General features: G+C 42.4%; 6 protein-coding genes across 6 annotated transcripts; 3 read left to right on the top strand and 3 right to left on the bottom strand.

The window, feature by feature from the left end:
- The first annotated feature begins 15,735 nt into the window (after positions 1 to 15,735).
- CSDC2 (cold shock domain containing C2) lies at positions 15,736 to 19,259 on the top strand. Its single transcript, XM_056847159.1, has 3 exons — positions 15,736 to 15,921; positions 16,617 to 16,739; positions 18,937 to 19,259. The coding sequence occupies exons 1-3, from the start codon at positions 15,746 to 15,748 to the stop codon at positions 19,097 to 19,099; spliced, it is 462 nt and encodes a 153-aa protein (XP_056703137.1). The 5' UTR covers positions 15,736 to 15,745; the 3' UTR covers positions 19,100 to 19,259.
- A 9,866-nt stretch (positions 19,260 to 29,125) lies between these two features.
- PMM1 (phosphomannomutase 1) lies at positions 29,126 to 45,233 on the bottom strand. Its single transcript, XM_056846992.1, has 8 exons — positions 45,144 to 45,233; positions 38,571 to 38,688; positions 35,984 to 36,060; positions 35,626 to 35,717; positions 34,184 to 34,283; positions 33,675 to 33,750; positions 32,161 to 32,276; positions 29,126 to 29,309 (listed from the first exon to the last, which is right to left on the bottom strand). The coding sequence occupies exons 1-8, from the start codon at positions 45,216 to 45,218 to the stop codon at positions 29,187 to 29,189; spliced, it is 777 nt and encodes a 258-aa protein (XP_056702970.1). The 5' UTR covers positions 45,219 to 45,233; the 3' UTR covers positions 29,126 to 29,186.
- A 13,884-nt stretch (positions 45,234 to 59,117) lies between these two features.
- On the bottom strand, positions 59,118 to 74,598 carry DESI1 (desumoylating isopeptidase 1). Its single transcript, XM_056847274.1, has 6 exons — positions 74,485 to 74,598; positions 66,651 to 66,672; positions 65,407 to 65,476; positions 64,571 to 64,680; positions 61,633 to 61,755; positions 59,118 to 59,374 (listed from the first exon to the last, which is right to left on the bottom strand). Exons 1-6 carry the CDS (start codon positions 74,573 to 74,575, stop codon positions 59,281 to 59,283), a joined length of 510 nt encoding a protein of 169 aa, XP_056703252.1. The 5' UTR covers positions 74,576 to 74,598; the 3' UTR covers positions 59,118 to 59,280.
- Positions 74,599 to 77,217: 2,619 nt separating this feature from the next.
- On the top strand, positions 77,218 to 90,030 carry XRCC6 (X-ray repair cross complementing 6). Its single transcript, XM_056846809.1, has 12 exons — positions 77,218 to 77,302; positions 78,179 to 78,291; positions 79,091 to 79,229; positions 81,693 to 81,947; positions 82,469 to 82,652; positions 82,896 to 83,082; positions 83,930 to 84,098; positions 85,473 to 85,634; positions 87,172 to 87,301; positions 88,413 to 88,513; positions 89,253 to 89,366; positions 89,758 to 90,030. The coding sequence occupies exons 1-12, from the start codon at positions 77,224 to 77,226 to the stop codon at positions 89,955 to 89,957; spliced, it is 1,833 nt and encodes a 610-aa protein (XP_056702787.1). The 5' UTR covers positions 77,218 to 77,223; the 3' UTR covers positions 89,958 to 90,030.
- A 1,978-nt stretch (positions 90,031 to 92,008) lies between these two features.
- On the bottom strand, positions 92,009 to 95,789 carry SNU13 (small nuclear ribonucleoprotein 13). Its single transcript, XM_056846546.1, has 4 exons — positions 95,693 to 95,789; positions 94,527 to 94,630; positions 93,233 to 93,353; positions 92,009 to 92,308 (listed from the first exon to the last, which is right to left on the bottom strand). The coding sequence occupies exons 1-4, from the start codon at positions 95,787 to 95,789 to the stop codon at positions 92,046 to 92,048; spliced, it is 585 nt and encodes a 194-aa protein (XP_056702524.1). The 3' UTR covers positions 92,009 to 92,045.
- Positions 95,790 to 96,046: 257 nt separating this feature from the next.
- On the top strand, positions 96,047 to 135,907 carry MEI1 (meiotic double-stranded break formation protein 1). The gene is made up of 29 exons (XM_056846545.1): positions 96,047 to 96,175; positions 98,880 to 99,003; positions 99,936 to 99,986; positions 102,620 to 102,693; positions 104,391 to 104,496; positions 110,271 to 110,474; positions 111,243 to 111,373; positions 113,019 to 113,133; positions 113,949 to 114,065; positions 114,855 to 114,954; positions 116,996 to 117,130; positions 117,650 to 117,764; positions 120,273 to 120,364; positions 120,496 to 120,637; positions 121,392 to 121,503; positions 121,903 to 121,963; positions 122,232 to 122,329; positions 122,710 to 122,884; positions 124,461 to 124,608; positions 125,441 to 125,725; positions 126,797 to 126,962; positions 128,106 to 128,210; positions 129,277 to 129,387; positions 131,480 to 131,661; positions 132,416 to 132,497; positions 132,601 to 132,791; positions 133,284 to 133,365; positions 134,824 to 134,930; positions 135,746 to 135,907. Exons 1-29 carry the CDS (start codon positions 96,047 to 96,049, stop codon positions 135,905 to 135,907), a joined length of 3,702 nt encoding a protein of 1,233 aa, XP_056702523.1.
- The last annotated feature ends 7,093 nt before the right edge of the window (positions 135,908 to 143,000 follow it).

Raw genomic sequence — 143,000 nt, 5'->3', positions numbered from 1 at the left:
AGGATTGTAAATAATTTCAAACAGAAATATCCATTTTGGTTTTAAGAACGTTTCACAGGACACACAAGTGCCCAAGCTTATGTTAGGAAGGCAAGTGGTATATAGAAATCTGAATGGTTAAAAAAGATAAAGGTCCCCTGTGCAAGCACCGGGTCATTCCCCATGGGGTGACGTCACATCCCGACGTTTCCTAGGCAGACTTTGTTTACGGGGTGGTTTGCCAGTGCCTTCCCCAGTCATCTTCCCTTTACCCCCAGCAAGCTGGGTACTCATTTCACCGACCTTGGAAGGATGGAAGGCTGAGTCAACCTTGAGCCAGCTACCTGAAACCGACTTCTGTTGGGATCAAACTCAGGTCGTGTGCAGAGCTTGGACTGCAGTACTGCAGCTTACCACTCTGCGCCAAGGGGCTCTTAGCATCACAAATTGGACTTTATTTGTACCTCACAGAATCTGGCTGTTGTGATCTCAAGAATCTGAACTTGCCAGCTAAGTTTCTGCCAGTTATATATCTCATGATGTGCAAAGCAGAAGAACATCCAGTTCTGCAGAGCTAGGTCACTTTTAGTGATTCTCTAAATTGAACAAACGAAGTAATTTGTTTTGTTCTGTAACCATAGCAAGTAAGACAATGCTGGTAAAACTACAGAGACAAGAGAAATAGTGCAAACACCATCATCACCTTACTACAGTGATCCCCATGGGTGCCCCATAGTGTCTACTTTCTTCTTCTCCAAAGCAAAGAACCAATTCTGCTTTTCTTCAGCTTCACTGGAATAGAAATTGCTTCAAAAGAACACAGGAGGCATCACCTTTATATCTGCAGGGAGGAGCCCATTTGAAAGCAGCAGCCTCCGTTACAGGAAGATGTTTCGTATGGAACATCCCAATGTTTTGTAAATGGATTCAGCCTTCATGGTAACCCTCCCAGGGCTGCCATTTTGTTGTTGGGACTACTGCTTTTTCTCAACATTTTAGAAGTGTCTACAGGTTCAACAAGGTTTGGGGACCCTGCCTTATTACTTTCCTTTAAAAAAAAGTGAGACCAATAAATGATATGAGGATTCAAGTATCATCAAATATATATAAATGAGCAATTGAAACACACACCAAAATAACTATAGCACAGTGGGTTTTTTGTTTTGACTGTTTAAAGTGCTGGTACTTGCATAAAAGTTTGCACTCATTCCCACCAATTTCCCCCAATTGTTTGGGAGAGCCCCACCCCAAATGCCAGTATTCAGTACTGGTGAATACTGCCACAAAGAAAAAAGCCCTAGTATAGCATTTGTATCCTACTATTCCACTGAGGAGGCTAAAACTGTTTACATTGGGTTCCCGGCAGCTTTCTGTCAAAACCCACTTAATTTCTGATTGCAGAAAATTAATATTTGTTACAAACTCTCTATGCCTTGTCTATGGATAGTATTCTGTTGGTAGTTTTTCCTTAAGTGGTGAATGAAAAACACAGGTTTTTAATCCAGTGACTTGTGTATTTACTTCTCTCTAAATATTTACACCGATATCAGATTTGTAGACCTGCACATACAACATCTGGTTCTGAAGTACATTTAAACATGACCCCCCCCCCAAAAAAAAAAACCACTGTAGAATTTTAGCTGAATTCTACTTTAGGCAGACTTGCATACTATTTGGCATAGACCAGTTTCTACCATTAAATAACCAATGCTTGATTATGCAAAAGACACTACCCTATCAATTATACTTTGGTGGCACGGTGGGGGAAGGAATTTTGGCTCCCCATATGATTGCCATTTTATTCTCGGCTGTAACTAAAATGTGGTGGTTAAAGCGGGGAGGGAGTGGTGCTGTGCAATACAGAAGGGAAAGGGCCTCCGTTCTCCGTGGCAGGGGCTCCACCCACTGGGCCTAAAACAGCTTGTTCCCCATCCTTCTGCGGAAGATATTTACATTCAGGTCTCAGTTCCAGTCCCCTGAGAATGTGAGATTCTTGGCACGTGGGCCCTGCCTTCCTTTGTGTATGTGGTGCCTAGCAATCTTCTCTAATTGAAGCCTCTGTGAGCAATTGTAATACCAGATGCAAAAGGAGCACCACTGAGCCCAAGCAACTGTGAGGATGTGTTCATCTTTCAGCCAAGGTTATAAGGATAAAGACTGAGTAAGGTTGCTAAGTTGCAACCCAGAGAAGGTTTAAGCTCCCCAATGCTAGAGGGAGCTGCAGCTTTTCTCACTTGTTCCTATTGAGTGCCCCCACTTCCAGTTCAGTATACCTGCAGCCTGCTTGTGTTCAGAAGAAAGGCGTTAAGTAAGATTGCCAACCTCCAGGTACTAACTGGAGATCGCCTGCTATTACAACTGATCTCCAGCCGATAGAGATCAGTTCACCTGGAGAAAATGGCCGCTTTGGCAATTGGACTCCATGGCATTGAAATCCCTCCCCTCCCTAAGCCCCGCCCTCCTCAGGCTCTACCCCAAAAACCTCCCACCGGTAGCAAAGAGGGACCTGGCAACCCTAGAGTTAAGGCCCAATCTTAGGCCCACAAAGTAGCCTCTGAGAACAGCCCTAAGCAGGGATGCCAGCCTCCAGGTGGGACCTGGGAATCCCCTGGAATTACAGATCATCTTCAGACTACAGAGGTCAGTTCCTCTGGAGAAAATGGGTGCTTTGGAGGGTGGACTGTATGGCATTGTACCCCACTGAGGTCACTATCCTCCCCAGGCTCCATCCTCTCCAAGAGTTTCCCAACCTGGAACTGGCAACCCTACCCCCCATCCCCCACCAGTAGGGTTGCCACCTCCAGGCTGGGGCATACCTGGAGATTTGGGGGATGGAGCCTAAGGAGGGCAGGATTTGGGGAGGAGAGGGACCTCAGCAGGGTATAATGCCATAGAGTCCACTTTCCAAAGTGGCCATTTTCTCCAAGTGAACTGATCTCTGTTGCCTGGACATCAGTTGTAATCCCAGATCTCCAGCCACCACCTGGAAGTTGGCAACCCTACCCACCAGTGGCAAGGGGGGACCTGGCAAGCCTACTAAGCAGGTCTACTTGGAAGTAAGTTCTGTGTTAGCCTTTATCCTTGCAGGATGATCATCCCGTCTTCTTGAGAGAATTGAGTGTTGCAAGAAACAGGGAGAAGTATCTGTGAATACCTGAAATTTAGCAGAATGAAAATAGAATGTTTAAGAGTATAAAAGCTTGAAGTGAAACTAAATGATTTAGCAGCCAAAACTATGTCGTTGTTCTTATACCAGCACCACATTTCTTCAGAGAGTATATTGGTAGAATGTAATTAACAGAGGTTTAGAATTAGCAGATGTGATACACTGTCTCTAAGGAACTAAAAGTGGGTCAAAGTAAAGAACGACGTCCTAGCTTTTAAGGTAGTTTCTCTATAAGGATACTAGATGTCTTTTGAACGTTCAGTAACTGTGTAGAAGAGAGAGTTTCAGTTTCTTGCATGACAAGCTGTGGACTGCCCACATTCCCTTTTCTACACAGCTAGTAAAGGTACAGGAGACTGTTTGATCCTTTGCATCTAAGCCCCCTCTCCAGTGCTTTTAAGAGCAATGTGATCTGCAGACTTTCTCATGTGACAAATGTACATTAATCTCCACCATGTGAAAAGACTGAGGTTGGGCATTTTTTTCTGGCTGGCAACATATTTGGCATCTTTTGCAGCGCAATGCTAGGCATGTCACCTCAGAAATAAGTCCTACTATATCCAGTGTGCCTTATTGTCAAGTAAGTGAGCACAAGATTACTTCCTTACAGGGCACACCTACAAATCCTTTCCTGGGAGTAAGTCCCATTTAATAGACCTGAGTAGAATTCTGAGTAGACCTGCTTGGGATTGCTAAATCATCCTAACTGCTCAGTATTGTGTAATTTGTTCCACACAACTGCCATTTAGAATTACTGAATAAACACTGAGACAGATCATGATGGGTAGCCATGTTAGTCTGTCTGTAGCAATAGAAAAGAGCAAGAGTCCAGTAGCACCTTAAAGAGTAGCGAAATTTCTGGAAGGGTACTTCAGGTATCTGAAGAAGTGAGCTGTGACTCATGAAAGCTCATACCCTGCCAGAAATTTTGTTAATCTTTAAGTTGCTACTGGACTCTTGCTCTTTTCTACTGAATAAACACTGGTTGTTCAGGAAAGGAGGAACATGTTTTTTTGTGGGGGGGGGGACATAAGATGGTGTCCCAGCTGAAATACCAAATCTATTATGATTTTGATTTCCATGGACTGTGGTTTGCACCTATAGCAAAAACTTGTGCCGGACCAGTCTCTGGTTAACACATCTATATTCTACCATTAGGGTGACTTGAGGGTTCTCTATATGATCTGTAGGAGAGGGGATTTTATCAGGGCCAACTTTTCTCCCTTCCCCCCTACATGACAAGCTCCCTCTCGTAAAGGGACAGGATCCCCACTCTCCTTTGTATCTGGACGCTTGAGTTAGGTCTTCCAGGAGTAAAAATGGCAAAAGGACCCAAACTCTAGGTATAAACATATGACTGCCTTACTTGTCTGTCCAAGTGCATGCAGACATGTTACACAGTTGCTTTCTGGGATGACTGGGGTTCAGGGCTGGTGCTACCATTAGGCGAACTAGGCGGTCGCCTAGGGCGCAGACCTCAGAGGGGCGCAGAACTGGCCTGAGGGGCACAGTTTTAAAAATATTAGTTTCTTGGGGGGGAAATGCAACTGACAATTTATATATTTTTTATTTTAAGATAAGCACCACAACAGTGCTATGGAATATAATTAATTACAACATCTTGAAATGGTCTGTATTATTGTATTAAATTCCAATGACAATAACACAGTAGGGGTTGATAGTTCAAGCTCTTGTTTATTAGGCCCAATATACACACCGGAAGAGAATTGCCCCAAATGCACAGGACAATTCACACACCAGAACAAAGGATTACAACAATGTTTATAACTTTGGGTCAGGAGTGTTACTATAACGTAGATTCACTGCACATTGGTTGTCTATTCCACTTTAATTAGCATGGCGTATAGATTTTGGTCAAAAGCTGTCTCTAAGCAAGCATTAGGTCTTGTGATTTAGAGACCACATTCCTAAGGATGAAGGTAAGACACTGTTTTTCTCTACTGGTGAACGGCCATACCAGGCAGCAATGCAGTCTTTTGTTTTGGCAGCTCATAATGGCGTCTGCCAGACTCATGCTAACCCTAATGATTACACATTAGGGCATCTGTTCCAAGGATCAATACTTCACCCCTTATCCCTGGGGCTGCATGTCAATCACATATATGTGCTCTCACATGGTATTGTGCTAGATGCTAACCCTTATATCCTGGACTTAGCATCTGTATGAGTGCGAGTATGCGGACTGAGCCTGAAAGCCTACATTTCCAATACATTTCCCATAGCATATAATGATGTCAGGCATTACAATCTTATAAAAAGTTTTGTGCTTTTATTCTCCCCCCCCCCCTTACAAGGCATCTGTTTTTGAAAACCGGTTAGCAATGGGGGCGGCACAAGTAGTGAGCCTTGCCTAGGGCGCAAAAATGACTGGCACCGGCTGGGGTCGCGACCCTCCCCAGCCCGACCGGCGATGTCACTTTAAAGTCTGCCCAAGTTGCCGCCGAGATCCCTCCCACCTGCTCCCCCTCCCCGCATCCTGACGTCAGGAGGAAGGAGAGAGGGTGCCCGCTGCACGCCCACCCGCACCGAGCCTTTTAAATTCGTCAGGGAGCTGCTCGCAGCCTGGTGAAAGAGAGGGAGGAGGCAGGGGGGGAAAGGCTGGTTCCCTGCTCGCCACAAGGTACCTGCTTCGGTCCACTGTGGACGGGGGTGCTGGGGAAACTGGGGGGCCGAGGAGGGCGGAACAGATGGGAGGGGCTGCATGGAGGCAGACCCGCAGGGTGATGGGGTCTGGCTGCACGCACGCCGCCCCGGTCAGCTATAGGGACCATTAAACCTAGGGAAACCCTCTGGCGCAGAGGTGTGTGGACCTCTGCGCGTGCGTGGTTCTAGCTGTTGGGGCTTTCTTGTGTGTGTGTGTGTGTGGTGAATGGCTGTCTGTCTGTCTGTCTGTGCAGCTTTGCTTTCCCATTGAAGGTTGGAGTCGGCTTGGGGCTCCTTTTCTTCTCTTCCCTGGCTCCGTTCGCGGGGGAGGCTGGGGAGATGGGGCGGAAGGGTCTTCTCCTTTTGGAAGCCCCTCCAGCCCCCCGCTCTAGCTCCCAATGAGCCAATATTGTCGTGGGAGCAAAGGGGGAGGGCGGTAAGAGGGCTTGTGAAAGCGGTGGGTTAGAGGTCAGCTTTCCCCCTTAAAAAAAACCTCGAGTGTATGTAAGTTTTTAAAAGGGCTAGTTTTCCTTTTGTATTTTTTTTTTAATTTAAATTTTCCCCCAAATCATTATACATTCCATTTCACATATTAAAAAGTATAATTCTTTAACTTCCCGGGCGAGCTTCGTTTCTCCTCTCCTCTGGGGCTGTTCTTCTCGCTTTCCTTCTCTCCGCCGTCCAAAACCCTTGCCTCCCAGCTCGAAGGCGGCTTCTCTCTGTGCAGGTCGTAAAGGCGGCACTCGCGTCTCATTGGATAGCGAGGCTGTTGCAAATGTGTCTGCTTAACCAGAGCTCACCCAGAGGGACGAGCCAGGCTCTGGGGACTGTCACCCGGTGACTGGTTGCCGTGGTTGGGTGTCTTTTCAAGACGTTTGTCTCATTGCAGTTCCTCTGCCTAAATGCCTTGTTTCCTGGTTGTGGAAGCGAAAGTGATTTTTTGGTCTCAGTGGCCTGAACCTGCGGTTACTAATCTGGGCAAGTGGATAAGAGGCTTTTTTAAAGTATCTGAGAGGCGGCATTTGTACGTTTAAATAGCTGCTACACGCAAGCTTTGATTCCTCAGAGGATCGCGAAAGAGAATAAATACAGCCTGTAAACCGGAGCAAGCAAAGGAGAGCTGTTTATTCTTATGGTCTGAACATTCATGGCTGGCTACAGAGTCTCTCTCAGTGATGGGAGTCATCCCGGCTCTTTGTTGCTGCTGAGGTTTTCCAGATATGTGTGCTTAGTGCAAAAGCAGTTTTTTAAAGGTACATTATTAAGTGCCTTAAAAACCTATGTTCTCTGTACACGACAGACTGGCTGCTAGGAATATATATTGCCAGCAACTTCCAAATAGTGTTTTAATAAACCACCCTTGTGGGTAGGGTCTAGATGTTTTTATTAGAGCAATGTTGTTTTTTAAATAGGTTTGGAATTTCTGAGGGCCCATGGACCAGAAGCCATCTTTTATTTTCTGTTTCCTTTATTATTGTTCTGAATTCTCTAGAATACCAGGAAGGGGTAATTTGAAGGTGCTATATATAGCTACTTTGTGTATTTGTGGTGATTTGATGACGAGGCTTCCACGGAGATGAAGCAAAGATCAGCAATTAATCTTATTGTGAATAAAAATGGCAACCTTCCTCTCTTCTTTTAAACCAAGCATCATGTCAAAGCCCTTGTGTATATGTGGGGGAGCAGGAGGAGAGCCTGTAAAGGTATAAATCAGTTTCAAGTTAGAAACACTATTGAGTACAACTGTTATAATCTATGAAGGGAATAGCTGAAATGTTTGGGGAAAGGGATATGGACCCCTCAAGATATGCGTATGTGCAAAACACTAGCTGCTGGCTTTGTGCGAATTCTGTGCATGTGTGTATAAACACTGCCAACAAAGAGCTGGAATTTGTGATAATTTATTATTCTAAAAATGTAGCCAGTCTTATTAAGATACAAAGACGCAGGGCAACAAAGCAGTATATATGGTTGGTGAAACCACACATTAATGTAGTGTGTGTGGAATGTTTTACAAGACCAAAGAGAATGCACAAAGAAAATGGTAGGATTTAAAGATGAGGGAGTGAAGGAATTGGCTTGTGAGGCTTAAGCAAATTAAATATGTATGTTGTAGCTCAGCTAAAAATACTGCCACTGATTTTCTCTGCCTTCAGCATTGCACTAAAGAGGCCAAAGCTATTCTTGGTGTGGGTATCACTTCTTTATGATCCTGAGACCTTCTAGGGGTGGGCCTTGTTTAGTTTACAGCCAGCTCCCAAATGGATGTGTTTATTCCAAAAAATATTGCTTGATAAATAGTAACACTGCTACTTGGCCCCGTTAATCATGATGAATGAGGTGCTTGATGCACATACAGTCCAACTGTGCAAGGTTTTTAAAAATTTGCATATTCTTCCACTGAATGTAAGATGTGTGCTGGTGGATCAGAGCAGATGGCATTTAAAACTTGGTTAGTGGTCGGCACTACATCCACTGGCAGTGAATGCCACAATTACTCATCCTGTAAAGGAGTACTTCGTTTTTTCTTGTCCAGAATGTATTGCCTGTCAACTTCATTGGGTGCCCACAAGTTCAAATATTATGGGCAATTATGTCTATTTTCTCCACTCCGTTCATAATTTTATAAACTTCTATCATGTCCCCACTTTAAATCATCTTTTTTCTAAATGGAGAACCTCCAGACTGATACATATTGTCTGCCAGAAGTTCTAGTGGGAAAGGTTTCTTAAAACTGCTATCTATTTGGGGCATTTATCACACATTGGCCATTAACATGTGAAAGAATTATCTTTACCACTTAATAGGATTTACTGATCAAGTTACCTTAATATGAGTTCGAAAGAGCTTACTTGGTCATCTATAATGAGTTCACTTCCAGGATGGAACATCCATTCCTTAGCTTAAATTAATTAATTAAATTATATTTATATCCCACCCTCCCCAGCAAAGCTGGACTCAGGGTGGCGCACAACACATTTAAAAACATCATTTCATCAATAAAACATTCTTAATAAAAATTTGCCAATTAAATTTAAGAGAAACCATTAAGTTTAAGATTTCTTAAAATGACAGGACTGTTTTATTCATTTTAATTCTGTTCTGCTGTGATACTTGTGGGGTCTCGGTTGTGTGTTGCTATAACATAGGCAATGTCAAAAGTTGAAAGCATAGCCACAAATCTACTGGCCCTTTAGTATCTTTAATTACTTAACAGCCTGCTTTAGCCTATCTTGTCAAAGGTGTTACTATTTCAGTATGCAGATTTATTTTTATTCATTTACAACATATAACTTGCCTATTTTCTATAACAGTCCAGGAAACTTGCAGTAAACTAAAATGGTCAAGTGGTGCATTAAAAAGGCAAAAATTATAAAATTACAATCACACCAAACTAAGTCATTTAGGAATGGTAGCTGGTTTTCAAGGAGGCAGATACGCTATAATTGGCTTATAAAAGGTATTCTATACTTTGATAAGAATTCTGGATATTGAAAATTTGCCGTACATTTTTCCTCCGCTGTTATGAGTGCGGCAAGTTTAACTTGTACGGTTTCCTTTATTTTGTGGATTGGCTTATATTTTGATGTTTGGTGCATCTAAAACACTTGATGGGCCCCATGTTACGGATCCATGGACTAGATGATTAGTTAAATAAGAGGACAGGCAAACATTTGATTCTATAATCCATTTCAATTCTGCATGCAGTTTAGTGGCATGAATACTTACACAATTTTTTCAAATGTCACTTTCAGGTATAGACTGAGCAATGTCAGGTTTTCACTAAGAAAAGGCAGCTTTCACATATGTGAATTTAAATGTATTAACATGCAAATGAGCAATTGTCATACAGAGACAGCTCTAGCATTGTGAAATGATTGAAACACCATTAGGGTATCCAATCCCCAGGTGGTGGCTGGAGATCTCCTGGGATTACAACTGATTTGCAGGTGACAGATCAGTTCACCTGAAGAAAATGGCCACTTTGGAAGGTGGACTGTATGGCATTGTACCCCATTGAAGTCCCTCCCCTCCCCAAACCCCACTATCCTCAGGCTCCACCCCCAAAATCTCCAGGTATTTCTCAACCCAGAGCTGGCAACCCTACCAATAGCAGATGTTAGGATGGATATTTTGTATGTTCTATTACTCTTGCACAAAAAGCAGGGGAATGCAGGCAGAGATATTAGCAAGCACTTAAATTTCACAAAGGTCTGAAAAGCCTACTGAATGATGGGCCTGCAGGCTGGTAGTTGTCTGTGGGCAGCTTCATTGTCTATAACTGAGTTAATGGCCTGTAAAACATGGGCTAGCTTTGGATGTGGGCCCCAGTCCATCAACTTCCCATCCTTGACTTACACAACACTTGAGTAGGCTAGTTTGGAATCCCATAATGCATACCAGTGCTGACACTGTCTATGCATTTATGTTCAGTGTACCTTCCTTATGCTGCTTCCTTAAGATGAGTATGGGGGCCATTTGCCTCTGACTTAGGTCTTGGTTAAATGAATCAGCTTTCTGTTGACTTGGCTCAGTCCTGAATGCTTGTAGGGAGCTGGGAATCATTGCAGTTCAAAGTCTGGCGTGACATAAGCACCATTCCAGCAAGGGAGAATAAATCTAAGTAAGCAGGTGAGGGCTGAAAGTGCAGAAGGCCACTCTTTGCCAAGGGCTCAGTTTCCTCCTCCTCGATGCTAGGGCAAGATGTCTCTTTTGAGATGAGAGCTGTTTTCCTTCTTTCCTCTTCCCAGCATGACTGATTATTTTTTTGTGGCCTTGTGGTGTTATGGCAGGGTGTTAGTCACTGTGCTGCTATTTTTCACTGCAGGGTGAACTGAGGGGTGGCAGGGGAGCAAGAGAAGCATAGATTATTTAGGGGTTGTGGTAGCATGAGATCACTCAAGTAAAGAATCCCTGTAGCCTAGAAATGACAGGTTGTGTAGCAAAGAAAGGATGATAGAATAATCCTCATCGGTGATGAGCATGCTAGAGATTCAGAGGCTAATACTTGAGTCCATAGAGAAACCTCCACCTCTTAATTATCTGTGCAGCACTGCATGGATAATTAGGATGGTTCACAAAGACTGAAGCATCTCTGCTGCATCTGGGGAGGGCTTCCTTTTAGCAGTGTGGTGGTGGCCAAAAGTGACACACTCATAATGTCCTAGGAGGAGTAGAAAACCCAGCAGGCGGCATTGGGTGATGGGATGTAATTATCTGAATTGAGCTTTGGTATTTTTATCTTTGTGGCAGGGGTGTTAAAATGGTCTCTGGGTTTGGCTGTTCTTAAGACTAGAAGAAGGGAGGTGAGGCAGCATCTTTGTTAACAGCATAACAGTCTTTCTGCTCAGTTCCTTGTTCTTTTGTTGGGGTGGCAAAAGACTAAAATGACGGGAAGGAGTTGTCCAGCAAGAATGTTTGAGAGGTAGAAAACTAAGAAGCAGACACAGCATAGTATAGAAACATTAATGGCTAATGGCCATGATACAAAATCTTCTTCCATTACCACTGTAATCCTAAACAATTACACCATTCTAAGTCCATTGAAGCTGCCTTACATTGTATCAGACCATTGGTCCATCAAGTTTTATATTGTCTACTCTGACTGGTAGTGGCTCTCCAGGGCCTCATGTTGAGGTCTTTTGCACCTGCTACCTGATCCTTTTGAGATGCCAGGAGATTGAACCTGGGACCTTTAGGATTGTAGTGAGTAACTACTGTGGATATTGATTTGACTCCTTGTCTAAAGGAGCTTCTTCCAATTGAAACATAAAGCGGTGTGTGTACATGTTCATTAAATATGTGAAAATGGCCTAGGATAGATGAAAGATTATGATAGATTCTATGCGTCCAAGCATGAGGCTATAATTGAGGGTCTAGCCATGCATTTCCATAGAGATGCTAGGACCCCCTTGAATATGGTGGGTGGGTGTAGTATATTTTCTAGAATGCCCCCTTTGGTCAGTGTATTTGCTGGGCCACCAAGGGATGCATTATGCCAGGCTACTAGGCTGGCAGTTTGTCTAGGCTCCATTTTAAAATGAAATAGAAAGCTCTGTTTATTTTGTCCTGGAATGAAAAGTTGTTTCTGCTCTTGCTCCTTGCAGACCATAGTGAGTGCTTGTCACTAAAGTGCTGGATATGTGGTACTTAACACTACTGGGAAGCATCTCCAGGTGTTGGCTGCCTCTGAACAGCTGGAAGGCAACTGTTGTTGCTCCCTCAAGGTTGCACACATATTGCTCTTCAAGGGTCTTCAGAGAAGTGAAGAGTTTGATTGTGTTTGTGTGGTTTCTGTTATCCTTGCCCTCTACCTCTTTGAATGCTCATTTGGCAGAATACCAGGCCAAAACATTTAAAAATAAGCGGTCTTTGAAACAAAGGGGTGTTGGATTTAATGGGATTGTGGTATTTGGTACAGTACTCTTTTCTTTAAAGAAGGGTCTTCAGCAGAGATGCACAATAAGAACTACAGTTGCTGACTGTTGTGTGTCACTGTTTTCCTTGACATTATGCTTTCATTGGAGAGTTATTGCATTTCACAGGTCTGGATGTGCTGTACTGGGGGAGAGAATTTCATTTTCCCAGGTAGAACATCAATTGTTTGTGATTTGCTATGTGGCTTACAGGTACTTGAGTGTCATAGGCAGCCAATAGGTACTCATGACATCATCGTCTGTAAATCAGTTGTTCCTGCCATAAACGCCCATATCACTTTTGCTTTGTGTAAGTTCTTTTTAAAATGTTGAATACCCAAGCTATGTATCAGATATCTTAAGGGTAGTGTTCTCCCTGCTGATTGGGAGAGTTGCAGTCCCAAATGCCCTGGAATAACTGGGTCTGGGAAGGAGTATGATTAAGTCACAGGAGGAACTTGGATTGCATAGAAGGGCAAAGCCTCTGAGCAGATGGGGGAAGGGACCCTGGTGTTGCAAAAGTTGTGGCAACTGGAGAATAAGATAACAGGTCACAATGCTTCACTCTGATAGCACAGATAGTCGTGTAACTAATAAACAGAAAGAAAATATTGGCAGACATGAAAATTGGGAATAACCCATGTAGTTTGGTTTCTGTAGGCAAACCTTTCTAAATGTAATAGGTGTCAGTGTGGAAAACTTGGTTATCTTGTTGTTTATGCATTGACTGGGATCAGAATGTTTTTTCTAACTAGAGAGGCTAATCTAAGTGTGTGATACTAAAGGCTGAATATCAGTTTTACTCCTGATGCGTATGGTGTCCTGTTAGTGACAGGCTTTTAATACTCTCTTCAGTACATGCTTTTGAGTGACTTGGGAAGTGCTTGTACATTCTTGTTCTTATAAGCAGCCAAACAACAGCAGTGTAGTTTCCCCACAAAATTACAGCCAGTCCTTGCTGTCCTTGATTTGTGGTGTGCTCTGCAGTGGCAGAACAAGATACTGCACCTATGGGAGCACACTCCCATCGGTTAGTGTGCTGGTGACAAAGAGAGAGCCCTCTATTCTGGCTGCTTGGATTTACCGGTACTTTGTTTTACTGAGAACTTCATCAAGCAGCCCCATTCTGAGCCGTAGCTTCCAAGATGCACCTGGCTACCCATCAGATAACCAGTCATTGTTGGTGGACCCCCAGAACTCCGCACCTTCATTTTGCCGAATTCCTGGCCAGGTGTATCTCCTAATGAAATTAAACCGCTCATTGATTGCTTATGCTCAGGGAAAGCCCCAGGTTCTGATCTAATCCCCTATGAACTTTTTAAAGTCAATAGTAAATGGTGGGCTGACATTCTTGCTCCTGTATTTACAAATTAATGCATCAGGAGCCATTCCAAAATCTTGGAGACATACTATTCTTGTTCCAATCTTCAAAAAGGGTCAGTGCTCTGACCAAAGCTGTTATTGTCCAATCAGCCTTTTGTCTTGCTTAGGCAAATTGTATTCCTCCTACTTATTAAAGAGGCTGTTGGACTGGGTTGAGAGTAATAACATCCTTGGCTGAGAGCAGATTGGCTTCAGAAGGGGTTGTCTGTTACGGACCATTGTTTAGTGCTCTCTCACTTAGCCGAGAAATATTCCTCCCCCCAAAATGGTACCCTTTACGCGGGTTTTCTGGATCTTAAGGGAGCTTTTGATACCATCCTGAGGGAGAGGCTATGGTTGAAACTATCAAATTCTACTATGGATAGGAGGTTACTATGGCTCATTCAACAATTTCATACTGACCTCACAGCTCAGGTTCGCTGTGGTGACCAAAGAGAACTAACTGAGCCCTTTGAACTGGCCAAGGGAGTTAGACAAGGTTGCCTCCTTGCCCCTCTCTTGTTTAATCTATACCTGAACGATATGGCAACCAGTTTCTCAGAGTCTTGTCACCCCCCAAAGCTTGCAAGTCATCCCACCCCAATTCTACTCTTTGCCGGTGATGCAGTTCTCCTGTCCCACACAAGAATTGGTTTGAAAAGATCTTTACAAACCTTCTCTGAGTACTGCTGTAGGGAAGATCTTAAAATAAACCATCATAAATCTAAGATTATTATCTTCACTAAGAGGAGAAAAATGCCTCTTTTTCGCTGGGTATTAGAGGGCTTTGAGGTTTACCAAGTCAAGGAGTTTGTTTACCTTGGCATTCTTTTTTCCCATAACCTAAATTGGAATGCCCATCAAAAAGCAGTTCTTATGCAAACTCTTAAACGCCCCTCGATGTGTTGCTGGCGTTACTCTTCGTTCCGAGTTTGGCCAAATGTCACTCAAAGCTAGGGCATGGTTGGCCGCCTTTAAACTACACCTTAAACTGTGCTTTAACACTGAGGGGTTTCTAGCTTCTCTGAAGTACGACCCTTTTAAATCCTCATGGCAAAAAATCTTAGATGAGAAACTGTCATTGTTGGGCTTCTCACAGGATATGTTATTAGATCTTGGGAAAACTGAAACTTTCACCAAAATTAAAAAGCGCATTAAAGAGCTTGATTATAACAGCACTACTTTTCGTGCTCGCCACATTTGTTCATCCCAGTTCTTCGGAATACCACCACCACGTGGTTTGCCTGCTTATACATATTATTTGACAACTCCTCGTCTTTCTAGAGCCTTTTGTTTAGTTAGACTGAATGCTAACCCCTCTATGGTTATGCAGGGCAGAATTTTGAATATAGCATATCCAGACAGGACCTGTCCTTGCTCTTCTGGCTCTATCGATTCATTAGCTCATGCCCTTTTGGAATGCCACTTTTATGAGGAACTTCGATCACATTATATCTCCCCCCTTTTAACATACAAATCTAATGCCTGTGTGTCTGATATAATGTTTTTTCTACTAAGCGATAGGGATCCCAAGGCTACATTGTCAGTGGCAAGATTTGTTTCAGTCGTTATATCCCTCAAACACTAGATATATGCTGCTCAAGATCAATGGATCAAGGAGCTTCTAAGGGATAAAAGGAAAGGAAAGAACTCTTCTCCCCATCTTGCATTTCAGCTTTTGTATACCCCACTCCCTAGCCAGTGGGTGAGCACAATTTCTTCTTCTTCTGCCCTGCTTGCTAATAACTGCATAGGCACAAGATAGCAGGAAGCCTGGAATTCTGTCTTAGAAGTGGCTTTACCCTTTTTTATATGGGACTTGTACAAGTCTGGCCATCCCTGTTTATAGGTGCCAAGTAGGGTTGCCAGGAGGGCAGGGTTTGGGGAGGAGAGGGACTTCAGTAGAGTCCAATTGCCAAAGTGGCTGTTTTCTCCAGCCGAACTGATCTTTGCCGGATGGAGATTAGTTGTAATAGCAGGAGATCTTCTGCTATTACCTGGAGGGTGGCAACCCTAGTGCCAAGGATCTGTAATATTTCTTAGGATGCTTGGTTTTTCCTCCTTGCTTTGCATGATATGTTGACCTCAAAGGCTGAAAACACTTGCTCGCCTCTTTCTTACTGATGCCACTTTTCTCTCTCCAGGAAACGGCTACGTCATGTCATCTGATCAGACTTCCCATTCAACCGTGCCGCCTCTTCATTCTCCGAAGTCACCCGTGTGGCCTACTTTTCCCTTTAACCGGGAGGGAAGCAGGATCTGTGAAAGGGGTAACCACCTTCTTCGGGACTTACCTAGCCCCCTTCCCACTAAAAGAACCAGAACATACTCTGCGTAAGTAGTCAGACTTCACGCCTAAAGAAGAGATGGTTGGAGGGAGATGGAATGCAATGGGCTTATTCATTCTCACTTCTGACTTTCCATATCATATTCAAGGAAATTGAACATATGGGGTGAGGGGTGACAATTCTTGCAGCTACGTTTCCTCAACAGGCATCATCATGGCCTTTGGAGAACTCTGCTGTGCTGGTTGTGTTGTGTTCTTCTGGTCCCTCTCAGCCATGATGTTCAGAATTTTCATATCTTGATGGGAGTTGAATCTTTGGGTGGGCCTGGAGTCCTGAAGCAAATTCTCCTAATCCAAAGCTGCTTACAAAAATCAATTCTCCTGATGAAAATTTCCCCCAGTGTTCTGAATTACTGATGTTGAATCAAGGAGTTATAGCAGAGGAGAAAGTACTGAATTTTGCAGGTCGATGATACAATGTGGATTTAAGCCTGCAGTTTATAAGAGCATCCTCTCTTATATTTCTAAAGTGAATTGTGGAAATGTTCACAAGTTAAAGTGTTGAGACTTGATGAGGCTTGAATTTATGCATAGCTGTTTCACCTATAGTCTTGACTGTGGGGGAGTGGTAGAACGGAAACATTGTTTTCTAGCAGCAGCTGAGTATCTTGTCAGAAGCACATATCAAACCAGCACCAACTCATGTTCATCCTTCCTTCTCTTTCCCCTTTCCTCCTTCTAGGACGGCTCGTGCCTCTGCTGGCCCTGTCTATAAGGGTGTATGCAAACAGTTTTCACGGTCCCAGGGCCATGGGTTCATCACCCCAGAGACTGGTACAGAGGATATATTTGTCCATGTGTCTGAGTAAGTCCCATAGTGTGGGAGTGGAATGCAGAACCTCTCATGTCTTAGTGTTTCTGCATGATGAAATGCTTGGGCAGCCGGTGCTCATTTTCTCCTTGCATCAACAGCACTGTAGTAACATACAATGTAGGAGCTATTACCCTATGCAGTTACATTACCAGAATGCTGATGGGGAAGAGTTTTAATGCATGAGTTCAACAGAGACTTAAATGATGGCTGCTTGAAACATCCTGTAACAATGATACAATACAGCCTAAATAGGGTTGCTATGTCCTTCCTGGCCACCAGTGGGGGATGGGTGGGAAGGGGTGCAAAATCCAGGTTGGAAAACTTCTGGAGGTTTGGGGATGGACTCTGGGGAGGACAGAGACCTCAGTGGGGTATAATGCCATACAGTCCACCCTCCAAAGTATCCATTTTCTCCTGGGGATCTGGTCTCTGTAGTCTGGAGATGAGCTGTAATTCTGGGGAATCCCCAGGTCCCACCTGAAGACTGATAGCCCTAAACCTAAATGCTGCTATATCATAACATCTCTTTGTATCTACCTACTTCTGCATGTTCTTATGATAATCTCATCTATACCTCTGTAATACGAAGTCCACAAGAAAATCCAGGTTATCCACAATTTCCAGCTAAATCAGTATGGTGTACACACCATTTGGGTGAAGTCTGTGTCTAATGCTTATGTAGTTTCTAAACTTATGTTACTTTTACATTGTGGCTACTTCGACTGGATATAATGGGATCTGACCATGAGATGCTACACTTAAATGGGGCTGCAGTGGTGATGACAGGGGATGACAATCTGTATGTAAAAACGGCATGTAAAAACGGAGGACAAATTGATTTCTCCTTGACAGCCAGCCACACAAACTGTAGTGTACAAGTGCTCAAAGTTAAATGGAAAAGGAAATTGTGATAATCAGGAGTGTCTAAGCTAAATGTATACTTTAAATGGGCTACCTTTTACTCCCTGATACCAAATTATGGGCCTCCTTTCCCTTCTTATGGCAGAACTATATCCAGTCCAATAAAGATAGCTGTTTGGTGGCACTTCATGCATATCTTCCCTACTTTGTGAGGACTGGAGGTATTCTGAATAGCCTTTTAAATATCTGAAACGTGGAGAAGAATTAAGATAAAACAGGGTATTGAAATGGCAGGAGGGGGGTACTCTTAAAGTATAACAGCCATAATATGCTTTCCTAATTACAGAACAGGTAGTGAAATCTTCAGATTTCTCTTCAGGCAAACTTTGAAATGCCTAGTTCAGGGTGTGCAGCTTTAGAACTGAGCACCAGAAGGAACAATAAATTTTTGTCACACCTTCTACTGTAGAAGATTACAACAGAGTGAAGGAATGGAATGTTATTTTGGGTTGCTTGTTAATAGTTTGTAGATGATCAGGGAGCTGATAAACTTCCAGTAGAGAAATATTAGTTTAAGACTATCTTTTAAACACTTCTTGCCTTAATTTTGATGATGCCATGGTACTTAACAACATTATAGAACTTCTTCAGATGGGTGTGCTTTAGAACTTACTGTGCTCTTGTGATGAGGAAGAAGTTCAAGACAGTTTACATGGTGTTTCCAAAAAATCTTCCAGGCACTGATCATACCCCAAACCTGTGTTGATTTAATAGTTCAATAGCATTATGTACTTCTAAGTTATTGTTAGGGCCTGTTTTTCTATCTGGGGTGCATTCAGACATCTTACTTAACCAGGGCTAAATAAAAATGTGCCTGAACACTGCTTGCTGCTAGTCCTGCACATGCTTCTTCTCCTCCCTTCTTGCATAGAGAATCATCATTCAGAGCTAACTTGGTTTACCCACAATGTATGAATGCAGATTAGTTCTCTGCCCCATGCCCCACTGGGATTCTAAACCCGAGGCCTAGAATCCTGGTTAGTGTTTTTGTACGGTAAACTAACAGATAACCAATTCAGATTTTTAATTAATGTTAATTAAGATGTTTGAGTGTCACAGCTTTGCAGGCTGCTGTTCGATGAAAGTCTCAAGACCCTTGCAAAACTACAATCACTAAAATTCCTGGAGGATGTTACAACTACAAACTGGTTTTCAGATTGCTTTCTGTAAATGGGGTTCCTTATTTTGTGTTGCAGAACAACAATGATTCTTCATTTTAGTTTAGTTCAAAATTCTGAAATGTTCCTTCTTCCTTTTTTCTTTTCAGCATTGAGGGGGAGTATGTCCCAGTAGAAGGAGATGAGGTCACATACAAAATCTGCCCCGTCCCACCAAAGAATCAGAAGTTCCAGGCTGTGGAGGTGGTCCTCACCCACTTAGCTCCCCACACAAAGCATGAAACGTGGTCTGGTCAGATAATTGGCTCATAAACTGCTTGTTTGTTTTTTTGAAGCCTATGGGCCAACTCCACCGGGAAGTGGAGTTGGGTGGTGGTGTGGGTGGTGGAGCAGCTACAGGAGAAATGGAAGAGAAGCCAGGCTGGCAATTCTTGTTTCCAGTGTGACATGTTTGCCTTTATATCTTGTCTTTTCTAACGTTTACCTTTATGTTTGTAATTGTAATTTTTTCCCAAGGCGGTTAGCAGGAAGTTAAAGAGCTGTGGAGTGGACTTCCTCTTATGTGTCTTAATTGTATCTATTTGGGCAAAATCAGAGCTCCTATTTTGTGTTTGTGTGTGTGTCCATCGAGAAGGTTTGGTATCTTGCTGCTACCCTGAACACATTAAAAAAGATCTGTCTATAGTCCTTGTCCGTATAACACACATCAGTCTTTCGAGCAGCTGGGGTCAGATAGCCACTCCCCCAGGGTGCATTAAGTCCCCTTCTTGGCCGGAGCAGGTACTGAGGGAGATCCAAGGACAGTTCTGTGTGGTCTGAAAGTACTGAGGCAGTAGTGTCTTCCACAGCCTTTCTTAAATGGTGCCATCTGCTGAGATACTTGAAGGTATTTGGATTCCCCAGCTATCTCACCCCCTATACAAAGGAGGAGCCAGATGATTTCCACTCACCCCAGTCCATAGATGGCACTTTTCTGGATCTCAACTCCTTTTGGCCTGAGTCTATTGTCATGGTCGATAGCTTCGCTGCCACAGCCAGGCAAGCCGTGTGTTGTTGCTCTAGTGATAGATACTGTTTTTTCACTTGTATCACAGACATAGCTGACTTAGGCTGTACAGAGCCAGTAGAAAGAAATACCTCAAAGGGGAGGGTTTCTGAAATAATAAATGTGAGTGATGATTTTTCCCACTGCAATGTTAACACCTGAATTTGTCATACTGTTATGATACAGAGAAAATACAGTTTTTTATTCAGTCTCCTTGGTCAATCAAGGGTGTGGAATACAAAGGAGATGGGGAAGAATGGGGCATGGGACAGAAGGGGATTCTACTATCAGAACTGGTCTTGGAAAAGTCAGATTTTGTGATCTATCCATCCTCAAAGTCATGATATGAAGCACTTTGCACCAGAAGGGGTGGGTATTCTATGCTTTGATACTACAGAGCCGCTTAAATGCTTGGAGACAAAACAGAGTAGGCATTCTTGTAGTTTTCTGTCTCAGTGTCTCCACGCATGCATTTAAAAACCCCTCAAATTTTGAATATTATGCATAAAAGTCCTGTACATCATAAATACTGTAAAAAATATTTCTTGAACACAATTGCAGAACTGTGGACACAGAGTCCATTCTGTACGTAGACAGTGGTCAAGATGCAGAATATCAATTTGAAAATAATACTAGAAATAGGTCTTCCAGGGCAAACTGATCATTCACGCATACCTTGTTTGCACAAGCTAAAAAATCTTTTTCAGTCCTGCAAAGAATAGTCAGAATATTCCTTCTTTTCACTATATGAGCAGTTTTTTAAAAAGCTAAATATACCCTTCATCTGTGGCTTTTTAAGGAGATAACCTTTGTATTGCACCTAACTGCATAACATGACTCCCCTCCTCTTGTATCATCACACAACAGTGGTTTGTCCCAGATGGTTCCAGTTGTGGCAAAGTTTTGTTTCCAGTTTGCTTGACTTTACAGATTTGTGACAGTGGCATTGTTGTGATAGTATAGACACAGTTCTCTTATTTCTGTCCATTGCAGTGAGGACCTCTTTCCACATTTCTTTTAAAAATACAGCTGCAGTATGTGGAGTCAAATGAATAACTGTTCCCTTTAATCACCATGGCTAATAGCCACCAGTGGACCTAGCCGTACCCTCAATGAATCTGTCTAGTCCCCTTTTAAACCCATGTTGGCTAGTGGCCATTACTGGCAGTGATTACTACAGATTAATTACTCATGGACTGGAAAAGTACTTCCTCTTGTCAGTCCTGAGTCTACTGCACATCAACTTCATTGGGTGCCCCTGAGTGATAGTATTATGGGAAATCAACTTTCTTCATCCCATTCATAATTCTATAAACATCTGTCATGTTGCCCCTGAGCCATCTTCTCTTCTAAGTTTAAAAGCCTCAGTCTCTTCAGCCTTTCTTCATAAGAAAGGGGCTCCAGCGCTGAGATATGACAACCAGAACCGTGCACAGAACCTCAGCATGGAGCTGCCACACATAAGCTATCCATTTTTTTGCTGTCAAGTCACAGATGACTTATAGTGACCCCGTGGGGTTTTCAAGGCAAGAGATGTTCAGAGGTGGTTTGCCATTGCCTGCCTCTGCATAGTGACCCTAGATTTCTTTGAAGTTCTCCCATCCAAAGACTAACTATGGCTGACCCTGTTTAGCTTCCGAGATCTGATGTGATCAGGCTAGCCTGGGCCACCCAGTTCAGGACTATCCATTACAACCTTAAGATCTTTCCCTCTCTGTGTCCACCAGTTCAGAGCATTGGGGGAACATAGATTGGGGCCTTGGCATGGTGGAAGGAAGGCTCATCTGGGCTGTTCTTCCTGTATAAGTCACACACAACCTGTAATTGCCTTGCAGACATCTTAATGCATCTATGTGTTCTTTATGTGGGACAAGTAGCAACTCTAGAAGGATGGTTTGTTTTGGAAAAAACAGGGGAGAACTGGGTTAAGCCCTTCAACCACAGTTCAAATTGGGGAGGGGACTGTGTGACTGCGTTCAAGCCTTAAAAAGTGGGACATCTAGGAACAGATCTCCCACTATCATGACTAGTTTGGTACCAAGGCACATGGGTCTCCTGTGAAAATACGGGGGTGAATTTAAAAGCAAGACAAAAAGTAACTTTAAAATGAAATAATTTTTGCTAAAAGATTAATCTACTGTAGCAACATTTGAAACAGAATGGAGTGACTGGGATGCATCTGTTCTTCTGGGCAATGTATGGTGGCTTTGGGCGGTGGAGTTAGGCACAAAAGAACATTTTGTTCTACTACATCTCCCAGTATTTTCATCATTAGTATTTTCTAGTTGTAGTTTCTGGATGTTGCAGATAGTATTTTTCCTTTGGATGGAACCTGCTTGGGTTAGTTCTTCCACTTTTGCATCTTCTGCATTCTTACCTATTGAGATTGACTTCAGAACTTCACACAATGTGAGTTTTGTGAGAGATGGAAGAATTTGGTCCCAATGGGGGCATATGGGGCACTGACAGAGCGTATTAACTGCTTCCATCACTTGTGTTTGGGTCTGTCCAGTTTTCTCAAAATATTTACTTCTTTCCCCAGGATATACAGGGTTATGTCTAAAGCACAAACGTTTCTAATACTAATGTAGACATTCCAAGTAGAAAAATTTGCTAGGATAGAGTGACCATGTGTTGAGTCTGCATGGTGATGTTCCAGCAGTAGGTAGCTGCAATCTAAAGTCCAGTGAATTAGGATATGTCCATGGCAATGCTGTATCTGTGATTGCTCACCTTCATGGAGAACCTGAAAGCATATCTTCATTTGGCCTCATACACTAAAAAAAGTGCCACTGTTCTAAGGGCTCCTGAGGGTGTTGAAGAGGAAGTTGTCCATCCACAGTAAGTGTACATGTGAAAGACTGAGGACTCATGACTTGGAGGGAAGTAAGACCCTGCAGTTTGCTACAACCATGAGAATGAGGCTGTTGTCTTTGAAGTTGTGTTTTTGTGGGCAGGGGGAATGTGGCTAATATCCAACTAATCACAGTTCACATCTCCAGGACTGAAACCCACAGTTACTCAGCCTCCTGCAATAAGGGGTGTGCGTACGGTCTTTCAGACTGACCACCCCGATTAGGATGTGCACTCCTAGGTGTATGATAGTGGTATGCTCTAGCAGGATATCATACTTCCTTCAAAGACACTTCAGTTCAACACCTAACCAGGACTATGGGAAATTTTATGCAGAGGTGCCTAGAGAAGGCGGCATTTCTCAACTTGGTTGATCCTAGAGGATTGAATGAAGTCCTGTTAGGAGAGTGAGAAGCTTCCAGTAAGTACATGGGCACTGGTCTTTAAACGATAGGGAGTGACGCTTGTAAGAGCCCATAGATTCGTAGATCAGCCCAAATGAAAGGCTGATTAAATGTGTTTCCCAAAATCAAATTAATTTTTCGGGGAGAGGTTGTACCATTTTAGAGGTACATTTCTTAACACTCCCTCACATGCTCCCTGCATATTGAAAAGAATACAATATGAAGAGGAGTTCTAAGCTAGGGCATAAATATGTGATACGCCTGACCTGTGTTGGGTCACGGATGTGTGAGCAGACTTACAGTCAGACACACATCAGGCAAACTTGCCTTAAAAAGCATTGTTCACTTGGTGCTGCGAGGGGGGAGAAGGAGCTTCCAGTTTCCCTCCCTCTCTTGCTTTCACCAGCAGACAGGGTAGCAGAGGGCTTTTTGCCCCTTTTCTCTGCCTACGTGTGCAGCCAGATATAAGGTTTTGAGTGTATCTTGTAGTTTGGCCCCAGTCTTTTCCCTAATTTTCTAGTTCTTACGTACAAGGAATTTATGTGGAGTAGCATTAAAAATGTGACTTTCTTCATGGGCTGTGTGAAATAAGTCTAGGAAGATTCTACCATGTGAATGTGGTTCAGTTAAACAACTGGCTTTGAGCAGCACTACTAAGGGCGGCCAATTACATTCTGGAGAGCAAACTGAAGTTCTCCTGTTTCTGAGTCTTCTGTGTCCCTCCAGAAATCCAATCTGATGAGTTGTGAGTTCTTGGTCCCTTTGAACAGAACAAGGAACATTTACAGTTACTTTAGGGCTGGAACAGAGGTGACATGGGATACATACCTAACTGGATCTTCTAACACTTTTTTTATAACCTAGAGGCAGTCATGGGGGAGGATTTCCTAGTTTGATTGGAGAAGTGGGACTGAAGGAAATGGTGTTTTGATACTTCTCCAATCTTAATTTAATTCCTTGAAGGTGCTATTATTTCTATAAGAGAGGGTGTGTGTGTGTGTTTCTTCTACCCCCTCCCCCCATCCATTGGCTAATGCCAATTTCAGCAGGATTTAGAGGGTGGGAATGGCATATTAAATAAACTCTTGTCAGACTTTCTACTCTGGATTAAATCAGAGTGGTGACTCACCTCCCCCCAGCATTTTACATTACAAAAAAAGAATGCTAATCACAGATCTCCTGCATCGTGTCTGTTTTGGCCTTTACAGTCAAAGTATACTTTAGTGCTGTGGGTAAATATGTATGGGAAACTAGTGCAATGGAACAAGTAAGTGTTTAATAGGGCCTTTAAACAGATGAGCTCTTGGTAAGAGTCTGGGGGAAGGAATTCTTTTGGACCTTTCTCCAGGGTACAACAACTGCTTTCTGGCACCAGTGGAGGAACAAAGAAAGGGACAAGAGGCAGCCATTTCCCCCTCTCCCTGCAGTGTATCCAGGCCCCTGTGTGTGACCCTACTTCCTGTGACTTCCACGGGGCCTCTAGTGCTGGTCTGCTTGTATTAAATCAGTGGCTTCTATCACTGCCCCCTCACCTCAAAGGTGCATTATCAGCTGGAGGGACAGGAAATGGTGACTTCTCTGGGAATGCTTTTGGTTCTTTCAGAAATAACCTTGTTACCTATGGAGTCTTTTGTGTTCTTACACCTTTAATGTGGTCCTTACCTATTTGATCCCATGCTAACCTTTGTAACACTGGCAATAAACCATTAAAGCGACTTTCCTGTTTTGGTTTCTCCCTCCCGCCTTTTGTAAGGTGGATCTTTGGAGCACATGAATGACATCCGCAAATCTAAAGGGAGTTTCTGGACAGCTTTGACATGGAAAAGTGTGTGTGGGGTGATGGCGACACCAGACATGAAGGGTGCTAGCCATGTGAACAAAATGAGCCAGTTCACTACCTAGGCAGGTAGAAATACCATTGACAGCAGCACTTAATGCAAGTGTAGGATGCTAAGTAGGAGGTGGTTAGTATGTCTATTGAATAAGTAATGCAATTACATCCTGCCTTTGCCTCATGAGACTCAAGGTGCTACACATAAATTTCCCAGGTCTCCCACCCAGGCACTTACCAGAGCCAGAACTTGCTTGGTTCCAACACGGCTGCAGTACTGTGTGCCTTTCAACCACACCCTGGAATCCATTTAGGGTGCCGTGTGCTTCTCAGTCCAGCTCCAAGGCAGATTTGTTAAAACATGTACAGTATCACTACAGCAATGCCGAAGTGTGAAAATAATGAAACCAACTATCCATTTCTGGCTGTGTATTTTACTTTACTTCTGTGCAGGTCACACAAACATCTACAATCACAGAAGCCTCACATAAGACTGCTTGATATTAAAAAAAAATACAGTAGCCTAATTTTAATACCTCACTGCTGTATAGCATACACCCGTGAACAGAAAAATGCTGCAGAAGTTATGTGCTTACCGATACACACCTGGTTTTCAGATATGTATCCGCCTTAGAAATCCAACCATCTTTATACCAACTAAATGTATATGGGTGGGTGAGGAGGACGAGGCTCACTGCATGCACAATCACCTTCTTCAAAAGGAAGAAACAACAGTATTTTGAATAAGCCAGACATCCAGGAGTGCAAATGTAACTGCTACAACAGATTACAACATCATTGCTATTTTCCCCTTTCCTTCATGCATCGATTGGCTTATTTATGGCATCCAAGTAAGCATTACAGGTAGCAAGTGCCAGGCTGTATCACACATTTGGTGTCTTACTGTATGCCGTCATGCCATGCTCCTAAAAGTAGCTCAAAGTGTTCTCCATGCTAAAGGGTAATGGCAAAGGGGCCCCCTGTATATCTTTTACAGATGAGGCTTTTCTAAAGCTTTCATATAACAGCATGAGTGCACACTGACTGCAACAGAAAGCCCACTAAAATGCTCTTCACAGTGCAATTTTTAACTTATGGCTGGCTGTCACATCAGAGCAAATCTGTTGCTGACACAGCCTGCAGCCCTGGGCTGCGGCTGCCCACCCCTCTCCCTTTGGGGAATGAGGTTTTCAGCTGGCTTCTTAAGATTGGCTGCTGTATCTTTGGCGTTTGGATGTGGAATGTGCTCGTTCTCAGTCAGAAGGAACAGGCGGGTGTGGAAGCAGCAAACAAAGGCTCTTTGCGGCCTCGTTCTGCTGATAGGAATGAGAATGTCCCACAGGTGAGTGCCTGAGAGAGAAGGAGGCAACTGACTGTGGGACAGGGAAGGGGAAGCAGCAAAAGCAATTAAAAAAAAAAGAGCTCAGAGTGTCCACAGAATTGTGCGCTTCTTTGTACTCTGTATGCAGCCCTCCTGACCTGGATGGCCCAGGCTAGCCTGATCTTGTCAGATCTCAGAAGCTAAGCAGGGTCAGCCCTGGTTAGTATTTGGATGGGAGACCACCAAGGAATACCAGAGTTGCTGTGCAGAGGAAGGCACTGGCAAACCACCTCTGTTAGTCTCTTGCCTTGAAAACCCCATAAGTCGGTTGCGACTTGACGGCACTTTACACGCACATGCAGCCCTAGGGGACGTGTTTATGATGAAATGAACCTCTTTGACCACTTCATATTTTACATGAAAGCAGATGAGGGGTTCAGTACTAGTATACTATTTGAAGCTTCTGGGAGACAATATAGGGCTACTTGTTTTTAATTCCAAGATTCTCAAGCCTGCAGAGCGCTGATGGGCAGATTGTTAATGCTGCAAACCTCGTATGTTGTAGCAGCAATCAGCAAATATGTAGTAGGGTCTTGTGAGGGTGGACGCTGATCACTGATACTAGAACAGTAACACTGAGAACTACAGTTTGAAGCCTCACAGTGCCTAAATTCCCAGTTTCTGCAAAAGTGACTGCAAAAGTTACTGGCAATGAAGAATGTAAAGTGCTCTCAGTACAATGGAAAATACAACAGCACCTGATTCAAAAAGACAGGAAATAGCAGAAATATACTGCTAAGGATGGATCATTGGCATCAGAATGGGTTAGCTTATCCCACATTGCAAGCCAAGCATCAAACCCTGTGCACAATACCAATCATAAATGCATAATTTGTTTGAATTATAGGAGATGGTCTTGTTTTAAGAGCTTCAGGATAATTTTGGAAGTAGTAGTGCGAGAGAATGAGGAGAGACGAGCAAACATGGAGGAGGTACCGGTAATGGAGACTAGAGGACAGAAGTGCAGTACAAAGGGAACTAAAGCCCCAACATACAATTCCTTTTTTTTAACACTGTCTATGCAGACATGGCCCTGACCTGGCTAGCCCAGTATGTCAGATCTTGGAAGCTATGCAGCATCAGCCTTGGTTAGTACTTGAAGAATACCAGGGTTGCTAGGCAGAGGCAGGCAATGGCAAACCACCTCCGACAATCACTTGCCTTGAAAAAACTATGGGGTTACCATAAGTCAGCGGCAACTTCACAGCAAAAAATAAAATAATGCAGGCATGAGGACTAGGAGGTAGATTTTCTAAAAGTGAAAGCCAAATATCAAGGACTGCACAGTTTCTGCAGCACAGAGTGTGGAATGTGTATAATCCTATGTGGACAGTATCTAAGGAAAAGTAATAACACAGAGGATGCAGCTTCTACACTTAACTGTTATTCTTGTCATAATTTCTCTTTAAAATCACCTTGCTGTGTTAGAACAGCTGATTTTTTTCATTGCTTTATAATTGATAAAGAAAACTTGGATGGGTGTAGAATAAGTGACTATGTGGGACTTGTTCTTACATTAAAAAAACACCAAACAAATTTTGCCTACATTAATAATGTCCAAGGTCTCTGGAGTCCCAAACTGTGTTTATACATGGACTCCTTTAAACCAGATTAATGTTTGTGACAATTTTGCTGTGCCCACTAAAGTTAAGTCACTTAGAAATGTCTAATTACAATCCAGCTATTCATAATTTAATATTCCTATGCAGACAAGGCTGGAAGCAAACTGCATTACCAAATCCCAGGTTAATAACCATGTAGTAGTGAAGCAAGCATGACAGGCTACAATTGTAAACATTTACCTATACATTAATCCCATTTAGTTCACCTGGAGTCATTAATATGTTAGCCTGTCTAGAATTTAGTCTGCATATAGTTCTATCCCTGAACTACCTTTAACGCCAATACCTTTTACATTGTGGTGCCACATAAACATGTAAAAAAAGACATCGTTTCAATGACAAGTTCTTATACTTCCTATTCTTTTCTGTTACAGCCTAAAGCTGTTATATCCCTAAGGGTGTTCACAGACCAGTTGTGACTTGATTAAATTAAAGTAACTAAAATATCTGATTTAAGAAAATAGCAGCATTCTCCATTTATTCCAGTTCAGCAATAGAGATCCATGTGGAGAAGCAGGGTTCTACAAATAGATCACATGCTAGATTGGCATAAACCACAGGCATAAATCAGACCTGCGTCCTAGCAAGGATGCCCCTGACTACATCCTGTTGCTTTTGATAGGATGTGTATTACACATCACATCCTCATTCTGGCACAACTGGTCATGAAAACATTTCTTGAGCACAACTAGAGCTTGATCAGGGCCATTATTTACTTTTAAAGGTCATGCCTTTATCATATGCATCATTTGTTTAAAATAATTATTTGTTTAATTCCAGTTTTAAAACCATTTGCTGACCATCATGACAATTCAACACTATGAAAATATGCCACAAGCCCTAACCCAAGGACTGCTTCTTTTAAAAACATAGTTAAAGAATCTTTATAGACCTTAATCTCAGAAATATATTAGTTTGTAAGTACGTGGAGGGGGGGGAGGTCAGGCCCCGGTGATTGTCTTCCCCAAAAAGGCCTCAGCAAGAATAGCACATGTTTCCCTTTAAGAATAAAACAATACCCTGTTCTTGGGGAGGGGGGAGGTATAGGTGGGTGCAGAAATTCTGATTCTGCAAATCCCAGGTACTAAGAGGTGCTCCTACTGATGATTCCGAAGTATCATCCTTCGACACACGACTACGTTTTCAAAGTGCATTTTAACCTCTGGGCTCAGAAGAGCCCTGAGAGGATCCAAAGGGGGGCTTTCATGAGGTGAGCAAAGGTCTCCTTAGAGTGGCGAAGAAGAGCAGCAGAGAGCCTGTGAGTCAAGATTCGTTCACTGTCTCTGGAAAGAAGATATCCTGGCACCTCTGGACTGTGTCATGGGGAGACTGGATGCTGTGTCCCACGGTCCTGGGGTCATCATAGATTTCATAATCATTCCCACCCTAAGGACGACATAAGAACATAAGAGGATCAGTGCTTTTTTATTTCAAAAACAAAGAAAAAACTTTCTAAAAAGATACACATAAAATAGACAAAAATATAACAACAGTGGTGGCAGATCTACATGTAGGTTTCCAAACATCCAAAAATTAGTCCATGCGCAGCTGCCATCTATATGCCAGGCGTTCAAATATCTGATCTTATGAACATGCATGAACACATGAAGCTGCCTTATACTGATTCAGGCCATAGGTCTATCAAGGTCAGTATTTTCTGCAGACTGGCAGCGGCTCTCCAGGGTGCCAGGGGGAGGTCTGGCACATCACCCCCTATATGATCCTTTTAGCTGGCAATGACAGGGATTGATCCTGGGATCTTCTGGAAAGCAAGCAGATGCTCTCCCACCAAGCCACAGCCCCTCCTATGGAAGTGCTGCACATTGTTTTTGAAGAGGAAGGGAAACTGACTGTCTCCTGGTACAACAATGGAAAGGGATTTGAGAGCCATATCTCCACTAGAAAAATTATTCTACATGAAGGACCCAGGAGGACTTGAGTAATCATCTGAACCTTTCAAGAAAAAGATATGGAGGTAGACTCTCATCCAAGGTGCTGTTTTTTATCTGGCTCTGGAGGAAGCTTGCTAAATCTAATCAGAAGAGCAGTTGTTCTGGATACTGGGTTGGATCCCATGAACCAGGAATGAAAGGAGTTAATAAAATACACGATATCCCCTTTCCTTTGAGCTTTTCCAACTGCCCAAAACTGTTGATGTTGAGGGTTGGGGGACTGTTTGAAAGAGTGAGCTTTAGCAGTGAGCTCTTCATTCATAAAACAGCTTGGGCAAGAGGGAAGTGGATGACTTCTGCCAGTTTCCCCTTCTATGTTAAGCCCCTACCCATGCTGCATCCCACTCTCTTCCTGAATGCCCTGTGACCCTCAGGTATGGCTTGGGGGTGGGGGAAAGAGGTGCAAGAGGTTGAAGGGAGAAGGGGGGACCATTTGGTGAATCCCTTCTATTCACAGGATCCAACCCATGACTCAGCTAATAGTTCAGCAGCATCTTTAGAAGACATACGCTAGAAACATGCCGAATCAGCACTAGTTTGGAGGTGGGGATGCCAATGAGCCTCACAATTTCATGCACACTTTGTATAGGGCTAGAGAGTTAGATGTGATTAGTCAGCGCTCCGAATACTCCCAAAGCTTTTGTGCAGACAAAATACCTTTGAGCTACTGCTGCTAATGGCACCCTGACAGGAGTGTACGGGAACAAAATCCATATACCTGTCAAAGAGCTCCAACCAGCCTCCACCAGCTGGAGCTGCTTTGGTTTAGTCAAAAGTTTCCCAAAAAGACAAAACATTAAACTCCGGGTCTCCACCCCCAGTTTAATCAGTAGCTGCCACCAACTCTGGACCAAACGTTAAGCCTCCAGGCACGGGGTCCAGAGTAACCTCTGCCAAGCTTCAAAAGTTAAGTGCAACGCTTACCCTGCAAGGTAGAAGCCTGCCAGGGAAAGATTACACTCCCAAAATGTCTTAGGTTCTTTTGGTAGGTGGTTTTTACACTCAAACAAGGCACTTAGAATTTAGGCTTGGAATCCCAAAATCAAAAGACATAGTCCATTTAAAGGCTAACAATTTATTTATCAAAGTTATGCTGGTTTACAGGAAAGAAAAAGTCATGAAGTTTCAAGCAAGAAAATAATAAACTATTTAGCATAGCTAACTAATACATTCAAAAGCCTTTTTGGTTCAAAAGGATTGGCAAAGGTTTCTTGCATCAAATTTATAGTTACCAAGTTCCAAAGATGCTTCCAGCATTCAAGAGTTTCAAAAGATTGTCCAAAGGTTTCTCCAAGCAGGTCAGCTTGACCAGAGTTTCCCCCTCAAGGGCCAAAATCAAATGGGTTGTGATGCTGCCAGCACAGCTCTCCTGCTGTACCCCAAAGCATGCATGATTTGCTCAGGACTGGTCTGTCCTTATATCTGTTTTCTCAAAAGGATGAGCTCATAGAGGCCAATTGAGAAAATGAAAGCAATTAGCTGTTAATTAATCGCTTGGTCAGAAATGCTGACTCACTAAGAGGTGTTCAGATGATGAAGTCTGCAGAACCCCTGGCACCTGAACATCGTCATGATGGCTGACCGATTAGTTACTATGGCAATGCACGGCCTTGCATTCTAGAAAGGGGAGAGAAGGCTTTAACAAGCACCAGCTGGGGCCCACCTCACTCCCTCCACAGAAGCAGTTTTCAAAAGGAAACTTATTTTGCTGGTCTAAAATCCCAACCACATAATTCATAGGCTTCTAGGCCTGAACTCAAAAGAAATAATCAATCCAAGAAATTGAGGGACCTCAACTTCTTGACAATACCTTTTATTGGTCCAACCAAATTAACACAAACCACTGAGTGAACTGCCCTGAATCTTTCTCTTTATCGCCATAAGAGGGCAGTGGTAGCTTACAAATGTTTTCAGGAGGTCCCAAATACAACTTGCGAGACTAGAAAATGAGGACCCTTTCATACAGATGGGTCCTCATGTTCCTGTGAGATGTCAACAGTGTCTTTTCTGTCTTACATGAAGGGCATTTGCATGCTGGAGAACAGATGATCAGCTCAGACTCTTAGCTCCATTTATTATATGATTTCAAACACAGAAATGCCTTTCAAACATCACAGAAAAGACCCATTTGACTCACTGTTGAAGAAGAGACCTGTCTTACAGTAATGGGTCCTCTCAGAAGAGTTGGCCAATCTAAATAAGAATGAACACAGTAATTATTATCCTCAGTCCCATATGATGCCTGGTCTTTTGTCAAAGAGCAGAACTGGATACGGGATACTCACAGGAGTTGTCTCGTTCCCAAAGAAATGTATGATATCAAATCTTTCCTCATCAAGGATATCGAGGCAATAGCGCTTATCCCAGCCCTCTGGGAAGACATCAAAACTAATCATGCCACCTGCCAGGGGAAAGAAAGAATTGAAGGCAAAGGCTTATAAGGAAATGCACCCCCTCAATCCCCCTGGCATAAAGTGGATCGTGGCTTAGTGCAGAATAAATCATCGCACTACCGACGGTCACGCACCACTACAGCGAGCCTGCCTGACTCTCTGACACATTAATTCAATAGATGCTGTTTCCATGGCAATGGGACAGAAAGGCGTCAGCAAGCCCCCAATCACCTGAAGGCACAAACAGAAGTCAAGTGGCCAGTGTAAGCATGACTGAACAGCATCCTGTTAATTTTCCAGAAGAATATGTGAGGAGAGGGTGCCTCTAAATGGAAAACTACTACTTGATTGTGTTCCAGTCCTTTAAGTGCAATTGGACAAGGAAAAGAGCTTCTATTCAATGCAATGATAGTTGTAAAATGCAGGCATTCCAGAAGGTCCCTCTGATAACTGGATTGATTACTGAGCAGAGCGAAGACTGTGGCTGTTTGTCAGTCTGTAATGTCACTTTTGCCACAGTGTGCCTGTATTCCAGATAAATTCATCTGGCATGCTGGTGGTTGCAACGCCAATGGCAACTGATCAGGGTGAAAGTAAACCAGCATGGGACAGTACAAACTACTGGTGAGAAAGTGACCAGGTCCCCTCCCATCTTTTGTTTTGAACCCCTGGAAGAGAAAGTACTGGTAAGACATGCATGTTATTTTCAGCCCTGCAGCTGTTGCTCTAGCACCCACAGTGGAGTCACCCACCCACAAGGGAGGAAGGTTACCCCTCTTGTTGCTGTTGCTTATCTTAGCCATTGCTTGCAAGAGACAGAGATCCTCTGCTGAAAGAGCAGATGCTAAGAACACTTCCACAGAAGAACGTTTCACTGATTTTAATGAGACTTGTATCTGAGCAAGTGTGTTGAGAGCATAAGAATACAATGGAAAATAGTTTCAACACTGAAAGGGACCTTCATGGAGAAACCTCTTTTCAGTCCACCAAGCAAAACACTGATCTGCCTTTAGAGGGGAAACAGCGCTTGATAGTTTGCTGGTCCAAAACCCCAAAGGAAGAAGAAGAAGAGGAAGAGTTGGTTTTTATATGCCGACTTTCTCTACCACTTAAAGGAGACTCAAACTGGCTTACAATCACCTTCCCCTCCCCACAACAGACACCCTGTGAGGTAGGTGGGGCTGAGAGAGCTCTAACAGAGTTGTAACTTGTCCAAGGTCACCCAGCTAGCTTCGTGTGTAGGAGTGGGGAAACAAATCCAGTTCACCAGATTAGCCTCCGCCGCTCATGTGGAGGAGAGGGGAGTCAAACCTGGTTCTCCAGATCAGACTCCACCACTCCAAACCACCGCTCTACACCACGCTGGTGAAAAAAACGCACCAAGCTATGAGCAGGACCATACTCACCTCGGGAAAACCGCAGGCCCTTGCCAGCAAACTCCCTCTGCAAGGCAGCTACGAATTTCTCTCGGATCCTCTCTTTCTGCAAAGGAAAGCAAGTCAGGGGAGGCCAAAAGAGGAGCAAGAACAACTTCAATTAATTTGAGCCCGGTCGGATTCTACCTTTTTCTATGTTTAGTGTATATACCTTGCAAATTTTGAAAGAGATTATCAAATTAATCTTCCTGTTTTGAGTCCATCTTTCACAAAGGTACCTAACAACAGTACGCCAAGACATTACAAAAAAAGAGCTGGGCATCTGCTGAAATAGGCCCAAGCAGGATACAAGAAGGCCTTAATGAGTTATGCAAGCTGTCTTTCTTTATATGTTTTTCACATGAACTATACAATGCTAAAAATGTTAAAAACTATACAATGCATATGAAAATCCTAGGATTCATAGGCTTTTGTGTGCCATGCTAAACTGATTTACAAGACACCTTCTGTCCATTCTGGGACTAATGAGCATTATTTACCTTGTCCAGCTCTGAAAACTCTATTCGCTCCTCCATGGTGCAGCTTCGACCAATGGGAGAGATGTTCAACATTCCACTGCGGAATTCTATGAAGGTCCCTCTTTGCATGTTTTAGAGGAGAGGAAAGAAGGGGAGACTTGAATATGTGGCTACAAGGCATGAGAGGTCTGTTGTGCACTCATGGCTTCTTTCACACAAAGTCAGGCAGAATCTTCCCAGCGATGATACAACGCAAGATGACTAAAAACATATTACGTTTTTCTCTGGTCCTCCCCAGGGCCAGACAATGAGATGTGTGTTGCTAGTTCCATGCTGTGAATTTAATTTCCAGGCATGTGGGGGCCTGATTTGGATTGGGAACATAGCATGCAGGAGAAGGGAGCTTATGCTAATGCATGATGATTGCTAACCAGACAGTGACCAATATAGGACATCAGTTCAGAATATGGCTTGGATCCTGCCTAAACGTTCTGTGGATGGAAGGGCTTGGGTTTTGTTTTGTTCTTGGTTGGTTTGTGTTTGTTTGTTTTTTGTTGATTTCCTCCCTCCAAGTTATTGCTGGGGGGGGCCCTTCCTGCAGGAGCAATATATCGGCAGGCATTATGGGGCACAGCAGAAGGCAGGGAAGTCACACTCCATAGATCCTTCCATCCACAGAAATTTTAGGTAGGATCCAAGCCAAAGTCTTGTCATGAATTATGAACAGGGTAAGAATTTACAGGTAAGAGTGTCTGACCAGTAATAAAAACAAGTATTACAGGCACTGAAAATTCATATTACAAGATTATTAACTGCACTCTTCATCACCATCACTATTAAAACTGTGGCAGTCACTAGGCAACCCAAGGGCCCATCTGCCGCTTCTGTCTGTGGCTCTGTGCCATGTTCTCTCGACTTTCCTGACTCTCATGTTCTCACATAAAACAGCTCCATATACTGGACTGTTCTCATTCACTTAGCAGCACTTATTTAGCTACTTAAATATGCAAGGTAAATCATGTGACAAAAGACAAATTCAGTTTGTTTAGCCTGAGGGGAATATGCTAATTTCAAATATTTAGAAGGATCTTCTGGAAAACAATATCAGTTCTTTCTCTGACTTCTGAGGACAGGGCAATCAATGAGTTTAAACTACAGCAAGACAGATTAAATAATTTCTTCTTAGCATTTTACCCAGCTGCAAGAGCAGTTTTGTAATGAAATAACAGGGCATACAAATATGTGCAACTGCCTTCCTGACAGATTTTCATGAAAATATTGGATGACCTTCCACTGAGTATTGTTTGAAGATCGGTCTCCTTCTCCTTTTCTTACAGCTGGCAGTTGGCCTAGACAATCCACTGGATCCCTTCCAGCTGTCTGCTGATTTGATTCTAAATGCTCACATTAGCTAGACAGTAAAAACAGCATGTGCATGCAGAAGCATAAGGCAGGATCATTACCGTTTCTTGGGCAACTTTAGTAGCGCTATGTAGTTGAGACAGAAGTTGATCAGTTCCTGTAGAAGTTCCTCCCCGAGGTGGTCCTGGATAGCCTGTGGGTCAAAGTCAAAGGTCAGTCACACTGAGACAATGAAATACAATTCCTAGATGGGCTCGTTTACCAAATCCATCTAGTCTGATATGATGTTAACAACAAGACAGGAGGCTTTGTTATACATTAACCTATTGGATGACTTAGTGGAGTCCATTAAGGGAGGGTTTAGATAGCATTTTCTCTCTGGAGAGACTCATGGGGGGAAGGAGAGGGATGGAGAGAATTTTCAGCATTGGTGGCAGAACTCAAGGTGGCTGTGCCTACCTGCTTGGAGACTAGTTGTCCATTCTTGTACTGCACAGTGCCATTTTCCGCAAAGACGTAATCAAACTTGTTGATGACTGTGAGGAGGGAGTTTGGAGGGACAGAGAGGATGTTGAGAGGGGAAAAGTGAGGGAAGAGAGATGAAAAAAATAAATATTCATGTAACCCTTTTTGTCAGTCAGGTGGCCAAGGACAAAAAAGTATATATGCTGAATTTTGTGATCCCTGTGGCTCAGTGCTAAAATTACAGCAGGTCAGGGAAACACAACTCCCCCTTTTTGTAGTAGCCCCCTTAGCTATTGCTTTTAGTAGATTGATGAGGTGGGGGCATGAGTTGGCTTGATTATTTAAGGGCCCTCCCTTACCTTTCTCCCATCATTTGAGCACTGTGGTGGCTTTACTTGGACACTTTTGTCTTCAGAAGTTCTATGCAGACACCAATTCTCATGAATAAGTAAAGTCATGTTGCACACAACTCTAAGTCATGAGGCAGAGGTAGCATCAGATCTGAACTGTACCTGATCAAACCTCTCCTCCATATGCTTGCTTTCTCTCTCCTTCCCCCCTGACCATGGACGTCTCGGTAACACAGTTAATGATTATGTAGCCTCTTCTAACAGCAACGAACAGGCCAACGCTGAACCAGCAGTTCATTTAATGCCACCTTGAGTTGTGAGATCCTTCCCATCAGGTGGCATCCTTCAGAAGGAAGGTTGCAGAATACTTTAAAAGTAGGGGATGGAGTAGATTTTAGGGGCACAGAGTTACCCTTCGGCTTTACTCCTGCAAGTGCATGCAGGTGTCTAATGAGGGGTTCAGCGGCATTCTACACCTCCATGAGTAATCTGGAAACAATGGCTGTGAATGAACAGAGAACTCTTTATGGCACTTGCTGTTCAGACTGAGTGCTGATATCTCCCCAGCCTCGTTAGAGTTAATGCAGGTCAGAGAGGATTCCCTTTTCACAGTAGGAACAGAGCGGGCAGTTCTGCTGGCGAGTTTCCCGTTTGGTTCTTGTGCAAACCAGTTCTGCTCCATGAGGTGCCGCACTGGATGCACCAAATGGATTGGAGCCTGCAATCTTCAAATGACAGCAAGGATCATGGCTCTTTCTTGCATCACCCCAGCAGTCTTTCTGGCACCAGGAAAAAGATTATTCCTGGGGTTGTGGGGCCCACGTGGTCTAACAGCCACACAGGTTGGGAGGCTGCAGTGGGGATGGGGTGACATTGCCCTCTTCTCTTGCTTCCACCAGACACTGACAGATAACACAAAAAGGGCAATTTTGTCACCTTCCCCACTGCAACCTTCCAACCTGCATGGGTTGCAGACCTGCGAGATCCCTTAACCCTAGGAATACATACTTCTTGTGTCAGAAACCATTGGGGGGGTATCCTTGCCTATACACCTACCTTTATTATTCCTGAGTTCTTCCCCTATGTTGTGCTATGGTCCTGCCTCCACAGAAATAGGAGCCAGGACAGACAAGGTGAACCTATAATGAGTGAATTGTTCCATCCAGCCCAGGATTGTCTAACCTAGCCTGGCAATGACTCTCCAGGACCTCAAGCAACCTAAGATCCTTTTAACAGGAGATACTGATAACTAAACTTGGGATCTTCTGCATGCAAAGCTTCTAGCCTGACATGGAGCAATGGACTCTCCTTAGCATCTGTAATCTCTCTTTGAGAACTCAAACTGAATAGGCAGGTATCTGTCCTCCTCATGAGTTTCTGTGCCAGTACTCTGGGAGCAAACAACATGCTGTCAAAGGCTGGATAAGTTCTACTTTCTCACTTTCCCAGGCCACCGGAAAAGATAACGAGGGCATGGAAACAATGAAGAATTTTGCGTATCCGTTCGGGTTCACTGCGTCTGCAGTGACATGACAATGGCAGGGAAACAGTGTGGCCTGCATACAAACCTGTTTTAGGATTGATTCCAAGAGGCAGAAATAGCATGTGGTACAGCCCTTTCTGGATTGTACCACTTCAGACTGCAGGTAGGGATCATAAGATTTCTGCACATGAAAAACAAACAAAAATAACTCCTTGAACATGAGAAGAAGAAGAGTTGGTTTTTATACCCCGCTTTACTCTACCTTTAAGGAGTCTCAAAGCGGCATACAATCACCTTTCCGTCCCCTCCCCACAACAGACACCTTGTGAGGCAGGTGGGGCTGAGAGAGTTCGGAGAAAACTGTGACTGGCCCAAGGACACCCAGAAGGCTTCATGTGGAGCAGTGGGGAATCAAACCCGGATCTCTAGATCAGAGTCTGCCGCTCCTCACCACTCCACCACGCTGGCTCTCTCAGGGCAAAGGTTAAGCTAAAAGCCCTCTCACACAGTAACCAACTATGGAGAAGGAACTCTCAATGGTAGAGCACTGAAACATATGATTTCCTCACCCGCAGTCTGAAATGGTACAGTACCAGAAGGACGGTGCCACACATTTTCTCTGCATGTCTGAATTAGCCCAGCAGCTCACTAGTAGGCATTTTGGGATTTTTATTCCGCAACAGACGTATCAGTTTGCAGCCAGCAAACAAATGGGTCAAGAGAACAGACATGTAGAAATGTTTCTCACCTTCGTCCCCTTCTCCCAGCTGCTCAGCTATCTTGGTATAGTCAGAGCCCCCGACCACACCAATCCTCACTCTCTTACGCAGCTCTTCCAGAAACTCAGCTACTTCTGGCTCAATTTTCTGAGAGAGAAAAAAGTGAAAGACCCTACTAAACCATTTGGAAATGACCACTGTAACATAAAATTCGTCAAGCAATTTGCATCTTGACCATCGACCCCCCCCCCCATCAAGTGTCATCTTGAAGGTTAACAAATTCACTGTGCAAAATGCAAAAGATACAATGATTCCCCACCCCTGGCTCTGATACCATTAGTAAACTCAGCTGGGAAAAAGCACTTGAGAAGGACTGATGAAGGAAAGACACTGGGCAGGGAGTCTCTCCTATCTAAGCCCAAGCTAACAGATCAGCCACCTGCGACAGTAACAAACCCACCTCTTCAAATAAGGACTTGCCCCAATCATATCTCTCTGTGTGTGGTGGTGGTGGTGGGCAATTTAAATCACCATAGATGTGAATGGGAAGTGAGTACTGGGATCTGACCCCCTCCAGCTGCCTTACCCTGTATCCTCCAAAGTCCTGCTGCCCCACAGGCTCCAATATTGTAAGTGAGCCCAATTGGGGCAGGAGCCTGGGGAATGGACTGCAGAAGGAAAGCAGGAGAGGCACAGTAACCTTTTTCAACCTGGATTTCGGCCTGGTTATGAGACGGGGCAGCTGTTGTAGCTCTGGCTTCAAATGAAAAGGGGGCATTTGTCCTTTTTAATCCTGCTATATCCTGAATTTTTGATAGGCTTCTGACTATTATTGCACAACATTTGCATGTTGCATCAGTTTTATCATAGCTGAACTGGGTGTCTACATGTTTCTGAATGCATTTCAAGAACCCACATATTTGAAAGTCCACCAGTCCCTATAGAGAGGTTGTAGGACAGCACAGTGTATTCTTGTAAAGATGCCTTATTTTCAGGAGGTACATTTGGCTTCCATAAGGTCTTCTGCCTTTTCAGAGGTAGCCTCCATCCTGTAGACTAATATCCCAGAGCAAGGGAAAAGAGTGCCTTTCCTGGACACATTTCAAAAGTAATGCAAGAACACATTATTTCAGCCACCTTTTGGTTGACCTGCCATATTCTTCTGGATGGTTTTTGATTCTGTAGTTAGTGGCCAACGTCTTATTTGTCTGAGTTCACACGTTTCTGATTATCATTTCGGCAATGGTTGTAGTAGTTTTCATGCTGCTGTATTTTTATGATTATATTTTGTTTCCCTGTAAGTCATCTCAAGGATACTAGATAGGAGGTGGGAGATGAATTCTTTTAAATAATAAATAACACCAGACTCCCCAAAGTATAGCCCTTTTTGGTATTTTAAATTTTACTCCCTTTCAACCAGGTTGTGGCAGACCTGGAATTGATAATTTGGGTCTGCTACCATCTCTCAAGAGAGCAGACACAATGCTTGAGGGAAGTCTGCCTGTTATCCTATCAACCCATTACAATTTCTACTCACAGTTGTTCCTGCAGAGGGCTAAAAAAATTGGTGGTTCTTCCCCCCACTCCGGATTTCTGTGAGCTGATATATGAGTAGTTGAGGCCTGTGAAGTGATGGATGCTAATGGTAATAACCAAGATCAAGCACAACGATAATGCTCCATGGATCCATTTAAAATCCTTATTTATTCTCAGGCCGGGGAGGGCGGGGTAGAAATGTAATAAAATAAATAAATTATTGCTGACATTTGTAACCATGCTGGGAAGGCAATGGCCCATGATCTACAGGCTGTGGTCTGCACAGAGGTGCAAACACCCTATCCATTCCTTCTACTGTCTCTGTGTACAAGGAATCATGAGGGAAAGAATGAGATTGAAGTTGGTTCTTAAATATCATCAGTATTTGCAGTCATGCTAGGAAAAGTTGAGGGCAGCAGAAAAAGAGGAAGACCCAACAAGAGATGGATTGACTCAATAAAGGAAGCCACAGCCTTCAATTTGCAAGATCTGAGCAAGGCTGTCAAAGATAGGACATTTTGGAGGACTTTCATTCATAGGGTCGCCATGAGTCGGAAGCTACTTGATGGCACTTAACACACACACATTTGCAGTCAAGACTGGTGAATAAGGAACTAGGGACTGAAAATAGGAAGCTGGGAATTGACTTCAGCTTGCCTACCCTCCCTTGTGAATGCTGCTAACCTGGGAGCTGGGAAAAGTGCCTCCCCACCAGCTACTTCCAATGGGACAGATGCAGCATCCTATGGGGAAGCTCTCACAAATCCATGGGGAAAGCAGAAGCCAGGGAGGACAGAGAAATGCTACTGCTCCTCTCCTTTCTGTATTTACGAACAGGATGGGGGATTTAATGAGCTTGTTTAATACACTAGAAGTCTCCCATTTCTTTGGCAATGGAAAGTCGAGGCTGATTTATGGCAACCACATAGGGTTTTCAAGGAAAGAGACGTTCAGAGGTGGTTTGCCATTGCCTCCCTTTGCATAGCAACCCTGGAATTCCTTGGTGGTCTCCCATCCAAATACTAACCAGGACCGGCCCTAGTTAGCTTCTGAGATTTGATAAGATTGGGCTAGCCTGGGCTATCCAGATCAGGGCCTCCATCTCTGTACTGTGTGCCTATCCAAAAGGGTATGGCTGTCTCCAAGGAAGAGCTGCCATTCCACAGAAATACCATCAGTACTGTTATTTGTATTCAGGTTATCTTAGCTGTCTTCCAATTCTTTGTCAACACTGCTTATGACTATGAAGGAAAAACTCTACACGAACTTGCCAATCATGCCCTCAGCTTTTGCTGCAGTGCATGAAGAGTCTTTACACATTACTTTGAGATGCTTTAATGTGGGAAGTGGGTCGTAAGGTTTTAATCTATCCTCTTAATCTCCCCTTCCGCTGGCTTCCATCCACTTGCTGGGATTCTTTTCTTATCTTCTAAAGATAGAAGTTCTTTGAAAAATTAGCCTACAGGGCTGACTCCACCTTCTCTGTTGCCCCTTCGGCATGGGGGGTTTGTTTTCTCTCTTGCAGATCTTGCACAAGGAGATGCTTTTAGAATATCAGAGGCCAAAGTTCTCACACACAGGAAAGCAAAGTGCTGGATAGGATCACATACAATGAGTCTTTCAAACACTACTCTCACTGTCACACTGGGTGGTCTTCATGGACAAGAAGAGTGAGGATTAACTTTAAGGCAAGGACACTCACTGTTGAGATATATCTATGTCTATATGCAGCCTTACAAATCCATGTGTCCTCCTCAAGACCTTTCCAACCAGATGTGCTCAGATAGGACTGTGTTCTGAATGTAATTCCTGATTTAGATTTGGACTGTGGCATGTGGGGAGAGAAGGCTTAATTCTCCCCAACCCAGCACTGTTTTTCCAACTTGAAATGACTCTGGGGAGTCACTATATGCCCTGTTGGCGATACTGATGCATAACCCATTGGAACACACAAGTTTCACCAATGGTGGTTGCCCAAGGCCAACAGCAGTACAGAGGAGAAGGCTTAAAACTCCTCTCCTTGCAGTTCCAGTCTGACCTGACCATGCTTGAGAATTAAGTTCCAAGTACAAAACTTCTACAGCATGTCTGTTGACAGGACCTCTGGTTGGCATGTAGTCTTTGTAATGTGTGTGACTTAGATGTTAATTCTCCCAAAGGAAATTCGAGAAGGCCATCAGACACAAACACTGAATAAATATTTACTTAGATGCTAGGTGTAAGGCATGGGATGAAAATCAGCAATGGATTTATGTCCTTAGAGGAGCAAAGACGGGAGGGGGGGGGGAGAAGCAGAGTTTACCCTATAAGCACCTTTAGATTTCTTTGGAAGCTTATTAAGGGCTCCTCAATGAGAAGACCAGTATCAGCGGATTTCTGACTATAGTTATTAAGGAGTTTCTTATGCCACCTTTCACCAGAGAAGTTCCCATGGCAGGGTGCAATGGCATCAAAAATACATTTAAAACAATCAATAAAACCCCTACATAAGATCAGTAAAAGGACAACAAACAATGGAAGAACAACACAACACACTGAAACACTATCAGTGGGTGAGCATAGAGAGAAGACAAAACAAGACACCCCCCTCTACAGTTAATAAGTTAAATAAAGGGTTTGTGCATAAATATTTGTCTAGGGACCCTATGATATCTACATTATAGTAAGAATCTACAGAAATGACAAACTTGTACAAATACTACACTGAGTGCAATTCTTATATAACATTTCAAATATACAAAGCTCTTTTTTTCCTTTTTCTCATTTTTTTAAATAACAATGGTATGTATAATTTCGACCATCACAGTTTAATGATTTTTAACATTTCTCTCAAACGCCTTGATGTCTTCATCTACTACTTCCAAAAGAAGCAAAAAGATGGAAAGCCAAAGTTCCATATGTGGGGTGCCTCAGAAGAAAAGGCCCTGTCCCTGGTGCTACCTGACATTTCAGCAAGTGTGGGCACACTGACAGGTGTCACCCACCATCTTTGCCTGTAACATGCTGAAGAAGGCTGGACGTCTTCAAGATTATACTGTCACTTAATATGGAGTGACAATGTGGTCCAACTGGCTTGCCTACTGCATGCTCCTAAATTCTTTGCCACATGCAAGAGCTCCATAGATGATATCACCAGCCTGATGGATTTATGCTACAAAGCCTCTGAGGAAGCTCACAAAAGCTTATGCTGGAGTAAATTGTTAGTCCTTAAAGTGCCACTGGACTCCCGTTTTAAATAGCTGGCAAGGTGATGTGTTAGGTCTGTTAGAGCTCTCTCAGCCCCACCTGCCTCACGGGGTCTGTCGTGGGGAGGGTAAGAGAAGGCAATTGTAAGCTGGTTTGTGTCTCCCTTAAGTGGTAGAGAAAGTCGGCATATAAAAACCAACTCTTCTTCTTTAGGGACTGTGGCTCAGTGGTAGAGCATTTGCTTGGCATGCAAAAGGCCCCAGCTTCAATCCCCGGCATCTCCAGTTAAAAGGAATAGGCAAGTAGGTGACGTGGAAGACCCCTGCCTGTGACCCTGGAGAGCCGCTGCCGGTCTGAGTAGACAATACTGACTTGGATGGACCAAGGATCTGATTCAGTATAAGGCAGCTTCGTGTGTTCATGTGGAAAGGATTCTCTGGGGGTAGATAGTTTGAAAACCACTGGTTTGATAGAACAAGGATATATTTCTTGTTCCACTTGAATAGGCTAACATTTTGCTAATATTATTTCTATGTCCCCCCCCCCCCCATGAAAGGGGTGTTCATAGAGTTTAATACATTATTTCTTTATAAATCCTTATATTTACTACCTTTGGGAGTTTACATTTCTATATTGCTTCCAAGGAATGGCAACAATTCAGGCTGATGAAGGGACCACTTGGTCAGAGCAAGGTGCCTTTCAGCCTGCTTTGGTTACCAGGCAGACTGATGTCCCAACCACCTGCAGTTTGGGGAAGAGGAGGGAGAGATGGAGGGCCATTTTATGCCATCAGCGTAAGTGGCATAAACTGGTTGCTGGAAGGCACTGCTTAAGGCTGAAATTGGGAAGTCACATAGTTTGAACATGTCCTGCAACCCCTGCCTCATCAAGAATACATCACAGAGTTAGTTGGTGAGGAAGCCCTGACCCAGATGGCCCAGGTGAGATCAATCTTGTCAGATCTTGGAAGCTTAAGCAGGATTGGCCCAGGTTAGTACTTGTATGGGAAACCACCAAGGAAGTCCAGAGTTGCTACACCGCAGCAGACAGTGGCGAAACTCCTCTGTTCGTCTCTTGCCTTGAAAACCCTATGGAGTCACCATAGGTCAGCTGTAATTTGACGGCACCTTGCACCACCAGTTGGTGTGGAAAGGCCAGCTAGACATAGCTCCTTCTCAACACTTAGAACAGCTTTACTCAAGGAAACTGATTGGCAGTAAATAATTCACAGTGGGTAGCCTTGTTAGTCTGTCTGCAGTAGTAGGAAAGGGCAAGAGTCCAGTAGCACCTTAAAGACTAACAAAAATATTTTCTGGCAGGGTATGAGCTTTCGTGAGCCACAGCTCACTTCTTCAGATCTCACGAAAGCTCATACCCTGCCAGAAAATATTTTTGTTAGTCTTTAAGGTGCTACTGGACTCTTGCCCTTTTCTACTGATTGGCAGTAGGTTCAGAACATACCCAAAGAAATGAGTTCTTGTTCACCGGTGGAACTGACTGCCACAAGATGTTGCCACCCTTAGCAGAGCCTTCTTTTGAAAGGATCACCCAAACTCGCGGAGAACATGGCTATAACTATCAGCTCTGAAAGGGAGACGGAACTTCCTGGTGTATGAGATACACCAGGGAGGGGAGGGGAGACTTCCCGATTGTCTCCGGCTTGGCGGCTTCCCAGAACCGGGCCAATGTTGGAGACTAAATTCTGAACGGGACTGACCCGGGGCAGATCCGACGAGCCCGTTCTGGCGCCGTGGCCCAGCGGAGCCGCCTCCCGCCCGGGCGAGGCGGCAGGGGAGCCGCCGGGCGGGCGGGCGGGCTCCATTCATTCATTCATTCATTCATTCCCGCAAGCGGGGGCGAGGAGGCGCGAGCGGCGGTACCTGGCGAGGCGGGGTGAGGGTCCCGTCCACGTCGAAGAGGCAGAGGACGCGCTCCCGTCCCCAAGGGGCCGCCATCGCCGCCCCTCAGCCCCCACTCCCCCTCCCTCCGAGGCGGCGAGCGGCGGGGCAGAAGGGAGGCGTCGGCCGCAGCCCAGCCAATCGCGGCGCCAAGGGCCGCTCACGTGACCCGGGCAAAGCCGACTGGCGGCACGTACGCTCCTGGCGGGAGGGGCGGGGCCTGGGGCGCGTCGCTCCCTCCCTCCCTCCCACGCCCACCTGGAAAACCCCGCCCACCTGGAAGGGGAGGCCAAGACCCGCCGCGGACGAAGCTGTCCAAGGGGGGGGGGGGAACACCGAAAGCCACGTGACTGAGCGGAGTCACGCGAGCCATTGTGCAGGCGGACGAGTGCCGCAGAACTCCCGGGCAGGTTGGACGTTGCACGCTAAACCTGGGGGCGGGGGAGGGAACAGGCAGGGGGAGGCAGATGTTCAGCCTGATGAGAGTTCCGCAGAAGAAAACCTGCATTTTGTTTATTGGGAATTCCACAAAAAAATTTGAGTATTGATGACAGGGTTATTTGTCAATATAGTTTTGCTGCTGCAAGAATTGTAATAGCTAAAGTGTGGAAGCAAGTGAATAAACCTTCAATTCGTGACTGGGGAGAGAAATTATGGATGTATGTGAGGATGGCCAAATGAACTGAATTCCTGCGTGGAAAAGATATGGAAGAATTTAAAAAAACTTGGGCAAAGGCCGTCACATATTGGGATAAACTGGCAAAAATGGATTTTACTACTTTAATTAGTGAGTTATAGAAACTAGTTTTAGTATTTTTATATTTTACTGTTAATAGATATTTTTTAAACTGTTAAGACGCTTCTTCGGAAGTCAGATGATGGGTCACTTTTTTAAGGTGGGTGGAGGGTCAAAGGGGTATCTTTTTTGATCTTTTTGTAACCACAAATGTATCAATAAGTGTATATAGATACTCTTTTGTATTTTCCTTTTAATTTTTTTTTTATTATTGTATTTGTTTTATGTTATAAAAATTTATTTTAAAAAAGAAAACAAAACCTGGGGGCGGGGGAGGGAACAGATAGGGGGAGGGAGATGTTCAGCCTGATGAGAGTTCCGCAGAAGTGGAAACTCACTGGATATCTAATTCAGCCTAAACTACCTTACAGGCTGGAAGAGGGGAGAATGTTTTGTGTCCCCACTGGAGAGAAACGTGGAGTATAAAATAGCTACATACAACACACACACACACATACATACATACATGACTGTAGTTTCAGGTGGGTCGCAGTGGCAGTGGCAGTAGAAGAGCAAGATTTCAGTCCAATCACACCTTAAAGACCAACCAGGCCATTTGTGCATGGGAGGTTTTGCCTTGGGTTTGCCGCTCCTTGGGTGCACCTTTTCCCCATCCGATTTCTGAAAACTCTGCATGGGGGCTTATTGTTGAGTTTTGAGAATTCGGATGGGGAAAAGGTGCATCTAGAGAGGCAAATCCAAAGCAAAACCTCCCACGCATAAATGGCCCAAGATTTCCAAGGGTTCCAGTGTCGAAGCTGGCTTCCTCGGCATGGCTGTCGCTTTTGGTATCAACACAGCGGCCTACTGGGAACACTGCCGGATTTACATATAAGCTAAACAAGCTATAGCTTAGGGCCCCACAAAAAAATTTAAAGGAAAAAAAAAACTGGATGTACATTTCCAAATATAAGATAAAAAAACAAAATAAAACCTACATACAGCAACAGTGTTTTGTGTTGTGTAGGCTCCTATGATGTAAGTAATGGGCCCTGCTTGCTAGCCTGCTCCCTAAAATATCACTGGTTTGCTCATTTCGATATACAGGGTACCTACATTCTGCATGTTTTAGGGGTCCATAAATTACCATATAGCATATATTCAACACAAAAAACAGCGACAATTTGTTGTTGACAAAGGACAGCTGGACACATAAAGGGCCCCATTACCTTCAATAGTTTAGGGCCTCATCAAACCTAAATCCGGCCCTGACTGGGATTGTCTCTCTGGGCAAGCATTTGGTATCCTTTTGGTATCCAGACTGAGGAAGAGCTCTGGAGAAGTCGAAAGCTTGCATGCACACTGCTTTGTGTCAATTTTGTTGTCTCTTCTAAAATGTATCTAGCATGGCTTTTGCTTCTGGATTTTGCTGCGGTCCAGTGCAGCTCTCTAAGTTTGCGCAAAAACAGTTTTAAGACTGACATCCATCTTTCACAGGAATCACTGGAGAAGACTCCCATTAATTATAAAGGAGTTCTTTATAAAGGGGACTTCTTTAAGGAGTGATGATGTCTTCTGTATTGTTTTAGGTCTGGATGAATTTGTATGTGTAGTTCACTATCATCAAACAAATGCATAGCAAGCATCATTAAGGCAAACAAGCTGAAGAGGGACAAAGTAAACGATATTTAAAAATCGCTTTCTAATAAATCAGCTTATCATGCGTCCATAAGAAATGAATAAAATGTCTATTGCAGTTTTTGTCATTAAAATATTATGCACTCTGTTGCAACATTTAGTATTTCTCGTGTTTTCTCCTATATCATAATTTTAAAACAGCACTAACATGCAAAACAACAACAATAATAAAATAAGAAAGGAAAACCGTTAATAATTACCTCATGAGTCATAATGTACCAAACAACTTAATCCAATAATCAATTAAGTTTTTTATGCAGAAGGAAATGGAAAGAGATGTGTCAACCTAATAACAATAACAATATCAGATAATTGACAGTGTTCAATAAATAGAAGACAAGTATCATTTGAATGGTTTTGTGAATCTGGTTTACCTACATAACCTACAGCCTGGAACAGAATTTACACATTCCTTTAATATACCCCCGGGGCAAACTGACCATTTAAGTCACAGGGAAATGCCTGGGTAGGGAGCTGCCCTAGAGGGCTACAGGCAGCAAAGCAAGCCCAGCCCCAGCCGCTCTGCTCAGACTCCAACACCAGTGATCATCACTGTCAGTGTACCAGTTGCATCCTCCTGCACTGCTGCCAGTTTCCGGTGGAGGAAGGGCATGAGCCAACAGACATTGTTGGCACCATTGAGCCGAGTAGCTTGTAGCACTGCAAGGACCCCTCCGCTTGTCTTGCTCCAGGGCCATTTTCACTTCCCAGGCCAGCCCTGGTGATGGGTCAGTTTTTCCATTAGGCCTTACCTAAGCATGGTGTAGTGGTTAAGAGCGGTGGTTTGGAGCGGTGGAGTCTGATCTGGAGAACCGGGTTTGATTCCCCACTCCTCCACATGAACACATGAAGCTGCCTTATACTGAATAAGACCCTTGGTCCATCAAAGTCAGTATTGTCTACTCAGACAGGCAGCGGCTCTCCAAGGTCTCAGGCAGGGGTCTTTCACGTCATCTACTCGCCTAGTCCCTTTAACTGGAGATGCCGGGGATTGAAGCTGGGGCCTTCTGCGTGCCAAGCAGATGCTCTACCACTGAGCCACGGCCCCTCCCCTCCACATGAGTGGCGGAGGCTATTCTGGTGAACTAGATTTGTTTCCCCACTCCTACACACGAAGCCAGCTGGGTGACCTTGGCCTAGTCACACTCTCTCAGCCCCACCTACCTCACAGGGTGTCTGTTGTGGGGAAGGGAAGGTAATTGTAAGCCGGTTTGAGTCTCCCTTAAATGGTAGAGAAAGTCGGCATATAAAACCAACTCTTCTTCTTCTAACCAGTGAGCCTCAGAAGGGCTGTGATTAGCAAGCCACTTTCTAGCCAGGATAATCTTTGCTGTCCCGGGTTTGCTTATATTCCAGGTATGGCAGTTCACAGCTCCTATTCTGTCCATCTATAGATAAAGAATACCCCCAAATCTGATAATTAACGCTGCTGGTGGAAAGTACCATCAATTTGCACTTGACTTATGGCGACCCCGTAGGGTTTTCAAGGCAAGAGACAAGGGGAGGTGGTTTGCCATTGCCTGTCTCTGCTTAGCAACCCTGGTCTTCCTCTGCAGTCATTAATCCAAGTACTAGCTAGGGCCGACCTTGCTTAGCTTTTGAGATCTAATAAGATCGGGCTAGCCTGGGCTATCCAGGTCAGGATATCAACATTATATGCCCAATTTTTCAGTGCCTGTTTGAACAGATGGTATTTTGTATTTCCCCTCCCTTTACACACACACACAATTCTTTTTGTTGTTATAATTTTGGTGACTGACAGGAAATTAGAGTACTTTCCCATCAACAGATGGCTGGAATTTGATTGTTTGAAAGGGTGGCTGCCTTCATGGTAAGATTTTCAACAACTGTCAACAAAATTAATCCAGTAGCACCTTAAAGGCCAACAAAGTTTCCAGGTTTAAGCTTTCATGAGTGAAAAATTAACTTTATCAGATACGAATAGGAATTAAGATCCATCAGCTTTTACATCCAGGTCAGAAGGTGGGAGATGTGTTATAAAGAAGGCCATCAGAAGTAGTCAAGTCACACAACATCAGTAAAGGAATAGCTCTTTAATAACTAAGCCTAAATCCTACTAAACACAAATAATTGGGAATACTTAAAAGACAGTTAACTAGAGGCAGAACACTAAATGAAATATCTGAAAGAGGCAGTGCTAGCTAAGCCTTCTTTACAGAGACCCCTGCATTCTTCATGTTGGGAACGGGCACAAGAAAAAAGAAGCCTGACAAAGATCGCTCCTGAGTCTTGGCACAAACTACAGTCCTTGAACACAGAGTTCCTTTTTTGGTTCCAAGAGTCATTCTGGGCTGACAGTTTTTAACCCTTTCCTTCAGCTTGGGAGTGCCTCTTTGGGACCAATCAAATGGGGGGGGGGATAGGCGGAAAGCTCTTACCCAGTCTGTGCTGGCCAATCACTGCAAATTTTTGTCTTCCTTCTTTTAAGGCTTCAGGATGGGATATTGAAACTAGTACATTCTGGTCCTCACTGACAGCTTGATCAAATAGTGAGAGTTTGTTACAGACTCTCTCCAGTTTCCAGCCCATCTGTCACCCTATACTTGTTGATTATCCTCTTCCTGGAGGTACCTTTAGGCTTTTTATTGCCTAGCTCACAAATATGTGCTTATTTTCCTAAGGTACATGCCCTCCTCTCATGACAGGACACAGCTGATTTCCCTATGTAAAGGACATGAAATAAGTTTAGCAGGAAATAGTTCAAGGTTAAGATCTTTCTTAGGAGGGAACGCAGCATGCTATAGACTGATCTTGTCATATCTTAGAAGCTAAGCTAGGTTGGTTCTTGGAAGGGAGAACACCAAGGAAGACTCTGGAAAGGAAGGCAATGGCAAACCACCTCTGCTTTGAAAGCTCCTTGCTGGAGTTGCAACTTGACAGTGCTTATTTACATATGTAAGGTCTTTCTTTTCCCATCCTTTTTCTGCTACCAGGAAGAGTATGTGGATTCTAGGAACCAACAGTTGTACAAATAAGCAGTACATGTCTATTTAGAAGTCAATCCCTTTGGAGCTTTGGAGGGTGCACTCTATGGCTATGTTTGCCAACCTCCAGGTGGTACAACCAAGAGAAAAAAACACTAGCGCTGTAACACAAAGTATAGGAAAAAAAACAGCACACGGGCTCACTATATGAAACACTCTATGTTGAAATAATTTCCCAAAAAACAATTTCTTTCGTGTTATTTTTCATATATTAATCCACAAACTATGTACAAACAAAGTGCATCATTTATACGAAAGGCTCTCATATAACTCAAAGCGAAAGAGACCAGAGTCTATAAAGCTCCCGAAGGATGATGAAATTAACACTGTGATGAAACACTGTAGCCGGTTGTCACTGTGTGATCTGTCAGCGTTTTTTATCACAGCAATAACCTGAAGGTCGGTGGAATGTCTTCACCCAGTGTGTAGGGGTGAGGGCCGGGAAGCACCCGGCGTCACGGGAAAGCAGAGAGGGAACGCTCTATCCGGAAACGTTTTTGAGAATGTGATCTCAAAAAGACCTAATTCAAAACAGAATTAGGTCTTTTTGAGATCACATTCTCAACAATTCAAAACAGAATTAGGTCTTTTTGAGATCACATTCTCAAAAATGTTTCCGGATAGAGCGTTCCCTCCCTGCTTTCCCGTGACACCGGGTGCTTCCCGGCCCTCACCCCTACACATGGGGTGAAGACCTTCGGGTTATTGCTGTGATAAAAAACGCTGACAGATCACACAGTGACAACCGGCTACAGTGTTTCACCACAGCGTTAATTTCATCATCCTTCGGGAGCTTTATAGACTCCAGTCTCTTTCGCTTTGAGTTATATGAGAGCCTTTCGTATAAATGATGCACTTTGTTTGTACATAGTTTGTGGATTAATATATGAAAAATAACACGAAAGAAATTGTTTTTTTGGAAAATTATTTCAACATAGAGTGTTTCATATACAGTGAGCACGTGTGCTGTTTTTCCCCTAAACCTCCAGGTGGTGGCTGGAGATCTCCTGCTATTGTAGATGGTCTCTAGGCAACAAAGATCAGTTCACCTGGAGAAAATAGCTTATTTGGAAGATGGACTCTATGGCATTATACCACATTGAAGTCCCTACCCTCCTCAAACCCCACCCTCCTCAGGCTCCATCCCCAAAATATCCAGATATTTCCCAACCTGGATCTGGTAACCCTACCTATGGAATTGTACCCCACTGAGGTCCCTGTCCTCCCCAGACTCCATCCCAAAATCTCCAGGAGTTCCCCAACATGGATGTGGCAACCTTACCCCCCATCTACTGCCGGTGGCCAGGGGGAGCAGGCAACCCTACAAGGAGGACAGGATGACTATCTTGCTATTTTGCCTGAAGGATACACAGCTAGGGACACCCTATTATTTTCTTGGCATAGGAACTCCCATTATGGGGGGGGGGGGAAGTAAGAACCTGTGGTCTTACCCTTAACCATTTTTGGCCCAACCCCCACAGTAACATTATGACAATGGATGTCTGCCCTTGCTCCTTAATGAAGCTTTATTCTGGCAGACAGCCACCAAACCCTCCCTGGTGATTCTGCATGCATCTAATAATGAACCTGGTACAGCAGCTTAATGAGAGAACAGGAGTCCTTCTACTCTTCAGTAACCTAGGAGAAAGAAACATAAGCACCATTTTCCACCATTATGCAGAGGCTCAGACTTATACGAGGTGGATGAGTGAGAGTTTTATTTCCTGTTGTTGTACTGCAGATCAGAACTATTGTTCTCTGATGTGCAAGAGAAGACAGAATTTGAAAGGTGAGTTTAGATCTAAGTACTGGATATGCATATTTGCCAATGACCAGAGAACAGGGCACGGAACTGGGAGAATGGTGTAGTCAGCCTCAGGCAAGAGCAAATGTCTGTGGTGGTGATGGTGAAAATGGGGCTTGGGCCAATAGCAATAAAGCAGCATGGAAACTTCCTGATCTTCCTTGCCCTGTGGATAGTTAGTGTTTTGAGTTGTTTAATGGGGGATTTTGGTTTGCTTGGAGAAATCAACTGTAGAATCCAAATGGAAAAAGTTGAATGACCCCCTGGGTAGCTTTGTTATTATGCTGCATTCCATAAAATAGCTTAAGATAGTTTCCTTTTATGGATCCATTCTGGCAGGTTAAAAATAATTGCTTAATTTTCTTAAATCATAAAAATGTGAAGCTTTATAATATGCAATGAAAACATTGCATGTGGATTAATATTATCAGAGTATTTGTCATTCCAAAACAGAGTCCAAGTTCCCACAATTGCTTTGCTGTCTTCAGATGTGTGTCTGTAAAGTGCCGTCAAGTCACAGCTGACTTACGGCAACCCCAGCAAGGGGATTACAAGGCAAGGAAGCAGAGGAGGTTTGCCATTGCCTTCCTCTTCAGTCTTTCTTGGTGGGTCTCCCTTCCAAGTACCAACCCTGCTTTGCTTCTGAGATCTGACAAGATCGGGCTATACTGTGTTGCCTTCCCTCCCTGTCTTAAGCCACTTCAGCAAAGGGTTTCAACCTGAATATGAAACTATTGACCATTCCATTACAGTAGGTGTGTTTGCTAATGGGGCCTGAGGGGGGCAGTGAGGCAGGGTACCTGTAACAAGGAGGCCTGAAGCAGGCTGGGTAGGGGGGCTCACCTCCATAGTGTGTATAACAACGCTTACGTTGAGCTGGCTTCCATCTTCTTTATTGTCAGCTCCGTGAAGCACCCTTACAGCATTCTTTCCGCCCAGGTAGTTAACAGCACTCCTGGCCCCAGGGCATTTAGTAGCACTCCCTTGTCATCCTGCATGCTCTCTCCCAGCTTTTACTTAGCCTCCAACTGCCTCCCAACTCCATATCACCACCTCCTTAAGTTAAAAAAAAAGGTAAAGGTCCCCTGTGCAAGCACCGGGTCATTCCTGACCCATGAAGTGACGTCACAGCCTGACATTTCCTAGGCAGACTTTGTTTACGGGGTGGTTTGCCAGTGCCTTCCCCAGTCATCTTCCCTTTACCCCCAGCAAGCTGGGTACTCATTTGACCGACCTCGGAAGGATGGAATGCTGTCAACCTTGAGCCGGCTACCTGAAACCAACTTCCATCTGGATCGAACTCAGGTCATGAGCAGACCTTAAGTGCCCACCCAGTAATTGGATCCGCCCTTCCTGCCCTAGCCTGCTGGGCTGTTGGACTCAATCATGGCACAGTCCTAGTGGGATGCCCTGTCCACACACCACTGCAATATGTGCTGGCCACCCACATCCTGCCATTGGTGCACTAGGCCACTGGGGGTTTACTCCGCACACTGCTTGGTTTTGGTTCCTGCCACACCTATCCATCCTTGTCAGGTCCCTTAGTCCCAGGGTCATCCCTGTGACCACTTGGTATCGCAGCGTTCCTCATTTTGCAATTAGAAGCGATACACATATTTGTCATGGCTATTATTTATTTGGAATATCTCTATCCCTTCTTTCCAAAATCTTGCCTAAAGTTGCTAGCAAGAAGGGTCAAATGATAAATAAATATAAAACAGTTCAGAAAGTCCCAGACACTAAAATTCTCAGCAGTAAGCACAATAATCAGTAAGGTCAGCAAAATATTTACAAATGGAAGGCAAGCTGGAGTGAGGTTAAAATATCAAAAGGGTGGAAAACTAGCTAAAAACCTAGATGAAATATTTTCACCTGTTGCCTATAAGTCAGTGAAATACGGTAGGCACCAGGCAACCTTCAAGAGGGTGGGCAAGTTCAAAATTCATTTTAGATCTTCTTTAGGAACCATTACTTTTAAATACTCTAAGGGGATTGTCAAGGGGAATATTCCCAATTAATCTTATAACGTGCATAGAAATAGGGATAAAGTCAACATAAGCAGCTTGGGAGCAGCAATAATTAGGGTTGCCAACCTCCAGGTGGTACTTGGAGATCTCCCACAACAATTAATCTCCAGTGCCCTAGTCTAAAGCTCTAACTAGCTGCACTGCACAGCCTCTCTTATTATCCCTATGAGGCCAATTAGAGCTATACATTGCAGATTCTTCAAAGATACTGTAAGACTTTTTGGCAAAGCAGTTTGAAACTGGTTTGCACTAGTAAGTGATCAGTAGCAGTGTATTTTTATGAGCTGTAACCACCCTTGTCTCTTGGCTACACGCAGGGTAGAAATATTAGGATAAATATGCATTTGTAACCCCCACAGAAGTAAAAACAGTTCAGGGTAGGAAGGGGAAGACAGGTGCATGGAGGAAAGAGTTAAGCACCCACTCAGCTTATCCACTGAAAATTATTCCAGCTCCAAACTGGTTTGCCTTACTAAAAGCAGCGGTCAGATTTTAAACATGTGATTTTGTGTAACTGATGGCTACCGGTAAGTCCCAAGCTGCCAGATGAATCATGCAGAACGTGCTGTATTTCCACCTAGTGGTAACTCATTGTAATAAACCAGTAGCCTAATTATGTAGGACTATCAATTAATTAAGAGTGTTACTCTATTGATCTTTCTGATTTGCAGTTTTATTTATGTACTTGTTCTAGGAGGTTTAGAGGTAACATAACTGACATTGTGTAGCTACTGCTAGAATAGAATCATATTCCAAAACTCTGGAAGTTAACCCCACTTAAGTATAGCAAGTCCATTTTAAAAGTTACATAACAACTGCAAAGCTTCCTCTTTGTTAGTCTAGGATTTCATTGCATGCACACAAAAATTCTGAGCTTAGATACAAAATTTTACACTCTGTGTACATTTGCATGGTATTTGCTTATTTTTCCATAATGCATTCTTTCTCTTAGTCCTTATTTGGCACAAGGATTTCTGAAATTTTATAAGTATTACCTGCACAGAGTAAAAGGTTGTTTCCTAGCCATAAGAAATAGAAACGTGGTTATTAAAATTATAGCTGAGATTCTCAGACTGTCAGATTTTACTAGTGGAGAATCATTTAGCATTTAGGCATTGCTGTCAAACAGTTAGGGATTGTCTACATTCTCAGTTGTACTGCAGGCACCAGTGTAGATTCTACTCTACTTGCACTTGTTCTTCCTCAGTTATAAGAAACAAAAATAGGCAGACAAATCCCAAAGGTGACTGTCATTAGTTGACTTGTGTTAAGGTACTGTTTCGGCCAGTAACTTCACTGTCTTTGCTCAGGAGTTGTGTCACTGATAGCTAGTGCAAGCCTGAAAAGGGACCAAAATAAGTGTGGTTCTCTTTCCCCTCAGTGCTATTCCTAGTTTAAATGGAAATGATGATTTATTACAACATATACCATAAGCAGGTTGTGAAAAAAGTGAACCAACGGATACAGCATGAACAAAGCAACGTAGAAACAGCTGATACAAAACCAAACAAACGAAAACAACCCAGCAAAGAAGTTTCTGCCAAAAGGCTTTATTCATCTTAATTATAAAATGGCAAAAAGGAATCCCCAGAAATATGACAGACCCGTCATTTGGGCCAAGCCTTTGCTCTCTCATGAGAGCTCCAAAGGTACCTCCCCCACCCACTGCCAACCACCTCAGGTGGGAAGTGAGTCAATTTACATACATATACACATCTCATACTTTTATACACTTATAAATACATGTGACTAAGTAGAATGCTGGGTACAGTCAGCCCCCTGGAAGCTGACCACCCACACTCAACTGTGTTAACTGGTAGGGGGGACATACAATTATCTTCTATCCTAGAATGGAGAGCTAGACTTGCAGCCTGTTCTAGGAATCCCATGGTTTCAAAGGCTCAAATTGGTAGTGCACACGTGTTAAAACATAGCCGACAGTTATTATAGAACAGCAAAAGTCTAGTCTCTTTAGCACAAACATTAGGGAGGGCAGATATTAGGTTCCATAATCTCATCCCCATCCCCTTTCAATCCCACTGGTGACAAAAGTCTCATTCTGCAATCTTATACACATTTTATACACATTTTCTGGAGAGTTAAAAAAAACCTTTGCTTCCAGGATCAAGATCTGTAGTACTGGAGTTATGGGAAGGAAAATGCTAAGAATTGTGATCAAGTAAGTTCCAGGAAATTCCATTTCTCTACTTGGCCAGATGGACTAGTCAACTGGGGAAAGCCACACACAAAAAATAGATAGAAGGAATGGTTAAGATGATACAAATTTAAAGGAGGAAAGAAAAGTTTGGCATTACTACAGCCACAGTCCAAGTCATTTCTCAGAAGTACAAGCCAGAGCTGAACTACATGTTCAGGTTTTTAAAGAGTTGGGCCCAGGTTCCCTGCAGCCACGCAGCAGCTGTGGGGAATGGCTTTTCAAAATCAGAGAGCCCAAATGGGCTCAGAATATCACTACAGGGGGAGGAAGGGCTCCTGCCTTCCCTCCAAGCAGTTTTCCTGTGCTGAAATTGTGCTGGAGAGGGAGTTATTTCCCCATTTTTGCTGCTCCATGTGCCCAAGAAAACAGGGTTTGTTTGTTTTTTGGGGGGGGTGTCCATGAGCTTTATTCCCCCTCCCCTTGTGACGGCATTTTGAGCTAATTTGGGCTCTCCTTTATTTTTAAAAGCCATTCCTCACAGCTGCTGTGTGGCTGTGGAGAACCTGGACCCAACTCTTTAAAACCCTCAAATGGTCCACAGTGGAGCTTTCTTGGAAGTAAATATGTTTTGGACCCAGCTGCAAGAATGGAAGGAAAGAACTTTTCTGAAGAGATACCTTACTCAGTGCTTCAATAAACTTCAACAGGACACATTTTAAAAAGATTCTACACCTGCTGTTCTTCTCCCATATCACAAAAAGAAGGGAAGACAAATGTCTTTATAGCAAACAAAAGAACATTCTATTAAGAATATTCAGGAGCAGATTTCGTATTATTCATTCTTATACAGCCACAACTACCAAACTGGTATAAAATGCTACCAGAGTAGAAAGGCAATGGGTTGTCAGATTGCCATGTGGAGTTCCTATCCAAGGGTTGAGGTAGCAAGAGATGATGCCACCACTACGTCCTTTTCTCCATCCGTTTATTCATACGCCAATCTCTTCACACACCATCCTCTCCTGCCTGCTCTAGCAAACAAGAGACCAGTTTTATCCCACAACAAGAAAAGGAAGAGGATGAGAGAAGGGCCCAGTGATGGGGAAGGGTTGCATTTTTTCCTATCACTTCAGAATCTTTAAAAAAAACAGCATCTTTCCTTGCTCAGGTTGCCTTTTATTCTATGTAAAAAAGCAATCCCACTATATTATACAACAGAAGTGATGATCGTCTCTGGGCTGAAGCAAAATTATCTTCCCTTTCTGTCAACTATGAGCAAACCACAGCTTTTGCTGTGCATCTTTCTGGAGCACCATCAGGGCTTAAGAGTTCCAAGTTAACTGAACTAATAGCCAATACAATGGACCAGGCTGTGTTTGGGACAAAGTTATCATGTCTCTTCTGCGAGGCTTCACAAAGGCTAATTGCCTTTGCCCCATATTGTTTCCCTGAACATGGTCACTAGGGATAAGGTAAAGTGGAGAGAGAACCACCAGGAAAAGATAGCATATTATCATCCTCCTTTGTTCCTTGCCCTGCATAGCTGACCCAAATTTTCTAAGGAAGACAGAGTCCCAACATCTTTCCTAGAGGAACTGCACATGCCTTTTAAATAGCATATCATTTAAATACAATGTAGAAGAAACTTCTATTCAAACTCCCTCTTTCCTTATAAACAGTAGATGCTAATTTTGATTTTGGACTGTGACTTCCAGAGTGGTTACTAGGTAGCTTGAACAGCCCATGAACCACCCCAAAGCATAGATGGTCTGCAATATCTACCTCACTTTCACATGAAAAGGATTGTGGTATCATAGAAGGCATGTGCCCAAATAACATAGCTGTAAGTTGCCATAGTTTCCGTTATCACATGGAAGAAAGACTGCTTAGAGTGATAAAGTGATAGAGTGATAAAGACTTTAGACATTCTAAAGTCACCAGATTCAAAGGGTTCTTCACATATGGCTACAGATGAATTACAGAGATAATTCTCTCCAAAACGGGACAGTCCACACATGATTTCTGCTCCAGCGGAAATACTATGAGATAGGTGGCAATCAAGTTTTGTTGTCACTCATATCCAGGATTAGAAAGCCATCCAATGGTTTGCCATGGCGGTTTCAACCACTGAGAAATTAGATTGTTAATTTAAGACACAATTCATATAACGTTACTTCACAGTGAATGTTTTTAACTTCACTCTGCCTATAGGTAGCACAAAAGAATATTCAAGTTTAATACTGGGTTAGTGTTAACTAGAGTGTCAATATTGCAAGACGCACACTTTAGGGGTTACATCTGCCACAAATATACCATAACAAGGGTGAAAAATAAGCCAATCTGCCAAGGGGTGGCTAGGGCTACTCAGGTGCTACCCATCTCGCTCTAAGTTGTGCAATGGGGTTTCTACTCTCCAATTTCTTAGTAAGGGGATATTTTAAAAGCATCAGAGTGAACCAAGAAAAAAACAACACACCACCTTTAGCAAGAAGATATAATGCTTTTTAACTTTATAACCCCACCCCCCTGGCAGCATCATATCACATGCAATCCAGTAGCTACTCTTGCTGGACGGTCTGGAGCACCCTCTTGCTGTTAACTCTTGGCATGAAATCATAAAATAGGAATCTGGTACATTTGGGTTTTAAAAGGGAAAGCCCTGGTGAACGGAGGCACTTCCCACCATATGTGCTAGCTCTGTCCATTATGTCTGCTGAAAGTGTTTCCTCCAGGTGGCTGGATCTGGATGGAGTCAAGGAGGGGCCTTAAAGCTTGTCCAAAGGGTCTGAAACAGTAAGGAAGGTGAAAGAGAAAAAAAAGAGTGGATTTAAGGTCTCCAAGCACTCTCGACCCAAATAATTTCCCAACCAAGATTAAAACAAAGCTTCTCCTGAATAAAGTGGAAAAAAACTAAGTGTGTACACATAGGGGTGGATCCAGACAGCTTTTTCATTCGATCTCACCAAATTGTCCTCTTTACCTTTGTTCCACATGATGCCCAGCACAGCCTCTTTTGGTGAGCCAAGGGAACCCCCTTCTCCCCCTTTCACCAGTGGAAAGGCTAGCTGGATCCAACCTGACACGTCCCTGTAAGCAACGTATGTTAAGCGAGCAGAGCCCATAACAGCATCTGGCCCATCTGCATAATTAATGGAAAGAAAAGGGGACAAGAACAGCTCACACTCTCAATACTAACTGAAAGTAGAAGGCAATGAAAGAATTCTTCCACATTTTACCTCCTTTTCCCAGTGACAGTAGCCATACATTTTTGCAGTTAGAGTGCCACTGCAGTCCAAATTCTTTGGTTGATACTGCATCTGCTCAGGTCAGTTTGCCATCGCATGCAGATACAGAATACGAGAAAAGAGGGGAGCCCCAGGATCACTTGCAGTGGCTTCTGGAGTGCCCCTCACAGGATACATGTTGTTTCCATGGCAGATGCCCAGAAGCCAAAAGTTATGCCTGGCTCCCCCAGAATGCTACAAAGAGCATAGAGAGCTGTATGCTCATCTCCTGGGCTGCTAATTCCAAGAGGTGCCATTCTGTGTCTCCAGCCTCACAGGTCAGCTGGCCACTAAAGGGGGTTTCTGTGTTGTGGCACCCTGTAACCTTCTGCCTAGTACCGAAACAGATGTATTTCTGTCTCCAAGTAAACATTTTTACTTGTCGCAGCTTTTTCACATGGTTAGCTTTATGCATTTGATGATCCACTCCCCCCCCCCAGCAGCTATTGTTGACTTTGTTATTTTCTTTTGTGGGTGCTGGCTTTGTGATCTTTTGTGTTTATTGTTAAAATTACTGAATTTGATTTTTTTAAACCAACTTTCCTTGGCTGTTAGAAACTGTCATAGTTTTAAAAGAATTGAGTGCGATTGTATAACTACATTAAATGAAACAAACAAATGTGCTCTGGCATCTTCTGCTGTTGCAAGGGATCCTGGGAAGCACTCTTCAGGCTGGATGCTGCATCTGCTTCCCTCAGCCAATGTGCTGAGGCAGATATAATAAGGCTGAGGATGACCCAAAGAGTGTTCTGCTTCTTCAGGGATGTTTCTCCAAGCATCTGCTTGGAATGCCTGAGCAGCTAGTCTAGCCCTTAGCTGACAGGCATTGACAATATTCCCGACAGCAGGTTTAAGGAAGAGTTTCTTGTATGTGCTTTGTTTATGAAGCAATCGAGGCTTCCTCTCAGTGCAGTGTTTTCATAAAGTTCCTTGATGTGAGATATACTCTCAAAGTCACTCATGTAACAGCACTAGTAGGGTGCCCCCTCCCCACTGGAAAGCACTCCCCACTAGAATGCTTGGTCACTGTTTTATGGTGGCTTTTTAACATTTGGGGAAGGCACTGGCAAACCACCCCGTAAAACAAAGTCTGCCTTGGAAACGTCAGGATGTGATGTCACCCCATGGGTCAGGAATGACCCGGTGCTTGCACAGGGGACCTTTACCTTACCTTTTTTTAACAGCATTAACAGAGACTAAGAAATAACTCTGCCTTGTTCAGACCTCTTGCTTACTGCCAGTCTGAAGGATGTGTCAGTATTTTCAGTTAATAAAATCAGTGCCATTACCACAGACTTTGTAAAAAACTTACAGCTATTCACATTCATATATTTATTCTCGGCATAATCATATATGAAGCTAAGATTCACATTCTAAGACTACACATTCTAAAGCAGGGGAAACAACCTTTTATGGCCCAAATACTGAGAAGATGTTGGTGCGCCAGCAAATAAAATGGGGACGGGAGGTGGGAAGAGTTTTACTTGGTCAGACACACTTGGAGGAAGCGAAGCATCAGCGAGGCTGCCAGCCTCTCTGGGATTCGCCTTTGACTTGGCTGATGACTGTACAGGTCTGGGAGGCAATGAAAGGCATAAAACCATGCCCACTGCTTTCTCCTGCATGACTGTCCTCTGAAATTCCCAGGTTGCTTGGGCAGAGATCATGCCCAGCAAAATGGTCCCGTGTGTTGCCGGGGGATGCCTACCCTTGTTCTAAAGAGTGCCTCATTACATCTATCAACAGGGACTCTACTCACGTTGCAAGGACTTCAGATGGAAGGTCTGTGATGTAGGAAGGGATCTTTCTCCCTGTCAAAAACTGAGCCACTTCATTGCTGAACGTATTGCAGTTATGGTCAAAAAGATTGTAAGATTCTCCTCTGTAGCCCCAAACACAGGGAAGAGAATGAACAAGAGACAGAGCAAATCAATAATGGAGAACAATCACCTTTATTCATAGGGATTTTAAAACAGCTTGTATAATGTTCATAAAAACCAGTGAACAGCACAGAGGCTGGTTATACATTACATGCAAGTGTGCATATTGGTATACAATCTTTTAAAGAGAAGAATTATCAGCTTTAAGAGAAAATAATTTTGAGTGGAGAAGTAGAAAGTAGAAGTTTAGTCCTTTCCATACCTGTAGCTTTTTGGCTCTGAATCTCGCCCCTCCCACCAAATTCAAAATACATATTTGCCAACATTTTGAAGCTTGTAGAGTGTGATAACCAGTATGATTTAGTGGTCAGATTGCTGGACTGGAGATCCAAGTTCAAATCCCCATTTTGCCATGGAAACGTGCTGGGTGACTCCGGGGCCATCACTCTCTCACCCTGATCTACCTCACAGGATGGTTGTTGTGAGAATAAATGGAGATATGGATAATGATATTGTAAGCTGCTTTGGGTCCCCATTAAGGACAAAACTGGATATAAGTAACTAAAAGAAATCAGCTGGGATGGGTGATTTAAAACAGGGTAAGTGTTAAGCATCCCTCTTCCCCATCCCCTGCTGCTTTTCCGTATGAAATCACCCCTTCCTAAACAGCTATTAACAAAAACAGAAGCAAAACACACAAATCAGCATGCGAGCTCTAACATGCATGTAGTTCGCTCCATATATTGGAATGCAGAAACCACATGAATGTGGCACAGATTAGTGCTATACTAATATCACCTGCAACTGATCTACAGCATCTATACTGAAATGCAAATGCCAGAGAGAGTTCAAGTGGTTCTAGCTACATTACTCTTAAGATGGGCAAAATGTTATCCACAGAAATCCTGGTGCAGAAATCCTAAATTTGCAAACTTCTTAATAAAGACTGCCTTTGCACTCTCAGCCTATCCTCAGGTCCTCCTAACCTCTCCCCTTCTGTGGCCTTTGTGTATCCCAACTGGCAAGAACAATGGCCCAGTCAAGTAAGCCCATTTTACTTGCAGGATGGTTGTTTTGCTGATTTATTGTACAATCACACATCTCTGTAGCACATATGAACAACTGATCTGTTTCAGTAGAGGGAGAACACACAATTCTCTTTAAAGTAAGTTTCGAGACACCCTGTTCCTCAACAACGAGGTGGAGAAAGAAAACCTCAAATTTTCCCAGTCCTGCAATTCTGAGTTTTGGAAGACTATGAGAAGACCTGACCCTGGAGTTTGTGATGGAGGTGGATGGCTCAGTAAACAAATGTCTTCTCACTTCCCTCCTCTCACACCAGAGCACTGGGAGCAAGTCTAGGCTTAAAGTAACTGTTCTGAGCCTTTCAACAAAGTCCCAGCCTTGCAAGACTAAGGAAAAATCATTCTATGGCATTTTTGTTGGAGGATAAAGGTAGGGTTGCCAACCTCCAGGTAGTAGCAAAAGATCTCCTGCTATTACAACTGATCTCCAGCCGACAGAGATCAGTTCCCCTGGAGAAAATGGCTGCTTTGCCAGTTGGACTCTATGGCATTGAAGTCCCTCCCCAAACCCTGCCCTCCTCAGGCTCCGCTCCAAAAACCTCCCGCCAGTGGCGAAGAGGGACCTGGCAACCTTAGATAAAGGGAAGGTACCGTATATACCCGTGTATAAGCCGACCCGCGTATAAGCCGAGGTGCCTAATTTCTCCCCAAGAATGGGGAAAAATTAGGCACCCGCGTATAAGCCGAGGGTCGGCTTATAACCCCTCCCCCCCCCGCAAACTTACCTGACGGGCTCCCGGGAGCAAGCGGTGCGGCCCTGGTGGTGGCGGTGGTGCACCCGGCAGGGGCTGGGGCAGCCTCCCTGCAGTTGCAGGAGGCCGCCCCAGGATGCGGCGGTGCGGCCGGGGGCCGGGGCAGCCTCTGCGCAGCCGCAGGAGGCCGCTCCCGGCCCCAGGAAGCGGCGGCGCGGCCGGGCGGGGGCCGGGGCAGCCTCTGCGCAGCCGCAGGAGGCCGCTCCCGGCCCCAGGAAGCGGCGGCGCGGGCGGGCGGGAGCCGGGGCAGCCTCTGCGCAGCTGCAGGAGGCCGCTCCCGGCCCCAGGAAGCGGCGGCGTGGGCGGGCGGGCGGCGGGGCAGCCTCTGCGCCGCCGCAGGAGGCCGCTCCCGGCCCCAGGAAGCGGCGGCGCGGCCGGGCGGGGGCCGGGGCAGCCTCCGCACAGCTGCAGGAGGCCGCTCCCGGCGGCAGGAAACGACGCGGGCCCAGCGGCGGCGGCGGCGGTAAGTTCCCTCCTCCCCCCTCTACCGTATTGACCCGCGTATAAGCCGAGGCCGGCTTTTTCAGCCCTTTTTTTGGGCTGAAAAACTCGGCTTATACGCGAGTATATACGGTAAACAATAGTCTCCTAAATTCTCCTTTTATCCCCAACAAGAGTGCTGCAGGTGATTTCCATTTGGAAGCAAATGGGAAGACACTTGCTTCCAATCAGCCTAAATATAGGTGGGAGGGCTGCTCATACACCTATCTTGCCTCCTTCCCATTTCCATGTAGTAAGACCCTCCTAATCTGTAACATACAATATGAAGCAAAATATAAGGAAGAATGGCTTGTGCAAATGATTTGAACATGAACTCTGAAGAAGAAAGTACACCTCCCATAAAATTATACTTATTATAAATATTTTTGTAGAACCTTACAGACATAGGGTTCTCAAAATAATTTTTTTTTAAAAAGACAATGCTTGTGGAATCTGTACCAAGAAGTCTTCCTTCTGCTTTATCAATCTCATTTTCTTACCTGAATATAGATTCTCCCAATGAGGCCAAGTATTCCAGGAAGAGATCTTCTGTAACTTCTGTGCATCCCAGGTCTACAATAGAATCTGGAGGCCCAAGCAACGTCCCACCCTGTAAAATTTACATCCCAGAAGATATTAAATAAATATTTTCAGAATTGGTCACTATCTAATGAACAATTAATCATGGGGACTGATTTTCTGCGCCCCAAAGAAGTTGCTCATACTGACTAGCATATTGCCAATATACTGGTAATTTCTAATGGTGGGCAAGTTCCAAAAGAACCCTCACATATCCCCAACTTGGGAAGTGAAATGGAAGGCAGGAAAGGGATGAACCCTGGTTTCTACTCTGATTTTTTTTGTGGGTACAGGGGACTCTGGACCTCAGCTTGGTCAGTTGTCAGGATAAGCCATTTAAATCTCCTTGCAACTTCAATATACACCAAAAACAGGAGGTGAAAGTAAACCAGTAAAAGGCTAGTATAACCTAAGGAAGTAGTCTCTTCTGATTCAAGCCCCCCACCCTAAGAGATGCCACTGGTAAAAAAATTAAGTTAACTTCACCCAGCCAAAAAAACTATCGGTCAACTAGAAAGCCAGCGATGGCCTCTACTGGTGGTATAAGGTATTATGCTAGATACCCGACATGCGAAGTCTATTCAACAATCAGAAAACCGCAGCACATACACAAGAAGTTATTCAAAGTTCTGAAGCACAGCCCACTGCATATTTAGGAACTGGCAATGCTTCACTAGCTACCCCATTTACTTGCTAATTTTCTAAATTATAGAAATTGATATGCAGCAACCTACAAGTTGTAGAGCTAGAAACTTACAGGTGCACAACTGGAGATCCCACCACTTCCGTAAAAGAACTCATCCCTGTGGACAATTATGGAAGTGTGCCTGCAAAGAGAGGGAAAGTGGAATGGGGAGAAGGCATGTTGAGCAAGGTTGTTAATGACAGGACGTTTTGGAGGACATTGATTCATAGGGTTGCCATGAGTTGGAAGCAACTTGATGGCATTTCACACAGACTTGCTAAAATCACAGATTAAATAGGATCATGAGTAAAAATAATAAAATCCCTCTTACCAAGATATTACTAAATCAAATAGTTTAGCAAAGTTAATGGGAAAAAACAAAAACACAGTTCCTCACTTGATTTTGGACAGCATTTTTTGTCCTATTTTCAACAACAAGTATTGGGACTATTTGTGTTTCACCCTCAACTTCATATAGGAACTACCAACTGAAAACAGGAGGGTCTGTTCCATGCAAGTATATATTTCATATAGGGTTTTTATCAATTATTCTTAGTTAATTACTCATATGAGTTTTAACTAATTATTAGGTTAGGTTTCATACAATTATTGATTAAACATGCAAAACATGATTATGAATAAAACAAATTCTGAAGGGAAAAAGGCATTATTTTATAATATGTATAAATGACACAGCAGACATCTCAGAGGTTCCAATTTCAGTCCCTGATGTCTACATATAAAATTATTTCAGGTGGCAGCTGCTAGGAAAAACCTTCCTCTGCCCCAGACACTTGAGCTGCTACCAGCCACAGTAGGCAATACTAAATTGCCAACTTTGAACATTCATATGCTCAGGGGCCAAAATTAAAGCTCATTATCACTGAAAATCCTGAACAAGGACCTCTTTACTTCTGTGTAACACACAGCATATCTTTTGGGTTAGGGTGTAATTAGGGTTGCCAACTGCCTGTAGAAAAATAACATCCTTTCCCTTTAACAGAGCCTTAATGTGATGTTATTTACCAGGTGATGTCTTTTACCTCCATGCCATAAAAGCTTTAGCTGCCCATTTCCACACATCATGCCTCCATTAAACGGGCACACATTTTTTCTTCAGGCCTCTTGGCACCCCTAGGTGCAATACAAATAACTGCTTGAACTGAGGCTCCATTTTCCAATATAAGAAAGAGACAGGTAAAGCACTTATGGCCTAAAATAGGGTATGTGCTGTTACATTCATGTAATACAACCATACAACTACAGAGGGAACATTTTACACTAGTTAAACATCCATTTTAAGTTTGGTTACTCACCAGATGCCATCCAGCTGCTTCCCTGTATATGCAAGAAAGAAAACAAGAACCTACTGAGTACCTTACAACTGCTCTCAACTACTAATTCACATTGCATTACAAGCAAGATACAGCGTCAAGTGAAACCATAAAATAGCAGAGAAAACAATGTATTTCTTTCCCTTTGATAACGTTAGTGCTATGGGTATCAAATCGGATGGCAATGGGTCATGCTCTTATCCTTGAAAGTTATGTTAACAGGTCATAAAATGTGTCAGGCTTCCTGAGAAGGAGGCAGGGCTTGTTTGTGATATTAAACACACATTCTGTCTAGAGGGGTTTAACATTAGAAATAGCGCTACAACAGTTATGCTGCAAGTCCTAAAACTACCCAGAGGCACAATACTAGAACCTGATCTTAGAGCACGCTAGGAAATAACTATTTGCCTAGATAGTTGCCAACTGCCCGGAGAAAAAAAAACGTCCTACCCTATAATAGAGGCTTAATATGACATTATTTACCTGCATGCCATGAAAAGCTTCAACAGCCCATTTCCACACATTAAGCCTTTATTAAAAGAACAGGATGTTTTTTCTCCCGGCCTGTTGGTAACCCCAACTTCAAGAGAGTTACCGTAGTTCTTTTTCCTTTCAGGACAGTATCATGCTGCTAATTATTAGCCAAGTGGCACATGTGGGAAGGTTAGTAATTTATTATTTTTTGTAAGCAAACGAGTAAAGATGTATGGTAATTTGGTGGCATAAATCAGGAAGAGCATTTCATAAAATAGGAGCCACTATTGTGAAAGACCAGGCACATATCTGAGGAAGGGAATAAAAGCAAAACTACTGAGGAGATTGGAGTTGTTGCAAAGGTCCACATAGAAAAAGATGGTTCTTTAGGTATGCGAGTCCCAGATGAAGGGCTTTAAGAGTAAGCACCTTGAATTGAAGCCAGAAACAGAAGAGAGATTAGAGGGCAGTACTACATGCAAAGCAGCTAGTTCTAGACAACGGTCAAGCTGTTGCATTTTACACCAACATAAATTTCTGAGCAGCCTTCAAATAGAACATGGGAGGGAAGGGAGAAGGATTAACCTACACTCACCACTGCTCTGTTCAGAATTTGAACATCCCATGGCTGCTTCTATATATATTAAATAAGAATAGGTTTGGCAGATCCAACCACATAACTATAGCATACCTGTTTTGGCCCCAAGGGCCTACTGTCATTCTGACCCAAACAGAGTACAGTAATTGGTTCAGAAAATGGCTACTATTTTGCTTTTGGTACATGTGATCCTTGGCTTTATGATGCATATATGATATTCAGATGTCTTCCCCAATATCTGTGTTTATCTCCATGTCAGAAAAAAAGAACATTAGGACTGAAATGCGCTGTGATTTCATAACAAACATAGAAACAGTGTACTACATTAACATAACCACCTTTGGTAATTTGTAGTTGTTGCAATGTTCCATGCACAGTCTGAAAGTACTCATTGGCTGATATTTATAGGGTAGCAGGAAGCAGCTGAAGAAATTTTATAATGAAAGTCTGTTGAATGTCATGTTTGGTTTAAAGGAATTGTGCCAATATTACTTAAACCTAATGGAAATATTCTATATCTGAACAATACAGCAAAAGCAAAACAACTGTTTAAAGTGGTGTGCAGCACCTGCTATAGTAGTGTTATAACCTATCCTATGACATGTTATTAGTGCCGCAATAATTTTAAATTGCCTCTTCTCAGATATCTAGTGCTGCCTACGGCTTTTACATTGACGTTAAAAAAATGCTTCTGCCAGCCAGATCTAAAGCACCAATATTAAATAAAAATTATAGGTTGCATTCTACAACTGTGTGCAACTAAGAGTAGTGTGTTCTAAGGGCACCTCGCACATTCTTCTTACGCAAGAGCTGTACTGACAAAATGTGGCTTGCACCAACAGAACACACTGCACTTAGTTGCACATGGTGGTAGGATAAAGCCTAACACAACAGAACACAAACCAGAAATGTACAGTATTTGTACACACTTATAATATATAGCTAGGATCCATAGCTGTCTAATAGTTAGCAAGGAACCTTCATTTGAAAATGTGTGGTTATGCCCAAGAACAATAAGAATAGTTGCCATCCAGTATTCAGTATTCAGTATTCAGTCACCTATGTTAGTTCTGACAATGAATTAGAAAACTTTTGAGATAAAGAAACATCATTCTGATTTTTCTTTAAAAGTACAGAGCACCTTGAAAACAATAAATATTATCAAAGCCCAATGGGTCAAGTATTGTCTATACCAGTGATTCCCAAAGTGGGCAGTACCACCCCTGGGGGGTGATAGGATTACCTAAAGGGGCACTAAGAGGCAAGAGGGTGGCAGGGGGGGCACTAGAGGTGGTCCCTTTCAACTGTGTTGTTTGCTAATTTACAATAGATTAAGCTATGGCACCATGCTGGCAAATTGGTAGAAACTATCAGAATTCCCCCCCCCCCAGACTTTGAAGAGCTGGTGCCACCGGATCAAGTTTATCAGTTTTGCTGAATAAATTTCAACTAAAAAGTTTTAATTTGATTTTGAATAGATGTGCAACTAATTGTTACTGTTTTGAAATTTTATTTTATTGTCACTATCTTCTTCAGCGAGTCACGCAAACCCCTATTTTGAATAATGCTTTTTACAGGATAGGGGGCGCTGGGGTTGAGTTTGTGGAACCAAGGGGTCGGTGCCCGAAAAGTTTGGGAACCACTGGTCTATACCATCCTGACTCCTGTATAAAGGCCTGAAAGCCTAAAGCAATTTCACAAAACACTAAAACAATTTCACTTTCATTTGCAGAAAGAGCTAAATATCATTGGTTCTTGTAGGTTATCCGGGCTGTGTAACCGTGGTCTTTCATGTTCTTTTATCCTTGAAAGATACTGCAGACTTGGCCAACCTGAGAAATCAGCAGTGGCTGAACATGGACTGACACAAACAGGACACAGGGTCTTATTCCAAGACACTGAAAGACTGGACAATTCTACCAACTATTTTGTCAGATTGCACAGAGAAGCCATTGAAATTCATAAACATCAGCACAACTTTAACAGAAAAGAGGAGAGTTTAAGAATGAATAAGGCTTGGCTTCCTGCCCTGAAAAACCTCCAGACTGACAAAGACAACATTCAACAATAGCCATACAGATTAGCTTTGGATTACACACATTAACAGATCACTTCAGGATACAATGGTTCCATATTAACATACCATACCCTCATTAGCACATTATCTTGATACTTACAGGACAATGATTAGCACATTACTTTTGCAGGACAGTACTCAGCTCAAACCCAACCCCTTTCTGACTATATATTACTCTTCCTACACACTTGACACTGAGAGACACTGTCCTTCAGTGTTACTACTCTGAAGATGCCTGCCACAGTTGCTGGCGAAACGTCAGGAAAGAAAATTCCAAGACCACGGTTACACAGCCCGGATAACCTACAAGAACCAATGAACTCTGACCGTGAAAGCCTTCGACAATAGCTAAATATCATGTTTGGCTTCCCGAATGTTCAGGTTTTTTTTTTGAGGAGTGGATTAAGCCCCCCATCCGCTGTATTCTCATATTTGATCCTGACGTTTGCACTGTCACTGTGACCAATGAATGTGTTGCAATAGCCACTTCATATGCAGTCACATAATATAAGCACCTCCCACACACTGAATAGTTTTTAAAGCTAAGCTTTTGCTTATGCACTGCAGACTCATGCAAGCTTATTCTTGTTTCTTGCCTGCCCCAGAGTTTTGTGTGTGGATGGGGGTGGAAAGCAGAGACATCAGCATTCTTCTTTTCACTAGCAGTGAAACCCAATTAGCCTAGAGCCATTGAATATAAAGGGGTTTTGGACACAATTTTGGTGGGGTTTTTTTTAGACAATAACCATACTTTTTTGGCACTCTCCATTCAATTTCCTTAATTTATTGTTTACACTTAAAGTTATACTGTGTTGCAGGTAAATTGCATTTCCCCATCAATCATGAATTTTGCCCTGGGAAAATGTAATTCTTTTCCAGATATCATTTTTTTTGTTTTGTTATTGTGAATTGTGTGTGAAATGCAGGTAAATTACTGTGGGCACCCTTTGTGCCCAGATTTGCTGGAAACTGTATATGGACAGTATGTAATTTAAATGGACAGTATGTAATTTAACTGAGATTGAAAATGGGTCTATGGAAATTTTACTGAAAGGTTAAAATGTAGTTGAAAAAAGTTTAGCTTGCACACAATTGACCTAATAGGCTCTCAGCGCTGCTATACATCACAACTGCTAAAGTTGTGCAACTAGCAAATCCATGTTCAGACAGCAAGAGCTCAGGGAGAGATGTCTTTGTGGCCCTAGAACTGTTATGTTTCAGGCACAGCTGCAATTATTTCAGTACTATATAATCTGATGGCACAAATTAGAGCTCACTATTTTCTCAAGTCTAATGAGATTTTATGTTGGTTTTCTGTCATTCACCCCACATTTTCTGGATTAAATGAGCTAAGATAAATGCTTCAAGCCCTGACCTGGATAACCCAGGCCAGCCCAATCTTGGAAGCTAAACAGGGATGGCCCTGGTTAGTGTTTGGATGGGAGACCACCTCAGAATACCAGGGTCGCTACACAGAGGCAGGCAATGGCAAACCACCTCTGAATGTCTCTTGAAAACCCTACAGGGTCGCCTTAAGTTGGCAAAAAAAAAAAGGTTGAGCAAAAGGGAAGCTAAAAATATAGCGCCGTATAATATTTGTGTAACACAAATTTGATTATGACCCTCCTGTCCTCCTTTACACATGGACCAACAGCAAGAGAGGGAAAGGTAGATCACACAGAAACGACACATTTAGAAAAACACTTCATAGGAAAAAAAAGGCAGACAGAGAGTAATGAAACTGATCACTGTTACCCTAAGTAGGCAGTCTCCACTTTAGTTGGGAGAATTAGCAGGAGACAGAGAGCAAGAGGGGGTAACTGGGATCAATAATCTATGTATATCAGGATAGTTCTGGGGGAAAACTCTCATATGAGCAGGCAGATGTATAATTAAAATATGGTTTTATTAAAGAATAAAAATAGTAAAACAAGAAATATATTTTGAGTGATGAACATAGGCATACAAAGAATACAAGAGCTGGCTAAGAGAAAAGGGAGGAAGTTGGATAGGGTTTCAGGGATGTGTGATAGTTACCAGTCTTGAAGAGACCTCCAGGGAAAGCAGTGCTGATGAGGAAAACGACCAGTATTTCCAGGATCAAAAGGAAGAGCCCGCACGCAAATGGGAGCGCATGCACGGATCCAACACGCACGGATCCAACACACACACACACACAATGAATGGCCAAAGGACCAACATTTATACCCCAAAAAGGTCCTGAGGCAGTATAAGGTCAGCTGGCAGGAAAGCCAGAGACAAAGAATTTATTGCTTTTTCCGGGGTTCCAACAATAAGAGAGGAGAGGCTTGATGGGTCTTCAGGACCCAAGAGAATGCCTGGGCTCTTGAATACTGATTGACTGCTGGGATGGGTGCAGATAGGGTAAGTAATGGTCTGCTTGGAGCGCTGATTAAATCACCTTAGGGTGACACAAGGGAGATTACCTAGCCCCAGTGTCCAGCCAGGCACACTTTAGAGTCAGGGGAAAAGTTCAGATGACAACCTCCTTCCTGCCCAAGCTTGACACACAACATGGATCCCAAAACTCTGAGTGGCATCCATTTTGTGGGGAGCAGTCTTGCTCTTATGCCAGTGTTTGGCCCCCGTGCCTTTGTGGCACCCCTTAACAGCAGGAGAGGTCCGACTGCTTATATCACCACCTATGCTTACTCCACACATGAGCCGAAGAAGTCATAGTTCTACTCTAGCAACTAATCCATAAAATCCTGGTGCATGTACTTTAGCAAATACTTCTCTCTGAAAAGACTGATTCTCTCACACACACAGATAAATACAGAATCTCTACCCCTCAATGCACTCCCATATATGCAACTCCTGCACTACCTCTTGGTGTATCTGTGTGTGCCTGAATGGCCTGAAGCTTACAAATGGTTCCATTTCAGTCTTTGTGTTCTACTCCTGTTTTGCAAGTATATATTTACAAGATGCTATTAGGGAACATAATTGAAGAGATGGCTTTTTATTCTCCTCTCTCTATTGTACACAATGTCTTGCAGTCAGGATAGATGGAGCATCATTTAAAGACAGCCTTCTTGTATCCACGAGTGTAGTGGGTAAGAGCGATGAACTCTAATCTGGAGAACCGGGTTGGTTTCCCCACTCCTACACATCAAGCCTGCTGGATGACCTTGGGCTAGACACAGTTCTCTCTGACAGCCCCACCTCTTTTTCTTCTATCCAGAGCAACTGGAATTAGTTATGCTTAACCAAGTATAAAGTCCGGATAAATCTTAAACTACCACAAATACTGCACTGACCATTTTACTAAACAGCATAATACAAATGGAGCTTAGCAATGAGGCAGCATTCCATCTTATTGTCAGCTCTCACCTATGAATCTTTACTCAGAAGTAAGTCACAGAAAGTTCAACAGGATTTACTCCCAGGTGGAAAAGCATGCATAGGATCAGAAACTTGAGACCCTCTCTGCACAGCGTCACCTGTCAGATAGAAGATTCTATATCTTGTCAGGTGAAGTTCTCTCTTATTACTTCAGCAGGCGAGAAATAATCAGATTTAAATTCATTATATAAACTTGCATGTTAAAATTGACAAAGTTGATCGCTCCCACACCTAACTTAGTACCAACAATGCCAATGAGGAATGGATCTAGGAATGCTCAGCGCTCCTTTCAAGTGAAAGTGGATTGACTGATACATTGCACAAGATCATCTCCATAAAAACAAGCCCTCTTCTTCCAATCTCACAACATAGGCTTAAGTTACTTAGCCCCAACAGTCATCCCTCAGTGAAGTGGGGGGGGGGGAGTACTGATAGCATGTCAGCTAGTCAAAGTACACATGACTACAATAAAGTCTGACATGACTAAGCAGCTAGCATTCATGGCAGACATATACAAAGAAAAAACAGTGGTGACATCTTACAGACAAATTCAGATTAAAACAGCTACTGTTCTGGAATTATACACAATCAAATGATTTAGATGCACAGGTGTTTTATTCCAGTGATTCTGACAAAAGTGCCCTGAACACAGAACAACACTGAAAATAGCTCCGACAATAAGATCCGCAACCCAAGATCTCAGGTTGTGTTATTTAAGCTCAGTGCTATAAACCAGAGATGATCCTCTCTTATAAATTTACCTTGCTAGCTCAGCTACCATTCACCACAGTGAATCAGGACACGTTTGTATCTCTGCAATACCGAGAGCCACCTTACTTAGGGGCTTACTAATTATTCAGTTACAACTTTCATGGTCTGGGGAAAAAACAATATACAATAGCAAGCCTTGTCTGATGGCAGAGCTGATTTTTGTCTTCAATCACCCATGCACCCACACCCACACAGAAGCAAAAGAAAGTGAGATGCTTCCTAGTTAAAGAGGCCACGGGCATTCAGATAGGCACAGATATGTCTCTACCATCATGACATGCAGAGAGAGGCACCACTACTAAATGTTTTTCTTTTTAAACTCCCTCCATCTCCTGGTCACCATGCGTGCCAAACCCAACCTTGTTAAGCTAGCTGGAGGCGATGGGCCCAGCATCTCACCTAGACCGCCTGCTGGATACCCTAGGTATCCTGCTGGCTCCCTCCCCCCCCCCCCGCCCAATAACACTAACACAACGGTCCAGGGAGACATGGCAGAAATCCCGGTCTTTCCCTCTCCCCCCAACCCTTACCGAGCATGATAGGGCTGAGGCGCCGAGCCATGCCCTTGGACAGGTCGTAAACGTAGAGCTTCACAGAGTACAGCATCGGAGGGGAGTCCATGGCATGAAGAGGAGTGGGGGGATTACTGGAAACCCCTGAGGACGACGGGGAGCCTCCTGATGGAGGAGGGAAAGGAAGAGCCGAGCCGGCTCCTGCAGCACCCCTCCCCCCCCCCGCTCTCCTGCCGTTGCTGCCGCTGCTGCTGCTGCTCTACCCCAACTGACAGAAGGGACGGAGGAGAGGAGGGCAGGGAAAGAGAACGTCCCCTGCACGCATGCGCGGCCCTCACACAGGCGATAGTTCGGCCGCCTGTCACAGCGCCTCTGTGAGGAAGAGGCGCTAAAGCGCTAGAAGGCGGAGCTACGTGGCGAATGCGCTACTCCGGGTGGGCGGAGCAAATGAGGCCGATTTGAGAGAGGTTGGCCGCGGGCTATTGGCTGGAATGTGGAGGGGACGTGGGCGGGGTTGATCTGGTAACCGTGCCGTGAGAGGTCTGGGAGTCAGATCTAGGCTTCCCCGGGAGCTTTCTCCGTAGAGTAAGAAACGCAGCGCTGCCTACCGGTTGTTTGCCACTGTCCTTCTGGGGGTGGAGGTTGGGCCTGACTGACAGGTCGCGCTAAAGTTCTGGCGCTGAAGCGCCCGGGGAAGGAAAAGAAGCGCTTGCAGAAATTCAGGAGGGCGGAAGGCGGCTGGGATTTTGCTCTATAAGGGGTTCGGCTAACGGTAAGGGACGCGACCACGCTGAAGTAGCTGGAGGTGGTGCCCTTGCGAGCATGTAGCCTCCCAAGGCAGAGCGGGCTGGCGCTAGGAAGTTCCTTTTGCTTTCTGGCTGCAGCGACCTGGGCCCGTTTCTGATGTGCGTGCATTTCCTCGGGATTCTCCATGTTGGGTCTAGAAGTTACTGTGTTTCTCAAACGACTCCAGGCACTTGGCAGTGGGAGGCTCAGATGAGTCGGCAGTCGGTCTCTGGACTTGAATGACGCTTTCGAGACTGTTGTCTTAAATAGTCTCCCGCATAGCTCCATTCCAGGAGAGTAGCTGTATGACTCTCTTTACCCCGAAGCAGCTTATAACACGTTTCCCTCCTCCATTTTATCCTCACAGCAACAACCTATGGGGTAGGTTACAGTAAGGGAGAGGGGCTGGCCCAAGGTGAGCTTCCATAACAGAGTGAGGATTTGAACCTGGATCTCCCAGATCCTAGCCCAGCACTAACCACTACACCACGCTGGCTCTGTTAGGCTATGAACCTTTGTGTCCAACAGTCCACTTCATCAGATGCATTTCATTGGGGGTGAAGTATGTAAATATATGTTGCAGTGCCTGGTCCCATTGTGCCAATCCAACCTCATCCAGCAGTGTGCTAAACAACTGCTGAGATCAGCCAAGAGGCCCTTGCCTTCTTATTGATTATGTGCCAAGTGAGGATGGCAAGGGACAGAGGAGTTCTTGATAGCTGGATACACTTCCTCTGAAGACTGAGTCCTGTTAACAGGAAATAAATAATAAATTAATATAATAAACAGGAAAAAATAAATCCTATAGAACTCAGTGGGATTTATTTTCAAGTAAGCATGCATAGGATTGGCCTGTATAGCTCAAATACTGGGAAGGGGGTGGATTTTCACTGTTTTTGGGAACAGTTGATAGGTGTGTTGTTCTTGCTGCTTTCAATTTCTATAAAAGGTCTGAACAAGATCTCAGCATCCTATGTCTCCTTCACAGTGATATGCATAATTTGTGCTCTCGCTTAGAGTTCATTTCACTCTGAAGATTTCCCTATTGATATATAGCAATATCAATAGTGCTCCAGGAGCATAAAAAAGGGTATTTTCCATTGTTACAGCTGAAGCAGATGAGAGCGTGTTCTGCAAGTGGTGTAAGCCTTGCTTGGCTTTAGGTGGCCAGGAACCTGTTATCAATTATTTATATAGGACATTTCTGAATAAGAGAGAGCCTGGTTGGCTGGCAGTGATTCTTAGTGGCAGGCGCGTGACTTTTAGCAATTGTGGAATCACCTGTCTGCAGACAATCAGAAATGATGTTGATGTTGCAAAGACAACAGCTGTTGTGGGAAGTTTGATACAAATATAATCATCTCATTTTATTCACTGATCCTCACACTTTTTCTTTGAGCTTGACGTTGTATAGGGTAGGCCTTATTATCCCATGTGGTGTGGTGAGTTTACAAAATGCTTTTAACGGGGTGGTCAGTGTGCTAACAATGAGAGAGCTACTGGTCTGTATACAGCCACATACTTTCAAAGACTTCAGGGCATTTTTGTCTTCAGAAGCAGGGATGGCAATTTCTGCTGATTTCACTTTGCTCATTGCTGACCTTTACTTTGTCTCTTACATTATTCCTGAGGGTATGCTAACCTCTTAGGAACAAGTTTTTGGGGGGCCTCAGTGGACTGCAGTGAGGAAGCCCCACTCCTTCAAGGACTGCTCTATGACTGGCTTGATACCAGCCATTGTGATTCAAAAGTTAGTTTTGGGTTTCAAAACCCAGACATTTGCATAGTGAGAGAGATACATGAACAATCTTCTTTTTCATTGAAAAGCAGCCATGAATCCTGCTAATTTGAGTGGAGATTGTAAAGAGGGAGGCTGCTTAATTGTGTACTCAAAATTATTCTAATTTTGGACTAACTTGCAAAACAGTATTTACTAACTTCTTCCGTTCTCTGTTGTGAGACGTGGAAGCCATGTCAGACTGGGTATCTTACTACAAACATGAGGAAGGTGAAGAAGAAGATGATCAAGATGGAGAAGTTGAAACCATTGGTAAGAACCAGTCTGGGGGCTTGTGCTGCAAATTTACCACAGGGAAGTGCTGAATTGAAGCTGCAGCTGTCGAGAACGTCTGGGAACAAGTACAGGCATGGATCTGCACATTAAAAACTTGGTGGAATTTGGTAGACTTCGACAAATGGTGTACAATACTAGGGTGTATTCTTTTTTCCCCTTTTTTTTAAACGCTACTGACAAAAATAAGTAAAATATATAGGTAGTGCCAATTTTAGACATGCAGATAGTGTCTGGGAAAACTTCACTGTCACAGGCTGCAGCTTCTTTGTTAGTTACCTTCAGATTTGATCAGTTATTTTTAAAGCATTAACAACAAAAATTTACTTCAGTCATTTACAATTTTGATATGTGTAAAAATTACAAAAACAAATCAGTTAACCTTGTGAAAAAATAAGATTAATTTAAAGTTTAATGGGCTAGCTGTCATGTGAGGTTTCTTATAAATGTGAATGATTCACTGGACAGTTATTTGGCTTTTTTCCTGGAATGCTAGGCTCAGCCTGCAGTTATGATAGTTGGAAAAAATAATTTTAATTTAAGTTTAATTTTTAGAAATGGTTTTGTAGAAATTTCACTGGAGTTCAAAGGCTCGCATACTTGTTTCAGCAGTAGAATTCTGTGCAAAAACACAACGGTATAGCTAAAACCTTGGGACGGAAGAAGTTCTTCTAACAAGCAGGTCTTTTTGTTGGAGGAAGGCTCCTTGGCCGGAATGGAAGGCTAGTGGTAGCATCCACACCATTATCCCTTATTGGCATGCTACTAATATTAACACAGTGTAAGCAACACATTTCAATATCAGAATTGGGCAAAAGCATGATTCATTTACAGTCTCAATCTTGTCTTTTACAGGAGAATATAAATATGCAGGCCGAGACACCTTGGTTTTCTTGGTGGATGCCTCAAGAGCCATGTTTGACACCTATGATGATGATGACTTGGCTCCTTTTGATATGACAATCCAGGTAAGACCACCAGTTAAAAATTAATGTTGGTTATACATCATACAGTTTGAAACATCCCCAAATTTCTTGGAGCTACATTTGTAGAAGTTATTCACCAAAGGCTAATAGAACTGTCAGTGTGTCTACTTATCTCTCTGTTATCTGTGTACTACCCTGGGATGTATAAAGCATTGCAAGGAGGATAAAACTGGTTCTGTTTCAACTTTCTTTCTTGTGGTCGAAATATTTTGCAGACTACAATTTAGATGCTATCAGGGATTAGAAAGGAAACATAAATCTGTGGAGGAATACTGTCTGGAAATTATTCTGTCTTCATCTATAAGTGATTTTTTAAATGCTTGGGAAAGGAGATTGTATACTTCCCATGTGATGCTACAATAAAATATATTAAGCCCTTATTCCTAGGAAATAAAATCACATTATACATTAAGAAATATATATTGTTATGCTTAAATCCTATGGGTATAGGCATCTTCCGAAGTACCATGCAGCCCAATCATCCTTTTTTTAAAACTGTGCTTCCTTACTCAGAAGTAATACCTGTTGCATTCACTAGGGTTTCATCCAACTAAGTGTGGACAGGATAGTTCTGGAAATATCAAAAAGATATCTCTGTAAAAGCAATATAGAGCTTTCTAATGAAACCATCTAGATGCTAGTATATGTAAATTTCCTGTGAAATGTAGTTCAAAACACTGTTGTAACCCTTAAAAATAGAAACTGCAGACAACCAAAGTTCTAATTTTTTTCAGTAGCCCTTTCTATTATTTTTCCAGTTAACTTTTTTTTTTTTTACTAGTGCATTCAGAACGTGTACACAAACAAGATCATCAGTCATGACAGGGACCTTATTGGTGTGGTATTTTATGGCACTGAGCAACACAAGAATTCAGTGGATTTTAAGCATATTTATGTCCTTCAGGATTTGGACAATCCAGGTAAAGAGGGTCTATAAAGCTAATCTGTGGAGAGAGAAGGCCGTAAACATTGATATTCTGTTGACTGATCTGTTGCAATTCAGAATTTCCCTCTACCATGTTTTCCCTCACAATACGCTGCTGATTTTTATTCTTTTAGTGAAACCCAGCAGACTTTTCAGTGTGCTGGCAGTCTTTTTACCTGTGGTGGCTTGCACTTGATTACACTTGAAACAGAACAAGACTAGATAATGCAATACACACTTTGTTGCTCACAGCGCACCTTATAAAATATTTTATAATGGATCAAGTCCTTATCTAACTCACCAGATTACGGTAATTCCACATTATTTTAATGCTGTGTTTGTAGCAGTGTAAGCTTGGCTGCCAGTTCCAAGTTAGAGCTCTTTGATCGGCTGGGTTGATGTAAGCTTTCAACTTCCAGCAGGCTGGCAGAGCTTTGCTCTGCTTTCTTTGCTTTCCTCCAGATTTATGGGCCCTTTAATCATTGCTTTTATACCTTCAAAGTTGCAGTAGCCTCTGATTGGTCATTGCCTAGCGATCTGAATTTGTTTTCTAGAGTAAAGCAACTCTAACAGAGCAATCCTGAGGCGTATCTGCATTTTGGTAGCCAGCCGAGGCATAACTATGTCACCTGCTAGTCCACTCCCGGTAGGGTTTTGTTACATGGCAGCCAGCAGGATAACATACTGTTTTTAAATGGATTTCAGTGGCCACAGTTGCTCCAATATGCCCAGCAACCGCACTGCCGCGTTCCTTGGAGGTACTGTGGAGAGGGTGCTGGGCCACGCAGCTCCTAGCAGTGGCCAAGCTCTTTGCTGTCTGTGTGATGCTCTGCAACATGCCCATGTGCCAGCAGCCACTGCCACCCATCATAGCGGGCCTATCGGAGGGTCCCTGGGTCAGGGGGCAGGACAACGAACTGTCGGAGGAGGCAGTGGCGAGACAGGATGTTAGGGGGCATGTCCAGTGCAGGAGGCGCCCTGCCCCCCAGGCTGCTTTTTGGGGTGCTGCACCCTCTGGCGCCCTTAGAGAGGGATGACCTGGCAGCTGCAGGATGAGCGTGGCCCCATTATCTTTCTGCTGTTGGTTGGGGTTCACCACCACCCTGACACACCACTGTCCCCCCATTCCCATTCCAGATCCCATGTTGCACCTGCAACAATTGGGGAAAGTTGCCATCCGCAGGGTGGGCTGGTTACGGGGACCAACCCCTGACAATGTCCCCCCTACTTGGCACCTGCATGGCCTCGCCACAGGCGCAAGGGCTTGGGGAAGGGGGAAAGAAGCTGTGAGCTGCTGCTGCACTTCCCACTGCAGCTGCAAACCCCCATGCAGTCATATGACACCCTGAGCCAGGCAAAACAGGGGAATGCAGGGGATGGCCGTTGGAACCTGTTAGAAAATTCTTCCTAATATTCAGACTCTTTTGATTTAATTTCAATCCATTGGTTCTGGTCTGACCTTCTGGGGCAACAGAAAACAACTCAGCACCATCCTTTCTATGACAGCCCTTCAAGTACTTGATGATGGTTATCATATCACCAGTCTCACAGCTGTATACCAGCCCTTACTATACGTGTACCGTATCTCTTTAAATACATTAGTGTTAGGACTGGACCCAGCCCTGAAAATTAGTTACATAAAACATCTCTTAATTAGATGAGAGGTTATAGGGTAGAGTGATTAGTGGAACACAACTCACTACATTCTTATCACAGGAACGGACATGTAGTATTTTATTAAAACATTCCACAGAGACCCCTGACTAGCCTTATATTATTGATCTGGAATTTTCCCTGCTTGGCTTCGATTTGTCTTTGGTTGTGTTCTTATTCCACATTTTGCCTGTCTTCCCCCAGATGCCTGACATTTTATTTAGATTGTTTTTCCTGCCTGTGTTGACTCAAAAGTTAAATATCAGAGGACCTGTATTGTATTGTGTACAATGCCTAATATGTGGCTGAAACGTAATAAAATTTGACAATTGCCGCATTTGAAAGAAGAAACCTTCTCTTTGCTGTGTTTCTGGATTCAAATTTTTTCTGTGAGATTCCATACAAGTGGCTCTTCTTATGGAGTTATCTGGGGTAACTTGGTCTGTGTTGCAATTCAGACAGCAGTGAAATAGTTGTGAAGTAGCAGTCTACCATATGCTTTGTGTGCCCTCTCCAGTCCTTTTACAGAATTTGTATTGTGGCACCTTAAACATGTGAAGACTTGAATGGGATCTGGCTACAACTTATGGATCAGGTCTTCCTTTTTTTTGCTAATAGAATCATGTGAATTGGCCCTTAAAAAGGGATAAAAAAGTGGTATTAGACTGAAAGGTTGAGCATATTGAATGATGTGTAAAAGTTAGCTAGCTTGTCTTGGTATAGAAGGGCAGCCATCATCTGCCCTTCTGTTTGGTTGTGATGTAGGTGAACCATAGTCATCCACTTTGGTTTTTGTTGTCATCAGGGGCAAAACGAGTTTTAGAACTAGGCAAATACAAAGGAGAGCAGGGAAGAGCGCTCTTCCACAAGTCATTTGGCCATAGCACTGACTACTCATTGGGTGAAGCACTCTGGGTTTGCTCCAATCTCTTCAGTGATGTCCGCCTCAAGATGAGCCACAAGAGGATCATGCTATTCACCAACGATGATAATCCTCATGGCACCGACAGCGTCAAAGCCAAGTTTGCTAGGACTAAAGCTGCTGATCTCCGAGAGACAGGTCAGTACTTCATATTGAAAATGGTGCTTCCTTTCAACCAGCCAAATAGTGTTTATTCAATTGCAGCTTTAGAAAACTGGCTCAAGATTGACTCCAGTGTAGTTTAATAGGAGTAATCTTAGGGTTTGTCTAGATCACTCAGTTTTGAATATCAGAAAAGTTGTATGAAGATTTGCTGAGAATTGGTGAGTGACTTGTGATATCCATGTTTGTCATGACTAGACAAACTTCTCATGCCATGGAAACATCTGACTGATTAAGACTTATGATGGAGAAAGTGACCCTAAAGCAGGTGACATGTTCTTTCTGAGGTATTGCTAAAAATAATTTGATTGGTTTAATACAAAGGTTATTTTTTTTTACATAGGAAAAGAGCAAATATGGACTGTCTTCAATCTCCTTCTTAGGATCTCTGTCTATTGACTGTTTTAAGCTGTTCTGCAAAATGAAGACCTGTAAAATGTTTGTTTTAATATACTTAGGAAATTGGTTACTTTCCCTTAATTCTCCTTTAACTTCAGGTATTTACCTTGATTTAATGCACCTGAAGAAGCTTGGGGGGTTTGATATCACCTTGTTCTACAGGGATATCATTAATACCGCAGAAGATGAGGACTTAGGAGTCCAGTTTGGTGAATCTGGCAAGTTAGAAGACCTCATGAAGAAAGTACGAGCAAAGGAGACTAGAAAGCGAGCTTTGGCCAGGTGATTATCAAGAAAAACCTAAGTTCTCCTGATCAGCTTCTGAGGGGAGAGGATCAAGAAATCTATAGGCAATCCTCTCAATTGGACAGGTTTATTTGTAAATTATAGCAGGATAAATACTTAAATGGTATGAAATTTTACAATTTTATATTACATATTTTGAGAATCTTTTGATGTGCTTCATTTTTAAAAGTGGAAATTGAAATATAGTATATGGTTTCTATATTTGTTGATTCCTCACAGGCTGAACTTCTACCTGGGCAAAGATATGGCTTTCACCGTTGGCATTTACAATGTAGTCCAGAAAGCTATCAAACAGCCTCCAGTAAAACTTTACAGGGAAACTAATGAGCCAGTGAAAACAAAAACCCGAACCTTTAATCGAGAGACAGGTAGTTTGCTTCTCCCTAGTGACACCAAGAGGGCTCAGGTAATGTATCTTAAGAATTTCTTTAAGATATGACCCAGAGGCAGGCAATGGCAAACCACCTCTGAACATCTCTTGCCTTGAAAACCCTTGAAAACCCTATGAGATTGCCATAAGTCAAATATGACTTGGTGGCAATAAATAAATAAATAAATAAATAAATAAAGTAAAATACATGAGAAAATAGCGCTGGATTCCACAAATGAGCTTTTGGGCTTCACTAATGCTTCTGGCAGAAACATGGCACAAGGCCAGGAATAATCCTCGCTCCTCTCCAGCAGCAGGCTTGGGAGAAGGAGGGCTGGTGCTATTCTGTTTTGCTAAACTTTGGAAACGTTCAAAGTTTCCTGGAATCACAATGCAACCTGCAAAAACTCTAGATCTCCTTTTCAGTTTGGAGCTGGGGAAGTGGGCAAGGATTGTCACTTTATGCAGTGCTTCCAAGATGCTCAGCGCATAGCCTGATGTGATTTGTGGGCCCTTCCAATAGTGTTTTCCCCACTGATAACACAGGCAAGGAGACACCATGGCCAATGGGAGTTTTTTTCAGCATATGAATGAAATGAGTACATTCACATAGGAGTTTAGGAGTTCATTGGGTGCATAGGAGAAGGAAGTGGAGCCCTTCTTTCATTACTGACTTTCTTGGTGGGGAGATGCATGTGTGATTGTACCCTTTAGACTGGTCATATCCTTTTTAAAGCTTCTAAAATGAAACATCTATTGTGCCTAATGATCCTGCAGGCATCATTAAGGCTCAGCTAGCCTTATAATTTTTCACTCGAGACTGTGTATGCCATCTTTCTTTTTGCAGTTACTTATCTTCTCCATCCCCTGACCCCCTTTTTAGACCTACGCCGACCGTCAGATAGTGTTTGAAAAAGAGGAGACAGAAGAAGTAAAGAGATTTGATTCACCAGGCTTATTTCTGATTGGCTTCAAGCCCTTGGTAATGCTGAAACGACATCACCACATCAAGCCTTCCCAGTTCATCTATCCAGAGGAGTCCTTAATCAGTGGTAAATACATGCAGGAAGGATTGTCTCCCTTGTTTTATAACTATGGAATATTTTTCAGGGATTAGAATATGGGGATGTTAAAATGGGGATAATATTCCTAGATGAGATGGGTTTTTCTGAAACCACACCTGTCAGAATTCAGAACAAGGTTTGTGACTAAAGCTTTTTCAAGGGCGCTGGTTGGTGTTTGTCATTAGAACTGGGGGCAGAGGGTGTAACTCTGCATATTCAGCATTTAAAACTGTAGAAAGCTAGTCCTTTTGGACCGCTTGAGAGGAATGTGAGATGGGGTATTGTTTGGCAGTGGTATTGTTTGGCATTAGAGAATATCACTGGTAGCGTTTGCTCTGCTTTGGGACAAGATTCCAGTATTTTTTAAGATCTATGTGCAACCCCTGAGATTGTTCAGTGAGCAGTTTGGAGTGCAGTGCAATCACTTATGACACCTAGCTGTTTTTCATTTACATCAGATTTGCATCAGATCCAGCAGGAGTGGCAGTGAATCTCTCAATGTCTCAATAGGGAGAAGGTGCTGGGTCCAGCCATGCAGTTCTTCCAGCCTCAGCATTTCCATTTACCGAAGAGGGGATGGTGATTTCTAATGATTCCTCCTCCTGCTTTGCCCCCATGCTAGGGTTTTTTTTTGGGGGGGAGGGAAGCTCCTGACCCCCCCCCCAGAACAAAATGGGGAGGGATTGGGCTGTAGCAGGAGGGGAAACTGGGAAAGTCCATAGATGGTCAGGAACACACAAAGGCCATTTATGCAGGGTCAATTTTGATGCTTGATCAAAGCTCTTTTTAAAAATGCGACCTTTAAAATGCCTATTCATGGTCCCGATGCAAAAGGAGAAATTAGAAATGCAAAAGGAGACATTCGCAGTCACTTCCTAATTGACGGTTCAGCGTGAAAAACAAAAAAAATGTGGGGCACTTCAGCCTGGAATGCGCTGCTAATTACCAAGCATAAATGACCTAAGAGTTGGATGAAGGGCTGGTTGGGTCTTGTTTTCAATGATGCTGGATCCATTATTGATACAAATGTCTAAAAAAAAAAGTTTTATACTGCCATGTTAATGTTAATATATTTTAAATATATAAACATATCTACTTAGAGGACTGTTGTAATGATTACTGTGGTAATATATATGAGTTTGAATACTTGAAGGCATTACATAAATGCTAAATACTGCTACTATCTAGAAAGAGAGCATATTTAAAAAATAGAACCTCTTCCTGTCCTTTAAAACACAGCCAACCAACCAGATTCATAGATGCATAACTACTGCTGAAAACTCTTAAATCTGTGGTTATTTCAAAGGTGTGCGTCAGGTACCAAAATCATGTAATGTAACAAGCATGGAATTTTTCTTACAGGAAGCACTACGCTATTTAATGCTTTGCTAATCAAGTGTCTAGAGAAAGAAGTAATGGCTGTCTGCAGATATATCCCCCGTCGCAATACTCCTCCCAGGTTTATAGCCCTGGTCCCTCAAGAAGAAGTGCTGGATGAGCAGAATGTGCAGACAGCTCCCCCAGGTGAGTGACATTGGCTTTTCCACTGAGCAGCCAGCTAGAGGTGCTGCTCTGTCCAATGCTTTTCTGGTGTCTAATTTAGAAGAGTGGAGGTTAATAGCTTTATACAATGTGGGAAAAAAACACATGGATAGATTTTTCTCCATCTCTCATATTAGAACCATTTTTGTATTATATTCAATTTTCAGTGCCTACCATAGACTAAATTGCAGCTGTGACTAATAGATTAATGGCATCCTACCTTTTACATTAATGTAATCAATAATGAGAGCCAGCGTGGTATAGTGGTCAAGGTGTTGGAGTAGGACCTGGGAAACCCAGGTTCAAATCCTCTCTCGCAACCATAGAAGCTTGCTGGGTGACCTTGGGCCAGTCACACACTCTCAGCCCTGACCCTGGCTTATATTAGGATGGGAGAGCTCTAAGGAATAGTAGGGTCGTGACACAGAGGCAGGCAAGGGCAAACTACCTCTGAATGTCTTGCCTTGAAAACCCTATGGGGTTGTCAGAAGTCAGCTGTGACTTGATGGCAAAAAAACAACCAATAATACACTGGATTATTAGTATTTTGAGTACCTTGGTTTTAATAATGATAAAGGTCTGTTTCAGCACAACTGTGTATATTCAGTCTGAGCAACTAGGAAAACTTAACTTTCCTTTAAATTGCTTTTCAGAAGCAAATTTAACTATGTGGAAAAACTTAAGTTTTAAGATAGCTTGGAAGACCTTTCCTCCAGTATTAGTGGGCAGATGCCAGAATAATAAATGCACAGTAGATGCTTAGTCTGGATGTTGATTTTTTAAAAAATATTTGAAAACTATGAATATAACTTCTCCAAGCCCCATGGTGCAGAGTGGTAAGCTGCAGTACTGCAGTCAAAAGCTCTGCTCACTACCTGAGTTCGATCGTGACTGGAGTCAGTTTCAGGTAGCCTGCTCAAGGTTGACTCAGCCTTCTATCCTTCCGAGGTTGGTAAAATGAGTACCCAGCTTGCTGGGGGTAAAGTGTAGATGACTGGGGAAGGCACTGGCAAACCACCCCGTAAACGGCAGGATGTGACATCACCACATGGGTCAGGAATGACCCGGTGCTTGCACCTTTACTTTTAAGCTCATATAGTGGCAATTGGTCCCGTTAACACACTTACAAAACATTTTTGTCAAGTGATGTTTAGTCATTTTTTGTGGTCTGAACTAGTAAAGGCAGAAATTATTTCTGCTGCTGATGTATATAAATGACTCATGGATAAACTAAACCCAACTTGCACAAAATAAGAAATTAATAGAGTTGGTAAGACCATTGACATAGACACAGTAGCACAGCAGTGTTAAAGTTTATTAAAGATTCTACAATAAAAAACTTCCAGTTTAAGAGAAGGTTTCAGACTTATAACGGAACTCATGCTTCAAAAAACAGAAATTATTGGTTAGGGCTGTGGCCTTTTGAAAACAGCGAGTTTGTTTTTAGTATTGAGAGTGTGGGTCATTTTCCATTTGTGTTTTCATGTATCTCATTGGTAATTTTTTTTCTTCCTCTTAGGTTTTCATTTAATTTTCCTACCTTATGCAGATGACAAACGGAAAATTGGCTTTACTGAGAAAGTCCCAGCTAATCAGGAACAGGTGGACAAAATGAAGGAAATTGTCCAGAAGCTTCGATTCAAGTATAGGTGAATAGAAAGCACATGAATAGAAAATGAATGGCATGTACTTGGCTAATAGTTCTTGGGGCTTCCAGAGACACCCACGTTGGACATTTTATTAACTACTGTATAGTATTACTGTAATATGTAGTACTGTTGCAGTTCTCAGCAACTGTTATCTGGGTTAGAACATTAACTTGAAATCTAAATTGACATTAAAAGACTGAAGAGTGCAGTAGCCTATGAATTTCATTTTTAATATAGGCAAAGCATCCCCATATTTCATGTTTAGGTCCTCCTGTTCAAGCATCATTATAATGGTGTCATAAAACCCTTGATTTACTCAGCTAGTCCTAACACCCATTCCAATAGTGACTTATGGCTGGAAATTAAAGTATCCCTATACTTAAAGAACAAATTGTGTTTATAGAAAAAGCAAGAACGAATGGGATAAATTGTATTCTAACTCACTATAGTGAATAGAGGTTGCTTTGAAATGGACAACATTCTGACAGAAAAATCATACAACCTGAGTAATATACACTGAAGAGCCAGAACTTGGTTGCTGCTTTCAAGTGCAACTACTGCTGAAGGTTGCCTTTGTAAGTATTTTGTCATGTTTGAAGTAGCCCTCCAGGTTTTCAGTGAAGAAACACTCTTTAGGGGACCAAATTGAATAATGTAGCTGTCATTGCAAAGACCATCAAAGCCTCTAGCATGCAATGAACAAGGCTAGCACTACTAATTTACAGTTATTTGCCATGCTCACATATAGCTTGCCTGGCCTTTCTGATGCATAGTTAAACTACCCTATTTCAGTTACAATGGTATATTGAAAACTAATCAGTGTCTGAGTAAATAGCACTCTGATATTTTGTAATGTTATTTCTTGAAGGATAGGAGCCATAAAACAACAGTGTGGAGATAAAAATATGGATTATTATGAGCTGCATTTCTTATATTTTATGTAGCTTTGTTAATAGAGCCAGAGCTGAAATCTCAAGCAATTTAGGATGAAGACCAGTATTTTTTTAGTGAAATGCTGTAGATGTTTTTCAAAAACAATCTGAGGATGTTCAGTTAGGAGTGAGCTGCTGCCATCTGCTTTTCTTTGATGTCCTTGGCATTTTCCCCATAGGAGCGATAGCTTTGAGAACCCAGTTCTCCAGCAGCACTATATGAACTTGGAGGCCTTGGCCCTTGATCTGATGGAACCTGAGAAAGCTGAAGATTTGACAGGTAAAAGTAATTCAGGGTAATAAAGATTTCTTTGGCATTCGCTGTTTGTCATGAAAGTTTAGAAACAGAATTATTGGATATTAGGTTTTTTAAAATGATTAAATAATTATTAAAAACTGATGTGTATAAGGGGCAAAAATATATGGTTGGGATTAATTTGAATTTGTCTTTTGAATTGCTGTTAAAGGCTGCCTCAGAACAGTAAAAAGAACATTCACTTGCTTACTTGAAAGTTGAAATTCAATGTAGATTTTCATCCCGAGCAGCTAGTCTGCCCCTCAGATCTTTTTAACAAGTACCTGTCAAAGACCTAGCCACACTAGGATTTCCTCCCAAGAGATTTTAGCAGCAGCCATATCTTCTTTACTGCTGTTCCTCAAGCATTCCAGCATGTAGTTGTTAGTCTAGTTGTCAGCCAAGTAATCTTAATACAGCTTTTTCACATATAGCTCTTTGTGGTCATGATTTGTTAGTGATGGCTGAGGCCCCCAACAACAATTCAGCTCTTGCAATGTCTTCCTTGAACAGTTTTGTTTGCTAAGCAGTGGTTTCCCCCCATATGTCTAAAATACTTTAGTAGTATAGATTTTGCAGTAGAAGCAATTTGTTTTTTTGTTTAAAACTCGTCATGCCATTTCACCTGTCTGTACAAAGCATTTTTGCATAATTTCCTGAATAGAACAGTCACTCCAGTAATTCTTAAAATAACTTAGCAACTCTCTCTTTTTTAATATTCCAGTGCCTAAGACTGAAGCAATAGACCGCAGGCTAGGTAACCTTGTGGAGGAATTCAAACAGCTGGTTTATCCACCTGGTTATGATCCTGAAGGGAAAGCTACAAAGCGCAAACAAGGTGAGATTACAAAGGAGCACAAAAATCTGTAGAATGGGGATGTATACTTGTGTATTAATAAAACTACTAGGTGAGGCAACTGTTTTCTAACTTGTTTGCCTTTTGAGGGAAGTTCGCTGTTAAATACCTACCTATTCTAATCTACTCTGATTTCACACCAGAAATGTGGTTAGATTATCTTGGCCTCGGATTCCATCTGCCTTTTGACTCACAATCAAAACACTTAATGGAACCTAACAAGTTCCTCTATTCATCAGTTAAGACACCATGAATAAATATTGCTTGGAGTACAACACATTTTGTAACTTAGCTATACAGGATAGTTTGCAAAGGAACATTCTTGAATTGACGGATAAACTAAAAATATGGATTGCAATTTTTTTTCTAACAGGAGGGGGCTCAGAACAATTGGAAAAGAAAGCCAAGATAGAAATCTCTGAAGAGGAGCTGAAGAATCATGTTCGAAAAGGCACTTTGGGGAAGCTAACTGTACCACTTCTGAAGGATGTGAGCAAGATTTATGGCCTGAAGGCGGGTGGGAAGAAGCAAGAACTTCTGGATGCAATCACTGAACACTTCAGTAGCCACTAAGAACTGAAGCCTATATAGAAATTCAGCTGTTTAGCATCTTCACCCAGTCTCAAAGTCTGATGTAGAATGCTTTGCGGAAGAATGCGATTAAAAGTTTAGTTGTCAGTTTGTGTTCATGTGGTAGAAAAAAGCCAGTTCTGGCTCTTGTCTTAAAATAAACATTTGTATGCCTTTTTTGGGTGTCTGAATTCAGTTCATTTCTGCTGTGCAATACTGTAAAGCATGAAAAAATTCAAATGTGCATGAGAAGGGGGTGTACCTTTGAATCTTCTATTTAAGTATAATTGGCTTTCTTACATTTAACAGTGTTAATGGCAAGTAAATTTTGTTGTGCCATTCAAACAATAGTACCTCATAACAGAACAGGCACATACAGTTCCTAAAAATGAAGTAATTTGGTTTTTTTTCTCCCTTAAAAAACCCCAGAATGTATTAAAGGAATTAAAACAAGGTTCTCTCCACCCCTTAAATCAGTTTTTTAGGATTTCAACCCTTGAGGTGTAGAACTGATTTGTTACAAGGGCTGGATATGACATAAATGTCATTTGGCCAGACCATGTGTACCAGCCCAGATCTGGGTGTGTGTGTCTGCCTTGGCTGGCACACACATTGCCCTCCCTTGCAGCCCAAGACTTTGGAGGCAGAGGGGAAGGGCAATCTCTGCACTGGGCTAGAGCCCCTGCCTTCTGATTCCTTCAGACATCCATGTGGAGGTCCCAGCCAGCACGTTGTGTGGATCAGAAGGCCCCAGAATCTGGAGCTGGGGGGGGGGGGAAAGCAGGAGTAGTGACTGGATTGGCTCGCAGGCTGACTAAACCGCTCAAAGGGCCAGAACCAGCCCACGGGCCTTATCTTTGGCACCCTTGCTCTAACCTATAGTGTGCTTTCTGCTTGCACCTAAAGTTGTGATTTAAATAGTCCATAGGCTTACTGAAATCCTACTTATACAGGAAAGGAGCATATAACTCAAACCAAGGGGCATTTATTGCCACTATTTTTGGTCAGACTGCAGCACATTACAACTTAAAGTGGTTCTGGAATTAGAGAATGTTAAAAACAGTGTAAACAAAATGGAGTGTCATTCATGAGCCAAACAAATCAGGAAACTTAGAGCAATTGTTCCTTATGGAGCTGGGCACCAAGTTACAAAGCCCCATTTTCATGAAAGCTGGCTGCGGTGCAGAGAGCAGCCAGTAAAGATCATAGGAAAATGTAACAGCGGTTATACAAACTCTTTTCTTGGAACAAGCTGTTGACTTGATTTTGGTCAATATAAGGAACACAAATTCTTCTCCTGAATACATATTTTCCAGGGCTATGGAAATGGGACTAGGAATATTTTTGGGGTGTAAATCTTACTACACCTTTGAGTGCACAAAACCTTTAACAATAACAGCCATGAAATTACTTGTTTTGCAGGTACCCTCTATAGGCCACAATGGCAGCAGCTTACAAACTCTAACAAGGGCAGTTATTTATTAGGAGACTTACAAAGTATACATTAAATTGCAATATTTAAAAAGAACTATGTTAAACCCACGGTCTTTGGCAATACAATAATTTTTCATCCGCTGTTTATTTCTTAAGAGTGTCCTCGCACTAAGTTTTAACCAGACTAGAATTTTGGTCCTGGCCTGAGCTATACTATAGTCTAGATTCCATTTGAGCCTGCATAAAGGCAAGTGATTGGAGAGCCTCAATATACACCCTTCAGTTTTCTCATACTACACACGAGTAATGCACAGGTCTAGCATATGTTTGGTTTCATGGAGCCCAGATCTTCTGCAAAAAATGTTTCTGTAAATCAAGTTTGTTAATTACCAAAAAGTTTAGGTTAACTAAATCCTACTCAGAGAGAGTTGTTCCACCAGAATTACAACCTATTAAAATGACTGAAGATTACCATGTTGAAGACTTAAAGAGCAAATATGACTGAGGCAGGCAGAAGAAAGAGGCAAACCTGGTAAACAACTGAAATCTAACAAATGCAAATACTGTACAAATAAGACAAAAACATTTGATACAAACTAAAGATTAATCATTTTTTTCTTGAGTTATTCTATTTTAGTAAGGGGAGGCCAGATGAATTTAGACCAATAGTCTCTCAATGGCTTGTTGGACAGATTGAATTTGAGGCTTCAGCTGTGAACCTTCTTTGATAGTAATGGAACAGGCAATTACGGGGCGAGAAACACCACATGCCCGGCCCAGGGCCTGCTTGGAGCGCACAAATACATAGGGTACATTCTTGTCCTCACATAGCAGTGGAAGATGCAGGATGATCTCAAGGGGCTCAGCATCTGCAGCCATCACAATGAATTCTGCAATGCCTCTGTTCAAAGTTTTAGTGGCTGTGGAAAAGGAAGAATCAGTACATTAATTACAGCTTCATTTCTTAAAACTTCTAGAATACATTTGCTAATCAAAATTGATAATTTGCTTATCAAGTTAGATCCTATGAAAAAGGTTTCACATACCATCTTGGACTATTACTAATCATGCCATTCTTTAGATCCTGACCCATGTTAGCCAGGTTGGAAAAGCATTATTATAGAATACTGTAGTTATAAATTAAGTGCTGTCAAGTTTCAACTGACTTGGTGACCCCTCATGGGGTTTTCAAGGCAAAAGATGAGCATAAGTGGTATGCCACTGCCTTCTGATAATAGGATAGGCTACAGGAGAAAAATACTAATCTAGAGGATTGGACTTCTGATGAAAAATAAAAAAAATTATGGGGCCCCAGCCTTTCCTTTATCAATAGCTTTCTGCTCTTACACCACTGAAGGCAATATGGGAGGATTTAACATTTTGTAAAATATTATTAGCTTTTGACAAATTACCAAAGTATGACTACATACAAACAGGTACTATTGACTGCAAAATTCTATCAAGCTGGCATGTAGACTGATAAGGGAAGATCACAAGTGGTAACATTCTCTAACCATATTTAAAAAAGCAACAGGGATACTGGTCCTAAATGAAGACAACTGACTCTCAGACCTCTCTGTCTCCAGGCATATTTATTTACAATGTGACCTTGCAGAAATAAAATAGCAGGTGAGAGAAAATATATCTCACCTGGTCCTTTGATTAATGTACCTCAAGTAGTAGCAGCAGCTTCCACTGCCAGGTCAATGTGACAACCAAGGAAAGCAGGGGTATTTAAGAATATATCCATAAAGCTGCAGTTATGCTATCCTTACGAGAATGAAAAGACTTTAAAATGCTACACTAATACTATTCCTCTGCGCAAGGTCAAACAGCTCTCTCACCTTCATTGGCCCCTTTGCGTAACTGTTTGTAGTTGCAGGACTGCTGTACGAGATCCAGCAGTGTCTTGGTTAGCTGGGCATCAGCTAGTGGATAAGCTTTAGGGTTTACTTCTGGCTCAATCTATGGAATGAAGGCAAGAATGAAGACCCATGAGATAAATGTCCTGTTAAAATGTTTGCAGTCCTAGCTACAGGATTGTACCTGAGTCAGTAAAGGGTAGAACTACATGGACTCCTGTGAGCCTTTAATGGGTACTTTCAGGCACTGAACTAAAACTTTAAAAATACCCAGCACAGTAGCGGTCTTCTTAACCATCCCTTGTTATTTTCATTAAAAAAAAAAAAAAACACCTCCAAGCTGCTTTTACTGCCAATAAAGAAAAGCATAGTTTTCCCCACCATGCTGTCTTTTTACTTCAAACTGCAGCCTCTTAAACAGTGTTGGAGAATGTTGAAACCTCTTTTAAAAGGTTCAGCAATCACACACAGGTAGTTCTTCCAGTAACCAGTTATCTCCCCAACCATTTTTTTTCGTAACAACCATCCTGGAAACTTTAAAAATAAATAAAGCAGAAACATAAGTTCCAGCTACACAGCATCACTGACAGCCATTGTTAACATACTTAGTTCTATACCACTGTGGTACTATTACACGAATGAAAACCTGGAATAGAACCCAAAAAATGGAGGAAGGGGAGAGAATTCCGGTTACATTTCCTCCCTTCTGGGGGTGCAGAGTGGGTGAAATAGGAAAAAAAAAAAGCCAGTTTTTTAAAGGATTGCCCCAAACGCATCCACATCTTTAAAGACTACACCTATAGACCTAAACGTTTCCTAGGGGATTAAAAGTACCGAAGTCAACACTAGGAGCCCTGATGGTAGGAACACGTGGGTTGGTGCTTAAATTCACAGCAGGCCAAACAGGTAACCGCGAGGCATGGTTACAGTTTCTCTAGCCAATATTACTCAATAAAACCCACTATCAACTGTAACAGTAAAAGATGGGATTTCGTTAATCACATTAAGGCCACCTGGCATGAGGAAACGTCCATTTTTCATTAGCACTTGCCTAGGAACGCGACGGGCCACTCTGGGGAAGGCCAGAGGAGTAATCGCTGCATATTTCCTCGACCTACAACGCCTCCTCCCCACAAGCTGGCAAAACTCGCTTTATCTTCACTGGCAGTTAAGATTAAGCAGTAGCCAACCCTGATTCAACGTTCCCCAAAAGCCTCTTCCCCACGTGCTCTTCAGCAACCCAAGATTACAATCCCGATAAAGAAACGGCCCTCACCATAGCTGCAGAGCGAAACGAGCGCTCGACCGCCTCCTTCGCCGATCTCGCTTCCAGGCCCGAAAGCTTGACGGAGGAAGAGACTTCAAAACTCTCCGAAACGACTGAAAAACACGCGCCCCCAACCGGAAGTGAGGCCGAGCTAACCCAGGAAATGACCGCGAAGGGTCATTCAATGTAGAGAGACACATCGGAACGCGTTGCAGCCATTGCGACCTCTACCGACGGCGCAAGGAAAGGCAAGTCAGGACCCCGGGGGAAACACTGCAGAGGCCGCGCGCGTTTAGTCCACTGCAGCAAAACCGAGGGGGAGGAGAAAAAAAAAAAGAGGGTCTCGAAACTAGTCAGAGAAAGATGTTTGTGTGGACTGGTTGCACGGAATCTATATACACACTATAATGCATAAAGATTTCAAGCTCCACTGAATTAAATGGGACGTATTATTAGGTAAACCTGCTTAGAATTGCTCCCACACAGAGAAACAATAGTAAACAAAAGGCTATGCAATACAAAAAGGTCCAGTCTGTGACATTATTAATTCAGGTTGTACCGCTATTTCTCCACCCCCCCATCGTACTGCATCAACAACCACGAAACAGGTAGACTTGGTGTAGCTTTCTCCAGTACTGCATTTGCCTGCAAGCAGTAGCTTCGTCTGCCCCATTTCTGCTTGTTTTGTCACCTGTAGTAAACAGGGTTGCCAGGTCCCTCTTTGCCATTGGGGGAGGTTTTTGGGGCGGAGCCTGCGGAGGGCGGGGCTTGGGGAGGGGCTTCAATGCCATAGAGTCCAATGGCCAAAGCGGCCATTTTCTCCAGGGGAACTGATGTCTAACGGCTGGAGATCAGTTGTAATAATAGATCTCCAGCTACTACCTGATGGTTGGCAACCCTAAGAAAACACGATCTTTTCCGAAAGTGTGGCCTTAGGTCCATGTGAATGTCCTTTGAAGGCGAAATAAAAAACTTCTACGATGCATTTCTATTAATACATATTTATATTAATATAAACATTAATATATTTACATTAATATAAATATTCTATTAATATTTTACCCTTAAATAAATCCCACTGTATTCGACCTGGCTTACTCCGAATTAACTGAAACCCTAAACAGAGTTGAACCTTTCTAAACCCATTGATTCCAGCGGATTTAGAAGGGTCTAACAGTTTAGGATTGCAATGAGTGTTCGTAGGATTCCTGCCTTATAGAGCAGAATGGATGTGCTGACGGTCGCGGTGCGCAGCGTGCCTTGTTCGAGCATACGAACGAATACAAGAAGCAAGCGGTCAGCAAAACAACCCTCCCTCCCTTCCACTGTTTTGCTCTCTACCATACAGATCCACGCGGCCGCTCCCTCCGGAATCCCGCGTGCCAAGAGCCACCAATCGAGAGCGGCCGTCCTCTGGCGCCACGCAATGCGCCTGCGCAAATCTTTCCCGCCGGGTCCCTCTTGTCGCGGGCTGCGGCTGGGCTGTGAGAGGGTTGGCAGGGAGGCGGCGGAGGAGCGCTTGGACGGAGATGGCCGTGGAGCCTCTCGCCTGCCCGCCCTCTCACGCGCTGCATGATTCGCACTGGCTCCTGGAGTCCCTGCCGTCGCCACTTTGCTTGGCGTGCGCCATTGAGACGCTGCGAGAGGATGGTGCCTCGGTGGGTGCTCCCTGGCGCTCCCGTTGGGCCTCTCAGAGGCGTCCAGTAGCACTAGGGTGGCCAACCTCCAGGTAGTAGCTGGAGATCTCCTGCTGTTACTGCTGATCTCCAGCCGATAGAGATCAGTTCCCCTGGAGAAAGTGGCCGCTTTGGCCATTGGACTCTATGGCATTGATAGCCCCTCTCCAAACCCCGCCCTCCTCAGGCTCCGCCCCCAAAACCTCCCGCCGGAGGTGAACAGGGACCTGGCAACCCTAAGTAGCACCCAACCCTTGCTTGTTCCGTTCAGCTCTCCGCCCCCCGTTCCTCCTTGCTAAGGCTGCAGTGGCTCTAATAATACTTGCCTGGGAGTAAGACTAGAAGTGTGACCAAAAGTGACTCGCATTCTCAGAATTTCCCCTATTCATTAGGTTGGGTGGTAAATGGGGGGAAGGGGAATTTGTTTTCAGTACCACCTACCATTCCTTAACATAATAAAATACTCATTAAGGTTGCCCAATGCATGTAAGGATGTATTTTCTTTTTTAAAAAACTGTTAATTTTTAAATATTACAAAACATACAAACATATAAACATTCTTACATTATAATGGAACTTACTCTGTAACTTCTACTATATTATACCTTCTTTGAATATTATAATTACATATTCAGAGGTGTATTTCTTACCTAAATTTTTCTTCCATTATTAACATATCATTAAGGGAGAGGTTTGGGGAACCTTTTTTCCGCCAAGGGCCGTTTGGATATTTATAACATCATTCGTGGGCCATACAAAATTATCAGCTTAAAAATTAGCCTGCTATATTTGATCAAACATTTAGCCAAGATGCACGACCGGAGATGGCTCCGAGTGTCTGCCACATAGAGTGACTCGCTTTTGAGCTCTGCTGTCCCCAGCTGGACCCAAGAGATTCAGGCAGTGCAGTATCCTAAGCTAGAGATCTGCCAGGACCCACGAAGGGCCAGACCAAATGATTTCGAGGGCCTTATACTGCCCCCGGGCCTAACGTTCCCCACCCTTGCTTTAGGACAGTGGTTCCCAACCTTTTTTTGACCAGGGACCACTAGAACTTTTTTGTTCAATGCAGGGACCCCAAGGTTCAAAATAAAAATTCTGAAAATTTGAAAATAAACTTTAATCATAACTGTTAGTTAAACATTTAACTTAGAATAATATTTGAATATATATTTTTATAATAGAGAACTTTTAATTGAAAATATTAATTTATTATGGGTTTATAACTTTGTTTCACGGACCTTAATTTAGTTCTCGCGGACCCCTGGGGGTCCATGGACCCCTGGTTGGGAACCAGTGCTTTAGGAGAAGCTGAGACTTGGCATTTCTCTTTAGAGAGACAAATTAACAACTGTAGTTCTGGGCTGACTGAAGGGTGGTTGTTGCTCTGTATACTGGTGAGCTCTAAGAAGAGGGGAGTATGGTTGGGGCAATTGGAGGGTGTGGGTTTAGAACTTTTTCAACTTTTTGAACAGCTTTGAACTTCCCTTTTGCTTAGTACGTGCCACTTATTCCAGTACCTTTGCTGCTATTGGATCAGAAGAATATTGAAAGGCAGGAGAAAGACTATACTGTCTGCATGGTTGTATCTGCATAAGTAAAAGAGTTAGCGAGAGGGAAAGTGGCATGGGATAGTCCAATCTGGTCAGCTCTCGGAAGCCAAGCAGGGTCGGTACTTGGAAGGGAGACCTCCAAGGAAGTCTTCAGAGGAAGGCAATGGACAACCACCTTAATTTGCCTTGAAAGCCCCTTGCTGGGGTTGCCGTGAGTCAACTGAGTTGACAGCACTTTGCACACACAAAAGAGTTGGCGTCTTTTTGAAAAACAAAAGTTGAAAATTGAGGGAGGCGTCTGGAATATCCTGGAGGGGACTTCTCCCTGGCTTGTTTATTACCATCAAGTCACAGCTGATTTATGGCGACCACATTGGGTTTTCAAGGCAAGAGATGTTCAGAGGTGGTTTGCCATTGCTTGCCTTCACATCATGACCCTGGTATTCCTTGGAGGGAAGTCCGCACTTTTAATTGTTGTGTTTGAAAACAGTGGACAATAGAGGTGATTAGTCCTTGAATTTTGTCAACATTTATCAGCGTTTACAGCTGTGTTTAATGGCAGCTACAGATAGTTTGGTGGTGGTTGTCATAATGCATAATGAATAAGCCCTTCCCCATCTGTGGTTCTCTTTTTTTATTTAGATTCAGCAAAAAGGGAACTTTGTGGTCCACCAAAATCAATTGTCAAAAACAATGATTGCACATAACGGTACTGATGGCACCACCAGACACTTTATTGTTGGACTTAATTTAATTAGGAAGTGATACATTCACTCGGTGGTAAAGATTGGTGTTCCCTCCCATTGGTAATGGTAGGGGATGAGGAAAAGCTAGCAGGAAAATAAAAATAAGGATGAGAGAGAAAATTGTGTTCTTCTCATACTGTCATGCTAGAGTTATCATGTTATGTTCATTCAGCTTCAGAGCTTTATAGAGAGGTCTGTGCAGTAACTTGCTGCAGTTGGGAGCATTGACATCTTTTATTTTTAAAATGTATATACTGTATATCTTGCAGTCTTTCTCAGAAGTAAACTAATGGTGACTTAAACAACTACAAATACTGGTTTGCATCAGAACGTAAGTACTTCTGCACTTGTTTTTCAAAACAACTGACAAAACCTTCTGATCTTCAGCTGGTACGCAAGAATCACGTGCTCTCCTGCCTCCATGATGTTCTGACTCGGCATGCAGCACTGGTCATCTCATTGCTTGCTCAAGATGAAAGAGTATGTGTCCATTTCATAGCAACTTTGTTTGGTAAGAATCCACTTGCCTAATATAACAGGTTTCAGGCTATATTGACTATTCATTATTTTTAAAATATGAAAGCTGGAATTCTTTATGAATAGCTCCTTCTCCCTTTGTGGTCTGATTTACTTTACTACAGGAGTCCACAACGATTTAAATCACTAGTCAGTAAGACTAGATTTAAATCATTGTTTTCTCCCCTCACACTTAGCTCCCTGTGCAGATCTATTCCACTCCAAACAATCTTCTATTCATTTAACTTCTTGAAACTTAGCACTTAAGGGATAAGGGGATGATTCTGTATACATAAATTTGCAAAGGAACAATGGGATTAAGGTCATTTTCTTGACTCTGTATGCTGATGTTATAACATTTGGCTGAGAAGAAACAGATTCTACAGATACAAATTCACAGTTTTAAGAATTGCAAAACCAAGCATCTGTGATAGTATCTTCTAGATAGAAAAAATGCCTAAAATAATCCTACAGAAACCTCTGAAAGAGCATGACATTGTGAATGGAGTAACGGAATTCATTTACCAAAAATTTAAACATTGCATGCTAAATAATTTAAAACTAATCCTTATTTCATGATGAATAACCTTTTGACTATAATGTATCTTAAATAGAAAACTATATTTAGATAGATGTTTCCTCAAAATGCATTTTAAGTAAAAATCTGATTTAAATAAAAAATTTGATTTGAAAATATATTTTTAAAAACCATTGATTTTTATCCACCCTGCCCTGTGGGCACCTTTGGAATTTTGAGAGGGGTGTGTGAGTGCCATCCCAGAATGGCTGCCAAGGAGGCAAACCCAAAGCAGCTGCAGCAGGAGAAGAAATAAAGCAATGCTGGAAGTTTTCGGACTATCTTAAAATCTTCTAGGACCCAATACTAATTGCAGACACATAATACTTATGTATGGGTTTGTCTTGTAGGAATCTTGAGAAGTATGGAAGACAATCACATACTGGATTTATCTATTGAAGGTAAGAAAGAAACGTTGAGCTTGAGTAAGTGTTGGGAAAGAAAATATTTTATTTCTGATTAAATTTCCTTTGAAGTACCTCCAAAGTGTTACGTACCCCCCCCCCCCAAAAAAATATGTACAAAGGTTCCAGTGTGACTCAATGTGAAACAAAGGTTTTTTCTCATTAAGAGTGACTCTTTCCAAGTTTTCAGGTTGCAAGACCTGAGCAAGGACTGTCAATGATAGGGCATTTTGGAGGTCACTATTTCATAGGGTTGCCATAAGTCGGAAGTGACTTGACAGCACATAACACACACATTTCCAAGCTGACAACAAGTTCTAAAGAAGGCTTTATCCACAATCCTAATTCACGGTCTACTGAAGTTGTGAATTTTTTAATTTACCTGAGCAGCTTTAACTTATTTCTAGACAAGATTTTGCAGCCCCTAAAGTAGGCATAACAATATCTCCGTAAGACTGGGACGTTTACCTCAGCAATGGACTCAGTTCATTACCTTGATCAAGTCAGTGGAATTTGATTTCCCACTTAAACAGAAACAGCAGTGACTTATATTCTGGAGTTGTTGCACTGAAGATTGATGACGACTATAAAGCATGCTGCACTCTTAAATAAATAAGCCTCTCCCTGAAAGTGACAATGCAGGCTTTTCCCCTGACTGTGTGCTTCATCTTGCAGCCATGGCTTTGGGTCTGAGCAGGGATTATTTTTAAAGCCTCTTGTGTGTGTGTGTGTTTTTAAGGTTCTCATAAAGCACTACATTTTTAAATTTTATTGAATGTTGTCTTGGGATGGCATTCATTGTTGATCTAGCAGCGTACTCTGTCCAGGTACTGAAATATTCAAACATAACCTTAGAGATCAATTAAAGCTAAAATGTGAAGCTCTCCATACTGTTAAGCAAATTATGAACTAGAAAGTATCATGTCCCAAAGGAATGGCTCAGGCGGTTTCCACACTGGGACAGGCTTGTGTGGTTTCCTTGGTGCTGTCGCTGCCGATATAGCACAGCAATGACAGGGCTTTCACATGGCAGGTTTCCTTTCAGTTTCACTGCCACGGCCCCTTGGATGTCGCCATTCCCCTCTCCCCCAGGTCACTGGAGCCTTCTCAGTTAAATAATATCAACAATAAATTATCATAATAACATATAATATTATAACAATGCATGTACCATGCTCTTTGAAATAAGAGGATCTCCAGCCCCTTTCATTGCAGATACACACCTTATGCTATGGGGGGGGGGGGGAGAAAGTAACCACTATGTGGACAAGTTCAGGGGAAAAGGCTGCCGTGTGGATGGGAAAATCTGAACTTCTCCACCTGCACAGCAGTCCTCCAGGCTTTACTGTGGTCTTTCCCAAAACTTTGCAGCAAAGCAGGTTTGAGAAAGATCAGAGGAAATCTGGGGGAACCATGGAAGTGCACAAATGTACTATGATGCTGTGGGGAAGCAGAATAAACCCTCTTTCCAGCATCGCTGAGCCCAGGGCAAATAACCCAAGTGGAAATGGCATAAATTAGAATAAAATCCCCCACATAACATTCTGCATGATTACAGTGCTTACAGAGGCGGTGAGATAGCAATAAGCACTGTCCTCTGCACTGTCCACCCAAGTATTTCCCTATTTCTTTAGCATTGAGAGCTTTGGGGACTGGCAGGAGACATAAGGAGGCTGAAGCACCGTGCAGGTCTTTGCTAACAGGTATTAGAAAAGAACACCAGAGCTGCATTAACATTTCTGTAATGCAGGTCATTAATTCATAGGGTTGCCATAAGTTGACAGCACTTAAGAACAAACACACAATATTCTTCATTCATCCATACATGGAAATGGTATTGGTCGTTCAGGCTGATAAATTTCCATTCAAGTGGTAAACAAAATCTTAGTGGTTTCTTACCAGGGAAGTTATTTGTGAGATTCACAAGAGCCATCTGCACATTTCTTAACAGAGCCAAGCAGTATACAGGAAATGCAGTTTTCCGTGTACTTACTTTTCAATGGAACAGATGGAATGGGGTCATCAGTCATTAACTGTGAGCCAAGAATAATCTCAGTTGGTTTTGAAGAACTGAAAGAGGTATCATAAAAACACCGGAAGGGTTAGTTTATGGTTTCTGGATTATAATGTTTTATATATCTGCACAACACCGTATAGAAGAGAGCCTATAGGAGGTGATGAATCATCCAATTATCTCTAGGAGAAAAGCATTTTTTTTTCTGATCTAAAGGCTGGAAGGTTATTTTGTGAGAAATGTGCTGATGGCAGAATGTATTGCTGTGCTTGTGTCTTAACCAAAAAGAGATTATTTCCCTCCTTGCTTGGTTTCCTTTTCTTATATGACATACGTTCAAGACATCACTCATCATTATAAAGCTCATTTAAATTATATGGAACATGTTTATTATGGAGTCCTTGAATTACAGGAGAAAAATAGGAAGGTAGAGGATAATGAGGTTACTTCTCTTCCCCCCACCAATTCCTCCCTACAGGTAATGTGTAAATTAAGCACTGAAAGGACCATAGGGAGGCAGAGAGGAATGCTTTGTATAATGATTTTAGCTATAGTCATGGTGACACCGAAGCATGTGGGAAAATGTGTAGTGATTAAACTTTTTTCTTGTGTTCAGTTTTGGTAATGCTTGTAGTGAAGCTGAAATTGGAGGGGTACCTGCGCTATCTATTGAAAGAGTGTCAGCAAGAGGTTAGTTTAAACTATTTCCCTGTTCTTTCAAAGTATTCTCATTTAAAACTTAGGAACGAGGAAAGTAATACAGAATCCCAACAAAGAGACATCTGTATCAGATCCCCACTCCTGTTGAGTTTGTGGGCACTTTTAAAGTTCTGAGAATGGGGAGTGGGAAACACCACAAAATGGTTGCCGGGGGTGGGTGGGAATTGCACAATGGCTGACAAGGGGTGCTGAGGCACTCTTACAAAATGCTTGGAGGTTGCAAGCCGGGCATCTTTCTCTGATGCAGGATGCTGTTTCTGAATGGGTGCTCCCTGCAGATACAAAAGTGATGTCTCCTGGGTTCTTCTGAAGCATCTCCTATTCCAATGATGTGGAAAGCTAAGAACATAAGAAAGGCCATGCTGGATCAGACCAAGGTCCATCAAGTCCAGCAGTCTGTTCACACAGTGGCCAACCAGCTAGGATGGCTCTTTGCTTTAAAGAAGAAATGCTTTGTCAACAACCTGCAATGCATGAAGAGTCAAGTTCTGACTTTGCCCATGTAGGGGCTTGTATGGAAAAGTGTATTGTGTAGTATGCTGGTGCAGATATCATAGCAAGACTTGCTATGATATCTGCAGCACCATATTACCCAATACACGCTAGCCCAATGGAATGTTTGACCTTTTTCCTCTAGCAGTGCGCCCATATACCACATTGCTTAGCTTTTAAAGCAGTTTAGAATGAGGGTGCTGGGAGCTTTTACAGGGGGAAAAAACCATTTTAAAAATCTCCTTAGACTCATGGGACTAGTTTGATGGTTCCTTACATACTGACCATAGAAATTGCACCAGGACTGTGTCAGGAAGATTACCTGTAAACTTGCCCTTACCACGTAGATTTAGGAGCACAGTAGTAGAGCAAATACCAGGAAATATATTCCAGTAATTTAGAGTGAGGTTGTTTCTAGACAGAGGTTTTTGTCCACCTTGGCTTCCAAACTGGAGTGCTTTTTGGCTTGGAGCTTTGACACAGTGTAGTGCTATAATAGTTCTGTTTCCAGGTTTTCCCCATCCTCAGTATGTAGATTCCTAAGTCTGCTTTACTTCATGCTTTTGAGAAAGAATGGAGCCCAAATGCGGTAGCTTGCCATCTGGAAGTAGTGGTGCATGCTTTCCTGCGTTGAAAAGATCCCACCCACATTGACTCTGTTATTCCTGCCATCAGCTCTCAAAACTCTGTTGGCATAAGGGCTGCCAACCTCCAGGTGGGGAGTGGAGATTTCGTAGGATTTAAATTGCTCTCCAGATGACAGAGGACAGTTCCCCATGGCTGCTTTGGAGGGTGGACTTTATGGCATGCCATGCTGAGATCCCTCCCCTCCCTAAACCATGCCCTTTCCAGGCTTTGCCCCCAAATTTCCAAAAAATTCTCAACCTGGGGTTGGTAACGCTAGTTGGCATGGTAGGAAAAATGCAGGGAAATGGGGCCCACAAAGAGCTGACAAAAGTGTGCTGAAAACTCCATGAATGACAGTCACCAGTGCATGCCGCTGTGTTCACAGCAGCAATGAAAGTAACGCGGGAAATCCTTGCTGTGTAGAAGCAGCAAAAGAGAAAAGCCTACTTTGATTATCTTTTCACAAGGCTAGGCTGCTGAACTGCGTGTGTGTTCCTAATTTTAATTTATTGAAGGATTGTTTTTTCACTTCTCTTCCTCCCTCGTAGTTATGCAAAGTGGCCACGACAAGAGGCAGCTTACCCATTTTAATACTTCTAGGAAAGTTGGCAGATGCTGTTCCAATTTTTGCTGATGAGCTGGTAATTGAACACAGTAAGTATTACAAGGTATACATAACTATATAACGAAAATACTAAAACATCCTATCAAGATGAAAGGGAACTTGTTTTTCCTGCTGTCCTACAAGGTCCTTGTAGTTGATTCAGGGCTAATTCACATGTTACAATGTCCACATGTTAGTCATGTGGCCTGTCAACAGATTGTTGTCTAGAGTTCTGTGCTGGGAATTAAATTTCTGTGTGCACAGGGGCCTGATTTGGATCAAGAATATGGCATATGGGGAGAAGGTACTTCAGCCTCCCCCCCCCCATTGTTTTCCCAACCTGAAATGGAAACCACTGTTTGCCCCACTGAGGAAGCTTATATATACACTATACCTACCACTGTATGTTTCCTAGTGGGATAAATCGCGGCTCTCCAGGGCCACTTCGGGTCAGGCAGGTGGTGGTAGGGGAGGCCAAATCACTCTCACACCACACACTGTGGTTCCAATCTGAATCAGGTCCCTGTGTGCTTAAAAATTAAATTCCTAGCATTGGAACCCAGGAACATGACTGATCAAAAGTTCTTGTAGGAGCCATGCGCGTGGCATGTGGACTCTGTAATGTGAATCAGCTTTCAGTTTCCTTGTTTTGCATCTCATTAATCCTGGTTGTTCACCACCAAGCCAACTGACCTTTCTTTTCACACTGTCGCGGTTCGGGCCGTTAAGTGCCTACACTCTTAGAAAGGACCCCTTCCTGAGAAGGGATATGTTATCTTATTCAGCGAGACACCACTAGTTCTAGTTCCTAGAAACTTGTTATTGTTCCTAGGACATCTCTTGAACACGCCAATAAATTTATAATAATGGACAAGAGTAGAAGTATATAAAAAACACATTTATTTACATTATATAATATATGCTTTTTAGTTGCAAAGCCTTAAAATATCATATAAGGATAGACATCATTAGTCTTAAACATGTTTATGTAGCAAGTAATCATTCACATTCTCTATGCCTCCATAAAGATGGAGTATCTTAGTCAGAATATACTCATAAAGTATCCTTTATGGAGTATCTTAGTCAGAATATACTCATAAAGTATCCTTAGTGCAATGCACCTTCATTAAGAATATAAGGTTACAGAAATCCTGTCAAAATATGGTTAATTCTTTGGAGAAAGATTTGGTTAGAAGTATCCTAACTTAAATCATTCAAAACATAACATTTCTGTACAGAAGACACACTATACCTTGCTGTGTCATCTGTGTCATCTGGAGTCCTTTAAGAGTCTAAGCTCTGTGAGAACATATGAAGTTATCCCAGAGTATCTGTATTTGCTAAGTCTTGAATCCTTTAAAGACTTCTATTAATATTCTTAACTGATCATCATTAAGATCAGGCATTGTGTATGTACATGCTATGCATGCTCTTTCTAGTTTTAGACAGCAATGCTGAATATATAAATACTATGTGTTAGCTTAAAGCTGTGCCAATCTGACAGTGCCAATCTGTGTATGTGCATTGTGCATATCTAACAGAGTACAGAGAGTCTCCTTTCCCTTCTCTGGTCTCTTGCTCTGAGGAGGTTCAGAAGTCCCTCTGTTAAGTAGAGGACGTTCTGACACAATCTCAGAGGTCTAGCTATTAGCCCTGTATTCAGGATGCTTCTTAGCATTGGTAAGCCAAATAGGCTTAGTTTGTAAGAATCCATAAATACAATGGACTCTCAGTGTTCCAGTACATGGAAAAATCACTGCACTTAGATTCCTATTCAAAGAATAGGAATTCTAAGGGTCTCTATTCTCTTCTAGGAATAGAGCAGTCTCACAAGAAGACTGTAAGTAAGATATGTTGAAATATCCAGATCTTGATACTTCAAGATATCTCTGAAAACTACTGTCCACGCAAGGACAGAGTTTCAATGTTTTACATCTCAAGCCTTTTGAGATGGAGAAGTGTCATTCCAGACAGCTGCAGTCTGTCAGTCATAACACTCTAAAAGTGCTAGCTGTTCTGCAGCTGTATTTATGCTGTTTCTAGACCCATTAAGAGTGTTCCTTTATCCCCTCTTCCTTATCCTTCAAAAGGGTACCTTTATTCTCTCTTATCAGATACCAGGAGCTTAGTGGCATCTGCTCCTGTCCTCTGATATCTTATTGTCCAAATATGGACATCCTTCCCTTTCATTCCTCTGTGCCTAAAGTATAAATACTCATTTCTGAGTTACATGATCACGTTACATATTTAATTTCTATACCATCCTCTTCGTTAGGACTATACGCATTAAATGAGACTACTTAGAAATCTGTAGCACAACGTTTAACTATATAACTCATGAAACACAATTATAGCTGACATTGTCACTTGCAAAGTGTCATTTGTTTACATTTGGCTGCATAGCCTTCAGAAGGCAAGAAAGCATATTACTCTTATCTTTGAGAGAACTTTAATGCCTCAATAGCACAGTTTCAGCTATTGAGACCTTGAAAAGGCCTTTGAGATTCTGACATCTGGCAGCTGAGTCAGAAAGGTGACTTTACGCTGCCCCTTCAAGGGAAGGTGCTCAGCTCTGCCCCTTCAAGGACAAAGCCAGAGTAACTTTAGTAGTTAGCTTTGATAGAGCTAACCTTGAGCTAGCCTGTCAGCATGACACAGACATTCATTATACATTACACAATCCTCTATAGTGGCTCAGTTTGCATGATGTGTTTAAGCTCTATATGGAATTAATTCTGCACATGTTCACAAAATACCATGATCATGTCAGAGACTGCTACAACACTTTTAAATCTGAGTGCAAATAAGTGTTTAGGCTCTGAACAGAAGTTGCTTGCAACATTGTGCAGTTTAATAACAAGCCCTGGGTGATCAGTTCAATGAATTCAGAATGTCGCTGTTGGGTCCTGCTCGGGGTTCGTCCAGACTGCAGGTCCAGCTAGTGCTGCAGCCTTCAACAGGCTAGGAAGTGGTCTGCCCTCCATTCCGCCAAGACAATCACCCTTGGACTCTGGGAAGGTTTGCCACAGCTGGTTATATTCGGTGTGCACACCAGGCCACCCCAGGGTAGTTACAGTACTCCCTTGTCTTGGATGCCTAGGCTCCCTCCCCTTCCCCGCACCAACTGTATTGCCTCAGTCACTACTGAGTACTCTTTGCACATCCTCTGCCGCTTCCCCCAGCTCCTCAATGTGGCCATCCTTAAATCCTCCCCCAGGGTTGGTCTTCCACCTGGGTTGCTTGGGATGGGCCCTGGCCCATACCACCCATAACCTCTTCAGCCTAGGGGAACACCCTCCCCTGACTCACAGCTTCAGACCCCAATATCCAGCCTTGACCCAGCCAGTGGCCTTCCGGCTATACCTGAGCTACAGGTTTACTGACTCCAGCTGGGCCCTCTTTGTGGTCTCTTAAAGGTGCCTCGCCCTACCCTGCTGCTCTGGTGCTACACAGAAGATTATTTAGATTTGGATGTATGAGGGAGAAAGCCCATGCTGAAGTCAATAAGATTAGCAAATATTTGTGTAAAATGTGGGCATATGCAGTCTGTTAAACTGGATCTAGAGATGAAAGTTCAAGATCTGAACAAGTGTCCAAAAAAGAAATAAGACAAGCAGACATTGTATTGCAGACAATCAGGACCAAAGGAAAACAGCCCATTATGTGTGTGTGTGAGTGGTGTAAGGAGGGAGGGAGGGGTAGCAGATGGATTTGCTAAAAAATGCAGGAAGAGAGACACATAAATGGAATAAGATAGGAAAAAGGAAATTTAGGTCAGGATTGAGTTTCATGTGGATTTACTAAAAACTGCAGGAAGAGAGACACATAAATGGAATAAGGAAAAGGAAATTTAGGTTAGGATTGGCATATGAGTTAAGAAAGTAAGCTGAGAGTGGGTAGGTGTATTGAGTTTTATGTGGGTGTTTACGTGAGGACAGGAATGATCCAGGAACAAAGACTAAGGGCAGCATGTGAGGTAGTCAAGGTCTATGAAGGAGGGACATCCTCTGGGGTACACAGAATGCCTTATAGCAACAGATTATTGCGCTCACCACTAATCTGTCCCTGCTGAACTCAGCCAAGGCCACAGAACCAAGGCTCAAAACTAACCATAAAGAAACAATTATTTCTGTCCACTGGAGCTTTTAAATAGGAGGCCAATGGCATAAAGTTTGGAACTGCTTAACTATTAAAGGCTGCTGAAGACCCTTATTCAATACTTTCATAAAAGTCAACCTATATTAGCAGACAATAAACCTGACAGATATAACCAAAATGTGTCACAGATAGGAAGAACATGAAGGCACATTTTTACATTCCAATAGTGAAAGACATATTGTAATGGAAGGCAAATCCTAAGTTTACATGGCATTTTAAAAAGTAGAAAGTCAAAAACAGATAAAATGACAAAAAAACATTCTTTGTTCCTGAATCATGGCCTAAGCCGTACAGTTTCTTTAGCTTGGAGAGCTAGAGGTTTAGCCATGTGAACTGCTTTCCTAGAGCACATGTAGCTCATCCATTGTGACTAACAGTTCTAACATAATTCCAAGCCACCAGACTACCAAACCTTCAGTATCACAATAGTAAACTATATATGTTCAGGTGTACTGAAATCTTACAATTTGGATTGGTTGATAAGAGATTGTTAAACAATCAATCACAGTGTAGACTCTAAACAAAACACCCATAAATGAGAGCAGCATCCTGTTGATATACCAAGCTCATGGGCACTTCATACCTATCAAGAAAAAGAAAGAGGGACATTTAAATAATTAGCAAAACTCTTAATAAGGAAAGGCATCAAGTTTGAGGCTGAGAGTGTCAGACCTTAAAATAGGAAATACAGAAATTTTAATCAGTAAACAGGTTTTTGACAAATGAGAAAGGTTTTTGGGGCCTAGCTTCAAAGTGATGGTATGAAACTTAGAATATCAACTGAAGAAAGCAATGCAAAATAGAGCAACGTTTAGCATACCTGAAGTTCATTGTTTCCAACTTCAGGGAACAATGGATAATTTTTTGTGCAGTCATCTGATCAGGGGATGACTTGGACATAAAGAGAATGGTGACCATCTTTGCTGTTTTGGAGTGGTGGGTAGCCGACTATGGGCTGGTGGAGGACAATCATTAGGACCGCAAGGATACCATGTCAGTGGGAAGGAGGCAAGTAAGCTCAAAATACATGCTTTTGGATACACTTGAAAAAGCAAAATAAAACAAAAAGGTAATTGGGTTTGTTCATAGCAAAATCTCAAAACAAAACATTTAAGATCAACCAAAATAACACAACACACAGTACAAGCTTTCTCCAGAACTCTTAATCAGGCTGGATATTTTGTTTTAAAAGGTGGGAGAGGAGAAATCTCTTATTTGTCCTTCTGTGTTGTGACTGATCCTAGACTGAATGGTGTTAAACTTGTGGTGTACGTTTTTATGTGATTTTGGATTTTCATCTTTGTTTTAATTGTCTGGTTTTTAAAATTTTAATGTGATTATAAAGCACTTGAGGTGGGGCACTTCTGCCCAGAAGCAGGATAACAAAATTTTAATAAATAATAAAATGTGAATGCAAAGCAGTCCTTTTATGCCTATACAAGTTTATTTATTGAATAACAATAGTTATTCAGTATGTAGAATCAATAAGAGTCCAGGGATATAGATGATTTTGTGTAATAACCACATATCACTTGAACCACAGTGGGGGTACAGGGACTGTCCCTTGTGCCTTTCTTGAATGGTGTCTCTGCAGGCTTGGCCATATTATATTCTCAGACAGTTATCAATATTCTTTTTACTCTTGCCTTTTCTATTCTCCCTACAGGTAACATGTTAGAGCATCTGGCTACAGGTTTGATGTATCCCAATGAGAGAATAAAGGCTGCTGTATGTTACCTTTATGGCAAATTGTACTCTGTCCCTAATGCTGCAGAAAGACTGTGTGCACATTTCACAGAGAGGCTGTGTGGCCTCTTTCTGACTACTCTGAAGAACGCCCAGACCAAGGAGCTGCAACTTAATTGCATGGGTAATATGCCTACTCAGAATAATACAAAGGGAAGGACTTTGGGTATTTTTACAAGCAAAGAAGTCTGTTATTTTGGAAAATGCCTCTTGTGAGTTTTTGTAAATGTGGTATAAAAACTGAAAAAACACCATTAAAAAAAAGCAATGTGTATTATAAATTGCACTCAGATATAGCAATAAGCTACAGTTTATATACCATGGTTTGATCACACTCTGGTGTGAGGCCTTAATGTGGGCTGTCTACGAACTGTGGTTGGTTGATGGTTCCTAAATTTGGATTCTAAACCATGGTTTATACCTGGATTGTTAACTGTAGTTTGCTGTGATGTATGAATGCAGAAATCCCAGGGCGTATGGTAGCACAGCCTCCTGTGCTTTGTTCCTGATAAGGAAGCACAAGTTAAGAGCAAATCTTGCCACTTCAGCTGGATTCAGCCATGAGTGCTGCTTGCTTCGTATACTCCCTCCCTGCTTCCTTTTAGTGATGACTAAATAGTTGTCCACCAGTTCTAGGTAATTTTAGCGGTCAAACTGACTGCAGAGCCAGAAAAATTTATGTTGAGAAGTTTCTATGCATTTTGTTGCTCCTCCTGAAAATCCCAAACAGTTTATTTTTTAAAATTATTATTTTCCAAAGACTAGTAGCAATTAGACATTCAGACAGCTACCAAAGATTCATATAGACATTTTAGAATGCAATGATACAGAACTTAAATGTTTCATAATCCGTATTTGTTATAGTTCCTCACTTTCTCTTTCTTTGTTGCAGGTTTGTTAAATCAGCTGCTGAAATATGACCATTTTGTTTCAGTTACTATGAGTAATTCAGGGAAAGGAGCAGATTCTGCAAGTCCAGAGTTGTTTGAGGGAGAGAGTCCATTACCTTTAATGCTCAAGAAGGTAATTGCTACAAGAAGTTACCTGTTTTCATGACATGTGCTGGATAAAAGCCAGTTGTCATATGAGTTTATATTTTGAGTTATCTTGCTGAATACTAAACTTACCTCATTTCATATTTTAAAAAATTGTCCTAAAAAAATTAATAAATACCTTGTGCCCAGTGAGAAATTAAAAAGCCTCTTTAAAAACTGGGAATGCTTTTTATTAGTTGCAGATAGTACCATATACTTTCTGTAATGGTCATTCTGATCCCTGTGTATGCAGATGTGGTTTGGTTTTTATAAGCATTTGTTCATTTGTTAATTTAAAGTTATTTTCACTGCACAGTCTTGAAATAATAATCAACATATTGAAAAAGTAACAAGCCACTGAGTACAGATGGCATACACCCAAGTTTTCTTAAGGAACTCCGATGTGAAGTTGTTGATATCTTATTATGCAATATCATAAAAATTGGTCTCCCTACCAGAGGACTGAAAAGTAACAAACATACCACTGTTTTTTAAAAAATGGGATTGGGAATTTACAGAAATGTTAGCCTAATATCTGATCCAGATAAATTGGTGGAAGCCATTATTACAGATAGAATTATTAAACATACAGAGAATCAAGCCTTACTGAGGAAGAATCAGCATAATGTTTTATGTATAATGCTGGCTTATTCAGTTACTTGTTAGCTGCTCTGGGCTCAGTCATGGCCGGGAGGAGAGTGGGTTATAAATCTAATATAATAATAATAACAATAATAACTTCTGCAAAGGGAAATAGTGGGGAGAGAACATTGGGGTGTTGTATCTGTATGAGGACTGGTGCTGTATGATCTGGAATTGAAGATGAGCAGTAAAGTTGCAAAAATTGCAGATGACACTAAGGCTGTATCCGCACCAGGGTGCCAGAGTGCCCCCTTGCTGTGGCAGCAGCAGTGAGTGGCTTGGGAATGGGGCAGGAGTGGCATCCACATGCCCATCCCCACAAGTTCAGGGATTTGCACTTTAAAAAAAGTCAGCAAATGGGAAATATGATTGATGTTGAAATAGAGTGGTGAACGTGGAAAAAGAGAACTCTTCTCTCTTTCTCCCACAATACCAGAACTTGGGGGCACCCGATAAATTTATGGGTTGATTCAGCATAGGAAAAAGTTGATTCAAGATAGAAAACGAGAACGTCTTCACACTATGCGTAATTACTTTATGGAATTCATTGCCACAAACTGTGCAGAAGAACAGTAGCTTAGATTGGATTAAAGGGGGGGGGGAATAGATGAATTAATGGAGAATAGGCCCGTTAGTGGCTATTAACCATGATGATTCAATGGGAACTCTGTGTTTGGAGGCAATATATCTCTGAATGTCAGTAGCTGCAGGGCAGAAGTAGGGGAGGTTGAGGTTCTATATTCCCGCTGTGTCTCTTCCAGGATACCTGGTCAGTCACTGAGAAACCAGATGCCGGGCTGTTGGTCTTATTCAGCACGTTTCTTGATGCATTTTTAAAACATTCAGTTATAAGCTGTTTGATGAAGAGATGTTTTTATTTTTATTTTAAATTTTAGTTCTCATTTGTTCAGTAAACACATTTTCCTAGTGAAACTGTCTGTAGTAATTTAGTCTTGATGACAATTTAGTCCCATTTCTGATATTCCTCACAGCTGCTGTTATCAAGAGATGAACTGTTACAGGTAGCAAGTGCACAGTGTATTGCTGCTGTGTTGGTGCATTCTCCAGCAAAATATGCCCCTGCCTTTATCCATGCAGATATTCCAGGTAACACAAAAAAAATAACCAGGCTGTTTTTAAAATTGTTTGCCACTCTGCAGGATGTCTTGGTGAAATATGATTGAAAAGCCATATTTGTAATAACTGCAACAGTTATTCTGTTGCATCAGTAATGCTTTAAGAATGAGTGTTGCAGCACTTTCAAAAAATAAGACTTGCTAGTCTTGAAGGTGCCATGATAAGCACCTGTTCACATGAGCGCAATTCTAGTATAATTATTATGTCTTACTTAAATCCTATGCAGTTATATTTACTTTAGTGAATTGTTTTGGTTACTTAGGATATATTTTCTTAGTTCCCCCCACCGCCCAGATTCAATTTCACTTCTTCCTACCATCATACATGCTTTCAATGTTTCCCTTCTTGTAAGCACATCCCTTCTAGTCATACCTTAGATTTGGGAGGTAGAACCTCCATATTAGAAGTAGGATTGAGCCACAACTTTTTTCCCATTTAGAAAATGGCCATTGACAAGTGATGTGCAGCATCCCACTTGTTTTTGAGTTGGAAGAGCTTTGAGAAAGTCTTATTTAGATTTGTTTCCATTTCTGCAACACCAGTTCCTGGCTCCCATTAACTCTTCTTAAACAATGTATGTTTTATTATGCAACAAGAGCAGCAAGCTCTTCTCTTGGAATTTACAAAGCTTTTCTGGGCATCCTTCCAAAGTTCAGTAGTTCCAAGGTATGTTGCAGAATTTTAAATTAACCATTAACCCCTTTGTGGGTTTTTTCTTCCACTGAGAGCCATTTTGTTGTATTCAGCTACTGCCAGGATGAATGTATTGTTATTCTTGCTTACAGAGTTCCTGTTTGAGTGTCTCTTCTGTACAAGTGAAATTCTCATCTGGTCAATTTATTGCTGCTTGCTCCTTCTGACTGAGGAACATCTTTTCTTTTCCAAGTGCCACACTGTCTATGGTAAATTACCACCACCTGTAGCCTAACAGACTTGCTGTTGTGATATAATTTGATTTTCATGCATTTTGCATGTTGGAATATTAGGGCTCTCAAAAAGACATTAGTACCCCCCACATTGCAGCCACTTGGGCCAACATCAAATATGCATTGTGAGTCACTGGAGGTTTGTGATGCATTTGTAAATCCATCAGTTGATTCAGGCTCCTAATATAAGTGCATTTAACACTCTTTCTGTTTTTCACTTGTGCAAACTAACAGCAGAAGAGTGGCTGAAGAGTACTTTTAGTGAGACACATGAATTTGGAGTAAATATTTTTTCCTCTGAATACTTGTCTGTTGATTGAAAACTATGCCCTAATAACCACTGGTTTGTTTAAAAAGTCAGCACTTCATTGGCACTACATTTTCCCCCCTTTTTGCTGTCAAGTCACGGTTGACTTATGGTGATCCAGTAGGGTTTTCAAGACAAGAAATATTCAGATGTGGTTTGCCATTGCCTGACTCTGCATAGTGATCATGGATTCTTGGTGGTCACATTCAAATTACTGAAATTAGGGATAGGCTAAACATCCCACTTTACCTCTTCTTATTTGTAGAAATAACTTTGCTAATTCTTAGTAGTGGAGTTTGCAAGGGAATTATGTGAGTGGGACTAGTATCACAGGTGTATAGCCCATAAATTTCTCAACTTTTCCCAGCTGTCTCTTTCCTACCAGCTATTTACTAGCCATCTGTCTCTCATTCTCTGGATTTTGCTATGTTTGAAAAAAGTAACAACCTTCATTCCAGGTATCGAACCTGTTTTAAAGAGCCTGAAAGAAATCTTGCACCTTAATAATGTGGAATTGCATAAACAGGGACTTTTGCTTCTCACTGAAATCCTGAAACGGTAAGGGGTTTCAGCTTACCTGGTTATTTCCATTTCTACAAGTTGAAATATTTTAGAGAAGTTAATAAATTTTAATAGTGTGTCTGTTAGAAAGCTTTCAAGTGGAAGAGTTGTCCAGGTAATTCTTACAATTTGCTGTGACAGTCTCTGTGTCTTATGTTTTGTCTTAGCAAAGGATGTGCAGATTAATTTATTGCTTTTTGACTTCAGAACTGTTGAGCAAATGTAGTAGTTGGACTATTTGGTTTGCTTTAATCACATATTGCAACAGATGCAAATCACAAGGTGTGAAGCAAGAGTACTGACTATCATTTAAGGATGTGCGAGAAATGTTAGTTTCTTTTGTTTGTATCATTTAAAATTTGTTTCTTCTGGGTTCTTTCTATTCTTGTTTTGTTTTGTCTTGTATTTTTGTAAGATAAACCCGTTTCCTTTCAGGAACATGGCTGTTTGCCCTTTTCCCCCCCAAGTCATGAAAGTGGGGGTGATTTGGGTGGAATCAAGTTGTACAAGTAGGGTAAATGTTATCATGTCAGTTGTTGGGAGTGGTGAAGTGCACATTTTCATAAGCAGTGTGCCACACCTTTTATTCCCCCTTTTATTTATCTTATTTATTTTAATTAATTACACTGTAGTAAAAGGTTGCCCCAAATATAGATGGTCCAAAGTTATTGCCATTCATCTTGTGCTCAAAAAGAAACATACAGCATATTATTTGATTGTATCGCTGTAAGGATACTGTGGGGAGGGCCTTATAAAGGACTGAGGTTAGATCAGGACAAAATAGTCAAAATAAGTGCTAGGCTAGCCCCATGATTAAAATATTAGCTTTGGTTGCATATAGTGAAATCGATGGCTTTCCTTGTCAGAGTAGCATCTGTGTTTCTGGCTTGAGACGTGGCCACATGCCCAGATAGTCTCTAGGCTCTTCCAACTGTTTTTGGAACAGAATAAGTTTACTTGCTTACTTTAAAACCTGCAGTTAAGAAGCCATAGAAATAAACTCTGTGTGTGTACTTGGAAAACAATGGACATTTTGGGAAATATTTCTATTTTCATCTCAGATCTATATATTACAGTTTTACAAACATAATGTATATGTGTAGCTTAGTTACTACTTGGGCAGAACAATCCTGAAGTGGGGGCGGGGAGGTGGAAAGTCTTTGGAGCTGGTGTTAGAGCTGCTTGTGCTGGTTAAATTGTCACTAATCTGAGAGTTCTTCATGTCTACAGGTCACAGAGATTGGAACTACCTAACTGTCTTTCATAGTTATTACATAACTATTAGAAAACATTCTGAGTTGTGAAGGTCCATTAATATTTTAAAAGTATACCTTAAAAACTGTTCATATTATTCTAAAATTGAAAATATTTATATGGGGTAAAAAATAAAAATAAAATGGAGTAGGGAAGACCCATTGCTTTCTTTTAGGTTTCCTGATTTTCTTCCAAGTCTCCATATCTCTCTGCCACAGTGTTATACATGAACTGAAAAGCCAGAGAGATAACCCCCAGATCTTTTGCCAGGAAGCAGGTTGGCTGCTTCACACATTTGTACAGTGACACACTCACTTGTTACCATGTATAAGAGGCAAGAAATTGTGGCACTTATCACTGCATGTAACTTAAACATGTGCATAAACAGAGTTTTAGGGGCATGTTTTTGCATACATGTGTAACATATTCATGGCCCTGTATCTCTCAGGTTCTGAACCACACAATGCAATACTTTAAAGGGCTTGTAGAATATCCCTAACAGTGTCAACATGTGAGATTGGCAGGCAAATATTTTGTAGTGAACGTCTCATGATGTCCATACAGAACACATTTCCGTTTGTTATTGAGAAACCATCTGCTATCCTTAATGTAACTTGAAGCTATCAGCCCACGCTCCACTTTTCAGTGCTCTGTTATTTCACAAAGTTACTGGTAAAAGTTTTAATCTCTGATACTGATGTGCTAATATTCAAAGCAATATAAAAAACCATATAACAAAAATCTGGAAACCTTTCTAAAGGAAACCACACTTTATTCATTTCAGGCAGCCAGTAGAAATACATTTATTTACAAATACAGCTGTTTTAAAAGATGTCATTAGTGTTCTTGTAGAAGCTGTAAACTGCCCTGTTTTGGAAGTAGCCACTGAAGCTGTGAAGGCGGTAGCTGCCCTTCTGAGGTAAGTGAGAAACGATACTGATTCGTCCTTCTAGCCCTTGTAGTACTGCTGGTGCTTCACAGACACCCTTACAGGATAAACATTCTGGCTGAGCAGAATATGGCGCTTCCTTCACTTGGCAGTTGGTGCCTTGGTGATGTTTTAGGGCCAAAGGTGATGGCATGTGTCAGTTCCACGTAGTAAACATGGAATTGCTCCTGTCACATAGATGGATAAGCAGGATGTTTGTGTGTGTGACTGGATGAAAGGCATTTGGAGAAAGGGGCTGTGTGGTGAGGCAAGAAGCAGATAAGAGAAGAGGTCATCCCTCATCCATGTGCCCCTTTTTTGCTGTTCGATCCCCACGCACACTTTTCTTGTCATTGGGGTAGTTCCATGTTACACGCAACTGCCACTATCCTGTTTAGAATGGCCTTTACATACACAGTTGTGTTTTTCCTGGCGTCTGTTAAGAAGTGACTCCAGCAAAGTTTGTTTCCAAATTAATTTCTGGACGTTTCCTTGCTCCTCTCACCACAGAAAGGACCATGTGAGCTTTCCTCCAATGCAATATGGAGAACTGCAAAAGCTTGTGGAAAGTGTACTGAAGCAATGTAGTGACCTCCCATTGCTCCCACCTAATAGGGGGCTCATGGTTAGTAAATTTCTCATTTGATTGTGATTGGAGGATTATGGTGAGTCATACATAGGTGATACATACAAAATTCTTTTTTCATGGGTGTTGGGGACTAGCAATGTGTTTATGCCTCTTCTGTGAAGGTCCCCATTTTGGCAAACCTGTTGCTCTATTTCATGCACTTCCAGCATTGTTCAGATGTGATTAGTAATAACTTTCCCCCTATATTTCCTTATTGATATGTCCTCAAAGGGATATAGTTCTTTGCAAAGTCAGTTGCAAAGTAGAGGTTATGTGTGTTTGTGTTTATAAGTTGGATATGATTGCTTCCAAGTTACTTGAAACATTGTCCAGGGTCAACCAGCGACAACCATGATAAAATTAAGGGGGAAGTAATTTGAAAAAGCCTCTGAAGGAAAGAAATGAAAACCTATGTCCCGGGCCGCCACCAACCAATTGCAGTGCCCTGGGCTTGGCACGGCCACCCTAATTCACCAGAGCAGCTGGAACGTCGGCCGCTAAGAACACCCCACCACCAGCAGCAGCCCTGGGGCCCGAGGTGCTACTATAAAGGCTGGAGACAGTAGAGGCCGAGGATGATTGTTCCCGGCTGCCAAAGATTTGAGTTGAAAGGGGACGCTGGCAGCCATGGAGAGGGAAGAGAGCTCAGTTTCCCCCTCCAACTGGTCTGAGGCTGAGGAGGCTCCACCTGGCCCCCCCAGCAGGGCTAATCCAGGTGGGGGAACCCTCATCGCTGCCCTCCATCACAACCTATAATATCAACCACAGTATAAGAATGGACAGCTCCCTTCCCCAGCAATGTACTGCATTTCTAGCAACCAAGACACAGTTAACATAGACACACTTTTCAGCTTTACAGTCCACCTTGAGATCATAAGAATCCTACGTTATGTTTTCTTAGGTGTAAGTTCCATGCTGTTACCCAAATTAGATAGTTTCCACTTTTATTGGGGGGAACTAGCGTTGGAAACTGAGCTTTTAGCAAGAGGGGGTAACTCGGGGATCTTTTAACCTTTAAATACCGGAATAAGTCCTGTGGAAAGACTCCTAATAAAGAGGCGATTGCTCAAATAAAATATAGTTTTTATTACAGAAGAATAATCTCAAGCACCACTGTAAATACATTCACAATTCATACAAGAGCTGAGAAAAAATAAGGGTGGAGGGGTGGTAGGGATAGATTTAGGGAGTGGGTGATATTTACCAGTCTAGGAGAGTGATGTCAGGTGAAAGCAGAGCTGTAGAGGGAAAAATGGCTGTGGAGGTAAAGTAGGCAGTGACCCTACATGCAAGTAGGGGGTGTACGGTCAGCAAAAGGCACGCACACACAGACACAATGAATAGCCCAGGACTCATATTTATACCTCAAATGTGTCCTGAGGTGGTATGAGGTAATTGGCAGGTAAGCCAGGGACAAAGAAATGATTGCTTTTCTGGGATCCAGACAAAAGGGAAGAAGAGGCTTGTTGAGTCGTCAGGATGCACAAGAATACCTCAGTGACTCTCCTGGATATTGATTGATTGCTGTGATAGTTGCAGGTAGGAATCTTTGAGATTTCAGGGTGCAACAGGATGCTTGGATCATTCTCTTGAATACTGAGTGATTCCCAGGATGGGTGTAGATAGTGCAACTAGTGGTCTGCTCAGAGCACTGAATCAGCTCAGGATGAGACAATGGAGATGAAGTCAGGAACCTTCTGGACCATGGGAAAATGCACAGCTGCCAACCGCCCTCCTGCCTATGTCATGCACACAAGTTAGGCTCTGAATTTCTCAGAGGCATCCGTTTTATGTGGAGCAGTGTCTTGCTCTTATGCCAGTTTCGGGCCCCTGTGCCTGTGATGGCACCCCATTGATGGTGCTACTGCTCGCAACTGTTCACTGGGACTTATTTCCTAGGGCTTCAGCCTTTACACAGCATCACACAAGTGCTCAAGATGGAGTATACCTGCTGCAATGTTACTGCAGTTTCACAAAGTGTAATTTTATGTGGATGCTGCAGTGACATTAGACTGGCATTTCAGACACTTGTGCTGTTCTGTCCTACTACAATTAAAAAGTTATCTCTATATGGAAATTTCAGTTCATAATGACATTCTTACTGGAAGAAGTTAATATTTTGAGAGCAGCTTTATTCTCTACTTCTGTTTTATAGGGCAGTGCAGTTACTAGTTGTGTTAGATTTACGTACAGTAAGATGTAATCCAAAGAGTTAACGAAAATTTATATTGTCATGGATTTTCACTGTCTAGAAAGGCGGGTTTTCATTTCCATCCCCCAGTTTCAAGACTGGAAACTGTCCTGGCACTGCTGAAGAGCTGTTGCTGGTGACTTATACTCTCGGCATTAAATAAGGAGAAATGGATGGGCCAATGTATGTTGCTTCAGGTGACTGCATGGATTTAAAAACTAATCTTTTGTAAACTGAATGATTACGGTCATGGTCCTGATTGCTTGAAACAGGGCGTTCTTAACCAAGTCATTTTCTCTTTTCTCATCATTAAGGGTCATGCAGCAGCCAGACATCAGAACAGAGCAGTTTCGCGGCAGGGACAATTCATACAGAGTGCCATAGAAAGCTTCAGAAACGCTTGCAGGTGAGGAGATATTTTGTTAAGCTTTGTTGCTCATTGAAAGACTGATACAGAAGCTGTATACAGTGCATTCATGGCCTATGTAAGTAAAATATGATGTAATATAGCTTTTGTCTACATTTTTTTTTTACTAGGTTAGCTGTGGAGTGTCAAAATGATCCTGTGGCTCAGGAGAACCCTTTCACTGCTCCCAACTCAGAGAAGAAGGATACACTGAAAAGCTTTTCTGAGTTTCTGTTGAGGATGTCTGACTCCCTTTGCATCCCCATAGTCATGGTAGGATTACTTGTGTCCAACTCTTAGCATAAAGGTGGTCACAGATACAAGAAAGCAAGGAAAATTAACTTGGGCCTTTTATGCATGGGTTGTTTCCATCACGATCACTCCTCGACTGCTTCTGGTGGCATCTAGAAAACGCGGGGAGAAAGCTAAGTGATTTCTGAAGATCAGAAAAGATGTGCATAATGAAAATGAAGCCCCGAAGTAGTTGGTGGGGTGTGTGTGATTGCCACTGAAAAAACCCATACATAAAAAGCCATGATGAGGGGTTGGCTCCTGTCAGGTTTTCTGTTGGTGGGGGGAAAAGGTGACATTGTCTCTGACCAGCTGAACTTGCTGTGCTGGGGATTATGGGACCTTCATGGACAAAAGCAACATGGGACCAGGGGCTGTAGTATGTAGAGGAATTGGGTGAGACTGAAGGGAAAAGCTGGCTGGATCCAACCATAATTTGTAGGTCTTGGTTATGGAAAGTTTAATTCATTCTTCTTCTTGCTGCCAAACCCCACACATTAGTTAGCATTTGTGGAACAATGAGGAACAGCTAAAGGTTATATTTAAGCCATTGCTGGAATGTATTGTGCATCTGGATTTTTCTTCCCTTTTTCTTTGAAACAACACAGTCACATAAATTGCTCTTTTTGTCTTGGGGTTCTAAGTTCATCAGATAGATGCATTAAAAGGTTCTTCATACCTCCTCTGAGTGGCATATTTCTTTCTGTAACAGGAAAGCCTCTGTTTCTTCTTCCAGAATTATTCTGAAAGGATAGTCCGCCCGGGTCTCATGGAAGTCTTCATCTCAACACTTAACATCCTGTTCAGTGTTGTGCCAGACATCGGTAAAAGATTCGCCATTAAACTGGGTAAGGAGGATTGGAAATTGTTTTCTGTACTTTTTTGGTCAGCAGCAGAATCTGCTGCTGTTGGATGTTAATGAGACAGGAAGCCTAATAAGAATCCTAAGCAAAATTGAGCATCTATTAGAGTAGATATGCTTTCTGTTAGAGTAGATATGCTTTCAAATGTCACATCATCCATTTACAAGCCATGGGTTCTTTACCTAGTGACGTTTAGACACACTAGGAAGTGTGAGGCAGGAAATGTTGCTTCTGTCTTTGTACCAGTCACTTTTTTCAAAGCCTAGAAATGGTATTTACCATAGACCTTGAAAATTGTTAATTGTGTTTCAGATACTCTCAAGCTGCATTATTAAACATCTTAATTAAAACATTTTGTGTAAGCATAGTTTTCCTTCTTTCTAGCATCTTCCTCTTTCATACGACTGAATTTGGAGCTGAAGGCCAAATACTGCACTGGGCAGAGGTATTAAATAATACTTAAATTATCTTATTCTCACCCTCTTCAAATATTTCTTTTTAATTCTCATATGCTAACCTCTACTCAGATGACTTGAGATGTTTATGATTTTAATAAAACACTGGGGATCCAAAAAAAATATAAGGAGATACAATTATCGCCTTAATCTTGGCAGCCTCAGCTAACAGCATACTATATTACTAGATTAATTACGATACCATGGCCAAGATTGTTCTGCCAAGTTCTCATTTTTGCATATTTTTTCTTCTTCAAGTAACCCTGCCTTGAATCAAGCTTGTTCCAGCTTTCTCCATAACATCTGCCTCAGTCTTCACTCATCCTCTAAGAAGATGGCAAATACTTTGCAAGAGGGCAAGTTTGATAGAATGATATTTTATGGGATTTCCTAAGACTTGTAGTATATAGCTATGTGCTTGGGAGTTCAAGAGATGACAGGAAGTATGGGGAAAATCTGAAAAACTAGTGTGCTGTGATAACAGAATGTTTTAATGACTTGTTTTTAAAATGGAGGCTCTTGTACCTTTCTTCTGAGAGGGTCCATTCTTCAGCCTTCTCTTTTTATGGACTAAGATAGAATAGCAGAACAATGGCAGGAAATCATGGATGTTTTGCCAATATTTTGGGGGGCAGGGGGAATAAGTAATCATTTAAAATTACCAGTCAGACACTTTCTTTTTTATGTTGTTGTGTTCTTTCTTTTTTGCTAATTTTTTCATTGGCTTCTCTTTTAGAGCAAGAAATCTCAGAACTCCTGCAGAGGAATCTGCCCCATTTAAACTTTGGGGTGGCAGAGAGTCTCACACTGTTATCTGAGACCCCAGATTCCTATTGTTTATATGACACTCTTCGGAGTCACCAATATAGCCTCCTGCTTCTCTTCTACTTTGCTTTTAGTCAAGAAGATAGGTAAGTGAAGTGTTATGAGCAGAAAAAGCATAGCATTACACCAGGGAAGGTGTAGGTAAGTAGGAGCACTTGTATACTGTCTTCCTAGCTTGCTAATAGTAGCCCTGGCTGAGCTGACAACATTTGTCTCAGAGTGCATGTTACATGCCTTGAGCCTTATAGTGTTGGAGGATTTTAACATCCACACTGAGGTCTCCTTGACCAGTTTAGCTCAGGTTATCATGGTTGGCTACCATACCTGCCATTGAACTGTCCCCAGTTGTATTGGACCCTACACATTGAAAGGGTAATACGTTGGATCTTTCCTGCATCAGGAAGATTTCTGGTGACCTGGTTAAGGGGGTTGATGTTATAACATATGCCATAGTCAGATCATTCCTTGTTGAAGGTGAAGTTTATGATGCCTACCCCTCTCTGCAAGGGTGGGGGACCAATTAGGATGATACAGTTCCAGTTCTGTGAACTTCATTTGTTCCCTATTTGCTTTTAGCCCTGTTCAAAGAGCTGGTTGTTACATTTAAAGCCCTATATGGCCTGGGGCCCTAATACTTATCAAACTGAATCTCGTAAGAACATAAGAAAGGCCATGCTGGATCAGACCAAGGTTCATAAAGTCCATCAATCTGATCACACAGTGGCCAACCATGTGCCTCTGGGAAGCCCACAAACAAGACAACTGCAGCAGCATTATCCTGCCTGTGCTCCAAAGCACCTAATATAATAGGCACACTGATCCTGGAGAGAATAGGTATGCATCATGGCTAGTATCCATTTTGACTAGTAGCCATGAATAGCCCTCTCCTCCATGAACATGTCCACTCCCCTCTTAAAGCCTTCCAAGTTGGCAGCCATCATCACATCCTGGGGCAGGGAGTTCTACAATTTAACTATGTGTTGTGTGAAGAAATACTTCCTTTTATCTGTTTTGAATCTCTCATCCTCCACTTTTAGCAGATGACCCCGCATTCTAGTATTATGAGAGAGGGAGAAAAGCTTCTTCCTGTCCACTCTCTCCATACCATGCATACTTTTATAGACTTCTATCACGTCTTCCCTTAACTGCCTTCTTTCCAAACTAAACAGCCCTAAGTATTTTAACCGCTCCTCATAGGGCAGTTGCTCTTGCCCCCTGATCATTTTGGTTGCTCTTTTCTGTACCTTCTCAAGCTCTGCAATACCCCTTTTTAGGTGTGGTGACCAGAACTGTGCATAGTAATCTCCCAGTATACTCCCATGCACCAGCTGTGCTCTTGTGGTGCCGTCTCTCAGGGCTGTCTGTTTGGCAACAGTCAGCTCACAGGCTTTTTCTGTGTCAAGACCAGCCCTATGGAGTGACTTACCAGAATGGTGCAGAGGACGCTTTCACTTTTTGCATTCATGAAGACATGTAAAATGGTTTTATTTCAAATTGCATTTTGTGGAGGGTGAGTTGTTCTGCAGATCTGACTGTGCTGTTTATGATACTTTTGTTTTACTGATGGATTGTTTTATTGTGTGTTATACATTTGCAATTTGTTAGCTGCCTTGGGTCTAAAGATATAAGGTGGGATATAAAGTTAAACACTCTTGTTCTTAGATTTGTTCCAGAAGCAGAACTATTCTCCGCTATAAGAAGTTTCCTTCTGGCACTCCAGCATCAAGGAGGCTGTCCACCCCCATATGTCTTCAGAGCTGTTTTGTATCTTCTAGGAATATGTCATGACAAGACTAAACCTCTAGACTTGGTAAACACTGTTAATCACTGCTTCCTAGAGCAGCTTTTAAAATATGATCAATTGCTTTCTGAAAGCTTGTTATTAGTTGGCCTTTTCAGACAATTAATGCTTTTCCTGTAGTGCTGATAGCTTAGATTTAGTAGCAGTCACATGTTATTTCATCCCTGTTTAGAGGGTAACTTTGCTATGAGGGAATAGCCATCCTGCCATTTGCTTTGTTTGTACATGGGGCTCGATGAATAGTTTCAGTTCAGGTTTACACAAACTATTCATAAAGCATCCATTACATTTGTGAAATTGCGTAGCACTTGCAATGGAAACACTAAGTGGGAAAGAACTGCATTTCCACGACACAAAAATGTTGGTGTTTGAGCAATGGGAAATGCAATAATCCTAAAATAAATGTACTGCCTTGAGAGAACATTTGGGTCCTAACAACAAAGAAGTAACAACTGCACAATTTATCTGGAAAGGTCTGCTGTTGGCTATGAGATGATAGAACTGGGGAGAGATTAAAACACTACTTATTTAGATTTGGTCTTGGGCTTTTTTGCATAAAGCATTTTTTTCTCTTTAGTTTGAATGAAGCGTTGTGCATGTGGTGAAGTTTTTTTTAACGCTTATGAGAATGTTGTTACCTGTTCCTGAGGCAATTGACTTAATGCACTTTTATAGTATCTTCTTCTTGCAAAGCTGAATAGAACCTTTAAATGATTGCCATTTACCGGTATCATATTCTGATCCTATTGTTGTGGTGTCTATAAACTTGCCCCTGGAGATACTGCTTTCATGACTGACTGTACTGTTAATGCTGCTGCTTCTGACTTTCCTCCAAATCCAGGCTTCGCTTTCTGCCATAAGGAGGGTCCTAGATGTTACATCAGATTTTGCCCTGGTGTATGTCCATCATCCTCGGCTGCTTAATTTTTTTTTGTTCTGCCCTGAGCTGATGGGAAGATTTGGTCACCGCATCTTCCAGCTCTGGTTTTCCTGTGAAGACTATAGCCAGACTGAATTTCAAGATGCTGTCGCAAGAGTCAACGCTGGCTTTTCTGATTCCTCAAACTACTTTAACAGTTTCCTTTGCATGCTGAAGGATAACCCCAGTGCTTTACTTGTCTTGCTAGTATGTGATTATTTTTCATGAATACAAGATCACCCTGTGTTTTTTGGTTCAGAAAATCCCTCAAATATGTATGTTCAAATGCAGTTCTGAACAAAGTTTTGTTTTCTGGGCTGAAGTCCTAGAAAACAGTTCTTGTTATCATTCTCAGGATTAAGAAATATTGTGTGGCCTTTAACAGAAATTAGTAAGGGGTCACCATAAGTTGGCTGCGACTTGACTGACCTTTACACACAAACGCAGTAAGGTGGTAATTATAAAATTAATTTCTACAAGGCCAACCAGATGATAATGGCAATATACATGGAGAAGATAAAAGTATATTTGTTTTTAAAAAGCCAAATATATTATTGAAATGGCCAATAGACCAGATTTTGTTTCTACTACAAGATGATTTTTTTCAATTACCCAGTGGTAAGAGCCTCATGGAAATTATTATTTACCAGGGAGCTTGCATTCCTTGCCACCTTATGTTCAGAATCTTCAATATCTCATGATTTAAATATGAGATTTATAGGAAATAATAGTGTTATAGACACCAGACTAGTATTGATTTATAGCTGAACAAAGTATTTAGTCTGAGTACAGGACAATCCTAAGCATGTATACTCAGAATTAAATCCCATTTAGTTTAATGGCACTTAGTTTCTAGTAAATTGGCTTAGTATTGCAACCTGTCAGTGCAATCCTAAGCAGAGCAATGCACTTCTAAGCCTGTTAACATCTGTTTAAGATTGCCCTATTCCCTGTTGTTTGAAAAGTACATCTTTGTCATACAACAGGTTTGCTTCTTATATGAATTAAAATATTTATATTTGACTAATGGCCTGTTTGTTTGGATAACAATTGTATTTGAATACCAAATTTGTGAATTTAGGTCACAGTTTTAGTATTCCCCCCCTTAGTTTAAGTATGTGCATGATACCTTTGTTGATATTTTTGTTGTATGTTTATAGATTCACTAAGAATTATGAAATCTGGTTTCCAGTTTGGTGTCCAGATCATTCTTAATGCCATGACAGTGAACAGCAGCAACATTGGATTAAATGGCTGCTGATCTGCTTTCCCTCTCAGGATTTAGTTTGCCAGGGCACCAAGGAAGTGGCTCACAAAGTCTTGGTGACACTAGAGACCTTCCTGAAAAGAAATGAGGATGTTTGTGTCTGTGATCTTCTTCGAAGCCAGTTTCTACAGATTCTACAGAAGCTTCTGGTAGAAAACAGTTGTAGCGTTTTACAAGGTGAATAGGAAACCTGCTTTTAAATGAAAAAGGCAGTTGGATAGCAGTACTCCAAAATGGTCTGACCTTGAAACGTTGCGGCTGCCTTTGAAAATGGTCCAGAAACTTCAGCTGGTCCAAAATGGGGCAGCTGGGCCATTGGCAGGGGTGGGTTACAGGCCTCTTACACCCATGTGCTGAAAGATCTGCACTGGTTACTCATTGGTTTCTGGGCACAATTCAAAGTGCTGGTTCTTATTTTTAACACCCTAAATGGCTTGGGGCCAGGGTACCCAGAAGTGAGGCTGGTGGTGACTAGATACAGGATTTTCTGTGGTGACTCCTCGCTTCTGGAACAGCCTCCCCCTCGAGGCTTGTCGGGCACCTACTTTACTTGAGAGCCAGCGTGGTATAATGGTTAAGAGTGGTGGTTTGGAGCGGTGGACTCTAATCTGGAGAACCGGGTTTGATTCCCCACTCCTTCACATGAGCAGTGGACGCTAATCTGGTGAACCAGGTTGGTCATCCTCCGCATGAAGCCAGCTTGGTGACCTTGGGCTAGTCACAGCTCTCTTAGAGCTCTCTCAGCCCCACCTACCTCACAGGGTGTCTGTTGTGGGGAGGGGAAGGGAAGGTGATTGTAAGCCAGTTTGATTCTTCCTTAAGTGGTAGAGAAAGTCGGCATATAAAAACCAACTCTACTTTTTTCTTCTTCTTCTTTCTTCTTTTAGGTGCCCAGCTGAAACACACTTTTTATCCAGGCTTTCAGTTATGGGGTTTATCTTACCAGCTTTTTAATGGTCTGCTTCTGTTTTATGAATACCTTTTATGCTGTTTATGTCCAGTGGCTTGCTTTTAATATTGTGACATGGTTTTAATTGTATGCTGCCTTGAGCGGGACACTGAAGAAGTGGCATAGAAATGAAGAAATAATGTTTGCCCGCTAGAACTCCTGGCTCATGTCTCTTCCTGCTCTTGTGTGTATGAACAAGATTTGGGGACTGGGGCTCATTTTTCCAAGTAGCAGTGTGAAGACTATGTCTGCCTTTAGTCTGCATTCTCCCTCCTTTATGGGGGATGGGATAGCATGAGGATGGGATAGCATGTTACTAGAATAATGGCAGCCAAGGTCACTGAACAGCTTTCTTTCATGTTCCATTTTAGAAAATCAGACTCTGCCACTTTTGTTGAACCTTCTGTTCCTGGTGCAGCTGAGATATGTGGCGGAGAGAGAGCTGGACAGCACAGACTTCAGATTGCTTCATCTGGGTGAGTCTTTGAGTTCTTCACCTGCTGTTATTGTGTGGTCTGGGTCTTTGGTTTGGAGATAAGAGAGCTACAGTGCCAATCATAAACGCTTTTAAGTCTGTTGAAGTCTATGATGTGAGAGAGGTTTCTGGTTCAGGGGCCAAAGGGAAGCCTGGACTGGAAGGGCTTCCAGAGGAGACAAGGAGGAAAGTCTAACTACAACATACAGCTGTGACAATATTCATTATGAGATTTGGGTTCTCTTTTGAAGCAGATGGTCTTTGTACAGTGTCTGAGACAGAGATAATTTCTGCACAGGTTATTTGTGCTAGGTTCGATGCTGTTGGGAAGTGGGTTCCCCCCCCCCCCCCCACACACACAGCATCATGCAGCCCATTTGTGGTGCGTTCATGCACCTTCCATGGCTTCCCCAGCTTTTCCTTGATCTTTCACAAGCCTGCTTTTCTGCAGAGTTTTCAGAAAGATTACAACAAAGTGGCTGCTGTGTGCGTGAAAATTTGGATTTTTCTGGTCCTGTCTACTTGACAGCCATTTTCTCCACAGCAATCATTTCCTCCTCCTCGCCACTGGGTGGCATTTGGTGTGTCTTTAAATTGGCAATTGAATAATATTATTGTAGTGATATAAGGTTATAAAATATATGTAACAAGTTCTCTGAATTCTCAGCTTTAATTTAAAAAAGTAACTCTCCAGCACCTTTCATTGTGAAGATATAAGTGGGAAAGTATATCTGCAACAAAGGTGGCTAGAGACTTCCTTGAAATAAAGCACATGAATAAGCCCTGGTAGCATGGGCAGCAGGAGGGGGGAATGGCTGCTGCTGGGGGAACAGAGCAGGAACCTATGGGGAAACCTGCCATGGGGAAGTCCTGTGGATGCTGCACTGCATTGCCAGCTGCAGCAGCAGTGGGGGGGGGGGGATATACTTGCCTGTCCCTGTGTGGGAAACAACAGGGTTTGATTGGTGGTCTGACCTGGTTTAACTGGATGACTGGTTTGTTCACAAGGACTTGGCATATTAAAGTGTGAAAGGGTGAAAATTACATTGAGTATCTTTGTCATTCAGTCAGCAGTTTGTTTGGGAAATGTAGCCCAACAGACCTTGAGCTTCTGCAGCCATCCTTGAACTTCTTGTACTGGAACCTTCAGCAGACAACACCTTCTAGTCAGCAAAGAGGTAAAAAAATAAAAAAACCCCATTAAAATTGGGTTCTGTTGTTTGCTTTGGGTGTAACTTGGTATAACTTTGACAAGAATTCTCCCCACACAACAACTGCAGAAGTTTTATATTTTTCTGCATGGTTTCCTTTACATGTACTAAGTTTTGTCTTGGTAGTGTGTGCAAAAGCAGGATAACACTACATAATCTAACTAGAGATCATAATTTCGCTATAAGTAGAAAGCATCTGTTTGTATGAGAATCATACAATACAAGCGGGGAACCCACAAGGGCTTGTAAAGGGCATCTCATTTTCTGCTTCTCCACTATTTACCCTTTCTCTTCCCTGAAAGCCTCCATAACCTCTCCCCCTCTCCTGCTTCCTTCCCTCCTTCTCACCCACTAGCCAAACCTACCTTTATCTGATCCCCTGTGTTGTGGGTTAGCCTGCTGAGACTTCCTTAGATGAAGAGGAAATAGAGGCAGAAGGCAGGGTGAGAAGAGAGGAGCAGCAGCAGACAGAAGTGTGAGAAGCGAGGAGCAGCCACAGGCAGAGGAGGCCTTACCGTGTCAGCAGCCTTCCAGCTCAAGGAGTCCAGCCTGAGGCCCAGCTGCAGTCAGCGTCACCAGAGGGCTCACCAAAGCTGCTAGAGCAGAGGTGCAGAAGGCTCCGAATGGAAATACAAGACAGAGTGCCAGACTACAAGCCCAGCGAAGACCACTAACTGACAGCAGTCAATGAGATGGGCCCGTTGTAGGAGGAACTTGTCGCACCCACTCTGTATCTGCTGTGTGCTCTTGCTGTTTTCTGGACTTCAGTTACCCTGACCTCAGAACTGAACCTGATTCTGGACTTGGATTGCCCCCTCTTGTACTGACACCTTGGACAAAACGGTGCTCGACCTTGGACTGATTTACTGACTGTTTCCTGACTCCAGCCCTTGTATCTGCCTGCAGCAGGACACCCTTTCTTCAGCTTTCCCTCCTTCCCTCTCCCTGGCAGCGTCTCCCCAGGAAATCTATGGCTGAGTTGCACAATTCTGGCCACAGGGTCAGCCCAGTTATGTGGTGGGGAATCTTCAAGCATTTGCAAAGAGCATTTCACTTCCCTGTATTCCCCTCCCCACACAATTTCCTCTTTCCTTCCTCCTGGCAGCCCCCATATACTCACCTTTCCCTGCTTCTGTAATATTTATTATTTATTTCATTTATACCCTATGTTTCTCTACAATGGGAAACCAAAGCAGCATACATCATTCTCCTCTCCTCCATTCGGAAACTACAATGTGCAGTTTGGTACAGGTGGATACCCATATTATACCATCTACTCCAGAACTCAGTTTACAAACAGATTGCAATCACCTACCTCACCCCCAGATTTATACATTTACTCTTCACCTTTCTCCCCATTAGGCACCCAAAGCAGCTTATACTGTTCTCCTCTCCACCATTTTATGCTAACAACACTGTGAGATAGGTTAGACTTAGAATTTGTAACTAGCCCAAGGTCACCCAGTGAGCTTCCACTGCAGAGTGGTGATTTGAACCTGCATCTCCCAGATCCTAGTTTGAAACTTGTACACCACAATGACATTTTATGAAGTGGCTGCTGTTGAACAGAAGCAAGCAGCCAGTCATGGGTGAGTGTGGCACAGAGGCAGCAGTGGAGGCCAGAGGAGCCCCCACCTACTGAACTATTGTGGTTGCCTAGAAACCCAGTCAACAGTCACTGAAAGGCCATTTGTTTCTTAAAGCTGCAGGTGCTGCTTCTATTATTTTGGGGTGTTTTAACCTTCCAATGTGTGTATGTGTGTGTGTTTTTAAGATTTCACATTTTTCTGTAAATCGGGCCCTTTGGATTTAAGTGGCCACAAATTTGGCCATGTTGAGGATTAGATATATTGATAATAAATATGTCCTGCAAAGGTTAAAAAGACATATTGGATGGTCCAAGAATCTAAGGACTGAATATATGCTTGGTTTCAGAGGAGAGAAAAAGATACGTCCATTGATTACAATTGTTGTTTTTTATTGGTGTTGCTGATAGGCCTCCTGCTCTACTAGCAACATTGTGATATAGCCTATTCTTCAAACCTCTTTTTCTTTGCAGTGGTGGCTATGTTGCTTTCCAATATGCCGTTGCTAGAGCTACTTGAGAGAATTCTCCAGCTCACATGGATGCTGCCTTCCTCCTCTGAACTAGCTTTCTCATTGTCCAATGAAACACTTCTGTGCTCTGCTTGGCTGCTGACTGCTGCTCTCTTGACTCAGCAACATATTTACAAAACAGAGGTTAGAAATGTTGTTGATTTGTACACAAGCTGTCAAGGAGAGGAGTTAACTAGTAACATGAAAACAATTTATTCTTATAGATACCATTCACAATGTATTTTTAAAGGGGGGCAGGATAATCTCAAATCTGTTATTCTTATGACTGATATATTGTTCATCCAGAAGTTTTTGTCCCAAATCACTCCCAGGTATTTCCCCCCCCCCAGGTATAATATGGTTTGCCTCAATTGAATATACTACCCACATAGTTTATGAAATAAGCTGTGTGGGTAGTATATGTAAATAAGGCAAACCATATTATACCTGGCTTTGGAAACAGCTGATTCAAGATCACTTGGTGAATTAAAACTTTCATTGTATGAACTGGAATAATCACAGATCTCTCATTGTTCTTTGATGTTTTTGTCAGTGTTGCTGGAATGGATAAATGAATGTGTCTAATGAATGTGAGCTTATGCCATGCCATTCCCTAATCCTCTGAAGGGAAGCATCAGCTTAGAGGCGTAAACTGTCCTATTCAAATGAGGATGACTCAAAAGCATGTTGTGTAGCTCGTGGTGTATATTCACTCATTTTGACCTCATATGCCCTTTGCTGTAAATGAATAACCTAGGGAACAAATTGGATGAGCTTCAGGTCTGTCTGTTGCCAGGTTTTGGAGGACTATGGACACAGTGGCCTTTTGTCCTACAGACCTGTCTGCTTCTTTCCCTTTCCTCCATCCCAATCACTCTCTGTGATTCCTTTCTGAAAGGTTCATCATGTAATCTGTCTGGAGGTGGATCAAGTGTTCCGTGCAATTGCTTTCAGGAAGAAGAAGCCCACATTGTTCTTTGGTAGGCAACATCTTTGTCAGAATCATTCAACATTGGGAAAACTGGAAGGGGACGTGTGGGATGGGGAGATTTCTTCCATGCTAATACATGATTTTATATCCAGTCAGCATCCTCCAGTTTCTAAGAGCCTTCCTTAGGCAGAACCTCTCTTCTTCCCTTGTGAAGTTTGTTACACATCACATGGACAAACATGGGAGGGAGCTGCCATTGTCAAAAGAGGATGCCACTTTGTATCCGTTGGCTATGCGGCACATCCTATCCTTGGTCATCAGTCTACAGAACCTGTTGGTTCAGGTATAAATCTTCTAATATAAATAAACTTTTACTAAAAACAGCAATGCTGTTCTATTTCAAATGCCAGTCCAAAGAGAAATCTTTCCACTCTCTTCTTCTGGGCCTGAATTATTAAATGCTGAGAAGTAATTCGATTATTCTATTATTTTCAGTGCAGATTGAGTATAAGTTCTAGAATGTTTGTCAAGTCTGCCTTAAGTCCCTCAATAGCTATAGCTCCACTCCCCTAGTAAGAGGTTATTAAGCCACCTTAAGGTATCTGAACAACATTTTGCACTCTGTTGACAGGGTGCAGGAGAGGGACATGTAGTTACTTCACCACATGTTATAGCAAGAAGCAAGTACATGATAAAGACCCATTTCTACTGTGAAGCAGTCTTTCATAGGATTTCTCTGACAGTAACTGTGTCCACTCTCTTCTTTATATTCAGGGACTTTTTGTAATTTTGCTGGTTGTATATTGAATAAAAATAGTCTTCTTTATATTCACAGAAGGACTTGTTGGTGTCACAAACTGTTATTGGCTGCCTGGAAATCTTGTTGGAATACCTGCATGGGAAGAACCAGGGCATTGGTACGGCCTTTGTCACCCTTATTTGGGTTTACTTCATTTTGCTCTGTAGTAACTAGGAGGTGGACCTGCTAGTAAAACTCTTAAGACTCTTTCTATACTCTCCTTTCTATAACTCTTCCTATACTCCCCCTTTCCAGGGTGTTTTCTGCCTTACATCAGGGTCATCTACATAATGAAAAAGGAAAATAGAAGACTTCAGTTCTAAGAACCTCATTGCCTGGTGGTTCCTGAGGTGCTGCAGTCTAGACTGTCAGGGAGATGTGCCTCCTCCTAGATGCAGGCAGGGTCATGAACTTTTCTAAGACTCTGCTAGGAGGGGTTGGATTCAGTGTGACTTGTTTGATTAGTTCTGTCACAGATGAATTAAGACATTAACAATGGGTTGGGTTTTGTATTACCAATATTATTCAGTAAGTGAGGGAGCTAAAGGGCACAAAGGCAGAGGAGCACAAATACCGCAAAACAAAATATAATGATGGTAGGCCTTTGCTCTGATGCAGAGGGTATAGGAATAGGGATGTTTTAGACATCCAGTGCATGGCAGGGACCCTCCTGAGACAGGAAATATATCAGCTAGTATTGAGAGGGTGGAAAAGAATGCCAAACTACAGGGATATTAGTGGGAAAGTATATAAGTTAGAAGATAATATTTCAGATGAATGACTACTAGCAGCCTATAGATGTGTGTCACAGTTCCTCAAAAATATAAAATCCCAGGTGTGGGGGAAGGGCAAGAATTAGGGGAAACTTAGTTTGGGTTGATCATATGACAAATAGTTTTCCAGTCATAAAATCCATTTATACCTTTTCTTTCTCTTCAATGAGGACCCAAAGTGGCTTACATTGTTTTCCACTTCTCCATTTTATCACAACAACCCTGTGGGTTGTTAGGCTGAGAATGGCCCAAGATCATCCAGCTAGCTTCCATGATAGAATGAGGATTTGAACTTGGTCTTCCAGATCTAGCCTAATACTATAACCACTACACTACACTGGCTCACTAAAATGCCAATTACATTAAAGACGTGTAGCTGCTCTGTGACATTAATATAGTACAATATGAAGTTGATCAAGTTTATTTTCAATGAGAAAAAAAGCAAAATAGGAATCACTGAACAATTTTGGTTCTACATTTGACTGTGATCCAGCTTCATAAATGACTAATGTAACAGCTCTATGTTCTCTGAATGTATGTTTTCTTTCCTCCCTTGATGCAATTGTGAATAAATTAAACTGCTTAAATTCTAATGTGGCCAGAAGTAAGTACTTTCTGATTTAGATAGACAGTAAATTTTATCTCCATAACTACTGCTTCCGTTTAAGAAACCTGATTTGTAAAAATTTTCTTGATGACATAAAAGAAATGTTAAGTTTATTTGCATAAATGCAGTCAGTTGGAATCTCTTCAACTAGATGGTTTCTGAAAAAACTATCTGTGACTGGTTCCTCCAATTCTAGCAAGTCATATCGCTTCACAACCATGGAATAAATTTCTGCTGGTCACACTTCTGGATGGTGGTGAGAATTCCTTTCTTCATCCTGAAATTCTCAGACTTGTTACTTTGGTGAGTACAGGGGATATCAGCTGTTACCTTGCAAATGTAAACTATGTTCTTGTAGTATATAGTTTGCCTGCATTTATTCATAGAACCTACATCAAGGATGACCAACACATGGTCCCCATGAAATGCTTTTTTATATGACTTAAAATTGTTCTGATGTTTAGTCTGTTGCTGTTTTAGATTTATTATATGTGTATTAATCTTTTAGACTTCTGCCACGTTGTGACATTTTAATGTCTAAAAGGTGGGGTACATGTATTCTAAATACAATATTTATTTTAAAGTATCTGGTCTGCATGACCCAATGAAAATTATGTATTACTGCAAAAGGGCCATGAGCAAAACTTTAGTATGAATTAAGGGTGCCAATATTTCCATACATGTACTTCTGTTAATACATCACTAAATCCAAATATTAATATTTTTCCTCAACAATCTTCAGAAGAATTGGTATATTCTCTTCTTCTTTCCCAGTGGCTTCTAGACTTAAGGAGCACTTTTGTGTGTGGTGAAATAGTCTCCCTTTCTTTCCTGAAAACACACATGCATTAGTGCTGGAAGTTTAATTCTAACATAAGCTTTTACAGAATAATTAAACTTAAAGAGTCAGTTGGCCCTCTGTCCCTATCTCCATCCCTTGCCCCAAATGGGGTAAGTATATCCAAAATAAATACATAGCACTTTCTAACATTCTTGAATATTGCTGAAGCATCTGTTGCAATAAAGTTTGTGGCAGTTTCTGGTTCTGTGTTATCTGCAGATACGTCTATGTTGGAATTCACATATAACTTAACTGAATGCCTTTGTTTTTGTTTAAGTGTGTGCAGTATCAGAGCACTGATCTTATTTCTCAAAGTGAAATTAGCCATGTACTTGAAGAAGCTGCAAATACCAAATTGCCAGAACTTCCTGATACTACAGTCAGTGCCCTTCACGCCTTTCTTCTCCAGGTGAGTACTTTGGCAAATGTGATTGAGTAATAATGAGCAATTGCTGACTGTGAGGTCATGAGAAAGATTGTTCTTCCAGCTTCTGCCTTTTCTTGTTAGTACAAATAAATGAGATGGAGAGGTGGGTGGTTGTGAATCCAGAAGCAAAATGTCTATGGCTATCACCAGGTCAAGAAGTAACCTTATGCTGTTCTGATTGCAGTAGAACTACATGCGCACATAGATACTGGTCTCCTTTCAGTTCCTCTCAGTACAGATCCCTTGAGGGGAACTAGACCAGGATTAGCACCTGCTATGCAGAAATGAGATATTTTGACATTAGAAAGCTGGGCAAAAGATACCATCTTTATTGAAGGACTCATCCTGTATGATTTATGTGCGTGTGGTTTAATGCTACAGTGTTATGCCAGCAGCATGGAAAACTGCCATCTGGACAGGCTTTTTATTGCTGTTGGACATGCCCTTTATTGCTATTGGAGGAGGTGAAGGAATGAACTTGTTAACTATTTCCGTAATACCTTTCACTTCAATGCCAGCTTCATAATGGGAAATGTCAGCTGGATTCATCCCAAAGAGCATCTATCCAAACCTTGCTGGAAAGCCTTCCCTCAACAAGCAAGACTCAACAGACCCATCAAAGCATGGTGTATCCTTTGGCAAGAATGTCTGAATATCAGGTGTAGGCAGTTACGTGGTTGGGAGGGAAGTTCAGGCTAGGTTTGTTAGTCATTACCTAGTTTATGAGGAGGAGTCTATTAGCTTTTTTCATTCTGTCATTTTGTGATTTTGGTCTTTTTTACCATTTGAGCTCCAGACACAGTAGGATGCAAGGAAAATATTAGATAAAAAGGAATACAGTATAGTAGCCAGAGATGTACTCTTGATGTTGGGTATGCTGTAGTACTGTGCTGTGGATGTTTTCATAGGATGGTCAAAGACAGGTATTGATTTTCATTTCTTGCTTGCTTATTTTTTCTCTTTGTGGGTAGAGGACCTTTGCGGTGGGAGATTGCTGCAAGAAGCACCCCTGCCAAGCTTCACCAATGATAGTTTGTTGTTCAGTCCAGCTGTATTTTCCAAAATGTGAGGATAAGCAGCGGAAAAGAGAATGTTGCATACAGTTCTGTCATTTACAGTAATTACTTATGTACTAAAAAGGAAAAGTGGTGAAAAGGATGAGAGATTCAAAACTGATAAAAGGAAGTATTTCTTCACACAATGCATAGTTAAATTGTGGAACTCCCTGCCCCAGGATGTGGTGATGGCTGCCAACTTGGAAGGCTTTAAGAGGGCAGTGGACATGTTCATGGAAAAGAGAACTATTCATGGCTACTAGTAAAAATGGATACTAGTCATGATGCATACCTATTCTCTCCAGGATCAGAGGAGCATGCATATTATATTAGGTGCTTTGGAAAACACAGGCAGGATAATGCTGCTGCAGTCATCTTGTTTGTTGGCTTCCTAGAGGCACCTTGTTGGCCACTGTGTGAACAGACTGCTGGACTTGATGGGCCTTGGTCTGATCCAGCATGGCTTTTCTTATGTTCTTAAGTACAGAACCAAAGTATATAGTGCTACTATTAATGTAAGAGCAGACACCATTTAAAATAAGTAACTGTGAATACTTTTCGTTTAGCTATTTCACAGCGAGAGTGTCTTAACATTTTATGGTTAACTCCCTTTTTTGGCTAAAGAAGAAACATTACTAACCAGACAGGTAACACCATGCTTAACCTGAAGCCTTTAGCTATATGTGTTTCTGAAAAGGAATGAAACACGTGGCTTGCATCAAGGGACAAATTTGTAACTAAAGGCTTCTAAACATAATTCTGTGTGTGTGTAGAGTATATATTCTCAGCAGTATATCTTTACAGGTCTTACTTTCTTTGGTTTTTCACTCATACGTTTGAATTCAGATGTCTTGGAGGAGTGGCATTGTCTCTCTCTCATATTAGAGACTGAGATAAGGAAACAAATAGTATTGCACAGAAACACAACGGATGGATAAAGCAACTTGCCTCTGTAACTTTTTTTCAGCCAGCAGACTTAAAGAAATAGTGCCAGAGATGATAAATTGCTCCAGAAATAACAACTGATTTAGTAAGCTGTTCAGTATACAACTCCATAATAAAACTTTTTTAAAAAATCATTTTTTTTCTTGGAACTTAAATAGTTTTTTCATTTCAGGCTTATTTTCATAACTAATAAATTCATTAAGCACTTGAAGTAAGTAAATAGTCTATTTTGTTTTCTGAATTGACTCCATATTCAGATGGGAAGGGTCAGTTATGTTAAATGTGAAACCATATGTGTTATGCAGCGCATCAGTCACAAGAGGAAGACTGGTGGATCAAGAAATTTCATACATCTTGCCAAATTTGTGGTTAGCACTCTAGTTTCTAGGCTTATTTTGGCTTTCAGCAGTAGCAACAATGGTGATGCTTTCAACCATTTTCATAAAAGAACTAAGCATTCCCTAAGAAATTTCCATCTAAGGGAAGAAAAACCTGTCTACAATGTATGGATCTTATAGCCATCCCTAGGGATTGTCATATGGCATGGTGCTGATGTTGGTGGGACACTTTAAAAAGATGCACACATTAGCATGATGGTGAGATAAAGGCTATTCCAGTGGTAGAGAACTGCAGGGAAAAGACTACAAGCAGGGAATACAAAGGTTAGTTTTAGATTTAACTGGAAGATAGGTATTTGGAGAGGATAGGTACAGAGGGAGTGAGATTATGGACACAATTAAAAATAAGTTAAAGAAGTCAAAAGCAGTTGGGAAGAAAAAGGAACCCATGAACTGAGTGCTATAAAGGAGTGATATCATATGTATGGCAAAGAGAAAATACAAGATGGGGGCAGATAATAAGAATTTGAGGGATTAAGACTAGAAGTAAAACAACCAAATTACAGTCCTTACAGGAAAATAATAAGAAAGAAAATAGAGAATTGTAGCTATATTGACCAACTGGGAGTAGCAAGACTTGGCCAGAATGGACACATGGAAAACAGGGAAGTGAAGAATTGAAGAGGATTCTAAGAATCTAAGACTGAGGAGAACAAACAACATTATCAAGAAAAAGGGAAAGTGATGTAAGAGAAGCAGAGAAGGAAGAATTAACAAAAACTCAGTTCTGGCAGAGTTAGGTTATAGAAAATGGGCTTTCATCTGCTGAGAGATGATAATATAATAATGCTGTAGGGCTCATGGTCTCTAGTAATTAGAACCCCATCATGCCAGGGAGAGAGAAAAACAACAGATGGGATTCCTTGTTCAAAGCATCTACACTATGAGGTTGCATTTAGAAATGTATTTACTTGCCAGAATAGTTGCCCTTGGATACTTTTTATATGGCTGTCAACCAATTAATTAATGCACTTCATTAGTAGTCATGCCTTAATCGGCTAATTAAATTAATTGCATTTAGATACATTTGCCTTTTTTGAGATACTGAAAGAAGGGTGACAGCATTTATAATGTCATAAATGAAATACCACTAATTCTCGGGGTGGGTGGGGTGGAATGTACCTTTAACATTTTCATTCTGATGAGGGTGAACAAAGCACTAGTTGGGGATGTCATTGTTTTGGAAGGGATTTATTTGATTGAAACTAATGGGGTGAATGTTCAGGTAATGAGCTGAGGGTTTATCTTGGACCCTGGCCTATTTTTTGAAAAGCAGGTAAAAGTGGCTGCTGCCTTTTTTCATCTGTATTTTCATCTGTATTTGGTGCGTAGGCTCTTGTCCCTTCTACATTGATCTGACCTTGCTATGATAGTTCAGGCTTATGGAAATTCCAGGATTGGCTACTGAAATGTGCTGTGCCCAGGGCTGCCCTTGAAAACAAATCAGAAATGTCCATTCATAGAAAACAGCTTCCCATTTTAAGCCCAGGTACAGCTTGTTTTATGCCAATTTCACTGATTGCTTGCTTCCTCTTGATCTTTACTTAAGGTGCTGATTCTAACCTTTAAAGCCTTTCAGGGGACCCTGAAGAAACTTCTCCCTCCAGTAAGGGCCACTCTTCAACCTTAATTCCAAACAGTGGCTCTTTTGGTGGTCTTATCGACACACCTGGTCAGAATTATGGCAGGGAGGACATGGGCATTTTACATTCTTAAGCAAGAATGAGAGGCTATTTTCTAACTTTTCAGACATGGTACAAGACTTCTTAAAATCCTGCTAGACATTTGATGAATGAATTTGTTGGCTTTTAAAATTTGTTCTGAGGTTTTTTCAATTGGGTATTTATTACATTTATTATCTCTGTCTGTCTATCTCCTTGCTGTGTAATAACATACCAAATTTTTCTGGTGTAGTGGTTAAGAGTGGTAGACTAATCTAGAGAACTAGGTTTGATTCCCCACTCCTCCACAAGCGGTGGACTCTAATCAGGTGAACCGAGTTGGTTTTCTCACTCCTCCACTTGAAGCCTGCTGGGTGACCTTGGGCTAGTCACAGTTCTCTCAGAACTCTGAGCCTCACCTACCTCACAAGGTGTCTGTTTTGGGGAGAGGAAGGGAAGGCAATTGTAAGCCGTTTGAGTCCCCTTAAAGGAAGAGAAAATCAGGATATAAAAACCACTCTTCATATTCAAAGCCGGTGTGATAATTGTGGATGGGATAGTGTGAATTTCCACATCTCCTCATCTGACACCATTTTCTTTCTGTATTGCCTCGTGCATTTCTCTTGTCACGTTTGCCAGTTTTAAAAAAATATAGTATGTATATTGCTATAATCTCAATTGTGCTATATCTACTACAGATTTTTTTTTAAAGAAAAGCATTAAAAACACTTGGTGGCTGGGTGGGAGGGGAAAATGGGAGGTAAGGGAGATGCCACAGACATTACTGTGCAGTGGCAATGAGCAACATGCATGTGGAAAGACTGGGTTTGCTGTAAGTTACAAGAGTAAATCACAATCTAGTTTACCATTGTGTGCTCTGTGTTACATATATTATGTGTCCCCCTGCCAGTTTTTAAGTCATTCGTAAAAAAATCAGCTAAACAGAACGTGACAGTTATATTGTCATGCAGTGCTAAATTGTGTGCTTTGTTTGCTTTAACTCCTGATTTGATGACAAAACAATCCACTGAAGATGTCTATTACCACCAAGCCTTTGTAGTATTTCACATATAATGCTGGATCTGGACCTGTTTTAACTAAATCCTATTAGTGACTCACTAGATGGCAAGTCGCTGTCCCAATAATCTGGGATCAGGGTATCTGCTGCATTGTGGCCTCCTCCTCTAAGAATAGATTGCCAATTCCAGGTTGCAAAACTGAAGATTTGGAGGTGAGGATTTGGAGAGGGAAGGGGCCTTAGCAGGGTATAATGCCATAGAGTCTACCCTCCAAAAGCATCCATTTTCTCAAGGAGAATTTATCTCTGTAGTCTGGAGACCACTTCTAATTCCAGGAGATCTCCAGGCAAAACCAGGCCTCTTTTGCTGTTATGCTCCGTTTACTGAACTTGAGGAAGATGGTCAGGCATCTTCTCTGTGGGTTTTTAAGCACTAAGCATAAGGTTTTTCTTTGTTTGCATTCCTTTCCCGTTCTTGCCTATGGTTTCCAACGTCCAGGTGGGGCCTGGTGATCTTGAATTACAACTGTACTCAACATCAATTCCCCTGGGGAAATCTGCTGTTTTGCATGGTGCACCCGATGGCATTACACCGCGCTAAGGTCCTTCCCTTCCGCAAACCCCGCCCTCCCTAGGCTCCACCCCCAAATCACCAGGAATTCCCAACCTAGTTGGCAACCATGGATCCTGTAGTATTGCTGTCGGCCTGAGTGTAAACTGCCAGTTTATATTATATTGCTGTCGTGTTTCTAAAAATGGATTTTATTGTATTGATTGATAAGCAGCCTTAAGACACCAGACTCAGACGGGCTATAGCATTAAGATAACGTTTTGTCCTCTTCCCTCTACCACCCCCGTCTGCTACAAACTAAGAAAAATAGTTATGTTTCAAGGCTGCGTGAATAATGATTATAAAGCATTTGGGCAGCCCGACCCTATGCAGGCTTATTTGGAGGTGAGCGCTGGTGAATTCAATAAGGTAAGTGCATTTAAAAAAATAAAAATAAATAATTCCAACCCTAACTAATGTGCTGTGCGAAGTCTCGGCGCTTCCCTCGTAGTGACCCGTTTCTGATTTAGAGGTTCCATAAGAAAAAAAAAGGAGCTGCAAACTACAAAGCAGGGAGTGCTGGGAAGCCCCTCGAGGAAGTGACACGTCAGTGCGGTGCATGCTGGTTTGCTAACAGCTCAGGCCAGCCAGCCAGCCAGGGAAAGCGACCGGGAAAAGGAAGAGGCGCTAAAGCATGACAGCCGCGCCGGAGTGAACGACTGCGCCGGCGGCTGGAGGCTCTTGATGCCCTCTCGGCAGGTGAGGCTTCTTTGCAGGAATCTAGCGAGGCCGGTCGCGGGGCGGCGCGCCCTTTCCCTTTCTGCTCCCGCGCGTTCCTCCTCGGCGCGCGCGGATTGCCGAGCCGGAGGCTTGCGTCTAGAGCGCTGGAAGTGCAAGGGGAGCGGCGAAAACGGCTACGTGTACAGTCTGCAAAGGACACAAAAAGCCGTGGAAAGCCAGAGCCGCCGCGAGAGGGGCCAGGCTCACGGCTCGATGGGTGGCGGGTTCATTGTCGCGCGAGAAGCGAGGCTTGCAACTTCGTGGTCTCTGTGGGAAAAGGGCAAGAGTCCAGGAGCACCTTAAAGACTCACAAAAATATTTTCTGGTAGGGTGTGAGCTTTCGTGAGCTTTGCTCACGAAAGCTCACATCCTACCAGAAAATATTTTTGTGAGTCTTTAAGGTGCTCCTGGACTCTTGCCCTTTTCTACTACTGCAGACAGACTAACACGGCGACCCACTGGGAATTATCTTCTGTGGGAAAGGTCGAGAGTGAGGCCCTCAATATAGGGCTTGCCCTCACAAAAAGCATGTGAGATCTCCCCCTCTCCCCTAACAACTGAAGGCCCAAAAGGAGTCGTACCATGGTGATAACATTTCAAACCCACAGATGCAGTTTTAGCAACTGGATGTCACTACATGTGGAGGTGTCGGGGGCACGGTTCTGTCATGCTGGCTCATTGATTTTGTGTGTGTGTGT

The sequence above is a fragment of the Euleptes europaea genome, chromosome 3 (genome assembly GCF_029931775.1).
Source record: "Euleptes europaea isolate rEulEur1 chromosome 3, rEulEur1.hap1, whole genome shotgun sequence".
In the NCBI taxonomy this organism is placed as follows: Eukaryota; Metazoa; Chordata; class Lepidosauria; order Squamata; family Sphaerodactylidae; genus Euleptes; species Euleptes europaea.
The sequence above is the reverse complement of the archived record's forward strand: the minus strand, read 5'-3'. Positions and strand labels throughout refer to the sequence as shown.

Bases quoted from the DNA above. Each gene is read 5' to 3' on its own strand.
- SNU13 (XM_056846546.1), bottom strand. From the start codon at position 95,789: ATGCTCGAACAAGGCACGCTGCGCACCGCGACCGTCAGCACATCCATT. The intron at 94,631-95,692 runs GTTAGACCCTTC...CGTGTTTTTCAG, and splicing joins ACTCATTGCAATCCTAAACT to TCGTTTCGGAGAGTTTTGAA. The intron at 92,309-93,232 runs GTGAGAGAGCTG...CCTTTTCCACAG, and splicing joins ACGCAAAGGGGCCAATGAAG to CCACTAAAACTTTGAACAGA.
- CSDC2 (XM_056847159.1), top strand. From the start codon at position 15,746: ATGTCATCTGATCAGACTTCCCATTCAACCGTGCCGCCTCTTCATTCT. The intron at 15,922-16,616 runs GTAAGTAGTCAG...TCCTCCTTCTAG, and splicing joins AGAACCAGAACATACTCTGC to GACGGCTCGTGCCTCTGCTG. The intron at 16,740-18,936 runs GTAAGTCCCATA...TTTTCTTTTCAG, and splicing joins ATATTTGTCCATGTGTCTGA to CATTGAGGGGGAGTATGTCC.
- XRCC6 (XM_056846809.1), top strand. From the start codon at position 77,224: ATGTCAGACTGGGTATCTTACTACAAACATGAGGAAGGTGAAGAAGAA. The intron at 81,948-82,468 runs GTCAGTACTTCA...CTTTAACTTCAG, and splicing joins TGCTGATCTCCGAGAGACAG to GTATTTACCTTGATTTAATG. The intron at 83,083-83,929 runs GTAATGTATCTT...CCCCCTTTTTAG, and splicing joins GTGACACCAAGAGGGCTCAG to ACCTACGCCGACCGTCAGAT.
- DESI1 (XM_056847274.1), bottom strand. From the start codon at position 74,575: ATGGACTCCCCTCCGATGCTGTACTCTGTGAAGCTCTACGTTTACGAC. The intron at 65,477-66,650 runs GTGAGTAACCAA...CTCTCTTTGCAG, and splicing joins AAGCAGCTGGATGGCATCTG to GCACACTTCCATAATTGTCC. The intron at 59,375-61,632 runs GTGAGTAGAGTC...TTACTGTTTCAG, and splicing joins CCATCTGAAGTCCTTGCAAC to ACCCTTTGGACAAGCTTTAA.
- PMM1 (XM_056846992.1), bottom strand. From the start codon at position 45,218: ATGGCGGCCCCTTGGGGACGGGAGCGCGTCCTCTGCCTCTTCGACGTG. The intron at 38,689-45,143 runs GTACCGCCGCTC...TTTCTCTCTCAG, and splicing joins CCCTCACCCCGCCTCGCCAG to AAAATTGAGCCAGAAGTAGC. The intron at 36,061-38,570 runs GTGAGAAACATT...CCCTCCTCACAG, and splicing joins GCTGGGAGAAGGGGACGAAG to TCATCAACAAGTTTGATTAC.
- MEI1 (XM_056846545.1), top strand. From the start codon at position 96,047: ATGGCCGTGGAGCCTCTCGCCTGCCCGCCCTCTCACGCGCTGCATGAT. The intron at 131,662-132,415 runs GTTAGAAATGTT...CCTTTCTGAAAG, and splicing joins AACATATTTACAAAACAGAG to GTTCATCATGTAATCTGTCT. The intron at 132,792-133,283 runs GTATAAATCTTC...TTATATTCACAG, and splicing joins TACAGAACCTGTTGGTTCAG to AAGGACTTGTTGGTGTCACA.